Raw genomic sequence first — 141,272 nt, 5'->3', positions numbered from 1 at the left:
ATATCTGCAAAAGCCTACTTCCAAATAAGGTCACATTGTGAGGTTCCAGGTTGACATAAAATTTGTGGGCCAGGTGGGGGGGACACTTATTCAACCTACCTCATAAGATTATTGTGGAGATTAAATAAGATGGTGCCTGTAAGTCATCTGGCACGACGCCTGGTATATACTAAAAACTCATCGAATGTTAGTCATTTTTAGAACTGTATATTAATCAGGATTATTTTATTTCCAAGTGTCAGAAACCCAACTCAGTCCTGGTGTGGCTGGATCTGGGTGTTTAAATGAGGCTGTTAGGAATTACCCTCTTCCTCTCTCTGCTCTCTGTCATCTTTATCCCTAGGCACTCTCTCCCAGTGAAGTGGCAGGTACGGGGCTCCATTTGACTAGCTAACCATCCTCGGTGGAAAAGAAGCACCTCTTTCTCAATGGTTCCAGGAAAAGTCCCAGGGCTGACTCTAATGGAGCCAGTCGGGACCATGAGCCCATCCCAGAAACAAGTTCTGTGGGCAGAAGGATGGAATACCCTGAACTGGGGGATGGAGTGGGGGTTAGCTATAGGTGAACCACTTGAACTGTGAGTGAATGGGGTTGGTTGCCAGAAGGGAAATCAGAATGCTGGACCACTGGATGCTAAGCAGGCAAAAAGACAGCTAGTTCACTCTAGATCATGGCAATGCTGTGTGCCAGCATGTAGCCTAGTGCCTGCGACAGTGCAGGAGTTCAGGAGATGTTTACTGAACGTTCACATGAATGATCCAAGGAAGAACATGTTCAGCGCCAAGTAAGTTGCTCTTGTCTTCTTCATTACTTCCCACAATACCACTGCAAAGAAGGCATTATTATTTCCATTTTGTAGATGTAGACATAGAGGCTTAGCGAGTTTAAGTGATCTGTCCAAGACGACAGAATGAAAGAGTGGTAGAGCTAGGATTCAAAGCCGGGTGGGTTTCATTGCAGACCCTGTGTTACTTCTATTACACCACACTGCCTTTGGCCACCAAAATCATAGCAGGAGAAGAAAGAGTTTGGACACATACCACTTTTAAGTGCAACCATAAAATTAATACATTTTTGGGTCACCTTCCCACAGTTTTTTACCACCCAGAATCTCAAATCCCCCTTTTCCTTTGTCTAGTTACATCCCCCAATTTATTACCCTTTGTTAAAATAGTACATACGCCGCTGGATTGGACCACCTCTTTGGGTTTTCGTTTCTTTTCCGTGAAGCCCCATGCACTTATAACTATTAACACCAGTGTAATTTGTATGCCTTTTCTTCTGTTAATCTGTATTTTGTTAGCTTCATTTGCAGAGCCCAGGTACAGAACTAAAGGGTAGAGGAAAAGTTTTCCCTCTCCTACAACGATATTTAAGTTGTTTCCAGTTTTTGGCTATTAGGGATAACTTTGAACATTCTTATCCATGTCCTTTGGTGGACATAAGGCAAAAGCACTTGTTTCTGTTGGGTACATACCCAGGAGTGAAATTGGAGTGTCATTTGCTGCTCCCTCTCTCCTGCCTCTTGAAGTCCCTCAGATGGTGCAGAACCCCTGCCTGCTTAGATCTCTCTAAGCCTAGAGACAGAAGGTTGAGCAAGACGACCTCCTGAGGCCTCTCTCAGCATTTACCAGAAGGACTTAGCCATAGGTTTCTTCTGTCCCCAGCTCCCGCCAGCACCACTGTTTGCTCATGAAAACGTTTCATGTGATTAGCCAAGTAATGACATCTTAAAACTGTAGAGCTAATATATTACGTAATAAAACACAGGAGCAAATCTCTTTGACACATACTGGTGATTTACTCCACCAGCCATAAAGATAATTACATTTCAGGTTGATATATAAAAGGCGGCAGGCAGAGCTTATGAAGAATTAGCATAGCTTTGTGTCGGACCTCTCCATCCATGAGGACCTGTTCATAATTCCTCTCGCTACCAGCCAGCAAACATTGACTCAGCTGGGCCTGCTCAGTGACTGGTCCCTGCTGCCACTGGGAGAAAATGTTGGAGGCATTGGAGGAGCAGCTGGAGAGGCTCAGGCTTGGGATACGAGGCATTCATTCCTACAGGCAGCTCTGTAACATCGGAGGGGAGAGCTCCAGTCTGGAGACAGGCTGTCTGGTCTCTGAGCCTGCTATGCCACCTCTAGCCTTAAGCAAGTCACCACCCCTCTTGGAATCAAAATATGCCCTGGGGCAAGATGCTCCCCAACTCCTTGCCCTATCACCCAGGAGAATATTGTGAATGCTCTGAACTTCTGGGACCAGTTTTCCAAAGCATAAGTCAGGTCTCGCTGTCTGAAAAGTATCAGTGAACTTGTAAGGACAAGGTGGCAGGGCACCTTGTACCCGGGAGTTCCCTGGTGTCACAGATTTCCAGGACTCTGTTCCCCCATGATCACTGCTGTCCCAGACCAGGAGGCAAGGGTCCAGAGGGAGATCAGGAGAAAGGAATCTGGAAGGACCCTCAGGCATCAGTATCCAAACTTCCAGTTTAGAAACAGGAAACTGAGGAAGGGAGAGAATGTGTGGCCATCCAGATTCACAGAGAAGATCAGTGTCAGAGCTGAGACTAGAAGCCAGGATGAAAAATACAGAACTAAAAGATGTGAAGATTTTGCTACCATTCCGGGTGAGGGAGCCCAGAATCCAAAGCTGTACCTGCTCCTTCTTTTACTTTGGCACAAAGCAGGATTTCAAAGGAAACCCAGCCCCACGCTGCTTCCCTCTTCTCTCTCGCTTCTCCATCCCTTCTCTGTTGCTCCAGCTGGTGGTGGCTTGTCTGCAGGAGGGTAGGTCTGGGTGCAGGGGAAGGACAAGATGAGCTCTAGAGAGCCTGGGTGGCTAATCCGTAGACTTGGGGAAAAGTGGGACCTGGGAGGTGAGTTGTGGGTGATTATGGTTGGAGTAGCCATCAACCAATCTCAGTGAACCCTTGGGAGCAGAAAGCCAGGACTGCTGGGGTGTCCATTCCTACCCCTCTCCCCCGATCTTCTGAGGTCACCTTTGGTTTTCCTCTAGGAAATGTCTTCATCTGTTCCGGCCTGGGCAGAGCGCTCCCTGCTGGTCTGGTGGGGACATTCTCCAGTGAGCCTCAGGACCTGAGTTTGGGAAGAAGCAACATTGCAAATACGTGATTCAACAAACAGCCGTTTCCAAGGGTTTGGGGATGTGCCCCTGAGCCCCTCCTCCTTGGCCTGAATGCAGGCCTGGCAGGTGTGGGGCACAGTTAGCTGGATGGTTGGAGGAAGCGTCTCAGCAGGCCTAGGAAAAACAGAGTCCCTTCCGGGTTCTGGAATGTGCAAACTCAAAAAAGACCTAGGCACAGCCCTCAGCGGCGGGCCCCAGCCCCCTGCTGAGTCATTGCGGTAGACAGTGGGAGTTGGGAGGGATCTTTCTTCTTTTTTCTATAAGCTTCATTTATTGATTGATTTAGTTATTTTCCTTGTTATTTATTTATTGATTTTTACATCTTTTTTTTTAAAAACATCTTTATTGGAGTATAGCTGCTTTACAATGGTGTGTTAGTTTCTGCTGTATAACAAAGTGAATCAGCTATACGTATACATATATCCCCATATCCCCTTCCTCTTGCGTCTCCCTCCCACCCTCCCTATCCCACTCCTCCAGGTGGTCACAAAGCCCGGAGCTGATCTTCCTGTGCTATGCGGCTGCTTGGGAGGGGTCTTCCTGAGCCCGGCTGCAACCGCGGGGGGTCTCTAGAAACCCCCAAGCCCTTCCCCCTGGCCACTGTCTCCTCCCCCTGCTGACCGCCGCAACGCAGCCCCATGCTTCTCCAGCCCGCAGACTGGGAGGTACTTTCCCGCGCTGCGGAGCACTGGAGCGCAGGCTCTTTGAATAACAATGGGGCGGGGGCACCGCGGGGCGTCCATTTGTTCTCCTTGGCGGTGGAGGCGGATAAACAGCGCGGTTAACGACCGCGGGCTTCTGGGAGCCGTCCCAGCGGGGAGCCCGGGAGAAGGTGACTAACTTTGAATGACACCGGACACGGCAGATTGGATGCTTAATTTGGGTATCTCTTTAGAACACACCCCCCTCACCTCCTCGGCTCCCACTTAGCATCCTGCGGGAGAGAGAAAGCCTTGCTCCTCACAAATTGCCTTGTCAGGCGCAGAGAAAAATCCCACCGTGACTCATGTCCCTCCAGGTGCGGGGAAGGGAACCAGCACGACCGCATAATGTTCCTTCTTATGAAGACAAGGCGTTGTGCCAGAGCCAGAGATTTGAGTTAGACATCAGAAAGGACTGGCAGGGGGCGGGAGGGCTACTGGCTGGGGGTGCGGGTTCGTTTAGGGGTCTGTCGGAGGTAGAGGGAGGGCCAGGGGACCTTGGCAGGGGTCTGGCGGCTGTGGAGAGCCTGCACGGCCTGGAGGAGGAGACCTGCACTGGGTCCTGGAGGGCGGGCGCGGGGCGCGGAGGCCAAGCACAGCCCCCGCGGCCAGCCAGCCCGCCCTTCCGAGACTCTGCTCTGCAGCAGAGGCTGATCACAACCTGTCAGTACTGCTTTCTCTCCAGCCTCACCTGCCTCCACATCTTTCCAAACAAGGAAAGGAGCTGCAAACATGGCAATCACCTCTGGCAGCTGGCAGACAGCAGCCAGGGCGCAGCAGGGGACAGAGCCTGGCCCAGCCCAGGAGGGGGAGCCCAGGGGGAGGAGGGACCCACTGTAGCAGCCCTCCGGACTATCTTGAATGCACACGGAGGGCCCCTCAGTGCAGGGATTGTGGGGGGGTGTCCATGGGCACCCCGGAGCCGGGCCAGGGTTCAACTTCAGGGCCCCGCACCCGAGAGGCCACCTGCTCAGGCAGCAGTTCTGGAAGGAGCCCGAGGGGTGGGTGTGAGGGGTCGGTCTAGAGCCAGACATTGGGGTTTCTGCTAACCACTTGTGTGCCCTGGGTAAGGCCCTTGCCCTTGACCTCTTCATCTGTGACACACAGGAGCTGGGGCTTTCTCCCATCCAGCCTGGTCTTTCTGTGGTTCTGGATATGCCACAGGAGCAACCGGGGTGGCTTTTGGTCCCTGAGGTTTGGAAGGGCCCAGGAAACCACACTTTCTAGGCTATGGAGTGGCCCTGTCTTCTCTTCACGCTCCTCAGGGGAGTGTTGAGGTTGGCTAATCCAGGCTCTTTGCGACAAAGAGGCATGTGGATCAGACTCCCCATGCCTGAAGGATCCAGGACTTTTCAGACCCCCAGAGGGCTGGAACTAAGTGGCTGATTGATGGAGGTGCATCTGGAAATATGTCACCTTCCTTCCCATCAGCCCTGGGGTCTTCCGGCACATGCCCAGGATAGCCCACTGGGAACACAATTCCCCAGCCCTGCCTGCCTTTCTTTTTCCATGAGCTGTGTTTCTGAGGTTGCATGGCTCCCTCTGAGTTCTTGAAAGCCTAGGACAAACAGAATGGAGGACGTTCTCAACACGAGTGTGGGTAGTTCGCTTCCAATAAAGCCACAGTGTGGATTTACCTTACAAATCAAGAGACGGATGTCTTTTCCGTCTGGTCTCACTCTGATTTCTTCTCAAATCAGAAAACACCTACTCTGTAGCCCCCAGCCCAGCTGATGCTGACTGCTCCTACACAAGCCCCCTTCCCAGCTTCCTCCAGAGCAATGGTGAGGGATCTCCCCTGACGCTGCCATCCAAGTACCCCAGGATGAGAAAGCTGAGAGGTGGAGGAGCCTGGAGGAATCTGGAGAGAGAAGAGCCACTTAAACATATCTCTTTGGCTTACAACTTGATGTAGGTGGGGAAGATACCATGATCACAGGGAAGTCAGGGTGGCAAACCTCATCCTGACACATCACAAGAAAGAGGTTGGGCCCTGATGCTGAGGCAACCTTCAACAGAGTATGTCAGGAGGACTTTTCTTCAATACTCCCAGCTCCCCTTCCTGTGCCACACCCTTTCCCCACCCTCTCCAGGGGCTTGATGTCCCCATGTTCTCTGCTCCCTCACTGTATCTCTACAAGTCATTTACACCTGCATTAGAAGATAAGTTACCGGGTAACATCATGTGTAAATTCTTGGGTCATCTTTTCTGAAGATTTTCTATTTAAGTAATCTAAGACTTTAAAAACAAACAAACAAAAAACTAACCCTGGGCTTTATTCCCTGGTCAAATAAGACCAACTTTGATGGCCCTTGGGGGGTTCAGAGCCTCGGCACGTAGCGGTAAGGAAGCACTTCCTTTGCCATCAGATGAAGTGACCCTGCCGAGGCTCTGGCAGTGGGGCAAGCCCAAATCAGGGCAAGGGTCCCAGGTGGCGTTTCTCTCTCCCACCCCCTGCCGCAGGTTGCTGAGCTGGACCCAAGGGCTAAACTCAGGCTAAGCCCAGAGATTCCTAAGGGCTGCTTTCTCAGTCCCTCCTTGGTCCTCTTCTGAATCAGCCTGAAAGTGACGTCTCTTGGGAAAGCAGATTTGGGAGGGCAGATTACGGAAGCAGAGAGTAGGAAGGGCTGGAGGGAAGGAGGGAGGCGTGGGTTGCCGTAGCCCGATGCCGGCAGCTCCCTCCTGCCAGTCCCCAGTGCCATCCCTCGGTGCCGGGGGGAGGTAGTTAACAGGGCACATGCGTTTGAGCCTCTCAACTGGACTGACAGAGGCACATAAATGGGCCTGTGGGTTGGAGTGGGTGAGGGAGGAGCTGCAGCTCAGGGGACAGAAGGAAGATCAGAGGGACTGAAGGATGCTGCACCCTCCTCATGGCCCACCCACTGCAGCCCCCTCTGTCCTCAGGTGGGTCACAGCATGAGGGGACAGAAGCTCAAGATATGTGCAGCCGGAAGACCTGAATCCTCTTCACTTGGTAACTGTCACCAAAACTTCATTTAGCCTCTGTCTTCTCATCTGTAAATTAGGCATGATGTGAGACAAACTCTTGATTTGAGGATTAAGTGAGCTTCGATATGGGAAAGGACTGGGTAGTCTGCAGAGTGATATGCAGATGTGAGTTTTTATTGCTTTTCCCGTGTGCAGGAAGGGAGAGCCTGGCCAGGTCCCTTACCTCATAGCATACATGGCTCATCAAGCCACTACCCACCCAGGCAGGTGCATGGTCCACGGTAAAAGGCAAAACAACAACCAACACCAATCGAAACTGGGGGTGGGGGCGGGTGATGCTTATCCACATGGGTCCCTCCCCATCCAACAGGAGACTTGGACTTGGAGAAGGGCTTCTAGGACCTAAGCCAGGTGAGGACCCTCTGAACACTCATGCAAGCTTTCATGGGAGCCTGCAAAAGGTAGGGAGGTTGGAAGAGGGGAAGTTTTCCTTAACGCAGACCAAGCCAGCCCATGTCAACTGGCACCATTGAGCATCCCCTGGGTACCCGTTCTGAGCTGGGCACTTTATAGGACCTAAGAAAACTCTGAAGCGTTTTACAGTCCAATTGAGGTAATCAGGTGGCCCTTCAAATATGGGAAATAAGAGGCAACATAGAGCGCCATACCCACAAAGGTAGAAGGAAGGAAGCTGTTTAGCCCCCCACCATGCCCTCCCGTCAAACAGTGGTCCTCCTCGGGGAAATGGAGTCCTCCTCAGCTGGGCAGGGAGCACGTGAGGCTGGGAGGGAGGGACATGGGGGTGCCAGGCATCATGGCAAGTTCATCTTCCATCCTCCAGTTCTCTGACACCAGCTGGGTGGCCTATAATTCAGTTCAATTCTGACACCAACTACCCAGAGTTAACACAGACCCCACAGGTTAAGGGGCTTTGGTCCCGCAAGACTGCGTCCACTTGAGGTACCAGCTGCGACACCCCTGCCCACGCCTCACGTTCAACAATTTTCTAGAAAGATTCACAGAACTCACAGAAAGCACTATACTTATGATTATTGTTCTGTTATAAGCAGCACAAATGATTAGCCGGATAAACAGGACTGTTGGGTCCCAAGCATAAGTGCTTCTGTCCCGTGGAGTCAGGGCGCATCTCCTTCGCAGTATATCTACATTGATTGTTCACCAACCAGGAAGCACGCATTGTTCAGAGTTTTTAATGGAGGTTTCATTACGTAGGCATGATTGAGTAAATCATCGGCCACTTGCTTGAACTCAGCCTCCAGCTACTCTCTCCTCCCTGGAGACCAAGGGTGGGGGATGAAATTTCCAACCCTCTAGTCACCTAGCTGGTTTTCCTAACAGCCAGCCCAGCCCTTATTCTTAAACTACCTAGGAACCTACCCTGAGTCACCTCACTAGCATAAACTCAGGTGTGGCTGAAAGAAGCACTTTATGACAGAGGCACTTCATAGCAAAAGGTACTCCTAGCATTCAGGAAATTCCTAGGACAAATACCAAATATATATATTTTTATTCGAACACACCTTCCTATTCATGAGAGGGTCCAGGCCATGGCTGTGATGGGGAGAGAATCGGGGAGGGTGCCAGGGGCTGGTGATTTTGGTGAACTGGAGATCTGTCCTGTAGAAGAGGGAGGCTCTGCCAGAAGGAATCTGGACCACTGAGCCAGAGTAACAGGGAGCCAGGTTTCAGCTGGAGCTTCCTGGCAACAGGTGGGCTGCCTTGAGAGGTAGTGAGCTCACAGCATTGGAGATATTTTAACAGAACTGAATGCAAGTTCATAAGAGCAGACCCAGTCAGGTGTGATCCCTGCTGGATACCTGGGGCCTGACTATTACCTGGCAAAGAGTAAATAGTTGGTAAATATTTATTTGTTGAATGCCCATTTGTCAAGGCTAGAGAAATTAGATTAGACAGCACAAAGGCACAGGTCCAGCCATAAATATTTAGAAGCGCCTATCATATCCAGGCATTGTGCTTTTGCTGTTTGCTTTTTTGAGGCAAAACAATAAAAAAAGCAACAACAAAAAAAAAAAGCAAAAAGCAAAAAGAAGGAATCTCTTAAGAAGCTCGCAGTGGGGAGACCAACATTTACATCTAGAAAGAAGTTCAATAAAGAATAAACCAGTTCCAGTTAAAGATGGCAAGTCGAAACCATCCATTAGTTTATACTCTCCTCAAACCCCATGAAAATGACAGTAAGGGGATTTTAATAAAAGGCATAAGTCCTTCAGTTCAAAGGTGAAATGCAGATGGAGACTTCCAGGTAAAGATGGTGAACTGAACACACAGTTAATTTCGCTCTTCTTGAAAAAGCTACTGAAGTGGCTACAAAGGAATTTTTGAAAAGTCAGAAACCCAAAAGATAGACAGAATGGGAGAGGAGGCAATAGAAGCTGAAGTTTGGAGACTGGAAAGCAATGAATGAGTGGACTTAGGCCACCCAGAAAAACTAAAGCCAAAACACAAAGAGGCGAAAGCTGAAAATCCACTTTTCACCTCAAATCCCTCCAGAGTCTCAGGCATTGGTGACAATAGGTACTGAAACTTGAGAATTTGGATCCCTGGGACCCTCCCCAAATCTGTGCAGTTTCCCCACACCAGCAGAAAACTGAGGTTTGCTCCCGGACATGGTAAACAGAGGATCTCTAGATTGGGGATGCCACGATGGATGCCATGCTGAAAAAGGAGGGGAGATGAAATGAATTCATGTATACAAGATGCTAAGACCTTTACACCCCCCTCCCCAGAATGCTGGGAGCCAGGCCTCTACTCTCAGGGCAGGAGACTGGAAGGGTTTCCTCTGGGGAATCTGACCAGCTCAAGAGGAGAGACTAGAGGATACAGACGTCAGAGTTTCCCCAACTAAACAGCTAATCAGCATACAGGAATCCCACAGTCAACAAGTCCCATCACCTACAAAAAGCTTCCAATGAGCATTTGGTCCCCTACTCTTATATAGCAGCTGACCACCAAGGATTATCACTTATATGAGAAAAGTTACTAACATGTAAGACAGGAGACAGGGACTAAAACAAACAGAAAGAAGCAATTTAGCAGAAATAAGTACTATGCAGGAAGAAGAAAACTTCAGAAAAATTATCATTAATGTCCTTAGAGAGATAAGTGAAGATAATTGCTTGAAATAAGAAATGGATGCTATAAAAAAGAATGAAAAAAGAGTTCTTGGAAATTAAAAATATGATAGCAGAAATGAAAAATTCAGTAGAAGTAGTAGAGGATAAAGTCTAGGAAATCTTCCAGAAAGTAGAACAAAGACAGAGATAGAAAATAGGAAGTATAAGAAAATGTGGGGAGCCATCCAGGGGGTCCTCTGTGTGAATCAGAGTGTTTCCAGAAAGAGAAAACAGGAGGGAGGAAGTTGTAAACTAACTCAAGAGATGTACCAGGTGTGACTGATACAAGTTTCCAGACTGAAAAGCCCCCCCGAAGTGCCCAATAATGGCAAAATAGACCACACCAAGGCACAACATGGCAAAATTTCAGAACACAGGAAATAGAGAAGATTCTACAAGCTTCCTACAAAGGATTAGACATCAGAATGGCATCTTTATAGTCATAATCTTGTAACTACTGATCTAACAAAACTTAAAATACAAGTAAATTGTCAGGATGGTGGGTGGGTAAGAAATATAATACAAGTAAATTGTCAGGATTGTGTGTGTGTGTGTGCGTGTGCATGCGCATGTATGTGAGAGTGATGTGACAGGAGTGCAAAAAGGGCCAAATCCTCATTCTACGTGGTGGAAAGTCAACAGGTCATGCGCCAAATGGAAAAACAAAGAAATAGCAATATAAGCACATTTAAAAAAAGATGTGGAGTAAATATCAAAAGAATCAGCTAAAAGCATCGAAAATAGTTGCCTCTAGAGATTGGTTGCCTCCTCCTGGGCGGGGGCAGGGCTGGGGGTGGTGGGTAGGATAGAAAGCGGGAGATTGTTGTGTTTTGTTTTGTTTTTAATACCAAACATGGTAGAATTCTATCACTCTTCAAACTACGTGCATGTATAACATTGATAAAATAAAGAACATAAAACTAAAAAAAAAAAATTGGGTGTATGAATTTTGTTACAGTAGTATACATTTGTGTATGTCTGTAATCTCTCACAATAAAAATGTTTTACAGGAAAAACCCCAGGCCAGGGATTTCTGAGGGCTAGAGCTGCCATAGAAGGTTCTGAGAGGGGGGTTCCTTTAGCTGGGTATTGTGTGTAGAGAGGAGTTATATGGGTAGGGGGAAGCAGGAAGGGAGGAAGGGGTGGCCAGAGCAAAGGCTCAGGGGGGCTATGATGGAGGTGTGTTTAGTAGGTTCTTTGCTCTAATTGGGTGAAATGCCCACCGGTACTTGACTCACAGGTGGAAAATGAGGTGGATTGTGAGGGAGACTGAAAGCCAAGCAGAGGAACGTTACCTGGGTGGGGGTGGGGGGGGGTGGAGCGACTGGGTATTGCTTCCAGTGCCTGAAGAGGGTGAACGTCCCGGCCATGAGCAGGATGGGGCCGTAGGAGAAGCCGGAGGCAGGAAACCAGCCAATGACTTTGCAGAAAACCAGTGATGGGCTCGAGCGGTGGCGGTGGAGATGGAAGCAGGGGAAGGAAGAAAGAAAGTTTGAAAGTTGAAAGAGAAGAACTTGTGGTGACTGGAGGAAAGCGGGTGGAGGGAGGAGCCCAGGTGATGAGGGCTGGGTGTGAGAGGGTGGAGTCATGGGGAGAGATACGGGCACAGGAGGGAGCGGTGGAGGGATCTAGAATGGGTTCTGGAAGTGTGCTGTGGCAGAGGGACTGGCCTGCAAGTAAGAAGGACTTACTGGGGGTTGGGAGAGGAGGAACTGAAGTTCTAGAGGAGCGTTCCCAGGTGATGGGACAAAGCCCACTGTGACACCTGACGTGTTTCTAGGGCTTCCCAACCTCAGAGCACTTTCTCAGACTCAGCCTTGTTCAGCCCTGGAAGATGGGGCAGGCAGGCATCACGATCCCCGTTTTAGCAGTGGGGAAGCAGAGGCTCCCAAGAGGTTAAATGACTTACCCCATGGGCACACGATCAAAACTCCCGTCTTTTGCCTTCAGATTCCATCGTTTTTCCACCGTGGTAGGTATTGGGAGTGGATGTTGCCTCTGAAGGAGGTGTGTAAAGGGACAGGAGAAGAAGATCCAGGGGGCCGAACATCCCCGGGGAAGGGGCAGGAGAGGCAGAGAAAGAGAAGTCAGGCAAGGTGAGAGAGAAGGAAGTGGCAAGTAATGTGGGAGAGAGCTCGGGCCTCAGGATGATGTTAGTAACAAAAACAACAGCAAATGAGATGTACTGGGCTCACGCTCTGTGCCAGGTGCTGTGCTCAGCTCCTCCTCTCATTTGGTCCTGGCGCAGCTCCGTGAAGTAGGGGAGGTACCATTGAAGACGCTGAAATTAAGCACTTTCCAAGGTCATTTCATCAGTGAGTGGTGTGGAGCCGGGATCTGAATCCAAGCATCTGACTCAGACACTTGGAAACAAGCTCAGCTCTGCCGTGTTGAAGGTCCTGTGCCTTCAGGCCTAGGAGGTAGGGGACAGGAGCAGTACTTTTTCAAAATTAAAATATCTTATTAGTATTAAAAAGGCAGATTTTTTTTTCCGTTTACCAAAAGTAGTGATGATCATCATGTTTTTAAAAAGTAAACTTAGGGCTTCCCTGGTGGCGCAGTGGTTGAGAGTCCGCCTGCCGATGCAGGGGACATGGGTTTGAGCCCTGGTCTGGGAGGATCCCACATGCTGCGGAGCGGCTGGGCCCATGAGCCACAACTACTGAGCCTGCGCGTCCGGAGCCTGTGCTTCGCAACGGGAGAGGCCACGATAGTGAGAGGCCCGCGCACCGCAATGAAGAGTGGCCCCTGCTTGCCACGACTAGAGAAAGCCCTCGCACAGAAATGAAGACCCAACACAGCCAAAAATAAAAAAAAAAAAAGCCAAGCATTTGAAGCCCTTTAAAAAAATATATATATATACTGTCCCTGAAAGATGACGAATGGGACTTCCCCTTCCCCTCCTCTACCCACAGCCATTTCTGTATTCACCCTGAGGAGGGTAAGAACAGGATGGCCTGGGACCCTCACGTCAGGGGACTTAAGCTGGGGACTCTGGGTGGGTTTCAGAAGGGATACAGGTCCTTGCATTGGTGTGCAGAAGTTTTGCATCTGTCTGTTTTTCTCTGTAGGGAGCAGCCAACCTGGGGACCCCTCAAAAGTTGAAAAGCTACTGATGCTGCCTTATAGCCTGGCTTTCAAGTTGGGGCAGGGGGTGCCCTGCCTGTGCACTGAGAAGGGCGTGTGTGTGAGGGAGTGTGTGTGTCCATGTGTGTGCATGCATGTTTATGAGTTTCATTGTGTGACTGTGTGCAGGCCTTGTTTGTGATTATGAATCGTGTGTCTGTGAGCAGATAGCTGTGTCCATGATGCCCGTAAATCAAGGTATGTGTCCAGACGTGTGTGTGTTCACGTCTGCGTGCATGCTGGGGGTGGAGATGTGAGGATGTCTATTGTCATGAGTCATGTGCCTGGGAGCAGCTACATTTCTGAATGGGGGTGCCTGTGTGTGTGTGTGTGCATGTATGTGAGCTTGTATGTGGATGGAAGTGTTTGTGATAATCATGGGTCATGTGTAAAAGGGCAGATGTATATAAGTGTGAGTAAATTATGTGAATTTGTGGATATGGCTGGAGGTGTGAGGGTGTGTGTGTGTGGTTATCAGTCCTGTGTCTGGGGCAGGTAGACGTGTGTGAGCGTGTGTGTGTGCGCGTATGGCTCCCTGGGTATGAATGAGTGCAAGCGTCCAGGTCTGTATATATCCACGCAGCACCTGTACGTGCTCTGTGTGTTGGGCTCTGGGAAGGAGGGCCTTCAGAAGTCCTTGCCGTTTCCCATCCCAGCCCCCAACCCTCAGGTCTTGCTCTCATTTGCGTCTTGAACATCAGTTGGAGAGAGATGCGGACATCCTTTCAGCTGCCTGTCACCTGCCTGGGTAGCAGTGACAAGAAGATGTGCTTGTTTATATCCAAATACCTTAATAACCGTCAATTTCACGCGTGTGTCGGTGAAGGGGGGCGGGCGGGGACAGGTGGCACTCAACTTGAAGGGCATGCAGATATTAAACTCAATGTGAAAATTAATTTGTGAGCCGGGCCAGCTGGAGAGTGAGCCCGTGCTGGAGACGGACTCCCCCTGCCCCTGAGAGATCGGGAGCATCATTTCCTTTTCACTCCTTTCTCCCGTGCACACCTTTCAGCAGAGCCTTGGAAGAACATTAATTTATCTAATGCGTGCATGCCATAAGTTACTTTTTTAATTATTATGATCAAAATATTGCTTAAAATTGACGCCAGCTGCATGTGTTTCTGTCGGAGATCATAATTGCAATTGTAAATTGGGGAGCAGCTCAGAGCCGGGAGCTTTCCTGAGTAACCGCCCGATACCATTATGGAGAGGTAGATAAAAATAAACCCGCAGATCGCGCCGCAAAAACACGCCAGCGCGAGTTAAAAGGATAATTAGCAGAGCAGAAAGGAAGCCGGGATGCTCACCGGCTTGGCGGCTTGCGGGGGCGGGGACCGGGAACCCGGGGGGTGACGGTCTGGCAGATAGGTCAGGTTCCCTCTCTGGATCCCATTTTCTCCTTCTGTAGCCTGGAGATAATAAAAACATCTATGGATAATAAAGCCAGGTGATGCATGTGAAAGTTTTCTGGAAACCCACAGATCTCATACCTAAGTAAAGGAATTATTATTAACGGGGCTATACGGGGACGGGGTGGATTTTTGGTTTGTTTTGGTTTTTTTTTTCTGTTTGCTTTTTACCTTCTGCATCAGGAATTGTTTAGACTGACTTTAAAAGGAGGCTGCAGGTCTAGGATCAGAAGGCTGCCTTAGAGCACAAGCATTGGGAGCACAAGCTTTGGAATTCATTCATTCATTCATTCATTCATTGATTCGACAATATTTATTGAGTACTCTCTGTGTTTTGGACCCAGTTCTAAGCATTAGGTGTACCTATAGCAGTGAACAAAATAGAGATCTCTGCCCTTGTGGAGCTCACATACTAGTTGTGGAGCCAATAAGCACTGAACGTAATAAGTAAGTAGCGGGGTTATACAGAAGTAAATTATACAGCACATTAGAAGTAGATACATTTTGGTTGTATGGCTTTGGGCAAGTTACTTAACCCAGCACTGCCCAACCCTTTGGACAAAATGACATTACCATTATCATCATATTAGGAATGCTAATAGCAATAGCTAGTATTTATATAGCACCCATGGTGTACCAGACACCGTTCTAAGCGTGGTGTATATTCAGCTATTTAATCCTCAGAACTCAATCTCTAAGGCAAGGAGAAAACGATGATATTTTAGGGCTCATGGGGTGTACCCATTAGTCTGCCGTCCTGTGGCTGAATGGTTCTGTCCTCATTCCTGTACCCTATTTTCTACACACATCTCTGAACGTGTATTTCCATATCTGAGAAGTGGGGGCAGTAATAGTGCCCAGCTCACAAGGGTCAAGAAAATGCCTGTGAAGTACTCAGCACAGTGGTCAACACATAATCAACGTCTAAGATACGCTTGCTTTTGTTACTAACCAGAAAGCCTTTGACCAGACAATCCTGAAGTAGTTGGGAGCAGAGAAAGGGGAGTTCCCACCCATTAACTGTTAACTGGGTGACCTGCAGAGCTGGTAAGGCACAAAAGTCACGTGGAGGTCACTGAGGTGCTGGCCTGTGAGAGGCGATGTCAAGCGGGAAGGGTCTTTGTTCCTGGGCTGGTGTCAAATAAAGAACAAATTGGGTTTAGGTGAGGACGAGATTTTATTCAAAAAGACAATTGCTATAGGATGTCAGCATCTCAAAGATAAGACAAAAAGGGCTTTTTTTTAACAGAGAAAAGTAAACAAGGCTAGAAGAAATCAGGTGTCTGGGGTCGGGGGTGGGATGAGCAGGTGGCCTGAAGGGACAGTTGATCAGGGAACACTTTTCCCTGCAGTCAGCCCGGAGTCCTGGGAGGGGTCGCTAAGGAGGGGTTGTTTTGAGCCCTATGTGGGCTCAGGCGGGGGGTGGGTCAAAGTTCAGGGGAGAGCAGCCTGACTGAAGTTTCGTCAAGTTAGTGGGCATTTCATCCAGACTGGCCAGTGGGGACAGATGGTTGGGCTATCATCTCTCACAGACAGTGGGCATTTGCAGGGTCTCTGGCACTGTCATAGGTGAACAAGGGAGTCATCTTCGAGTCTGATCTAAGTCATCTGGGAAAGTGAGGTTCTCTGCAGTGAGCCTTTTCCTGGCACATGAAAGGGCAGGGCATTACTGAACCGTGGATGCTTTCCAGGAACGTAGGACTGAGTCCAGGGTAGCGCTGTCACTGCAGGCTGGGTGGGAGATGGAGGGAGAGGAGGTTGGCTGGCTCCAGGTGCCCCTGGTCCCTACGTTGGAAAGGGGAGGGTGGGAGGTGGGGGCGTTTGGAGCCTGGGTCCTGCCTGGTGAGACGGAGTCCTTGGTGCTGGGTGGCTCACAGCCTGATGGGTCTCCCGCCTCCCTATCTTTGGTCTAGGTAGACAGGGGAGCCAGGAACTCAGGGGTCTGGGCCATCCCGGATCACCCTCTGTGTTTGCCTGGAGCTTCCCCGAACGATGGGAAGAGGGGCCCCGTCCCTCCGGATCTGAGCAGAGGGTGGAGGTGGGAGCCCAGGTCCGACCAAGTCAAGTTCATGGACTCTCTGGGTCTCGGGAGCAGGTTTACTTTGGCCTTTCCCTCCCAGCTGTTTCCCTGGCCCTGGCCTATGGGAAGAGCGCCATGACTCGGCCCTGCTGCTCATCGTGGGTGCAGGGTGCTGTGAAGCTGAGCTGGTACCCTGAGGCTGGTCGAGGGCCACCGCCTTCGTCTGGAGCCCTGTGCACTGGGCTGGCCCTCTCTCACAGTTAATGTTAACGGGCCTAACTGGTCCTCGGAGGAGGGAATTCCAGAACTGGGGCTCTTGCTGCCTTCCCCGGTGATGCTCACCCGGCCTTTTTACCCATCTGCATCCCCGTCAGAAGGAGGGTCCTCAAGGCAGGAGCTGTGTCTTTATTTATTCGTTCTTATGCCTGGTGCCTGGGACACAGGAAGCACTTAATAGATATTTGTGGAACGAACAAAGGCCTAAGTGGCCTGCTGTGTGGAAGACAGGATCAGGAGCTTCTGAGGGTGTTTTTTGCGGGGGGGGGGGGGGTTTCTCTCTTAGCCCAGAATAATTCTCACTCTTAGAATCACCCCTTTGAGCTAAGATGGTGACTAACCTCTCAGACTAGCTCAAGTGACAAGGGAGATACTGAGAGGGCAGGGAAGGGGCTCTCATGGGTCTCCCAGGGCAGGAAGGGAACGGCAGCAAAACCGCTCGGGGTGGGGGGACAGGGACACCAGGGCAATCGGAAGCCCAGCCTCTCTCCATCTCCTGAGGCCTCCCCAGTAGCTGAGATTCCTCCCTGGGACCTCACATCCCCTTGGGACCAGCCCCCTCTCCACCTCCCCCAAGAGAGAGGGGACAGCTTTTCTTTTTTTAATTTCAACTCAGGCTGAAATTAAATCCTTTCTTTGGTTCTCTGAACGTGGCGAAAAACAGGCTGGTATTTTCAAATTTCACTGTATTCGAAAGATAGAAAATAGGAATAGAAAACACAAATAGCAGAATCAGTGTCCAAAGGGCAGGTTTCGAATGCTAGGAATCCTGGTGGAAGTATAGGCTCACTTTTCTAAATTCCCAATCACACGATAAGCTCACGCTAACCTCCCAAGAGATGGGACAATTCTACCCCCATGAGATCCCCAGGAAGTGCCTCAGGTGGAAGTCACAGAAGCAGAGCTGCCCCAGTCCTTGGGAGGCCCCTTTGAACAGAGCCTGGCACAGCGTAGGTGCCTCAGTAAATATTATATATGCTCTCCCACCTCCCACAAAGTGGAATAGTTTAGCAGGATGTCCTATTCCCTCCTGGGAGGAACAAAAAAGTCCCCCCAAAGACAAACCTTTCTGTAAATTAAGCCCCTTGGGTCTAAGCCTTCTCTCACCCCTTCTCTAACCAAGCCTCATCCCTAAATCTTGCCAGTTTCCTAAGGGGCTGAATAATGGTTTTGAAATATTAGACCAATGTTTCCTATTGCCGGTGGTGGGGAGGAAGATTTTTTTCCTCTACCCATCTAGGTTTCTGGCTGTTCTAAGAATTAAATTGATGTGAGACAGATTAACAGGAGAAAATAAAGCAAAATTTTAATAACATGTATACATGGGAGAGACCCAGAAACACTGAGTGGCTCACCAAAATGGCTGAAACCCTCACCTTAAATACCGTCTTCAGCTAAAGACAAAAGAGGGTGTTGGGGGTAGTGGTTTGGGACCTCAAAGGAGAGGAAGGAAATGGAAAAGCAAATGTTTGGTAAACAAATGTTGGCTGGGCCCTGCAGAGACAATAGGACACAGAGTGGTCTCTGATCTCTGTCTTCCCGCAACCCCAGCCCAAATTTCTCTGGTGATATCTCTATTCCTGTAACAGGCCCTCCATCTAAATCCTTCAGGCAGTTAGGGAGAAGGTCAAGGTTTCTGAGTCTTTTGGACCTTGATTGTTTCAGCTTGAAATAATCCACAGGCCAAAGAGACACTTTGGGATGGCAGGTTTTGCTCCCCTACACTGGGTAGCCTGCACCCACTGAGTCAGTGGCATCGATGCCTCTGGGGAGGGTGCCTACAGCCTAGAACAAAGACATCAACTGAGTTGCCGAATGGATTTTTCAGACGCAGATAACAATAGTCTATGAGCAAAGTGATTTTGACTGGCAAGATCTAGAGCTTAAGAGAGAAACCATTTAGCTTTAAACTCCAGAAAGGCTTAGCTTAAACTCAGGATTGGTCATTTAATTTTTTAAAGTTAACCACAGAGTATCTAGGGATGTTGTAGATGCTTAACTGTTGATTGAATTAACCTTCTCCATGTTCGAAAATCTATCCATGCAACTAAACTTGTATTCTCATGCAATGCTTCTCATGTTAGACTGAAGATTGAATGGCTAATAGTAGTTAACGTTGTGCTTACACAGTCGCTTATATTAGACTGAAGATTGAATGGCTAATAATAGTTAACGTTGTGCTTACACAGTCGCTTACTGTGGGCTAGGCATTGTGCCGAGTTTGATGTATCTCATTTAATGCTCTTAACAACCTCATAAAAGGGTATTACGATTGTCCCTAGGTGACAGATGAACTCATGTCAATTGCCTAATACTATGCCCTATAACAGGCCTCTCTCTCTCTCTCTTTAAATCAACCCTGTTACTTCTATTTCCACTACTGCTACTCCTCCAGGTTCTTTGTCAGCTTGGGGAGCTCCAACCTCCCTTGTCCTGAGGCTTCTGGGGAGAGGTAATCATTTTCTCTTCCCTGCTACAACCAAACCTGAGCATACTTATAAAGTAACTTTTGCACTTTACATACATGCATGACTTTTAAAAAAAATTATTTACTTATTATTTTTAAAATTTTTGGCTGTGTTGGGTCTTCATTGCTGTGTGCAGGCTTTCTCTAGTTGTGGTGAGCAGGGGTTATTCTTCGTTGCAGTGCACGGGCTTCTCATTGTCGTGGCTTCTCTTGTTGCGGAGCACGGGCTCTAGGATGCAGGCTTCAGTAGTTGTGGCACGTGGGCTCAGTAGCTGTGGCTTGCGGGCTCTAGAGCTCACGCTCAGTAGTTGTGGCGCACGGGCTTAGTTGCTCTGCGGCATGTGGGATATTCCCAGACCAGGGCTCGAACCCGTGTCCCTTGCATTGGCAGGAGGATTCTTAACCACTGCGCCACCAGGGAAGTCCCTACATGCATGACTTTAGTAATTGTAAATGTTGGTCCCTCTTATTGTTCGACCCACGAGTACTGAAATTTTTCTCTGTATTTCTAGAAGTTAGCAAATGCTTGGCACATAGTTGAGATCGAGGACTGACTGTGAAATAAATGGCCAAATGAATGTATGAATGAAAAAACAGTAACCACAGATTAGGGGCTTGAGGGTAGTTGCTGTACCACATGTGGAGGTGCTCCTCCTTGGGAAGCTGGGGAGCCCAAAGAGGGAGAGAGCTGGAGTTTTTTTTTTTTGTTTTTTTTTTTTTGTGGTAAACGGGCCTCTCTCTGTTGTGGCCTCTCCTGTTGCGGAGCACAGGCTCCGGACGCGCAGGCTCAGCAGCCATGGCTCACGGGCCCAGCCTCTCCGTGGCATGTGGGATCTTCCCAGACTGGGGCGTGAACCCGTGTCCCCTGCATCGGCAGGCGGACTCTCAACCACTGCGCCACCAGGGAAGCCCGAGAGCTGGAGTTTTGATGGGCGTTTTCTCTGTCCTCCCCACCCTCAGTTTTCTCTTAGAGACCAGAACTCCGGGGGTGATGGAGACCACCCAGGGGGTCTGCCAAGCCCAAGGCAATTTGTGCCCTGCTTCCCTCTGGAACTCCCAGAATGTCCTGCACCAGCAGCGGGTGGACGCTGCAGAGCGTAAGGGAGAGGCCTGAGATACTGCCTCTGGCAGCAGCCTTCCCCTGCTACCCTTTTGGTTCCTGGCCTGTGGCTGGAAACGAGGAAATCCAGAGTGGCCCCCAATCTGAGAGATGAGGGCTGGTGGGACAAGTCAGGGCTAGCAGGAGGGGAGCAACCCAATAATCAAGATAAATATTATTTTACTGTAGCACTTAAAAAAAAATAAAAATCAAATTGGCAATCATGGCTGCCTGGTTTTATAAATAAAGTTTTATTGGAACAAGGGTTGGGATTACAGTGAAGTGAGTGAGACAAGGTTGTGCAAGAGCTGGGTTGGATCTTTCCTCTATTAAAACTTTAATATCTTGTTTCAATTTGGAGAGGGTGAATTCCAGAAACTGAAACAAAATTCCTCCTCCTGGGATTTCAGTTCCCATTCACCCCCTTGGCAGACCTCCTGGATGAAGCTCTGTACAACTACATAGAGTGGCCTCATCCAGGGGACAGATCACGCAGGTCACCTGGCCCATAGCCACTTCAGTGGCAGATGCAGCAAAGGCAGAAATCAATGCCCAAGGACCAGAGAGGACAAGCTAGCCCTCAGGGGAGGACAGGGGAGCCCTTGCTCAGGGCCATGATGTTACATTAAACCCCTGCCATGTACGAGGCATCCTGGGGAGGAGGCAAGGGTAGAGAAAACCAGAAGCCCTGATAGCGAGTTTGAATCTGGAATCTGCTGCGTGTTGACCCCAAAGAGACTTAGGTTTTCAAAGGGAAGTGACTCAATTACCTTTACTTGGCAAGGTTAAAACTTCTTTGCTCTCAGTAGACATTGGGCTTCAGAACCATATTGGTTATTTACTGCTGCATAACAAATGATCTCAAAACTTAAGGGCTTAGAACAGCAATCACTTTTATTCTCTCTCACAAGTTTCAGTGGGTCAGGGACTCAGTGGAGACACAGCAATGACAGCACGTCTCTGCTCCATGTGGCCACAGCTAGAAAACCCGAAGGCTCAGGGCTGCAGTTATCTGAGGGCTTCACTGGGTCTGAGGATCTGCTTCTAAGATGATGCACTTGCACAGCTGGCAAGGTGGTGCTGACCGGTGATGGGAGAGTTCATTCCTGTCCATGTGGGCGTCTTCACAGGGATGCTTCAGTGTCCTCATGGCATGGTGCTGCCTTTCCCCAGAGCGAGCAGTGAGAGCGAGCAGTGAGAGAGAGAGAGAGAGAGAGATGGAGAGAGGGAGAGAGAGAGATGGAGAGAGAGAGAGAGATGGAGAGAGAGGGAGAGAGAGGGAGAGAGAGGGAGAGAGAGGGAGAGAGATGGAGAGAGGGAGAGAGAGAGGGAGAGGGAGAGAGAGGGAGAGAGAGGGAGAGAGAGAGAGAGAGAGGGAGAGAGGGAGAGAGGGAGAGAGGGAGAGAGGGAGAGAGAGAGATGGAGAGAGGGAGAGAGAGAGATGGAGAGAGGGAGAGAGGGAGAGAGGGAGAGAGAGAGATGGAGAGAAATCTTTTATATTAACTTGCTTTGGAAGTTATTTAGCCTCACTTCTGCCACATTCTATTAGTTAGAAGCGAGTCACTAAATTTGGTCCATGTTCAAGGAGAGGGGAATTAGACTCCACCTTCTGACGAAATGACTGTCAAAATATTTTGAGGACATTTTTAAAACCACTGCAAGAACGAAATTGAATTCAGTTATAGAGAGGTAAAGAAATTCACACTTCTGCATATCTCAGTTATGACTATGTGTTTAAAGCTGCTACATCCATCCTAAATGCTTCTTGGATCTGACCGTTCCTCACCATCTGCACTGCTACTTCCTTTGTTTGCGTCACCATCATCTCTCACCAAGACTCTGTAACAGCCTCAGAACTGTCAGGACTTCTCTGCTTCTACTTTGTTTTTCTACCCCATGGCCAGAGCACCTTCTTTCTAAAATGCAGACAAAAAATATCACTTCCCAGCTTAAAACCATGGCTTAATGTTTTTTTTTTTTTTGCGGTACGCGGGCCTCTCACTGTTGTGGCCTCTCCCGTTGCGGAGCACAGGCTCCGGACGCGCAGGCTCAGCGGCCATGGCTCGCGGGCTCAGCCGCTCCGCGGCATGTGGGATCTTCCCGGACCGGGGCACGAACCCGTGTCCCCTGCATCGGCAGGCGGACTCCCAACCACTGCGCCACCAGGGAAGCCCCCTGAATGGTTTTTAAGGGCTTATTTTTTAAAAACTGACACATAATTTACATACCATAAAATTCAATATTTTCAAGTATACAATTCAGTGATTTTTAGTAATTTCGCAGAATTGCTGAGCCATCACCACAATCAATTTTAGAACATTTTTATCATCCCAAAAAGAAGGAAACCTGGTACCCATTGGCAGTCACTCTCTATATCCCCTCAACACCTCTATTCCTAGGCAGTCACTAATCAACTTTCCATTTCTGTAGATTTGCCTATTCTGCCTATTTTATTTAAATGGAATCATATAACCTGTGGCCTTTTGCATGGCTTCTTTCACTTAGCATCGTGTTTTCAAGGTTCATCTGTGTTGTACCATGTGTCAGTACTTCATTCCTTGTTATGGCTGAATAATATTCCATTGTATGAATAAACCAGATTTGGTTTTTTGGCACAGAGCAGGCATTCAACATTGTTAGTTCCCTTCTCCTTGTATCAGAAAGTTCTGTCTTAGACTGACCCTTAATTTGTTTCTCTGTGAATTTCAAATATCCGGTCTTGCAGCCACAGTAAAGACATTTCTTATCCACGATGTCTGTCTCATATTCGGAGTCTCTGCCCTTAAAAGGCTCTCCTCTGCAAACTCCACATCTTCACTTCCTTCAGCTGCTCTGCTCCAGTCACCCACGCTGATGGGAGCATCACCTAGACTTCCTTGTAAGGCAGATCCACCCATGGGTACTGGCTGAATTATCTGTGGTTTTAGGGCATTTCTGTCAGCATGGGAGCCCTGTCTGATTCACTATACCTTGTAGAGTCTTTGCACATGGTAAGTACTCAATAAAGATGTATTGACTAAGCCTGCCTCCCTTGGTCAGAATGAGTCCTCTAGCCCTGAGTCCCTCTTCCCTCCCTTGGCTGCTCCTTGAGACCAGGGAGTGAGGCAGATGGTAGTACTGTAGGATCATTCATTCATTCATTCGTTCATTTTTTCAACATTTACTGACCACATACTGGTGAACCAAACACCATGCTAGGGACCTTAATAAGAAATCTGTTACTTCCCTAGGGCCGCAGGAACAAAGTATCACCAACTAGGCGGCTTAAAACAATAGAAATGCACTCTTTCACAGTTCTGGAGGCTAGGAGCCCATCACTGAGGTGACAGCAGGGTCATGTTCCCTCTGAGGTTCAAGAGGAAACTCTGTTCCATGCCTCTCTCCTAACTTCTGGTGGCTTCTGGCAATGCATGGTACTCCTTGGTTTGTAGAGTCATCACTCCAGCCTGTCTCTGTCTTCACATGGCATTCTCTTGGGTGTCTGTTTCCAAATTTCCCTCTTCTTAAAAGGACACCAGTCACATTGCATTTAGAATCCATCCTACTCCAGTATGACCTCATCTTAACTAATTGCATCTGCCAAGACCCTATTTCCAAATAACGTCAGGTTCACAGGCTCCGGGTGGGCTTGAATTTTGCGGGGAGACTATTTAACGTAGTACAAGAAATGATTCCAGCTGTCAAGGAGTTCATTGTCTAGTGGAAGGGGGAGCAGACACACTAACAGGAGTGACGGAGTGAAGGGCATGTTGGCGCAGAGAGCTCATGACAGGGGGAGGGAGAGTAGGAGGAGGGGAAAGGAGGACATTTGAACCAAGCCTCCTAGGGGGATAGGGGTTGGTAAGGGAAAGGATGTAAGATGGGTATTCCAGGCAGAGGAAACATCATGAGGAAAGGCCTGGAGAAATGCCCTGGGATGAATAGAGAACTACTAGGAGTTCGTGATGCTGGAGCATAAGGTGGGGATCAGGAAGTGATGATGAGAGAGGAGGGTGGGGAACTGAGCAGGGCTGTGGAGTGCCTTGAACATCACTGGCCTTATCCTATAGGCGATTGGAAGCCATCAAAAAGTTTTAGGCAGGAAAATGATACGGGCAAATGTATCTAGAAAGTAACTCTGGTGTCTGTATGAGATGAGCTGGAGGGGTGAGACTGGAAGTCACTGCAATGGACCGAATGTTTGTGTCCCCCTTGAATCCATATTTGAAATTCTAACACCCAATGTGATGGTGTTAGAAGGCTAGGCCTTTGGGAGGTAATTAGGTCATGAGGATGGAGCCCTCATGAATGGGATTAGTGCCTATATAAAGGAGACCCCAAGGGAGCGCTTTCACTCTCTTTTCCACCATTTGAAGATACAATAAGAAGTCTGCAACCTGGAAGAGGGTCTCATCAGAACCCAACCCTGCTAGTACCCTGATCTCTGACTTCTAGCTTCCTGAATAGTAAGAAATAAATTTCTGTTGTTTGTAAGCCACCCAGTCTATGGTACACCATTATAACAGCCTGAGCTGCCTAAGCTAACAGCCCGAGCTAACCGGCAAACTGGTTATAGGCTGTTGCTAGTCCAGGCTAGAGATGTGAGGCTGTCAACTGCTGTTGTGGACCTTGTCCAGTTTGCATGGACTATTCTAGTGATAAACACCATGGACTTGCACCACAAATTCCATTTTGCAGACAGAACTTGACCTTTGTAAAAGGAAGGCAGAGAAAGGAATCAGAAATTGTTTTCCCAGAGCAAAGATTGGATTTCCAGAGGATCTGAAGTCAAGGCTGAATTTCTCAATGAGCTAGCTGGGCTCCACTTGGCATTTAGACATCCCAGGGTTTGCTTTCCATTGATTTTCCAGCAGAAGCCTTCTCCACATCCCCGGTCTTTCCTTACATTCTCAGTCCTCTGTCAGATGCAGTTTCTGGCAAAGACCTGAAACTTTTCAAAGTGCCCAGCTGGTAAAGGAGCCCTTGGGGCTGAGTGACCTGGGGATGCCCCTTTCCTGTATGACTGTGTAATGCATCTCTTTCCTGGGCTATGGAGATCTTCCATGGGCCAATGCAAATGTGAGTGGCTAGGAAATCCGAGCATTGCAGGACCCTCATCTGCCCAGCCCACCTGTGCCCTTGATGTTGGCTGTTTGATGTGAGAGGCCCTCTGCCTTTTAGTACATTGTGATGCAACCTACTTTCTCCAGTCTAGACAAAGGAGATATTCCACAGGCAGCTGTAGCTGTGAGTCTGGGATGTTAGTGTCACTGTGAGTGGGAGTTGATTGGCAGTTGAAAGGCCCAGGGGACAGGCTGTGGGGCCACCCCTTGTCTGGTGGAAATAGGGTGATAAAAGACATGTGCAAAAATGCAATCCAAGAGAGACAGAATAAGGGGATGGCTGGGGGAGTGGACAATTCCTGTGGCAGCCCAGACAACTGCTTTTATTGATTCATTCTACAGGGAAACACTGTGAAAGGCTGAAATGGACCAAAAAGATAATTAGGTGTCCTGACTAGCATATTCTTGTTTTTGTTCAACCTTTCATTGTCTTTGAGCTATTTTACAGCTCTGCAAGTCGTAGAAAACCGATAATAATGCAAAGGTTTGCTGTCTTTAAAAATGTCATTGAATTGTGTTCAGTGGAATGCAATTGGTTATTGCCTGTGGATAGACCCATTTTACATCTATCTGTAAATTCATGCCAGCATTCCTTATTTGCTTGTTGTTATGGACTGAATGTTTGTGGGCCACCCCCACCCCCGCCCCACCCCCAATTCATATGTTGAAGCCCAACCTCCAGTGTGGCTGTATTTGGAGATGCAGACTCTAAGGAAGTAATTAAGGCTAAGTGAGGTCATAGGGTGGGGCTCTGATCCATAGGATTAGTGTCCTTTTAAGAAGAGATACCAGAGACCTCACTCTCTCTCCCCCTTCCCTGCACAGGCACATACCAAGGAAAGGCCACTTGAGGGCATAGTGAGAAGGCAGTGGCCTACAAGACAGAAAGAGAGCGCTCACCAGGAAGGACCCTACTGGCATCCTGATTTTGGGCTTCCAGCCTCCAAACTATGGGAAATAAATTTCTGTTGTTTAAGCCACCCAGCCTGTGGTATTTTGTTATGACAGCCCGAGGAGACAAAGACATACATATTTGAGGTTCTTTGAGTTTTCCTTTGAACGAGTTGTAACATCAGTGGTTCCCTCATTAATTAATGAGTGAAATAAGATTTTTGATACAGATTGATTTTATATTTGTATGCGAGAGTCATGATTTTATCTTTAAGACAGAAATTATTCTTTGACCATTAACCATTCAGCTTCCGTGAACCAGGCAAACTGTGTTGATGGTTGGGAATACGAAGATGAATTTAACACAGTCCATGTCCTTACAGGGCTGGTTGTCTGGTACAGGGCAAGCAGGGAGGCAAATCAGTGATTGTCATAGAGTGACATCGCTGAGGCTGCATTGGAGGAGGTGGCTTCAGCAGGGATTTCAGGCAGGACTGGGTTTTTCTCAGTGGGAAAAGCATGAGTTTGGGAATCAGACAGGTCTGGGCCCAAGTCCTAAATCTACCACTTCAAAGCTTTGCAATTTCAGATAAATTAATTTTCTTACCTGTAAAGTAAAAATAGTAGTATTTTAGTCTTAAGGGGTTGTGAGAATAAACAAAGGTGCTGTGGACAAAGTGCTTAGCCCAGAGCCTGGCGCGTAATAAATACTTGATACGTGTTTGTCTTTCATCCCTCCTTGGCTGGGATCTCAGAAGTGTGAGGAAGGCCCCCACTTCCTTTTGCTCCCTGTTAGATGACACCTGAAATTCCTTCAGAAGAGGAAAACCCTTTCATTACACAGCTAGCGAAGGGCTTGCAGTGTAAACAGCCCGGGACAGGAAATACAGTGACTGCAATGTACGTTAACAAGTAATTTGCTGATCCCAGGGCTTCCGCTTAGAGACGGTTTTGATAAGAATAACCCCTTGCCTGTGAGTGCCTTGGAAAGCACTTTCACATCTCTGACCCCGTTTAATCCTCCCAGCGCCTTCTGGAGAGGGTAGGGCCGGGATAATCACGCTCTTCTCAGGGAGGAGGGGATGTGGGCCCCGAGCAGTGAAACTAACAACTTGCTAGCTCCAGGTTCGCCAGCTAGACCTGGGACTCTGGACTCAAACAACTCACGCTTTCCTCCAAAGAGCAAAAGAAGGGAGAGGAGGAAGGAGAGAGGAAATGGAAGGAGGGGAAGGAGTCGCTCTAAAGAAGGGAACTGGGAGACCCCAGACGCAGAGAAGCTTGGGATCAGCTGTGCTTGGAGGAGACAGAGCCTCTGAGGGTGGTAGATCAAGGTTCTTCAACTACAAGCTGCCTGAGTTTTCACCACATTGGGCCTCAGTTTCTCCTTTTTTGGTAAAATGGAGGTAGTAATGTCATTTCACAGGGTTGCTATAAGAATAAATAGGATAAAGGAAGCCAAGTGTCAGGCACAGCACTAGGGGAGAGGGCTGCAAACTGCACAAGGGCAGGGACGAACCTGCCTCGTTCACCTTTGAATCCCCAGCAATCTGTAACGCGCGGGGTACACGGGGGTGCTCCGTAAGTATTCATTAAACGGACGGATAAATGAGTAGCATGTGCTCAATAAAGGGCCACCATTGTAATTGTGCTGGAGAAATGGGGCTGCCTGTGAACTAACCAAGTCTGGGGACCTGGAGGGGAGGCTGGAGGTGCTGGGTCTGCAGACATCTCCCAGGTGGCTGTGAGGAGGACAGGCTCAAGGAAGGACTTGAGTTCCTGGGCACCAAGGCTCTCTGGGACACCTCTGCTCTGATTCAAGGGGCCAGGAGCCAGCTTACTCTGCACCCAGGCACACAGTAAGCCCCAGAGTGCAGAGGGATACTGAAGCCCAAGTCCGTGCAGACCGGCAGGGGCAGCTCAAGTGGGTGGTCCAAGGGCCATGCACACAGCCCCTGGGGGGTGGGCAGAGAGAGCTTTGCTGGGGCCCCTGTGCTCAGGGTTGGGGGGTTGGTCACCGATGGCCAGAAGGACCCAAACTGCAACTGGATATCCCGAACACTGCCTCTCTGCCAGCCTGGCCTCACCAGGGGTTAGAATGTTCCTTCAGGAGCATCTCCGTTCCTCCTATGACCCTCCTGGGACCATGGATTCGTGCAGAGATCTCTAATGGATTCTGTGGAGTCAGATATTTTTGACAGAGCCTGTCTTTAGGAGAGGTCAGTGGGACGCTCCGTCCCCGAGCCTCAGAAGTCTCTGGTCGGTCTCCATCTGCATCTTCACTTCTGCCGTCTACAGCCTCCTCCACCCACTGTCTGGCTCCTTCCCACCATCATTTACCCTTGTTCAACTCTCCTTATGCAAAAGAAAACCAAAACCTATCTCCCTCACCCCTACCTGTCTCGTCTCATAACATCTTATCCTTTCTCCTCCATATCTTGCTGTCTTATGTTCTCATCTCTCCTTTACTTCTCAGGTGATATTCCTCTGAAGGGAATCGCCAGTGGTCTCTGAAGTACCCCCCCCCCCCACCGCCCCACTCCAACACCCCACACCCTGTTTCTAAATCCATCCAATGGTCATTCTCAGGATGTTTCTGGAGCAGCATTGGACAACGTGGACCTCTGCCTCCTGCCCCACCCCCCGACCCTCCTGTGTCCCCGGATTCCCTGACATGAGTCCTCCCCACTCCGTCTGACCACCTGGCCTCTCCTCTCTTGGTTTCTTTGCTGGTTTTTCTCCCTGGGCCCCTCCCTTTTCTGGGGATGCTCCTGGAGTTCTGTCCAAGGTCCTCGCCTCCTCTCTCACACCTTGTCCCAGCCTGAGCTCCTCCTCCCATGGCTTTAATTACCATCTGTAGGCCCATGACTGCCTCTCCAGTGTGGGCTTGTCTCAGGAGCAGCAAACCCATACACAGAGCAGCTTGTGAACATGTCTGCGTGGATGCCTCACGGGCACCTCCATCAGCACACGCGCACACTTGATTGAATGCATTGTAAAGGCCCCTCCCTGCCTTCCCACCATGGTCACCCCCTCAGTGAGCATCCGTCAGAAATCTGGGCGTGATTCTTGGAGCCATTCTCTCTTTCACCCTCCAAGTTCAGTCCTGTTTGATTTGATCCAGTTTTCCATGAGGTTTTCCCCTCCTAAGTAGCTTCCCAATCCACTCCCTTATCTCCTTTCCAGTGGTCCCCAGCCTGGCATGGGGGCCTCCTTCTGTTCTAGCCTCCGCCCGGGCTCCCTGCCTCCGGGCTCACCTCTGCTCACTCCCCTCAGCTCAGCCGGTCTCAGGCTCTGCCTCATGCCTTTTGCTTTCTGTCGGGTACATCCCCTTCCTTCAAGGTTCCCTCAAGCCTCACCTCTTTGAAGATTACTGCCAGAGTTAGAAGGAGTGGTTCTGGAGCCGACGGACCTGGTTCAAACCAGAGATCACCATGATTTGTGACTTTGGACAAATTTCATAATCACTCTAAGCTCGGTTTCTCCCTGCGTAACTGTAGTCACTGTATCGCAGATTGTTGCCAATGGAGTGTGTGTCTCTCGCTGGTTTGCGTTCTAGAGAAAGGTGCCAGTTGCTGGCAGAGAGACAGGAATCTTTGTTTGGAAAGTGACACACTTTGGAGTGTGACAGGTAAGGCCCTCCAGCCTGCTCTCTCACCCACCCCCGCAGAGTGAAATCCAGGAAGAGGGGGACAAAATGGTACAGGTGTGGGGAGGGTCTAGCAGTGGGACTGGAGGGCAGAGGCTGAAGAGAGGGCTCAGAGGATGTGCCTGGGGATGTGGGGGGGTGGAACTTGCAACAACAGGTCTGGGTTTTAAATTTCCAGCTGTTTGCTGGGCTTAGAGAAGCGCCCATCTTTTCCCCAGCTACTCTCAACTTTCGGTAAAGTTCTAAGTCCCTCCTTACGTTAGTAATGTTTGGGGGAAAATTAAGGGAAAAGCAGAGCCACTCCACCTGTCATTTCTTTTAGGAAGCCTTCCTTCCTGGCTTCTCCCTGCACCCACCCCACCGCGGGTTGAGTACCCCACTTCTGTAGATCAACAAGAAGACAAAACCCATGAACTCCAGAACTGAGGCAGAACAGGATTGAGAGAGAAGAGGACATCGTCAGAACGAGAGGGAATCATGAAAACGCCAGGTCCTGGCAATTCTCAGGAATCTTGGAGAGCATGGCGAGGGGAACCATATTTATCTGAAGACTAAAGGAAAGGGTGAATCTCAAAGCCTTAAAGGGGCTTCAAGAGAGCATTTGGCTCATTGAGAATTAAATTAGATAATGTACTTAAAGCTCCAAGCACTGAGCCCAACACCTAGGATACTCTTCAAAATTTGGGAGTTGCTAATTTTCAAACACATGATAATGTTCTGTTTTATATTTGGCAAGGGTACAAAAATCTCATCAGAAGCAAGGTGGGCACACATCTGCAGGAGCAGCTGCGGACCTCTCCTGTATCTTCCCTGGCACCCAGTCTCCCTGGTGGGGATGCACAGCTGCTGGTCACAGTCTCCAGGCAAGGGACGGTCTCACCATATTTGGAAATGTCCATTGTTGTTATTGTCGGCTACTATTATTTTTAATAACACTGTTCTTCATCCTCTGTGTCCGCAGAGCATTTACTGTCTGTCTCCATCCTCTGTCGCTGAGTACTAATCTTAGATCATTATTTTTCTCTTTAGATATAAGAAACCTGGCTGGTTTTCACGTGTGGTTTATGGAAATAGAACGACTATTTTTTGGTTCCGTGGTGTATCCTGTCTCCTGCCTCCAATTATACTGCAAGCTCTTTGAGTCAGAAATCGAGCGGACAGTTTTCCTTTGGTTCCTTTTGTCTTACACACAAGAGTGTCTCCACAGGTGTGTTGCTACCGTGGGTGTTAATTCCCTCCCTGGCTGGGCCCCGAGAGCCCGCACCTGGGCAGAAGGCTGGGATCAGCCCCTGTTCTGTTCTGGTCTGTTTCTTTACTCCAGTCTCTTGAGATATTCTGAGGTGCCCAGATGTGGTCATGGAGAGAAAGAGACAAAGAAGGGGGTCTTTGAGAGAGAAGGGTGAGCAGTGTGAAGTGAGGGACACCCCTAGGGCATGGAGATTGCCTTCAGTCACAAAGTCTACTTCATGAGATCTCAACCAGAGACATGGTCCTTGGTTGAGGAAGTGTGTACACTTGTGAGCCATGTATAATTATTGAATTATAGAAGACTGACATCTTCTAGGCTGGAAAGGACCTCAAGTTCATCACATCCAACTCCGACCCACTACCAGAATCTCCTCTTATATCTCTGGCAGGTTTTATTCAGTCTTGAACATCTCTAATGATAGAAAGTTCGTTGCCATCAGAGCAGGAACTTTTGGTTACCTAATCGTATCTCTTCTCTCTGTCACCCCATTTCCCTTCCCAGTGAATGATTTTGACAAGGGCATGGGTACGTGACATAATTCTAGCTAATGAGGTGGAGGAGAAGCCTGCTAAGGGCTTCTAGGAAAGGTTTCCTCCCTTTTAAAAAAGACACAAGAAGAGCTGGTCTCTTCTTCTAGTAGAAATTTGAGCTTAGATGTGATGCCTGGAACTGTGGCCACATCCTGTGACCATGAGGGAAGCTCTGTTGAAGGCAGGGTGGAAAGACTGAGGCTCACAGAGCAAAAACATTTAAAAATAAAACAAATAAACAAGGAAGCAAGTGAACAAACAAACAATGGGGGAATTGGTCTAGTCATTGAACAGCTAAGTTAAACAGCATTGGGTTGTATCTACCAATTCAAGCAAACCTCAAAAGCTGCTAACTCATTTGAAACACGTAGTCAATGAAGTTTACATGAACTGCAAATAAACCAGGACTCTCTCAACCTAAATGGATGTGACTGAATTCTGAACCTAAATAAAGGACTTTACATTTGTCTCTTAAATTTTTTTTTCATTTCTGTTAAATTTTATTTTTTGGTTTCGATCTAGTTGATCTAAGCTCTTATCTTTTACAGACCTTTTCAATGACCAATTTAATGGTACAGAATATTCCTAATTCCTTTCAACTCTACCTCTTTTACCCATAAGGTTTCAATAAGCACACTTTCTTCATCCAAAGAAATGATGAGAGCTGAAGAAAAGCAAAAGAGAGAGTCTGTAAAACTACACTGGAAACCCCAGGGCACCAATGCACAGACATTCTGAACCTACCTTGCTGTACCAGGCAGCCCATATTTCTCTATCTTGCCCACCTTTGGAAAAATGCCTTGCTGAAATCAGGATGTAGTGACTATGATATACTGATTCACCCCCCTTTATAAAAATGGAACTCAGGGCTTCCCTGGTGGCGCAGTGGTTGAGAGTCCGCCTGCCGATGCAGGGGACACGGGTTCGTGCCCCGGTCCGGGAAGATCCCACATGCCGCGGAGCGGCTGGGCCCGTGAGCCACGGCCGCTGAGCCTGCGCGTCCGGAGCCTGTGCTCCGCAACGGGAGAGGCCACAACAGTGAGAGGCCCGCGTACCGCAAAAAAAAAAAAAAAAAAAAAGTAGAACTCAAATTAGCAGACCTACGCTGGGTCAGTGTGCTCCCGGGGTTATGACCTTCTCTGTACAAGTTTGTATGTGGTGGGCGGATGGTCAGTCTTCTCTGCAAACGTAGCTGGGTCCACAGTCCTGGTTTGGGGATGAGGACTGAGGTCAGGGTTGGTGGGGGAAGGCGGGCAGAGCTGGAGGCTGGGCTGCTGGCTGGAAATGTAGAACGATAGCACAAGTTTTTTCTTCTCAAAGGCCAGAAAGGTTATCTCAGGCCCCTCAGACGAGCTACACACACTTCGGCTGCCTTCTGCTGGACCTTTCTCCTCCTGAGCTTCCTGGACCTCTGCCAGGGTAGGGCTCAATCTGATTGATCCCAGAAATAGATCCCTAGGGGGCTCTTGAGAAGGACAGACTTGGTGGGGGAGATGGAGACCCCCTGAAGCCTCTTCAGCCCATCTAGGGGGCCTAGATGAAACTGGGAATTCTGGGAGAAAAGATTTATCCTATCCAGGAGATAGGGACATTCCTGAGCTGCCCTGGCAGTGACCCGCTCTGGCTCTCCACCCAAGATTGTGTACAAGAGCCAGCCTGGTCCCCTCCTTGCATTCTTTGGCCCAGGAACAAGAAGAAGGTTGACTCTGAGATGACCACGTCCCGGTCCAGTGATCTGGGGACTGGGACAGCCAGGCCCCGCTGCCCGCTCCCAGCTCTCCAGGGCCTGCTAGCTTGTGGGCAGATGTGAGTACGGGGGACAGACGGCACCTTCATAAGGCCCAGCCCAGATGCCCCCAGGGCCCTCTCGATCAACGGCACTTGACACTCTGGAGATGAGCTCTGCTCCAGGCCCGAGGGTTGGAGGTTGCTGGAAGATGGGAGCCTCTCCGTGGCCTCCTGGGTTGGCTCTTTCCCAGTCAGAGCAGAGCCCGGTTGGAACAGAAGCTGTGTAGCTCCTGCAGCAGGAGGATCTCATAATGTGGGAGCCCCCAGGTTTCCTGGATCTCTTGCCCTGGTGGGGAGCAAGGGCGCCTGGCCCGATAGGTATCCCAAGCTCTGAGCGGCCAGCAGAGCGCGTGGCTTGACCTGTTTTGGTGACCTGCCTGCAATGCCTCTGCTGGTGGGAATGGGAAGAAGGAACTTGCTATTTGAGTTTGGGGGTGATTTGTGGGGGGCTGGAGACCTGGGGGAGCCACCTCATGGGGTCAGCTCTATTGTCCTCTTCCTGTGACCCTAACGGTCAGCTCCCCAGCAGGAGAGGAGAGGCAGCAGTCTCGGCCCTGGCTTCAGGGAGGTGGGGGGCAGACAGTAGTCAGGGCTGGGGCTCTGTCTGGAAGCATCAGAGAGAGGGTGGGGAGTGTGTGGTGCAGGGGAGAGGTACGCACTCGGGCACGCCCGCTCACTCTCCGCCAGATTCCATGCATTCAACCAACTGGTTTTTCGTTTTTTTTTTTACATCTTTATTGGAGTATAATTGCTTTACAATGGCGTGTTGGTTTCTGCTTTATAACAAAGTGAATCAGTTATACATATACATATGTTCCCATATCTCTTCCCTCTTGCGTCTCCCTCCCTCCCACCCTCCCTATCCCACCCCTCTAGGTGGTCACAAAGCACCGAGCTGATCTCCCTGTGCTATGCGGCTGCTTCCCACTAGCTATTATTTTATGTTTGGTAGTGTATATATGTCCATGCCACTCTCTTACTTCGTCCCAGCTTACCCTTCCCCCTCCCCGTGTCCTCAAGTCCATTCTCTACGTCTGTGTCTTTATTCCTGTCCTGCCCCAGGTTCTTCAGAACAATTTTTTTTAGATCCCATATATATGTGTTAGCATACGGTATTTGTTTTTCTCTTTCTGACTTACTTCACTCTGTATGACAGACTCTAGGTCTATCCACCTCATTACAAATAGCTCAGTTTCGTTTCTTTTTATGGCTGAGTAATATTCTACTGTTGACTCACAAAAAAGCCCCATGTGTGCCGGAGGGAAGTGGAGCCTGAGGGCTCTGTAGGTCTGGGTGGAGGGGACTGGCATACAGGATGAGGCTTCTGTCCTGGGCTGGCCCAGAGCAGCAGCTGGGGGCTGTGATGAGTATGGGAGAGGGGACAGTGTCCTCTACATGGATGGCCGTTAGAGACGGGTACAGAGCCCAGGGAGGTCAGTGAAAAGAGGCTTGGGGAAGTGGTCAGGTAGGCGGCCAGCTCCAGATAGCGGTCTTCCCAGAGGAAAGGGTAGCTCTGGAGGGCCAGGGGCCTGGCAGGTCTCATCCTGGAGCTCCAGGGAAAGACATGAGGGGAAGAGGGAGGGCAGGGAAAAGAACGGGTGATAACGGGGTGTGCCACCCACAGGGCACCTCCCAGTCCATCCCCTCCTCCCTGCAATGTGGGAGGGGGTCGTTATTCTCCCTACTCCAGCGTTGGGTGGGGGAGAGTTAACCTGTTCACCCATGGCCACACGCAAGTAAGTGGCAGAGCAGGGCCTGAACTCAGGTCTGTCCAGGGCTGACCTCCCCGTGCTGCAGAGGAGGGTTTAGACGAATGGAGCGGGGGAAGGAGGAGAAGGGCGTTCTCCCTGGGGAGAGAAGTGAGTAGCAATGGGGTGACTGGGATCCTGAACTGATCTTCACTTGGCTCCTCGCGACCCTGAGCCCTGGCCAGTATGTCTCGGGGTCCCCAGTCACTCCATCCTGTTCCCACTCCCACCTGAAGTCCTCCAGTTGCTTCCGTGGGGGAGCTCACCTTGGGGCTGAGGACTCCCTGGCCGCAGTGGCCTGGGGGCAGGGGCACGCTTCCAGGGATGCCCAGCAGGGGGAGCTCTGCCCCACCAGCCCACTTTCCTAGGGTCTGACAGGGCTGGAGGGGCCGATGCAGCAGCTTCCATTCCGCCCTCTGAAGACAGCTGAGGCCAATGAGTGGAGGAGCCTGGCCGGCTCTGGGGGAGGCTCCCTGGCCCTCTTCTCCCTGGCCTGCCCGGCCTGCACAACTCCTGGTCTCCCAAGAGATTGGACATAAGACTTGGGCCGTGCTTCCCTGCTGGCACAGTGGTTAAGAATCCACCTGCCAATGCAGGGGACACGGGTTCGAGCCCTGGTCCAGGAAGATCCCACATGCCATGGAGCAACTAAGCCCGTGCGCCACAACTACTGAGCCTGCGCTCTAGAGCCCGCGATCCACAACTTCTGAGCCCACGTGCCACAACTACTGAAGCCCGCGTGCCTAGAGCCCGTGCTCCACAACAAGAGAAGCCACGGCAGTGAGAAGCCCACGCACCGCAACGAAGAGTGGCCCCCGCTCGCCGCCACTTGAGAAAGCCCGCGCGCAGCCGCAAAGACCCAACGCAGCCAAAAATAAATAAATAAATTTATAAAAAAAAAAAAAGACTTTGGCCATTCGGCTCCCAAGCCCCTTCCAGGGGTGAGCCTGGGCCTCCCACCTCCTCCAGGTCTAGAGGGGAGGAAGAACATGTGAGATTGTGAGGGGTCCCGGGAGAAAAGGCCGTCCTCAGGAAGGGGAGGAAAGAGCAACCAGGGCCTGGGAGGTTGCTCAGTCTGCACACCCCCTGCAGGGATCTGCGGTGTGTGTCTGGGGGTAGCGGGTAAGGTGGCCATGGCTCCCCGGGCATCGCTCCACCTTCCACCTCCCACCGTGCCCCGTGCCTGGCCGCATCTGGGCCATCGGGGCTCAACCGAGGAGACTGGCCTGGCGTGGGGAGCCCGGGGGCAGGAACTTCCCTTGTCCACCTCACCACCCTAAACGTTCCACAGACACACTTCAAAAGTCTCCACTGCCGGATGCGCGTGTGGAGGAGACAGGCAGAGGCCAGGCCTTTCAGTGGCGCTTCTGTGCCGTCCAGTGTGGCAGCCCCTAGCCGTGTGTGTCTGTTTAAATTAAAAAGAAAAATAAGATTACACTGACATCCAAGTCCGAGGCTGGTGGCTGTGTACTGGAGAGCTTAGATACAGAGCACCTCCATCAGCGCAGACAGTCCTATGGGGGCCCTGGGGTGTGTGGGGGGCACTGAGCCAGGAAGCAGGTAGGAGCAGGTTGCTTTCCTCACAGTGTGTTCGGGGGGCAGGTGATCTGGAGGATAGGGTGCTGCCATCTGAAGCCCTGGGGCTAGGGAGTCAGGGATGGGCTTTGTTGGAAGGGGGGCAGACATCCAAGGGAGGGTCCAGCGGGTCCCAGCGGGTGCGGCAGGCCAGCAACGTCGAGCCCGGCCTGTGTACCTAGGCTCTGAGCCCCCATGTGCGCATTTACAACCTGGGAAGAATAATTCCCATCAGATGGTGTAGGGATGGGGGCCTGAGAGAGGCCAGGGCTGGCCGTGTGGCCTGGGGGCAGGTCCCGTCACCTCCGGAGCCTCAGTCACTCCCTGGAAAAGCAGGACCAGTGGAGGCTCCAGTGAGCTGAGCTGGGCTGTTGGCTGTGGGAAGCAGTGCAGACTGAAGATCTGTGCCGTGTCTCCCCATCCGGAGGGGGCCTCAGAGGGCCTTGAGTTCTACTTCCTAGGTTCTTTAAAATTATAATGCATGCAGAGCCTGCTGCCAAAGGAGGATTTGAGGCCGCTAACCCCTTATTTTACAAATGAGAAAACAAGCTTCGGGAGGTTTAGGGACTTACTCAAGTCACGTCTTCCTGAAGTTCCCCGATGTTTGGAGCCAAGAAAAGTTTCATAAATGCAGCCTCGGCCTTCCAGCCCCACCTCCCACCCCATCTAGACGCCATCATCCCCTGGAGGGATGTGGGGCTGGGCCGAAGCTGAGGGTGAGGACTTGGGCCAGAGGCTTGGCGAGAAGCGGCCGCCGGGGCAGGAGAGCCCAGTCTGGAGATAGAGCTGAGTGTCTGGTGGGGGTGATGGGAGGGGGCTTATCCAGTGGCCACTGCGTCCTGGTGAGGATGAGACCCAGAGGTCTGGGTTCAGGTGGAGCCCGTGTGCCCTGTGACCCCCTTGGGGGTGTTAGGACTCCTGTCCTACAGGGCAGCAGTAGGCCTTACTCCCTGGGCACATCTGCCCTGGTCTCTACACACTTCCAGCCCTGGGAGTACTATTGTAGTAGCAGTAGTATTAAGAGCATCAACTTACTGACCACCAGCTGCAAGACAGGCATCGTACTAGATATTTCACCTGCATTCTCTCCTTTAATCCACTCAACAGTCCCATAAAGTAGATTATAGTCCCGTTTAACACATAATGTAGCTATGTGTCAGAGAGGTTCAGTGACTCGCCCAAGGTCACACAGCCAGTAAGGGGGTGGCTGTTATAGTTTTCCAGCTTGTTGTTTGAATCCCAAGTGCTGGGAGCTTTCCATCAAACACAATGGCCTTTCCAGCACCAGGCTCTGGCTGAGAATGTGCTTCCCGGGGTGCTGGGATGCAGGACTTTGGCCTGTCAGGAAGAGTTACAGTCTTTGTTGGGGGGGGGGGTGCGCTCCTGGAGAGTCTGGTCTTTGATGGGGGAGCCCAGCTTTGATCTCCTTTTGAAGTTACGGCCCCTGGAACCGGCAACTTCAGTGGGGAGGGCCCAGGGAAGGGGGAGATGAAAGGGCAGAGGCAGCCGGGGTGGGAGAGACAAGGGAGGGCGTGGGGGGCCGTGAAGAGACATGAGAGAGAAACAGATGTGAACCGAGAAAGGGGGTGAGGCGGCTGGTGAAAGGGAGAGTGAGAGGCCGGTGGGGAAGAGGGACTGGGGGACAGGAAATGCTGTGGGCAGACAGAGGGACTGGCCAGTCCCGGGTCGGAGAAAGGAGACAGGGCTGAGTGGGCTGCGTGGGGCAGGAAGGAGGCGGCGTGGGAGAGGGTGACCTGGGGGCAGAGGCGGATCCCGGGGTCCCAGCTTCCAGCCTCTTCTGCCGGGGAATCTGGGCTACAGGGTGAGCCTGTGTCATGGGGCCCACTGGTCCCTCACCTCCCATCCTCCCTCTCCTTCCAGGGGAGGCACCTCTCTCTCAGACTAGTTCGCCAGTTGTCGGTGTCTAATGGTCTGGAGGTTCCAACAAATTTCTGGCCAAGGCCTCATTGATGGCATCAGATGGCCCAAGGGATGGAGTGAGGGGGAGGGGATCTCCCTGGGGTTTATGGCTCAGGCCTGTGCCCAGGCAAGGGGGTGGGGAGAGACTGGGGGTGGTGTTCTGCTTGCGGCCCGTGCACCTGTTCCTGTCTGACATCTTCCTTCCTCCTGCCGGGAGGGGAAGTAAGAACACGTGGTGGGAAGGGGCGAGGGGCGGGGGGCCAGCTAATTCCCGGCTGGCAGCCTCCTTCCGCTCCACCAAGCCACCAGCTCGGAGGCCCCTGCCCACCCGACCCTGGCCCTAGCTCTGCGCTCCCTCCCCTCCACACTGCCCAGCCTCCCTGGAAGCTGTCAATTCGTCACAGCTTCTCCCCTGTCCTGGGCACCCTGGTCCAGCACCTTTCAGACCCTGGACCCAAAAAGAGGGCCTCCCCGGGGCGCAGGATGGAACCCTTAGCTCTGCTGACGGTGGGAATGTGGGTGAGGTGGGGTGGGCAGTGGGGGAGGGGAAAGGCAGCAGAACTCCTCCCTTTCCTGGGTTTCTGCCAGCTGTGCCCAGGATTACACCCACCCCAACTCCCTGTACTTCAGAGGGGCCGGGAGGGCTTCCAAATTAGGATTTATGGGATTAATGGCTTTTTTCTGCCTCCCCCTGCCTGTCTCCCTCACTGCAAGCCTCATGCCCTCCCCCCGGGCGGTGGCGGGGGGGCCCTCCCCGGGGCCCAGACCTCACAAGAAGGCTCTGCAATAGCTGAGCTGCTTCCCTTGGTTAGTGGGGGAGGGGGGAGGCCAGAAACCCCGCCTGGCGCCCAGCCCCTTCCTCACGCCAGCCCGCAGCACCCTTTCCTTGGCGAGGGGGAGGCCCTGTCAGAGTAGGGAGACAGCCGATCCCAGCGGCAAGCTCTCCAAGGGTGGCTGTGCAGGGCCCTGGGGGAGGCCCCTGCATCCCTCTGGGTCTTCACTCCTCCATACCCACTGCGGGGGTTTGAGGCTCAAGGAAATCGATCTGCAGAGGCGGCTGGGGGATGATGTGTCGCAGGAACACAGAGCTTGAGAGGCAGCGGGGTGGAGATGGGTGGCATGGGTGGGAGCAGAGTCCTGGCCCTTCTTGGGTCCCAGGACCCAACTGGCTCCTAGTCGGTGGGGAACGGTCTGCAGGGGCCGCCAGTGAGTCCCTCCTGGGTCCTGCCCCCATGCCAGCCCTCACAGGTCTTGTGGGACTTTTCTCACACTCAGCACTGCCGTGTCTCTCCTGGCTGATCCTTCGTTTCTCCCTCCTGCCGCTTTCTTTATCCTCTTCCACCCTGCTCGTACCCCAGCCATCTCAAGTACAGGGCCCCAAGGTCAGCTTTCCTCATCTGTAGCTGGGCGGGGGCGGGTGTGTGTGTGTGTGTGTGTGTGTGTGTGTGTGTGTGTGTGTGTGGACCCTTTGACCCAAGTCTCCAGCCCCATGATCTACTTTCTCAGTTTGAGGGGCCTTCAGCTTACTTTAATCCCTCAAGAAGGCTCACGTGTTTGCTGAAACCCCTCTGACCTCACCATCTCCCCAAGCCAATATCTGAGTTCTCAACCCTGTGGCCTCTAAGTGAGTCAGGATCTATGCTGCAGAGAGAGGCCTGCTCACCGCGCCCTGCAGAGCCCAGCTGGTCCCTTTTCAGCTCAGGGGCCCTGGGTTGTCACTTTGCTGGGAGCCCCTCAGGGGAGAGGAACTTTGCCTCAAACTGTTCAGCTGAGCCAAGAGAGGTCAAGGTCAGGAGGAAATGTGGGGGTGCAGCCTTGAGCCATGGTAAGAAAATAAAATGTGGCACCCAGGTGCCCATGATGGCTAAGGGGCGTCAGTGTTGCAGGGAGTGAGGCCACTTCTGGGAGAGGCATGTGCCCACTGGACCCGCAGAAGGATAAATGGGGGCCGCTGGAACAGGAAGGAGCCCTAGAGATTATTTCCAACCTCTCTGTTTCACAGGTGGAGAAACTGAGGTTCCAAAAGGGGAAATGAAGGTAACACAGTACATTGGTGGCAGAAGGGGACTACATTCCAGACCTCTGGGCTCCTGGTCCAAGATTCCTTCTCCTGCACCTGTCTGGCTCCCCCCCACCCCCCTTTATCCATCGCTGAAGCCCCCAGCTTCACTCCAGGCCTCTGTGCAGCTGGGCATTTGCACTGCTGCGAAGTGTAGTGGGCAGAGTGTACCTGTGGTCCAGAGGCAGGGTGGGCCGCTAGGGGTCATGTGCTAGGGTGGGCTCAGCTGGATGGTGGCATATTCCACAACCTCTTCAGACCCTAGCATGGTGCTCCGTGGCCCTGGCATGAATTCCAGGGCTGATGTGTCCAGCTCTGCATAGTGGATGTCAGTGTTCTTTGGACCAGAGCCCTAGGAATGAGGCAGAAGGGAGAGACGACAGGAGGGGGTGGGGGAGGGGAGTAAGGACCAGATGAAGCGCCCCAGGGCCAGGAGTCGGGATGAGATGGGGAGGTGTGGGAGTGAGGTGGGTGCGTGAGGAGAAAAGGGAACCAGGGAGGATTGTACAGTATGGAGAGAAGGAGAGAGAACCAGAAAAACAATCAGTCACCACAGGCATTTGTATATGCTCCGCTACGCTGTGTCCCCTTGGACTGATATGGGGATGGGCAGAGGCGGGTGGGTCCCGCTCCTGGGCCCACTGCACTTGCCTCCCGGAGACTATCTGGGCCACCCCTCTCATTTTGCAGAGGGAAGAGAGTGAGGCCAAGAGAGGGGAAGTGATGCGACCTTCCAAGGTCACATGGAAGTAGCTGGCAGAGCAGCGGTGGCATAAGGTCAAACTTGGAGTCAGAAGACCTGGCTTTGAATTGCAGCTGGACCACTTGCTGTGGCTGGTCAGATGATTCAACCCACCTGAGCCTCAATAAATAAAACAATAAAACAATTCATTACGGGAATCACTGTTGTTAGAACCCCGAGCTCCGACTTCCCCCTGAGCTCTCTGGCGGCTCTGTATTACTTGATCTTAAGTTGATTTGGAAATTACTAGATAAGAGGGCTCGGGGGGCAGGGGCTGCCATGAAGCTGAAAGGGCAGAGACCCTCCCGGCCTTGCGTGGGCATTAGCCCTACCGACGGCCCCTGCCATGGCTGTGCCTGGCCCCTCTCCCTCACAGGGCCTCGGTTTCCCTTTTGGCAAAATGATCCGTGACCTCTGAGGAGCTTCCAGCTCTCAGCCCTGGACCATTCCTCACAAGCTTCTCCCCAGCTCACTGCCGACGTTTAGGCAGGCAGACGGATGGACCTGTCCGCAGAGCGGGGGCCGAGGGAGGGAGGGCTCTCCCCAGGTCGGAGGGCAGGGAGGAGGGCTCCACGTCATGCGAGGCAGGCTCCTGTGACCCAGGCTGGTGCCCACTCTCTGCCTCTTGGCGGGGCTGCCTGCACGGCAGGAAGGGCAAGTGTCCTGATTTCAGCAGCGCCTGTCTGGTGCCCATCCGTGACTGCAGTCAGGAACACGTGGCTGGGCTAAGATTAGAGCAGTTAGCTCCTGATTTCTCAGAAGTGAAAGTCACGCCCTGATCCCTTTCCTTCCTCAGCCCCCTGTGCTTCCAGAGCCTGCCTGGAGGTGAGGGTGGAGGAAACACCTCTTTTCCAGGAGGAAGGGGTCCGGGGGAGGAGGTTGGAGGTACAAGAGGCCAGAGGTAGGAGGAAGGGGAAGGGGGCTGAACAGATGGGAGGTCTGTCTCCCAAGCCATGAATTGGAGGGCCGATGAGGGTGGCCCAGGGCTGGGCACGTGGGCTCAAGGCAAGCAGGGCGGCATGTGAGTAGGAGCTGCTGAGGGCGAAAGCCCTGACTCGCTTTGTCCCCGCGGGGCCCTGGAGGCAGGCGGAGCGTGGACGCCACAAGTCGGGACTCCCATAAGGTGGGAGGGTGGCTGGCACTCTGGGATGGTGTGAAGACCATCCTGCGGAGGCTGGGGACGGATGCCACACCTTGGGTGTCCTCATTCCACACACCCAGGGGTGGCAGGATGAACGGACCCCACCTCTTGACCTTCCCATCAACAGGAGGATGCCTGTGGACAGGTGCTTCAGGGCGATGTGAGGCCGGGGGTGTCCTGGGGCTGCCAGACACAGGCAGGGACCCCTCAGGGGGATTCCCACCGAGGCTGTCTGCTGAGAGACCACCAGCAGCGGGCCCAGTAACTTCTCCACATGGGTCCTTCCCAACTGAGGGCCATCTGTATGGAGCAGACTCGGCTCTGATCCCCACAGAGGCCTGGGAGATTATGGGGTGATGGCAAAGGTGCTTTGGGACCATCTCATGCAGGTGGGTGGAGGGGAGTTCTCCAGGGCAGGTGGGGCTGCCCTGGAAGCCCTGGCACTTTGCCTTCTGTTTTAAAAGAATCCACCTCAAAGAGGCAAGGGAGCAGTGCCCTGAGACTCCTGCTTGGACTGGGGGAACTTCGGCGACAGGTCGGGGAGTCAGCACCCTGTAGGCCAGGCGTGTCTCTGGCCCCAGGCACCAGCTTTTCTCAGGCTCTGCTCCCCATCTCATCCCAGAAGGTACACACCTCTTGGTATAAGTTTGGGGAACTGATAGAAGTCTCACCCTGAGTTGGCCCCTGGCAAACTCAACCATCAATTCCATCCCAAGGTCATTCCTGCCCTGGAGTTCCCATACTCCCCGCTTTGTCATTGGAGCAGCCATGGACACGCAGCGCTCAGATCTGCCGTGGGGAGCATGGCTGAACAACAGCCCAGCTGCCGCCTGGCTGGATCCACCATGGCATTTGCAGAGGCCTCACGTCCCCTGGCTCCTCCCTCCAGTGACCGAGCATGGCTGTCCTAGTGGAGACCCATTCCTGAAGGGCAGGACTCCTCTGAGGCTGGCCTGAGGACTCCCCTTTGGCCCGGGGCAAGCTTCCCAGAGCTGAGCTGAAGTCTGAGGCCCCTCCTTCCTTCCCCTCGCCTTTCTCAGGGCCAGACCTGTGTGGAGGTCAGAAGCCTGCCCCGCCTTCTCCTGTCCCCTCCCCTTCATCTGTCACAGGTGTTTCCCCCGATGAAGCTCTTGTACATCAAATCTTGTCTTGCTGTCTCTTCTTGGAGGCCTCGGGTGATCAAAAGTGGTGCCAGGAGTGGTCTGAGAAAATAGACGCAAGAGGGAAAGTGGAGGTTTGGGCCTTACTCCCTCACTGCCTCGCAGCAAGGAGGCCCCACCTGGAGTGGAGAGTCCCTGGCACAGTGTGGCAGCCCAGCGGTGAAGCTTCCACCAGCGGGGGCCTGGGAGGACATCATGGTGGAGGGGACGCTCCCTCAGGCACAGTGAATCAGGCGTTGAGATGCCCGCGAAGTGACGCCGGAGGGGCGGCAGAGCTGGCTGGTTATTATTTAGTGATGTTGGCACTTACAGAGGATTCATGAGAAACTGAGGGCCACGGACCGTTAAAGACTCAATGTGAGAGCTAGAGACCCTCTCAGGTAGCTTCCACAGAGGCCCCGTCTCCTCCTGCTGTGGAGCAGTGGACGCAGCGGCGGAGCAGATGTAGGATTTGAGAGCGGGAATCACAGGGCTCCAGAGAGCTCAGGCACGCCGGCTTTGTTATGCTAAGTGCGGGCTCCCGCTGGAAAAATCTGCAGCTCTGAAACTGTGTTGAGGATAAATGGATAGAAGCCCCCCACCCTGCCGGAGGATGTGTCCCTCAGAGCACATGGAGGTGCCCAGCCTTCCCCTATAAGGGCTAACACCATTCCAGGCTTGCCCTGCAGGGCTAGAGGTGCCCCCCTTGAGAGCTGCCCCTACCTGTGTTCCTGGCTGCCAGGCTAATAACTAAGCTGGGGACAGCGGGACCCGAAGAGGGAGGAGAGATTACACCCAAGGAGCAAGGAGTGGCACACACTTCTAGCACGTTCCAGCAGAAGCCAGGCGAGCATTCCTGGGTGGGATTTGGGGGGATAAGCGAGACTGCATTGACCTGCAGGACACTTTCTCAGGATATGGGATTCAACAGCCTGGCAAGGACCGCAGAGAACAGGGCAAATTCACTGCTGGGGATACCGCATTCCCCAGTGCAGAAGTGGAATTGACAGGCTGACACCACACTAAGCCCATGGTCTGCGGGACAAGGGCCAAGTGGAGACCTCTGCGACTGCCCCCACCCGCCAAGAGAGTAAATCAAAAGTGATATAGTACCCGAGGTCGGGGAGAGATCGGTGTCGTCGTAGAGCCTTAAAGGACGCAGGGATGGGGGTCCCTGTCTTATCTCCATTTAATTCCTCAGTCTGGCCACACAGGATGCTAGAGGATCACTGTCGACCACCCTAGGCTCCATGACGCGGCAGCCCCGCTGTAGCTCCCAATGCCTGAGGAAATGCCAGCTGGGTGGCAATACTCTGGAAGGCCTCTACATGGCGCTGTGGCCCGAACAGGAAGAATACAAGGGATGAAGACGGGTGTGACCCCACTCACCATCACTCCCAATGACCCAGTGTGGGGATGGTGTGCTTCCCATCCCTGCCCCTCTGGGCTCTGCTGGGCACACTTGGACTCCTCGTGTTCCAGGCCAGCAGGCAAGGAGTCACATCTTGGCAGGTGTAACTGGCCCTGACGGGCAGGAGGAGGTCAGCCTGCTGTCACACATGAGGCGGGGAGGGCTATGTGACAGGCATGGGTGATGACTTGGGCCTCTTCTGCTTTAGCTGTGAACGGACACCTGCAACAGCCCTGGCCTGCGAAGGGTGTCGTCATCGAGGGCTCAGACGCCTCAGGAATGAAGGCAGGTGACAGCTGAGCGAGGGGAATTTAGAACGGTTTCGGGAAGGAGAGGATGTGCACAGTTGTGGCCCTGAGATCTACTGGAGCAATAGGGGCTACACCCTCAGGAAGAGAGGCCCCGGAATCATGGAGGTGGAGATCCCCGGGGTGCCAGGGTGACCCGTGGCAGCTGTGGACACACACGACTTAGATTTCTGCTGTGAGCAGCGAGCTGCCACCCCTCTGGATCCACCTCAGCGTTTCTGCTGCACCCACACTTCCCCAGCCTGCTCCCACCAATGACCGAATGTGATGGGGACCTTGTGCAGCTCATCCCTGCGGGATGCGGGGCTCCTCTAATGGCAGCTGTGGCTCGAGGGCTCTCTGTGGCCTGCCCAGAGCTTCTGTAGAGTGTGTGGCCGTTCGAGACTCTTCCTACTCAACCTTCCTTCCTTCCCCCCTCCCCGTCTACTTCTCCCCCCTCCTTGATCCTTCGCCGGTGTCCCCCCCAATGACTCTGTGTGTCTGATTCCATCTTGGCGTCTCCCTCTTGGGGGACCTGAACCAACACAAAAGCTTCAGAACTCCATCCCTCCACATGTTGTTGCACCCGGTCTTCTGCTTCTAGCCTGGGCTATCCATCCTCACAAGACTGAGGAGATGAAAGCCCCTCTCCTTAAAGGTAAGGCAGTGCTTCTTCCTCCCACCACTGCGAGACATCTACTTTGGAGACTCTGGAAGTCCTCCCTGAGATCTAGTCCTGAGCCAGCCAGCTCTTCAAATTGTACCTGCCACCTGAGCGGACTCTTAGCCCAGAAACCTCGACAGAAATTGAGGGGAGGTTCACACCTTGCTTAGTGCCCTGGCGTGTGTGGGAAGCATGGGGCCTGGGCCACCCAGGCTGGGGCCACTGGGCTGGGACGAGCCTCTGGTTGCTGGCCCCCCAGACCCCTGCAGCCTCCCCTCCAGAGCCCTGCCTCGGTGAATGGCGCATGCTATCTGCCTGGCTCCCTCTCACTACTTGCTGGGAAGGAGAATTGATGACATCATCAATAATGTGACTTGTCTACAAGCTGCACTGCCAACAAACCCGAGCGCCGGGGATAAATCCTCTCCTGGCCCGGTAATTGCTCTGTAAGCCAAAAGGAATTACACTTCTCTTGGCAACAACACCAGCGCCCCCCCAGGATGCCGGAGTTGACCTGCGTACACCACCCCACAGGCCATTCTCACAAGCGTCCATCCACCTTGATGCCCTAATCCGTGGCCTCTGGGTGCAGGACACAGAGTGTGCCCATCACCTAGCCCCTCCTGCCCGTGGCGAGGTGGGTGGACACTAGCCCACTCTGCTCTTCGTCCCAAGTGGTCATCTTGTGTCTCGAATGCTTCAACTCATTTGGGGTTTCTGTCAATCCAATATGGCAGAACCTGGGGAGGCAAGGCTATCAGGGAGGGGACAGGGTCAGAGCCATGTGCTGGGGTCTGGGGCTTGTATGAAAGAGAAGAGCGGGAGGAGGGGTCATGGTGGTGGGCGGGGGCTGTCCTGGAGCTGGAGCTGCCAGGCTTGGCCTGGTTCCCGCCGTGCCCCCAGGGAGGGCTGTGCATGCCAGGCGGAGGGGGCAGCAGTCAGAGAGCAGGGCCGAGAAGTCGTTAGCGGGGATTAGGGCCAGCTGCAGCTGTCCCATTACATCACGGCGATTTTTATGCCGAGCCTGGGCCCACTCCTCAGGAGATCCCGCTGGAGTCTTCCATGACTTTCCAAATCACTCCCTTCCATCATCTTCCCTCTCCCCCAGGCCTCAGGCCCCCTGCCCGCCCTTTCCTGTTTTTTTTCTCCTCTCCCCCGCTTTCTCCTTTCACCCAGGGCTCTGACAAGGTTACTGACTCCTAACTTGGGGCTGCGCTGAGGAAGGGGAAGGCTGATTTGGAGAATCCTGAGGGGGAATAACTTTCTCTTTTCTGGAAACATTGGGGTCTCCGCACTCCCTCCTACCTTACCCACTTTCAGGCCTGGGGATAAAGTGTTTTCTCACTGTCCTGAGGCAGGGGTGGGTAAGATGAGGCTCTCCAGGTGGCAGATTCCACCCTGCCAGGTGCTGGTTGTGTGGCCCAAAGTGACACCCGATCTCCCACTCAGGACTCTAAACCCAAGCTCTCAGGGCTACCTTGCGGCTCTCAAGGCCCCTAGAGCTGAGGGGCAGCCAGGCAGCAGAGCTGGGCGTTCTGCTGTGCGCAGGAAGCCTGGGGCCTTGGGGGGCTCTGCCCGGGCTGGCGCCCACTCTGAGGCTCTTCAGGCCTCTCCAGGTAAGCTCCCCACAGGTGTGGCCATCACCGTGGCTGCTGTGTGGTAGGGCCTGGACTTGGGAGCCAGAGGACCAGGGGTTTGAATGATGCTTTCCACAATTACTTGCTGGATGACCTTGGGCAAACCTCTTCACTTCACTGAGCCTCAGTTTCCTCATCTATAAAATGGGGGCAATAATAGGATTTATCACACTGATTGCTGTGAGGGCTAAACAGACTCGTGTTTGAAAAGTCTCAGCAAAGTGTCTGGCACGCAGTCCGTGCTCAGAACTGTCACTAGACTCCCTTTGCTGGAACCGGCAGGGCCAGGCAGTCCAGCCGGGGACACGGGGGTGTGGGCACCCTCACACAGGAAGGGCTTGTCCAGCCGCTGTCTGAGGAATGGACTTTGTGTCCACTGTGAGTTCTAACTCACTTCCCAGCCTCGAGGTTGATTGAGGAATTACAAACGGCTGGTAGTCTTCTTACCACCTGCATAGAATCATAAGGGGGGGCTGGGTGGGTCCTCTGGGCTTGGCACCCTGGGATAGGAATGCTACCTCCCTGGGGGCAGGATTCGGCATCTCAGGACGGGCTCACTTTGGCACCTCCAACGGAGAGGGAGGATGGCAAAGCTGTGGAGACCATGACCTGGCTCTCCCCCTAGTGCCAGGAGAGAACGTGTTATCTTTGGGCCCAGGCGGTCTGGCCTGGGTCTCTGGGCTGGCACTGTATGGGTACTGCCCTGGCCCCAAGTCCGCTGAAAGGAGTGGGCTCTGGGCAGAGGTGGCAGCCATTCAAGTGGACGCCGGCCCTCCGAGCAGCTGGGAGTGGGACCATGAGGAAGGGCTGGGGCTGGCTTTCTGGTGGTCGTTGGCAGGTCCAGGGACTGGGGTGCAGGGTAGCGAACCAGGGGGTGGGGCTGGGGGAGGGAGAGCTGCACATCAGGTTGGGGCTCTGCCCTCGCTGGAAACCCCACCCTCCTGCCCTGGTCGTCACGGTGCCTGTGGTGGTGCAACAAGGAGGGGCCTCCCCCCCCGCGGGGGGCTGTCCTGTGCCCTCCCTGTCCAGTCTCCTCAGCCTCCTCTGACCCCCTGCTCTCTCAGGCAGCTGGGCTTGTGGCCAGGCCGGGTGGAGCTGGGTTGGGGACAGCATCCTCAAGGTTCAGAGGTCCTTACCAAGGGGCAGTAGGGAGGGGAGGCCCCCAGATCATAGTAGGGGGGCTGGGCGGGCAGCTTCTGCAGTTCTTCCTCTTCCTGCTGTGAATGCTGCTTCCCAGGCTCCAGGCGAAGGATCTGGAAGAGAAGGGGCTGAGCGGCTGCACGGACTCTTGCACGGGCCTGCTCCAGGCGGCCCTCCTGGAGGGACGTGGATTTCCCTCCTAGGTTCCCACGCGCCCCCATCCTGCATTCACCACTTTGGCGACATCTGGGAGGCACAGGGCAGCCTGAGCCGTTGGCTTTGCAGGCTCTCTCTGACCAGCCCAGGGCCACGCATCAATGGTTATTTTTAAATGAATGATCTGAGAGGGGGAGAAAGAGGTTCCCCTCGGGGGGTGGTGGGGGGCCTGGGTAGGAAGGGTCCTAGTGTGTCATTTCTCAGGGTAGAGGAGGGGAAAGCCCCGACCACGCTCTCTAGCCTGGAGCTGGCCTTGTTGGAACTGGCCAGGGCTAGTGGTGCACTTGGGACTGTCCAGGAGTTCATGGAGTTGGGAGGGCTCTGCCTTCAGGTTGGGCCCCCGCCCTGAGCCCATCTCCCATTTTTTCAACCCCCTCCCTCACTCGAGCCACCCAGGCCCACCTGGATGTCCTCAGGTGCGAGATGGCTCTGCCTGTCGGGAGAAGGCTCCAGCTTCTGGGCGAAGGGCAGGGTAGTCCTGGGGGAACAGAATGAGGCTCACATGGGGGTCTCTGCCCCAGTCAGGCCACCTGACAGGTACTGGTCCCGGAGGCCCCCTTGCAAGGATGGCCCCGGGCTCAGGAGGCCCAGGTGGCCTCCTGAGTGGCCAGGGATTGGGAGATGGTTACTCAGCGTAGTGGGATGGAGGCTGAGAAAGGCTCTCCCATCTTCCCAGCCTGTCCCTCCCTCCAGCCTGGGCCCAGAGCCAAGTAAGTCAGGTGTCCTAGCTTGAAGGACAGTGGGAAATCCACGTGGGCCCTCAGCGGGGGCCGGGACCAAGGCGGGGGACTGAGGCCTCAGATGCAAAGCCTATGGGGGTGCTGTAAGTCTCAGTCATCGCGATAAACAATGTTTTAACGCAATATTTAAAAAACCAAATTGAATGCAAAAATCCATGACGAACAAAATATCAACATTTTAAGTAAAGACAAGGTAAGTAATAGGGCCACGCCAAGCCATATCAGAGCCTGAGGCAAAAAGAAAAATCAGTATTACTGATCCTGTCTTTATTTAAAGTGTTGATATTTTGTTCATTGTGTATTTTGGGCATTCATTTGGATTTTTTTTTTTTTTTGTGGTACGCGGGCCTCTCACTGTCGTGGCCTCTCCCGTTGCGGAGCACAGGCTCCGGACGCGCAGGCTCAGCGGCCATGGCTCACGGGCCCAGCCGCTCCGCGGCATGTGGGATCTTCCCGGACCGGGGCACGAACCCGCGTCCCCTGCATCGGCAGGCGGACTCCCAACCACTGCGCCACCAGGGAAGCCCTCATTTGGATTTTTTAAAACTATTGCATTAGAGTATTATTTCTCACAATGATGGAGGTTTTTGGTGTCTCATTGAACTTGGTGTCAGAGGCGAGTTCCTGCTGGCCACTCAGCTCACCCTGGTCCAGCTGGGAGAAGGTGAGCTTGTGTGAGGCATTTCACCTCTATGCCTCAGTTTCCTCACCATAAACCGTGGATTATAATCGCACACGTACTTCTCAGAGCTGCTGAGAGGATAAAATGCATCTTCGTAAGCCAGCGTAGACGTTGGGAGGTGCCTGTGCGCAGCGAGCTCTCTGAAGGCTTCAGCTCTACGGCAGGAGGGTTAGGGTCTCCCTCCCACCTCTCAGGCGGCAGGAGGAGGAGACAGGGCCTTGGGGGGCGGGGTAGCCCTGAGCCCCTTACAAGTCCGGGTGCTTCAGCAGGAGCCCATGGGGGTGGGCAGTGGGTGGGGTGGGGGAGGTTTGGGGGGACAGAGGATGGGCTGGTTTGCACTCACCCGCCCCCGTCCACCTCCAGCCTGCTCTTCTGCTGCCGGTGATACAGAAAGAAGACAGTAAGAGCCACACTGAGGATGAGGACCACGGCCATGGTGCACCCCAGGAACCTGGCCATACTTCCTGGGCCCCCCTGGGGGAGGGGTTTTTCTGGAACCAAGAGACCAAGGCAGAGAATGAGAGAGTAGGACAGGGAGACATAGAGAGAAGAGAGGGAGAGAAAGAAAACTTTTGGAGCCAGAGAGGTGGGCAAAACGTAAGAATCAGAGGCTGAGGCGGTATCCTGCCCTAACCCCTTCACCTGCAGCTCCCCTCCCCCATCTTGCTCCAGTTCTGGGGGGGCTGTCCCAGTTAGGGCAGGACAGACCTCATATGCTGGCTCCCCAGGGCCCTGTAATCCCAGCCTCTGCTCTGATCTTGGGATCTGGGGCACGGAGGTGGGAATGGGGGCTGGGGAACACAGGCCAGGCTCAGAGGTGCTCAGGCGTGGGGGTCCCCACACCCTCATTCCATCTCTGGCCCTGCAGGGAAGATCTCTGTTGAGGAGTTTAATTTCCTTCCCCTTCCTACCCAATTAAACAGGCAAATGAACTAATTGGTGCTTTGCCTTCCCAGCTCTGGAAAAGTGTGGGGATCTGGGGAGGGGAAGATGGGAGCTTGAGGATGAATGGGGATCCTTGCGGGAAACCTAGTCTGTCCAGTGCCTGAGAAGCTGAAAAACACATAGGGCTGGAGTCTAAGGGGAGGGGACTAAGCCTCCCGCCCCGCTGTCTGGACCCGCCCGGGCGTTGCCCCGGGAGCCCTGGCTCCACGGGCGGGAAGTGGGGCTGGGGTAGGTGGCAATCCCTCTCATCTTGCTCTCTGATGACCTGGGCAAATCACCCAGGCTCTCTGGGCCTTGGAAAGAAAAGGGCCTGGGAAGTTGTGACGTTTTGTCGAATGATTTCTCAGCCTGAGGGGCGGCCACTGGGGGAGGTCCCTGAAGACAAGGACACCAGAGCTGTTGGAACGGAACGTGTGGCCAGGGGCACGTGCTGCTTTCTGGCCAGCCCTGCCAGCCCAGGCTTGGAATGGGAAGCGTGGATGACGCCAGGCCTTTCCCTCCCCTCCCTCTGCTGGGCTCTGTTTCTCACCTCTGACCTTCCCAACACCCGGGGAGGAAGGGACTGAGGAGAAAATCATATGCACTCCCTTCCCTCCTTCCTCCCCACACCGTATTATACGTAATTAAACAGGAGAGCTCCTGAACAGAGATGCTAAATTGCAGTTTGCAATAAACATCACAGAGCCAATTTCCTAGAGCGGGGTTGACGAGCACCTGCCTCTCTCTGTCTCTGTCTCTCTGCTCCATTCCAATGCCCTGAAGGAGGGGGTGTCTGGGAGAGTCCTCCGTAACAGATTGGCTCCCAGTGAATCTGCAGCCCCTCTGGCCGGACTCCTGACAGTGACTGGAAGGAGGACTCTTTGCAAAGGCTCTGGGCCCAGCACCTATCCATCCACAGCTGGTGGGCTATGGTCCCGCTGGGAGGGCAGTGTCTGCGTGTGTGTATCACAGGGACTTAGGAACCTCAGACTCCTCCATGGACCCTTACCCTCCCCCATCTCTCCTCTCCTTTCACAGACCTCTTGGGCTGGGATACTGCAATCAATTAAACAAACTTTGTCCTCTTTTCTCTAAACCTTAGCTTCTTAGCACCCACCATCATCTCCTTCCTGGTCCCTCTTCTTTATCCACGCCTGCAGCCTCTGACTCTGCCTCTCCTTTGGTTTAACAAGCATTTATTGAGGATCTACTGTATTCCAAGGCACTATTCTGACCCTGAGCAGCAGAGATGCATAAATGCACATGCCTTGCCTGGCTCCTGAAGTTCACGTTTTTCTCCTGCCATAGCCAGCTCAGCTGGGTGGGCCAGCCCTGTGTGGGATCCAGGCGGGAGGGAGAGACAGCTTCACGTCAGCCCTTTCCCTCAGCTCCCTGCTCCCGGGTGCCCTCTCCCACGCTCTCTCACCCATCACCCCCTCAGTGACTCTGGGGCCACTTCAGCTAGACAGGGAGGCAGCCGTCCTTCTAAGGGGCCTTATAGCATGCTTACAGTGCAAACAATAATATACGCAAATGAGTTTGTAAAGGCACTAACGTGGTCATTAGAGAAAGCAAGGGCCAAAAAGGGTGGGATACTGCGGGCAGGGCCTCAAAGGTGCCAGGGCCAGAGTGGATAACTCTGATTTTGTTCCCTCAAATTGCCCTCTCTCCATGTCCCTCTCAAAATATAAGTGCAAATTCCCTTGGAGGCCCTGGGCCCTGCCTGCTCCACATGGAGGGCCCCACCCTGGTGGAAGAAATACTAGTGGAGGGAAAATGAGAGATGGGGAAGAGAAAAGGGGAAGGCAAAGAGGAGAATCATTCTGAAGTCTCCAACATGTCAGGCACTGCCCAGCGCCTTGACTGATTTGGGGTTAGATCCTCATATCAAGCCTGCAAAATTAGATAATGCTATTCCCAGTGAGCAAAATGAGGTTCAGAGAGGTTAAGCGCTTCACCCAGGGTCACCCAGCTTGTCAGTGGCTGAGCGGCCCTGGAACCTGCATCTGCGTAACATTCCCCAATCAGGCCATGGCGTCTTCTTAGCAGCCCTGGTCCCTCACATGCATGGAACTGACACCCCTTCTCCCTTACCAGACACAGCCCTACCTATCCCCTCACTCCCAGTTGCTTTGTCTCCGGGCCTCCTCCCCCTGACAGCTGTGAGGTGGGGGCCTGGCACTGACCCCAGCTGGAGCCCTGGAACTGAGCCCCCAGACACTCTCTGGTTACACCGGGACAAATCCGTTCCCCTAGCCCCAGCTCCACAGGCTTTAGGGCAGGACCAGTCACCTGCAGGCAGCGGGGCTGGCCAGGGCTGGAACATAGGGCCTGGGAGAGCTGGGAATCTCTGTGAGGGAGAGGGGGGCAAGGGGCCTCCCGGGAGCATCTGCTGTGAGCCAGGCTGGGTGCTGGGCTGAGGTTGGTCACATTGGCTTTGTTCTACTAAAAAGGCTCAGAGAGGTTAAGTTAGTTGTCTGGAGTCCCACAGCCAGGAACTTCACAGCTGGAATTGGATCCAGGTCGACTTCTGAAGTCCCTTTTTTCCCTACTCTGTCAGCAGGGGCTGGTCGCTTTGCGTCCCAGATGCAGTCTGCATCTGCCCTGGCTCAGGCTTCAAGGATGGCCCCCAACCAACTCCTTCTTACCTGTCTCTGGGGTCACACCAGTGATATCCCCTATGCCTCAGTGCTCTCACCTGTCACTTGGGGACAGCGTGCCTGGTTTTTGGGTCCCTCAGACTGAGAAACTGAAATCCCCAGTTGGGAAGTAAACACAGACCTGGGTTTGGTCAAGGGGGCTGCAGGCCAGTGACAGTCAGGGGCTTCTTGGCTCTTCCTGGAACCAGACCAGCCCGCTGCCCTGAGGCCCCATGGTGGGGGTGGGAGGAGCTTTAGGTCCCACACAAGGGTCCAACAGTCTCAGTCTGCTTCTCCCTACCACCCCCCTTCTCAGCCATACCTCGTTGGTCCTGAGTCCCAGCCTTTGCTCAGTGATGGGCAGTGGACCCAGACATCCTGCTTCACAGCCTGCTCACTTCCCTACCTGTTGTCCCCCGCTCAGTTCCATAAACACATCCCAACACCTTCCATTTGCCATGCACTGTGCCAGCTGCTGGGGGTTCTACCCCTGGCTAATGGGGAAATCTGACGTGTATACAAATACTCTATTTTATGATTCATGCCCCAAGAGAAGTCTGTCCAAGGTCCAGGACAAGTGTAGGGAAGAGAGTGATTAGTTTTGGGAGTTCTTGGTTTCACAGATGAGGGCCCTTCTGAACAGGGTTTTGAAAGGATAATAGGAGTTCTCCAGGAGAATAAATGGAGAACATTGTAGGCAGGATAAGGAGTGTTGCAGGGACACGTGTGTGAGATGTGGGGTGTATAAGGGAAATTCCAAGCATTGGCTATGTCTTGGAAATTGGATTCAAAAGAGGATAGACAGGGCATGAATCTGGGGAGAGGTATGTAGGGAGTGGACCTGGCTCAGAGGTTAGGTTTTATCCATAGGTAATGTAACCCCTCTCTCCTGCTGCCCCTGCCTGGGGACAGAGATGCTGCTTTCTCAGGAGCTGGACTGACCCGGGCTCTCCTGTGGGCTGACCTTCCAGGGCTCCTTGGGGAGCACTTGGCCCTCCTGCCCACGAAGCTGTACTGGGTCGGTCCGCCGTCTGCTCGCCTTCTGTGGCACAGGCCAAAGAGGTGTTTCTGGGGGACCAGGAGCTCAGAGGAAGCTGGGTGTCTGGACTCGGCGCGGATGCTGGTCGGTACGATTGGCTGGGGGTGGGACTGATTTCACTGCCAAGGGCCCGCCCACCCACCGGGTCCGAGTCCCTCTGGCCGTTTCTCCAGCCCAGGGGTGCGGGAGTGGCTCCTTCCTGCTGGCCAGAGGTGGGCAGCCAGGACTCGAGTCCTTGTGTTCAGTTCGCTCCAGCTCCCTGTCTCCCTGTCTCTCTCTCATTTCAATGCTTTCTTCCCATGACTCCAAGTGGGGTGGCTGCTGCACCATCACAATGTGGGATTGTGGGAATATCCTCTCTCCTTGCCCAGGAGGGGATACATCCCTCTCCTCCCCTGCTCAGTCCATACAGAAGAGCACCCTTTCATGTGCTTTCTTGTGACCAAGGTGGTGAGGGAGCCCACTCAGAGGCCTGGAACTGAGTGAGTCACAGAGCCCTTTCTTCAGCCCGATGCAACCAGCACGACTACCTGGCCAGCACGACTCAGACTCAGCCAGGTCTCTGCCTTCTCCTTGCCTTGGGCTACAGGCCAAAGAGGCTGACCTTAGGAGCTGCTGGGAGACCCTGCCTCCCTCTTCCCTGAGGTGGGCTCCTGGTCATTCCCCCTGCCCTGGGCTGGGTTGCCCTTCGGCTTTGCATCTGCCCTGGTGGGTTAGTATTAGTGCAGAAAGCCTTTGACCACAGAATTTTCTCTGGTTCTGCACTCAGGTGGAGGTCAGTTTGCAATCACCTTCTTTGGCCCCTCTGGATGGAGACTGGGGGCTCTGGGCTCTGCAGCCCTGCCCTCATTTCTCCCTCACCTCTGACTTCCATGTCATCTGTCTGCAGCACGCATGAATTATGGAAAGTGTTTAGCACTGTGCCTGGCACATAGTCAATATGTAGTAAATGGCTGCTATTTTTGTTGTTAGCTACTCCATAAATGCATATTGACAGTGGTGATGATGTTGGTGATGATGATGTTGATGGTGGTGATGATGTTGGTGATGATGATGTTGGTGGTGATGATGTTGGTGATGATGATGGTGGTGATGATGGTGGTGATGATGATGTTGGTGGTGATGATGTTGGTGGTGATGATGTTGATGGTGGTGATGATGTTGGTGATGATGACGTTGATGGTGGTGATGATGTTGGTGATGATGATGTTGGTGGTGATGATGTTGGTGATGATGATGTTGATGGTGGTGATGATGTTGATGGTGGTGATGATGTTGGTGATGATGACGTTGATGGTGGTGATGATGTTGGTGATGATGATGTTGGTGGTGATGATGTTGGTGATGATGATGGTGGTGATGATGTTGGTGATGATGATGTTGATGGTGGTGATGATGTTGGTGATGATGTTGGTGGTGATGATGTTGATGGTGGTGATGATGTTGGTGATGATGATGTTGATGGTGGTGATGATGGTGGTGATGATGTTGATGGTGGTGATGATGTTGGTGATGATGATGTTGATGGTGGTGATGATGGTGGTGATGATGTTGATGGTGGTGATGATGTTGGTGATGATGATGGTGGTGATGATGTTGATGGTGGTGATGATGTTGGTGGTGATGATGTTGATGATGATGTTGATGGTTGTGATGATGTTGATGGTGGTGATGATGTTGGTGATGATGATGTTGATGGTGATGATGATGTTGGTGGTGATGATGTTGATGGCGGTGATGATGTTGATGGTGGTGATGATGTTGGTGGTGATGATGTTGGTGATGATGATGTTGATGGTGGTGATGATGTTGATGGTGGTGATGATGTTGGTGATGATGATGTTGATGGTGATGATGATGTTGGTGGTGATGATGTTGATGGTGGTGATGATGTTGATGGTGGTGATGATGTTGGTGGTGATGATGTTGGTGATGATGATGTTGATGGTGGTGATGATGTTGATGGTGGTGATGATGTTGGTGATGATGATGTTGATGGTGATGATGATGTTGGTGGTGATGATGTTGATGGTGGTGATGATGTTGGTGGTGATGATGTTGATGGTGGTGATGATGGTGGTGATGATGATGGTGGTGATGATGTTGGTGGTGATGATGTTGATGGTGATGATGAGGTTGGTGGTGATGATGTTGCTGCTTCTCCCCTCCCTGGAGTGCTGGCTTCTTCCCTGAGCTAGCATGCTGGGCCAAATTACACCTGTGGCCACCATAGCTTACTATCATATATATGATACCATACCTGTATTCCATGTGCTTTTACTTAAATTACCTCATTTGATGCCCCTACCCCATTGCCTCTGCTGACAGATGGCTAACTGAAGGCTCAGAGAAATTTAATAAAATGCTCAAGGTCACACATCTCACTGATGATGGAAGTGAGGTAGGAACCCAGGTGTCCGGGTCCTCAGTGCAGAGCTCCGAGCGGCCTTGATGAGGATTTCTCCCTGTTCCTCTGCGGGGGAAGACAGGCCAGCTCCTTCCTTAGTGTGCCACTTACTTAGCTGTAGAATCTTGGGCAAGTCACTCAAATTCTCTGAGCCTCACCTGTAAAATGGGAATCACAACAGGGTTGTTGTCAGATGTAAATGAGCTAATGCATGTCAGAGCCCTCAGCACAGTGCCTGCGCCACTCAGTGCTTAATAAGCATTGGTTCAAGGAGGGCAGGGGACGTGTCTGCTCCTTGGGCAACTCCCAGGCAGCTCGGGCTGGGACCCCTCCTCTAATCTTGCCTGTGGCCTGCTCTCATCCCCGCCCTCAGCTTTCCCTAGTCCCTTGCTGGTCACGATCTGCAAAGCCAACCTGTCTAGGCCTGTGCGGGCCTTAGGACATCCAAGTGTGTGTGAGTGTATGTGTGTGTGAGTCTATGTGTGTATGGGTGTCTGTATGTATATGTGTATGGGTGTATACGTGTGTATGTGGGTGTATGTGTATGTTTACATTTGCGTGTGTGTGACACAGAGAGAGAGACTGTGACTCTCCTTGGGGAGGGCTGAGGGCGGTCACTTCCCACTCTGCACACAGAATTCCCGTCTTCTGGAATGCTCTCCCCAGTGTCACCAGGGTCCCAGCCCCTCCCATCCAGCCCATCACACCTTGAGTTGTCATTAGGGGGAAAAAGGAACATAAGGGAGGCTAACTTTCCCAGAAGCCCGCTCCTCGCCACAGGGTTTGCTCCCAGAGCCCTCTGCAAAGTTGGGCTCAGCTGGAGAGAGTTACTGGGATTTCACGCACATTCCTGGGGGGAGAGGGACTATCTCCCTGTTGGGGACCCTGCCAGGCAGGACCCTGAGCCCCAGCCCTCTCAGAGGGAGGAAGATGAGCAAGGCTATTGCCCAGCGAGCTGGGGAGGGCCGGGGGGCACAGGGAAGCCATTTGTCTGTCATGCACCCTGTGGGCTGGGCTGGGCACTCCTTCCCGCCCCCCTGGGTGCCCTCTCCCCTTATCTGTCAGCTCCTAACTCCTTCCTCCCTCTCTCACAAAGGGCTGCTTTGAAGGGGAAAGAAGGACAAATCTGAGAAGGCACACAAAGCAGTGGGGAAAATAATGGCCTGGATGCTCCAGTATTTCTAGTGCTGTGACCTTAGCTGCTCTGAGCCTCAGTTTTCTCCTCTGTAAAGTGGAGAAATGGCAGAAATAAGTGAGATAACACACACGGAGCTCCTGGGGTAGAGCGGCCTCTATGAATTGTAGCAGCAGCAATAGTAGTGTTCTAACATCAGTGGTGTTCTCGGCGATTCCGACATTGAAGCACAATGTTGGTTCCCTCCTGGATTGTGGGGGAGGGACTGACCACCTCTGGTGAGCTCCAGATTCTTCCAGCCCCAGCAGGTGTTCCTTCATTACCCCTCACTGCTGCCCTCGGGAGCCACGGTCCAGCACCCAGCACTAGGAAGCCTGGGCAGAGCAAGGGGCCCCGGGCTCTGTCCTCACAGAAACCAAACCTCACTGAGCTGGGGTCGGTGTCACCTGACGTCTCAGGCAGGCTCCCCAGCCCCCTTCCCACTCTCAGCTTCTGGGCACTGCACAGAGACTTCCTGCCCTGTTGGAGCCTCCACTGTCCCTTGCGGAGGGGGAGAGACCAGGGGGTCAGGGTGGCCCTGCGGGAACCTCCTCTCTCTTCTAGTCTGGCTGGAGCTATTACAGCCATGGCCTGCCTCCCTGGGGTTGGGATGAGACATCATGAGTGACAGGGTCACGTCTGACCCTGCCCCACTGTGACGTGATGGTATCAGCTCTGTGCGCGGAGCAGAAAGATGTGAGGTCCAGGGCAGCTGAGACGATTCCTAGGCATGGTCTGGGGGCTGGGCTGAAGGCTACGATAGCTGGTGGATTCCAGAGCAGGCTCAGCCCCAGGGCATGGTCTGGAGCTGGTTCAGGGCGCCAGTGGTGGGTGGGAGGAGGGGACAGCAGACTGACGACCCCTTCCCCGCCCCGACATGCACGCTGCCCGGGGTCTCGGAGACAGCCTATCGTCCAAGCCCCTGCTCCCTGTTTTGGGGACCCATCACTCGTCCCAGTCTTGGTGGGTGCCCAGGGGGACCGTCACCACCCACAAAGCCCAGGACTTCCCCTGCACGGTTTGAGGGATGGCCGGGGAAGGGGCTGCATCTCCAGCTCTTTCAGGCTCTTCCCCTGCTGCTCCCGCTCTGAACAGGCTCTGGTTTTTGGGGAGGGGTCCCATGGGTCTCATTATGGACCCATAATGGTCCCCACACACCCCCTCACCTACTGCCTAAACTTCCTGCTACAACAGTCACTGCCTATGAGGATAAACTTCTTCCATTTTATTTTATCTGGGGCAAGATGAGCCATTTCCAAAAGGAGTGTTACTAGGAAAATAAGAAGAATAGGAAATAAAAACGTACAGGGGTGGCCAAGTTCATGGAGGACCCACTTCTTCTCCTAAGGTAATTTACCATCTAGCCACAGACTCACTAGAAATCTCCGAAGGTCAGTGCTGCTGGCAGAAAGCTTGGGCAGAAAGTCCTGGGAGGAAGTGAGGTCTGTCACTGGAGGTATTCTAGCAGGGCCCTGATGCTTCCTTGGTGGGGAACGACCTTGACAGCTCACTACATAATGATGGTCCTTCACTTCCGCATAGAACTTCATGGTTTACAAAAGGGCTTTCGCTGGCGTTCTGGAGTCTTTGGTGTAATCCTAGGAATTAGGCACAGCAAGGATGAACATCACTGTTTCGCAAACGAGAAAACTGAGGGACAAGAGAGAAGTGGCTTTTCCCAAAGTCACAGGGAGGTGGTGGCCACACTTGCTGGGACCCACATGTGGAGCCACCAGGGCAGAGCTGCTCCACCCTCAGGGCGCCCGTGCTTCTTTCCTGGCTCAGTCTCTCGTGGACGCCCATCCCCCCACCTGCCCCTTCCTCCAGGGTTGGACCACATTTGCAGGGTACTGAGGAGGTGGCTGGAGGTGATTCTGGAGTTAATGGGGCCTCAGCAGGGAGAGTGGAAACACCTCTACAGGGACACATTAGCCAGATAAACTGGGGGCTCTTGAGGCTTCTGGGAGGCGCTGGGTGGGGAAGGAGACCTGAAAAGGCTAGAATTCTGGAAGCAAACAGCCAGAAGCTGAGGGGCTGTGTCTGTCTCCCTGCGAGTCACGGGTGTTGATGTTTTAGCTGTCTGTCCATCCTGGGCAGGGGTCCTCTGCAGGACCCCTCTCCTTGTGGCAAATCTCTCAAATCAAGCGTATACTGAGAGTAGTACTCAAAACGAGGGGATTTAGATATGGAAATTCTACGTTAAAATGCTGTGAAATTCAGTGGTGCTTCTCTGGGCCTTGCCATCATCTGGGCCTTGCCAAGGTGGGGAATGCACCGCACACAGGAGGAGCTCTGGTTCTTAGAGGGGGTGTGCTGGGCTTGGCGGGGGGGAAGAGCTCCAATGCCCTGGGGTCGCTGGGGGCCAGGGGTTCGGAAGACGCAGCAGATCTGGAGGCCTTCAGGATCTGGACCCTTCTGGGGAGGTGAGGAGGAGGGGAACAGCTAGTTCTGGCAAGTTCTCTGAGTGGCACCATGGCAAGCCCGAGAGATTTGATTAAATTTGTTCACCCCTCTCCAGTTGAGGGGAAAACAATCTCAAGAAAAGAAACAGGGGACACCTGGACTCTGGGTCCTTCTTGGGAAGAACACTGGAAGAGGTCAGACTTGGACTGGGGGTGGGCGTCTGGGTGGGGGAGGTGTGGGATGGTATTGCCTGTGCGCAGGCCACGTGCCTCGTAACACTTGCCCCTCACTGCAGCCCGCGAAGTAGGCCTTATTGTCCCTATTTTACCCCACTGGCTCCAAATCATCAAGCTGATAAGAGACAGATTTGGTGACTGAAACTAGGTCTGTATGACTCCCAAACTGGGCCCGCCCACCCATGCTCGCGCACGCCTAGGCCGTGCTTCGGGGTCCCGGGGCACTACCTCAAAGGGGCCTGTGTGTGCCACACATTTCATAAGTTATAAGCGGGTGTAAAGCTGTGGTCATTGTGGCATTTTGTTTCTTTTCAATGGGAGGTTCAGTAGGGAGCGAAGAGCACCTGGCTTGGAGTCAGAAGGCCTGGGTCCAAGTTATGAGTCAACCACCCGCCACCTGTGTGACTTTGGGCCAGACATTTAACATCCCTGAGCCCCGGGTTAATCATCAGCTAAATGGGGTTCCTTGCTGACTTCCTCAGCTGGCTGTGAGGGTCCTGGGGTGCCGAGTGCCCTCCGGCTACCCAAAGCGCCTGGTCTAGTCTAGTTGATTCCTGATGCAAACATTTACCTGGAGGTCCTCCCCACGCTGGGTATTCTACGTCTTCTCCAGATCACTTTCGTTTTCCAAAGTCATCTCTGATACCATCTCTTCCAGGAAGATTTTCCTGTGAGCCCCGCCTGCCCCTGATGACTCCATCTGATACCAAACGTGGTTCCCACAAGCTCAGTCAATCCCTGCCTGGGATACTTGCTTCTTTGTGTACTGAAACTTGTGTCAGGCCCAGGATCCCCCCAGGAGTTAGGCTGGTGTGGCCCCCTCTCCTGGCTCTTCTCCCACTCTGTTGTCAGGACATGACTCTGCCCTTTAGGAGGGCTGCAGGCCGTGGGAAGGGTGGTACAATGGTTAGAGCATGGCCTCTGAGGCCAGACCGCCTGGGTTCGAAGCCCAGCAAACTCTGTGACTTTGGACAACTCTCTTCATTTCTCTGGTAATGATGGTAATAGTAATTCTAAGTCTGAGGTAAGGATTTAATATCATAGAGTAATTTGAACAGTGCTTGACACTTGTGAGTGATATTATAAGTCTTAGCTATTAGTAAAAGCCCTTGATTCACTGTGTAATTTCCAAATGTTATATAAATGTAAGGAATTCTTACTGTTGTTAGCCTTCTGGGACTCGATTTCCCCATTTGTGGGTTGGGGCAAATGATCTTTGAGGTTGCTCTGGCTCTAATGGTCTATAATTCTAAAATAGGTAGATAGATGTCATGCTTGGGATCTGCACGTGTTGTGCTGTAGGGGCAAAAGGATAGGGCAAAGGGCGGGGCACCCCAGGACCCAGGCTTAGGAAAGGAGAGGATGATTGCTGGGAGGTGATGGCAGAAAACACCTAAAAGGAGGCAGCAGGTGTTGGAGGGTGAGTCTTCCCAATCAGGGGGTTCCTGTGTGCCGTTCTCACCCAGAGCCTGCGGGAAGGCCAGTACCAACCAGCTTTGGGCCCCAGTTCCCTTGTGAGCCTGTGATGTCTCCTGAAAGAGCTGCATGTAAGGGACCTACACTTTTCATTGAACGAAACCCCAAGTCTTTCTAGGGTGAACTCCGGAGGAAAACCCTGGAGACACATAGCAGCTGACGCCCCCTAAGTACGCTGTCAGAGGAGACATGGGGAGCCCACTCCCACTGTGGCTTTCCCAGTGGGGACCGCTTCTCTGCTCAGCCCTTGTAAAGGCTTGGATCTCTGCTCTGCTGGCAGAGCAGATCCGTCCCTTCTCTGCAGAGGAGGGTGGCGTGGGGTGTTCTCACCAGTGAGGGGGCTGCTGCCCACCCTCCCCCATATTCCCCCTCCTGCAGCAAGCCAGCCTCCTCTGGAAGCTACCCCTGCTCACTATCGCCCCAGACACCTGGCCTCAGGATCAATTACAGTAGATAGAGGCAACGGAATGGGGTGTGGTGATTCATCACTGTCAGGGCCGCGGGGGACCTCTCACCCCAGCCCCGCTTTGTCTCCAGGGGTAGCCCAGGAGAGGCCACCAAGCTCCCATCTCCCCGGTTCTTTGTTCCACACGTAGAAAGTCATGAAATCAGAGCGGCGAAGGGTTTTGCTCAGAGTCACTGGGTGAGACGTGGCAGAGAGGAAGCAGAGCTCAGCCTCCTGATTCCCAGTCCAGGCATCTTTCCAGCACATGACGTGCCTCCTGCCTTCGGTCCAGCCCTGACCACCTGCACTTCCCTGCCAACCCATTGTCATCATCAGCGAAAAGCCCATCTGGGTGTGGCTCACCGTCTCCTGCCCTTTTTTTGGTGAAACTCCAGGAAAACTGCATTGCTTAGGATTCGATCGTGGGGAGCAGATGAAGGTTTCCCAGCTAATTCCACCCACTGTCATCATCGTGACACTTCGACAGCTCATTTCAGCCACAGGGCATTGCTTTGTGTCTTGTGTCAGAATTCCCGATTGCCAATGGTTGGCCCTTCCGTCCTGCTACTCTGGGACTCTTCCAGAGCACACACCATCCTCCCTCCTCCTCTGGCTCTACCTGTCCTGTCCCCGCCTCCCCAGGGCCTCCTAGGTACCTAGAACAGGGACCTGTCCCCAGATGACCACAGAGTGGCTGGATGGACACTAACCCATCCTCCAGGGAATGCATGACAATGGATTTTCCAAAAAACCTTTTTTTTTTAAGTCTAGGACCCTTTCAGAACTCCAAATCTCTGATAGTCATATGAAAGTGTTGACATCCTTAGTCATCAGGGAAATGCAAATTAAATCACGAGATACCTCTATGCACTTGCCAGATGGCTAAACCTAGAAGGATAGATGATACCAAGTGCGGGCAAGGAAGTGGAGGCATCAGAACCCTCTTACACTGGGGCATAAACTGGAAAACCGTTTGGCTGTATCTATCAATCCTAATTCCGTTCTAAACAGAAATGAGTGTTAAGTGCTCCAAAGTTACATACAAGACTGTTTGCAGCAACTTTATTCATAATTGCCCCAAACTGGAAACCACATACGTATTCACTAATGACAGAATAGAGGACTACATTGTGGCAAATTCACACGATAGAACGTTACACAGCGAGGAGAGGCACACTGCACGGGTACATCTCATAGACATCGTACTGAGTGAAAGAAGCCAGGCACACACGTAAGTGCGCACTTTGCACGATTCCATTTATGTGAAGTTCCAGAATGGGGGTGTGTGCCTGAGAGCGAGCTTGAGCGAGCCTCCGTGACTCGATCTGGGACTGATGACGTGGGGGTATACATATAACATGGTTATAAAAATATGGAGCTGTTCCCTTAAGGTTTGACACTTTACTGTTTGTATCCCTCAATACAATTTTCCTTTAAGTTAAAAATAACAAAGGGTTAAAACCAGACACAGAATCCTGGAAAGTAAAACAGTGGAAAGTTGAGACCCATCCTCTTGCCTCCCACCTCAGGCGGCTCTGGGGTATTCCTGAAGACGAAACTCTGGAGGGCGTGCTGGAAGCCTTTGCTCTGGAGTAACTGTGGCCTCATGTTCGCACGGCTGGCCCCAGTCCCCCACCCACCGGCGGTGACCTAGCATCGGAATCCCCACCAAAGCCGTGCCCTTGAGGGGCACATCGCAGCCCCTTGATGCCTGTGTCCCTCCCACTAGCTGGTGGGTCTTTGCGTGGGATGATGCAAATCAGGGAGAAAGGAACTAAGGGGATGGTCACCCCGCAGCCAGGAAGGCGCAGAGCTGGGATTCTACTTGGACTTGTCAAGAGTCCGAGTGCCTGATGTCGTCTCTATGACAGGTTCTGTCTCCATGCTGCAATTTGCTGCTGCTAAGGGCAGTTGCACAGTGGGGAAAATAATAGTAAGAGCTAATATTATCCTAGCTTAACCGAGCACTTACTCTGTTCCAGGCATTGTGTTAAGTGCTTTATAAAGGGATGATTCTCCTTTAATCCCCACGGCAGCCCTCTGTGGTAGGTGCCAGTGTTATCTGCTTTACAACTAACTTTCTCTCTCTCTAACTATCTTTGCTCATCCCAGCAGTCTGTTCACACGGATTGAGAAATAAAGCTGGGGGAGAGCAGGCAACTCGCCTAAGGTTCGCACAGCGGACAAGCGGCAGGACTAGGGATTGCATCGAGACCAGTGGACCCTAGGGCCCTGCCTCTTTCCTTTTACCAGGTTTTCAATAGATGTCGAGTGTGAACTCAACTGATGATAGAACCAGCATCTGAAAGGATCCCAACAGGCTGAAATGCTGACTTTGCCATTAAGATAAAACAGAGCAGAGATACATGAAAAGCGCCACATTCAGGAGAAAAATAGGCAGCCCAAGTGCAGGTGAGAGAGGTCTGCTCAGAGGCAGCACACGTGAAAAAGACTCAAAGGTTTATTCATCCACCCATCCATCCACCCATGCATCCGGAAATTTAACCACCGCAACGGAGCCCCTCTGTGTTCCATACCATCACCATGAGGTCAGCTGGGTTGGCCGTGCCGCAGAGTAAGAGAGAGCACACCAGGTCCAGGGAGGACATGCGGAGAGTCTCCCACCCCTCCACCGCATCGCCTGCTGGTCAGATCAGTTCCTGGAAACAGCATGTATTCCCTGGCCCTCAGAACGGGAGGGAGCTGGTAATGGGTTTTCTTCAGGAACAGCTGGAGTAATGGGTTTTTTTTTAAAGGCTCTTTTTTTTCTTAGAGCAGTTTTAGGTTCACAGCAAAATTGAAAGACACAGAGATTTCCCATATACCCCCCGCCCCCAAATATTCACAGCCACCACTACCAAAATCTCTCACCAAAGTTGTACGTTTGTTACAATCAGTGAACCTCCAGAGATACATTATGACCACCCAAAGTCCAAAGATAACTGGGATTTTTGATGTGAGTCAACTCACAACAAGTCAACTCCGCCAAGGCTTGAACCCAGGCTTGCCTGACTCCTAAGTCCGGGTTCCTAACAGATGTGTTGCTAAGTGGCCTGATGACTAGAGCAGAGGGAGAATCATATGGAAAAGAGGTTGGGCCAGGAGTAATCATCTCCAAATACCTGAAGGACTGTCCTAGGAAGGCCAGATCATGTAGCTTCTCAGGGAAATACCTAGACCAATGGGTGAAACTTAGGGGAGGGAAATTTTGTCTGAATGGAGAAGTTACCCTTTGATGCTAGGGCTTAGCTCTAGAGGCAGTGCGGTGCTCCTCTCCAGAGGCACCTGGGATGCTTGGAGGACAGCCCTGCCTCGGGGAGGTTGGGCCATGCCACCTGCAAGATCTCTTGACTCTCACTTGGATGAGTTCGGTTTGGTTCAACCTTTACTGACCACCCACTCTGTCCACCCTGGGCTCGGTGCCGAGGATGAATAAGATGGGGTCCCAGCCCTCCAGGGGCTTACAGCCTGGTAGGAAGGCAGCTTGTGTGGTCCTATCACTTGCTGACTCTTTTCTCATCCATGGAGGCTCTCTCGAGGCTGAGGCCACTAACTGAGGGGACAGTGGGTGGGAGGAGTTCAGGCTGAGGGCACCCCAGCCTGCCGGTCTGTGAGTCAGTTATTCCCCCAAAGGTCTTTTCTCCCTGTGGAATGGAATACCTTCCTCAGAGAAGGCTCTGGAGGGGCCCTCGGCTAGTCCTTGGGCAAGGAGGAAAGGGCATACGGGGCCCGGTGTGCCACCTTCCCTCTCTGTCTCTCTCCGAGGGTCCCCCCTCATCTGCCTAACTGGACTCTAAGGGTACTATCACTGTCCTTCATAAACCCCATTGGCTTCTTCTAAGGTGGGATCACTGTGGAGTGACATCCCCATTCCTGCGAGACTGCCTGCCTGAGCTTTTAACTCAGGATCCCACTTTCCCTCTCACAGGTGCCCAGAGGCCAAGCGCTGGGGAATGTTCTAAACCCAGAAAACCTGCTTCGTTAGTGTTACAATCACGGGTCCACCCTGGCTCCCTACTTGCCTCCAGGGACTGGCCTCCACTGCAGTCACTGTCATCCAGGATCCCATCTCAGAGGGGATGAGGATGGCCATGATGAAGATGATTGATGATGGTGACAATATAGAGCATATTTGGTACCCAAACTCTTATGTGTATTAACTCACCGAATCACCTAACTACCACCCCTCAGTCCCAGTTTCCCACCTCATGACGTGCCTCTTCCTCACGATTGACACCTTGGACGGCCTCTGCCTCCACACCGGCGGCTCTGACTCTGGCTGTACACTGGAACCTCCTGGGTAGCTTGTTGAAAATACAGCTGTCTGGGTCCCAACCCTAGAGCTCTGACCCTATTGGCCTGGGGGTGGGGCCTGGATATTTGATTTTGTAAATCCCCCGGTGATTTGGGTTGTGTGTCCAGGGTTTAGTTCCCTGGCTCAATGGAGCCTGCGGTGTGGGTTGATGATGCCGTGGGGCTGGTTCCTGAGCCAAGCAAGGCCATTCCTATACCTTTCCTAGCTTGGGATGAGTCTGGCCAGAAGGGCCAGCTTAGATGTGGCCCAAGGCAATGCAGCGAGGGTGCCCTCCAGCTAGGGAAGGCGTGGCTGGCAGAGAGGAGGGAGGGAAGGGGGCAGTGCTTGCAGCTTCTCATCTGGGAGTTGATGCTGGGGTTGGGGACTGGGATTTGGCCTGGCTCTGCCATCCGGCCTGTAAGCCGAGGCAGAAAATAGGGTTTGGGGGCCCTATACGCCAGTACCAAGCTGGAGCCCAAGCGTTGCTCCCCAGAAGCGTCTGGCTGTGGGGAGAGGACAGAGGGGGTCTAGGAGCAGGGCCTGGCTGTTCTCCTCCAGCTTTCACAGAGCCCTTTCCTCTTCCATTTTCCCACCAACCTATGTGCCTCTCATTCCTCAAAACCATTGCAGATACCACCTGTGATATTCTGACTTCTAACAGGAAGTGTATATATGGCCTTCGTCTTGTTCCTGGCGCAAATCCTAAAGCCCTTGGAATTTCCTAAGGAATAAGAGTGAGAGAGGTGTCTTGTCATTCTCAGGACATCCCTTCCCACCACGCCTGAGTTTATGTTAATGAGCTGGCTTTTGGAAAGCACCTAAGGATGGGGGTTGGGTGCCAGGCAAACGAACCAAGTTTGGAGCTTCCGACCCCACCCCTGACCTCTGCGGAGGGGAGAGGGGCTGGAAATTGAGTTCAGTCACCAATGGCCAATAATTTAATGGGTCATGCCTATGTGAGGAAGCCTTCATAAAACCCCGGAAGGACAGGTTTGGAGAGCTTCCAGGTTGGTGCTGGGAGGGCATGGAAGCCCCACGTCCCTTCCCGTATACCTTGCCCCCTGCATCTCTTCCATTTAACTGTTCCTGAGTGGGATCCTTTTACTCTAAACCAGTAATCTAGCGAGTAAACCGGTTTCCTGAGTTCTGTGAGCTGCGCTAGTAAATTAATCGAACGCAGGGAGGGGGTCGCGGGGACCTCTGATTTATAGCCAGCCAGTCAGAAGCACAGGTAACAGCCTGGACTCGTGATTGGCAGCTGAAGTGGGAGGAGTCTTGTGCGACGGAGCCCTGAGCTGGGAGATCGGATGCTACCTCCGGTAAGTACTGTTAGAATTGAGCTGATTGCTCGGTGGTGGGGAAAACTACATCAGCACCGGGACCCGAATCACACCGCCTTTTCCAGGAAGTCTTCCCCATGGGCCCTGTCTGACCGATGGTTCCACTCAACACCAAGTGTGGCTCCCAAAAGCCCAGTTTACACCCCATGGGCGTTTGTCCTATTCTGGGGCCGTGGGGGAGGGGTACTGAGCCTTGCGTCGCATCTAGTATACCCCCAAGGGAGGCAGGCCGGTGCCACCCCTTCCCCGGGCTTCCTCCTCCTCCTGCTGCTCCCAGGACATGGCCTTGTCCTTGAGGGTATTCAGCACATGCGTTCTGATGGTCTGGTTACCAAACCTTAGTTTTCTTTCTAGGCTCCAGTTCTCCACATGCTGAACGAGTGTGTTGGACTAGAACGATCTCTTTTATTAGAAGAATTAATATAAGATGCTAAATTCCAAGTCGTCCTGGAATACTCTTAACACACCTTTGGTCTGGGGAACTTCTACACATCCTTCAAGGCCCAGGGGAAAATTCACCTCTTCTATCAAGCCTTTCAGACCTTCCCAGACAAAATTAGTCATTCCCGTTCTGTGCTACCACGGCACTTTACACACAGCTCTGCTTCAGTCCATGGCCAGCATGGCACTGTTTTGGGGTTTAGGATCCTGGAGGCTCTGAATTCTTTGAGACCAGGGACTCTGGGTGGGACTGTCACAGGGTCGCACAGTGCCTGGCCCAGGGTGGCCAAATGAAGGAATGCATGAGTGGATAAATGAATCCCTCAATTCATCAAGTTCATTCCCTTAACCATCTGCAGAGGGTAAGGTAAGGAGGATGGGAGAGAGGACTCCTTGGTATCCAGAGAGGAGCTTTGGCTGCCCAGCTATCTCAGTTCTGGGCCCACAGTCGAGGTAAGGCAATGGTGGGCACACCCCAGGGGGACCTTGGCCTCTCAGGTGGATCCTGTCTCCAAGCCATCCAGCGTTTTGTCCTCTGCTCTGCTGAGGGTGTGGGTGGAGCACAGGGGCAAGGGTTGAAGTTTGGGCAGAAGTAGCCTAACTAGTAGAAGGTTCTTCCAAAGCCTAGCTTAACTAGAAAGCTACGTGTGTCCTGGCCTCCTGGTATCTTGGGGGATGCGGCTGTGCCTGGGACTAATTGGCTTGCCCTCCTTTGGCTGCCGGAGAAAGTCTTGGCTAATTTGCCGGAACGTTCTAGTTAAATGCCAATTAGGACATTCTGTCCATTGCTCTCTTCCAATATATTAATAATGTAATTAAGCATTTATTGCCTGTGCAAATTAAAAATTAACTTAAATGGACAGCCTAGAGAACTGAGGAAGTGACCGCTTAAACAACCAATTTGCATCTCACTCGAGTGTCGACATCCAAACACAGTCTAAGGTGCTGGGTTTGACCTTCCAGTGAGGGACCCAGCCAGCTGCCAACAGCTGCTGGCTTCTCGTGCTCCCGCCAGTTCCGCCCACCCCAGTCCTATGTATGGAGGGCGTGGTCTTGCCCCAGATGGGCGGGAGTGCTTGCTGCTGGGCAGCCACCTAGGCTTCCAGCGTCCCCACCCCCTTTTCTCAGGGGTGTATGGTGTGGATTTCAGTGAAAGGAGATGCTGCTGGGGGTGGCTGGGAGGGGGCAGTCACTGAAGCCCCTGCCACTGCCACCCCTGGATCGATTTGTCCTGCATTCCAGCCCAGAAGATGGGAAGCAGATGGTGCTGGAGCGGGGAGGGGCGAGGTAACCGAGGAACTAGGAGACCTTCCTTCCAACCAGCCCCCTGGGAGGTGGGGCGGGGTCTCTGAGAGCCTGCAGGGGATGCAGTCGGCAGTATCCTCCCAAAAGATGAGAGGATAAAGCTCCCGTCTCTGCCCTGTCCCCAGGGATCTAACACGACAGGTGTGACATTGCTGGTTTTCTTCTCCAAACCGCCACAGGAGGGGACTTGGCAGGAAGGAGCAGGACGGTGGGGGGGCGGGGGGGTGACGAGGGGAATTGGAGGGGCCTGAGTAGGAGCTCTGGGGCAGGAGGGCAGGGGACTCTAGCCAGCACAGGGCCCTCCCTCTGCACCATCGGTCCCCAGCCTCTCAGGCCGCATGTTGAAGGGCTCCCTGCTTGTGTCTGAGCGGCCAACCCCTCCCGATGCAGCTGTCCACGGTGGTGCCACTTGTGTGGAAGGCGGTTCAGTGGCAGCCCGGGAGCTGTGCTGAGGACTCAGGCAGGACCCTCACGTTTGCCCTTGGGGCTCCCGCGAGAGGGCGGGTTGGGGCTCCTTTGGCCTGGGCAGGGGGCTCCTCTGGGGTCCGAGTCAGTGTTCCAGAGCCATGGGAACGGGGTCCGGGGTGGAAGCTGCCTTCCTTGCATTAGGGGGCCGGCTCATCCCCGCGTACCCTGTCCTGCCCCCAGGTCCGTGGGGAAGGGCCCAGCTCCCGAGGGACACGAAGCAACCGGGGTTGTTTTAAAGACTTTATTTATAAAAAAGTACATTTTTCAACCCATCATTTTTTTTTTTTTTATACAAGTAAAAGGGGGTGATGCAAACACCCCCTGGATTAGAACCAGGAGAATCTGCTGGGCCGTCCCTGGGACCAAAGACGAAAACAGTGACTAAGAAATTGAAGCAAAGGTAGTGCATCACACTCCGGGGGGAGGGGAGGGGGCAGCTTCTCCTGGATTTTGTTTCCATTTATACAAAAAAAGAAAACCATTGTTTTTTTTGTTTGTTTGTTTCCGGCCAAGAATCCCATTCCTCACAGCAGGAGTCAGAAAAGCAGCAGCACGGGTGGGGCAGAGGCTCCTCTGGCCGTACAATCGGGCGGCAGCAGCGAGGTCCCAGAAGCCCTCACCGCCTGGGCCACAGCACAGGGGCCTGGGCACGTCTCCCTGTGGGCCTGGGGCCTGGTGGGGCCCACCTGAGGGTTCCTGGTGGCAGTCAGGCCTAGAAGGTCTCCGTCTGGCCCCTGGGAGGCCTGGCAGCCCTCCCCTCCTCTCACGTGAGCTGCCCACACCACCTGACACAATCCCCAATTCCTCTGCTTGGAGGACGGCAGAAAAATTATTGCACCAGTGACTCGGGCACGCGGGAGGGGGTTGGCATGGGGGCACGTGCCTGGGAAACAGGGCCCCCGTGAGTCTCTCTTATGGCCCGAGCGCTGGGAAATCAGTTTTTCCTGAAGGGCTTTCAGCAGGACCAGCCCAGCCCCCTGGCAGGTCTGTGGGGCTGGGGCACCTGTGCTTGGGTCTGTCGGGGGTGTGCGCCCTCGTGCACGCACGGGCCAGGCCTGACGCAGCTGCACGTGCGCGCCTGTGTTCCCTGATTCCACGCTGCTGCTCTTCAGATGCTTCTGATCAAAGGGGACTCAGAGGGTTGTTACACATCAGAACAATATCAAAATCTCAAGGAAAGAGGGGTATTGGTGGAGTGGGGGGCGGGCAAGGACGGGGAGGGCGACAAGAGGCAGGATGACAAGTGGGGAGGCCTTGGCACATTGCAGACCAAGTTTATTTCATTTCCAGCAAAGGCAGAAGCTCAGCTCACGTTGGGGGCACGGAGAAGCAAGACGTCCTCGTCTCTCTGCTGGGCCAGGCCTTCCCTGTGCCAGCGGCTGTGGCTATGGGCCCAGCAGTAGTACCCACCGCCCCACAAACTTGGGGCACAGAAAACCCTGTCACCCCAGGCCCAAGTGCCGACCCCGGCCTCGTGCCGACTCTTGGCCCCGGGTAGCAGCTGCCCTGCTGGGCGTGCTGCTGATGGGTCCCTGCCGAGGCAGGAGCCTTCTACGTGGCCCACACATCTGGCGTGGACCCCACAATTTGTGCTTTGCTGGAGAGGAGGGCTTGGAGGTGTCTTAAGGGGGACTCAGTGCTTTGGCTAGGCCCGGGGGCCTCCTAAGTCCATCATATAAGGAGGAAGAGGGGGTGGCAGTGCAGATAAAGGAGACACAGAGGAAGAGTCCTTTCAGTCTTGTGATTTCAAGGGGACAGAGAATGCCTCTATCAGGCAGGCCCCTGGGATTTCCTCCTGCCTGGGGGGCAAGGGGACCAAGCAGAGGGGCCAGGGTGGTGTGAGGTGGGATGGGGTAGTGATGTAACATGGAAAAGGTCCTCTGCCCTGGGGTGGGTGGGGGGGACACTACTACTGCTGGGAGATGCAGCCCAGCTCCTCCACCCCCTCTGCCCTGTGGCTAGAAAGACCCCAGAAGTTTCTCCCAACTCCACCCCATCCAGTACTCCCAATGCCAAGAGAGGGGAGTACCGCCCCAGGGCTGGCATGGCTTCAGACTTCTGCTACGTGGCTACTGGGTGGTCTGGGCTGGGGCTAGGGCAGTGGGGGCTGGGGGGAGGAGCGTGACCCAGCTGGTGGGTCCAGGGTTGCCAGGGCAGAGATGGAGCTGGCTGGGGGTCCCATAGCAGCACCAGGGAGGGGAGGAGTAGGGCGGGAGGCTGGCGGCTCCCTTGGGAAGCCTATGGCAGGGTAGGTTGGTGCCCGTGGGGCACAGAGTGGTCTGCCTAACTCCCCCCAACACTTGCCATCCCACAGAGCCCCTGCACCCTGGGCTGAGTTCACTGGAATCCTCATGGGCAGGCATGAACCTGCCTCTCCCATCCCAGGGTCTTTCCCATCTAGAGTGCCGGGGGGATGGGGTAGGCAAATGGAGGAACTGAGGCACTTGGAGCTGGGGGAGCAAATAAGGGGCTGGGCGGGGCCTTCCTCCATGGTATCCTGGGGAAGACCATCAGTCTCCGGTGATTGACAGGGACCCAGAGCCCCATTCAGGAAGGGAATCTACAACTCAAAGGGAAAGCTTCTCCAGGGTTCCCCACCTCATCCAGATGGAGACCAGCGATGGCTGAAGCGGGACGGGGAGGGTGGCGAGCAGGAGCTTCAACTCAGGATCCCTGGCTCCCCGCTCCGCTCGCACCTTCTGGCAGGCCCGGAGCAGCTGCATCGGCCTTCGTGGGCCAGGAGCCAGGAGCTACCTGCGCTCCGCAGAGTCTTATCAGCCTGTGTTTGCAGAGCTCCTACTGTGCGGGCTTCCTTCTCTGGTGCCCTCTGCATCGATCCTCCTTCACCTGTAGCTCCTGGAGGTAATTCCCTTCTGGGATCCCAGCTCTGACTCCCCAAGAGAATCAAGAATTGCTAGCACTTGATTGATAGGGAGAAATTCAAGAAACTTCCACGCTATAAGGAGCAGTTCAGAGCCAGCGTGAGATGCTAGGGGGGAGGCACCGAAGGGCCTAGTGCCAGCTCTCACTGGAAGCTTCTGAAGGCTGCCCCCATCCTCAGCTGGAAGGAAGGGGGAGAGGTGGAGCAGAGAGGTGGGCCTTGGGCAGTGTCCAGCCTGGGTAAGGCATGTGACCCCAGGGGGAGCACAGGGGTAGACACGAGCGGCGTGTGTGTGTGTGTGTGTGTGTGTGCGCGCGCGTACATGTTGGTAGAAGTGTATGGGAGGTGTGGGCCAGAGTCTACCTGGAGTCCCGCTATGTGGGCAGCAGATTGGGGTAAAGAGGAGGGACACACCAGAGCTGGGCCACCTTAACTCCCTGGAGGCCAATGAGGACCAACCTTGCCAGGTAAACACACTGCCCAAGGCCTCAGGTGGGGACCTCAGCTTGATTCCCTTAACAAACAAAGACAACCCTGGATGCTTCAGAAAAGCCGCCCCCCTCCCCTCCCCCTTGGGCGCAACTCCAGCTCACGGTGGGATGGGGGAGGGGTGCCGGGTTCCCTCTCCCAGGGAAAAAGGAGCAGCAGCAGGGGTCGGCGGCAGGGGGCTTCTCCTCTTGGAGCCCCTTCAGCCCTCCACGCGCAGAGAGAGGACACAGACACATTCCAGTGTTGGGGGCAGGGGAGGGCTGTCTCCCCAAACCCCGGAGGGGACATCTAGGTACACAAGACGGGACTAGGGCTCCCTGCGGAGGGAGGCGGGTGGGGTCAGGGGAGGAAAGGTACCAGCAACACCGAAGCCACAGTGAACACACACCAGGGGGGAGGGTGGGGGGGCAGGGAGGAAATCAAAACAAAGCCAGGTCGTGTGCCCTGGGCTCCCAGGTACCCCGAGCAGCTGGGTGAGTCTCTGCCGAGCTCCTGGGGCAGTGGACGGTGGGGGGCGGGCAGGGGGCGTGCGGGTGTGGGCTTGGGGCAGGGGCTCTGCAGACGGGGCTACACGTACCACTCCTTCTTGGAAATGAAAGACCCGTCGTTCTGAGAAACCATGTTTTCCGCCAAGTCCAGCTGCTCCGGGTCGTACTGGTAGCCCAGAGTCCGGTCCCCGTAGCAGCCGTCCTGACGGGCCTCCGCCTCGTCCACCGTGAAGTAGGGCCGCTTGGCGTCCTCGTCGTATTTGGGGTGAGGGCCGCCCGCCTTGCGCTCGCCCCCTCCGCCTTCCCCCTCCTCCTCTTCCTCCTCGTAGCTGCTGCCGCCCAGGGGCCCGGCTTTCTTCTCGTCGTCCGAGTCCTCAGGGTACTGCAGGTTCTGGGCCATGGGCGGGTGGTGCTGGGGGATGCCGGCCTTGCTGTAGCCATTGCCGTACACGTGCTTCTTGGTGCTGTAGTCGCCCTTGAAGGTGTGGCGGCGCCGGCGCAGGGCCACCACGATCCCGCCGACCACAATCAGCACCAGCATGATGCTCCCCACCACGCCCCCAATGATGGCCGTGGGCACCGGCCCGGCGCGACGCCCGTGTTCGGGAGGAGACGGGGTGTAGGGGAACTCTGGGTGAGGAAGAGAGACGGAGGGGGACATTGTCAGTGTCTGCTCCTGGGGAGTCAGCAGGGGTGGCAGGGGAGGGAAAGCCAGGAAGTGGGCCCAAGGCCAGCTCCCGTTCCAAAGGCCCCCCCCAGCACCCCCCCCCCCATCCAGGAGCCCAACACGCTGCAGCGTGGGTAGCTGGGGCCAGGGAGAGGCAGAGACAGCCTCGTAGCCCCAGAGCCCCCATGCTGACTTTCTCCTTGGATGTGGAGCCAGCCCACCCACGACCCAGGGTCCAGTAGACGCCAGTCACCGCCATGACACCCCGTGAAGTAAGTATGCTATTAATTTCCCTCCGGCACACGAAGAGACGGGGCTTAGAGAAGTCAAATAACTTGTCCGAGGCCATCAGCCAATGACGCGTCGCTGATTCTCTTGCACCGAAAGCCTGTGCAAACGTCACTGCGCCCCAGCACCACACCTTGGCTTCTGAGACTCGGAGCCTGGAGCAGACCGGGTGCCCCACGCCTGATTCCATCTGCTCCGAGGTGCTGGCCCCGTAGATGCCCTGTGAGTGCCAGACGCCCGGGCCGTGGCTCTTGGCTGCAGTCTGGCCCTGCAGGGCAGGGTGGGGGCCAGGGTGTAGCCAAGCTGGGCTGTGAGCACAAGACGCTCAGCGTGGCTGTGCAGAAAGGGCGCATGGGAGTACGTCAGCAGCAAAGATGACAAGCATACACGAGCGAGCACGCGTGCCGGCATACACCCTTGTTGTCACGACCGGCCCACACACGTGCTGATGTGATGAACGTGTGTGTACAAATATGTACACACTGAGGACAGAGCAGAAACAAAAAGGCAGAAAAGGTGAAAAGAGAAAGGAAGTGAGTGGGCAGGGAGAGAAGGCTGGGCCGGTGTCTGTCTGCCAGTGGGGTCGGGCCAGAGGCCGAAGGGGTCCCCAGGTGAGGCTGAGGGAGGCGGTTCCCAGCACCACCACAGGGTGGCACCGGAGACCACGGCTGGCCTTGGACAGGAGGAGCCGGTGGGCAGGTCCAGGGCAGGCCTGGAGGGCTGACCTCGGCTGCTCTTAGCCCTCCTCTCTTCAGGCCAAGGGAGGCGGTCAATCTGGGCATATGTTCTGGCCTTTGGGAATCTGTTTCTGCCAGCTCACCCCCCGATTCAGCATCACTCACTCCGTGGGAATCCTGTTCCTCCTATGAGACCAGTCCCTCCTCCCAGAGGTGGAGCCGGTCTGGTGTGTGAGCCTGTGGGGTGCTGTCTGCAGCGGGAGCAGGGCAAGGATTCTAGAAGAGAAGAGGAAGGGCATTCCACGAGTTCGGACTGGAAGGGCTAATGAAAACACGGGGGCCGAAGAAGGGAGGCGACTTGCCTGCGTCACACGGCTGAGCTGGGACCACCCAGAGGCTCCTGCTCGGGCCTCTCCACGGGCGGGACTTGGCAGAGAGAAGCACGACCACCGAGGACTCAGCTTCCCACTTGCCACCACCGTGTCCTCAGTGCAGGTCACCGAGTGGCCGCCCAATAAATATTTAGTGAATATTCGTCCTCACCGCCCACTTCCAGAACAGTCTCCCTGAACTTCAAGCGTCTTCTCCTGGTTCACCAGGTCCCATCTGTTTACCGCCCTGAAAAGGGCTGCACACTTGGCTTCCCGCGAGGTGGGAGATGTTGCCACAAGAAATGCCCAAGAGGCAGCTGGCAGGAACGTAGCCACCTCTGTACGTTCAACCTGCCGGCTCCCTCTTCAGTTCTTACCCTGTACCTGTGTGCTCTCTCCTCTCGCCACCTGCCTCATCATCGCTCCATCCACCCACCCACCCATCCACTCAGCAAACATGTACCGAGCATCTATTTCGCTAGTCACAGGATACAAGGAACTCACAGCCCAGCTGAGGAACCAGATGACACTCTTAGGCAAAGCAGCATGTGGACATCAAGGGCGCTGGCCGATAAGGGCTTCAGGAGTGCAGTGCAGGAAAGTCCTGCGGCCTGGAGTTTGAAAAGGCTTCTTGGAGGAGAGAAGACTTAGGCCAAGCCTTGAAGGATGACTAGGACTTGGAGAGGCCAGCAGAATAAGAAAGGCATCAGGTGGAGGAACCTGCCCTTCCTCTCTGACATGTTTCCTTTGCCTTCCAATACATACAAGGAGTCCTTGACCTTCAGCTTTCTTTTTGGAGCCCTCTGTCTGCAGACTGCACTGCTGGGCCTTCTCTCTGCTCCAGCAGCCTGGCTGGGGGCTCCGTCCTTGGACCTTACCCTCTGCTTTCTGTCCTAGGGACAGACCTGGCCTCAGTGTCATGAGTTCCCTTGATCCTGCTGGCTCTCCAAACCATCTCGGGTAGCTAGCTCTCCCCCAACTCTGGGGCTTTATCTCCAAAGGCCTCTGGGACAGCAGTTCCCAAGCTGTGGCCATGGAACCTCAAGCCATTGGCTCAGAGGGCTGGCAAAAATACTGGGGTCAAACGCTTCGGGAAATGTCTGTGGAGACAGAGCATCGGAGCCCTTTCATCTTCTCATGCACACTGTGGACTGTAAGAGGAACTCAAAGAGTTTCCCAGCCTACTGGAACACAAACCCCACCCTCCTGACTCAAGGACCATTCACAGGAGAAGTATTTGGGGACACACTTTGAACACTCTTCTATCTAGCACAACCTCACTTGGAATTCTCTCCACCCACTCAAGGCCCATCCTTCCCAACATGGTTCACCGTCTTCCCTCCAAACCCACTCCACTCAGCACCACAGCTCCACCATCATTTGTCTGCTCTTCCAGTTTAGAATCTTATTGACCTTTGACTCTTCCTTCTCCATCTCTTGGGTCAAAATCTGCCCCCGAATCTTGTTGGCTCTTCCTGTTCAATAGCTTCTCAGTTGACACCAGGTTTTACTTTTACAGTAAATCCGTGAATCTCCCACCTTCATTTGGTCTCTGCCCCGCCTTTTGTCACTCCATCCACAGTCACCAGGTTAATTTTCACTGTGTAGACACTACCATTCCCTTTCTCAAAAGACTAGCAATGACTTCCCCATTGCCTGTTGGACCACGTCAGTCTGGTCTTCAAAGCTTCCATCACGCAACTTGATCTTGGGTCTGGCCAACTCACCGTTCTTGCTGTCCAAGTAGATTCTTTTCCTTTAAATTTATTTATTTATTTGGGGCTGTGTTGGGTCTCCGTTTCTGTGCGAGGGCTTTCTCTAGTTGCGGCGAGCGGGGGCCACTCTTCATCGCGGTGCGCGGGCCTCTCACTATCGCGGCCTCTCTTGTTGCGGAGCACAGGCTCCAGATGCGCAGGCTCAGTAGTTGTGGCTCACGGGCCTAGTTGCTCCGCGGCATGTGGGATCTTCCCAGACCAGGGCTCGAACCCGTGTCCCCTGCATCGGCAGGCGGATTCTCAACCACTGCGCCACCAGGGAAGCCCCCAAGTAGATTCTTTACTGCAGACCTTTGCTCACGCTGTTTCCCCTGCCAGGAAAGCCCTTCCTCATCTCCTTCTGCCTATTTCAGTGCTTCGGTGCCTTCTTTGTGCAGCCTTCTCTTCTCCAGCTCACACTTCTCTTTCTCTTTAGAATGTTTACATACCAGTGGTCTGCAGCTTTCATTCTGGTATAAACAATAGCTTACTCCATTTCGTTAATCATATACTGACATATTACAGTAAGGCCTGATGGAACAACCCACAGTAAATGCAAATTAGGATCTACCATGATTGGCTCTGGTCCTTCTGCCAGTTTTCAAGCGGCTAAAGTTCTTTTCTTCTGCAGGAACAGGGAGAGGGGTTGAGGAAGTGGCAGTGTCATGATAATTTGGGACCGACTCAATTCAGTGTGTTCCCATTGTGTACAACATTAGTTCAACTATATTTACTTTAATGCCTTCAGTAGCAACAGAGACCCAAGGAGAAGTAAATCCCTCCTACATTTCACTTGACTAGACTGAATTTTTTGGGCCCCACTAATCACAGTATGGTAGAGTTTACTGTATTGCCTGTTTCACGCGAGTGGCTGCTGTCCCAACTAGTCTGTAAATTCGAATTCAAAGTAAATCTCGAACCTGACCTCTTCTCACCATCTCCATCACTACTACTCTGATCCCAGCCACTATCATCTCTCACCTGGATGGTTGCAGTAGCTGCCTAACTGGCTTCCCCAATTCCACTCCTTCCCCGTACAGGCTCTTCTCAGCACGGCAGCCACAAAGATCCTGTTAAACCTGAGCTGAAAATGCTCTGCATGATCTGTGCCTCTACCTTCATCTCGTGCTTTCCTCCCAGCTCGCTCCACTCCCAGCTTCCTCAGGGCCTTTGCACTGGCGGCTCTGCACCCTGGAAAGCTCCTCCCCCCGGTGTCCCATGCTCACTGCCTCAACGCCTTCGAGGCTTGGCTCCAACTTCTCACGGGGCTCACCTTCTTGCCAAGGCCTCCCCTGACTACCTTATCGAAAATCACAGCTCACGAACTCCCGCCCCCAGCACTGTGAACCCCTCACCCTGCTTTTCTTTTTTCCTGATCACCTTCAAAATGACCACATAACTTTTCAAACGTATTTTATCTGCTCTTTGTTGTCTGTCCTCCTGTGCTAAAGCGTAACCTCCACGGGGACAGGGACTTTGGCTCATTGATGTAGCCCCCGCCCCCTGGGCGGCCTGGCACGTGGCCGGAGTTCAAGAACATTTGGTGAATGAATTCTACAAAGGCAAGGCCATGTCTCAGAGGTGAGCCTCTGGGTCTCTTTCCTCTCTAGGGCCTTCTGTTTACCTTTTCCCCACCTGAGTCCTAAGTATGTTTACTCTTCCCTGGAGATTTTTGGGACCAAAGGGAACCCTGGTTATTTTGCCTACTTTAGGGCCAGCCTGCCTAGAGGCAGAAGACCGGTTAAGGTGACCTTCCAGCAACGCAGACTTGTGTGGAGATGCCAAGTGAGGGTGCAGAAGGAGTGCACGTGGGGACCTAACTCATTTGTAAGCAGAGGTGGCTGCCTGGTGTGGAACGGAGCGCCCTCCCCTTCCACCCCTCCAGCTGTCACATTCAGCCAGTAGCTCCCGTCTTTGTGCCAGTAGCAGAGCCTCAAAGCCGCAGCTGGTGGGAGAGAAGAGCTGGGCCGTGGGGTCATCTGCGCTTCCTGGTGGGGGACCAGCCGGCTCCCCTCACTTCCTCTTACGAAGGGGGCAGCCCAGCCCCATTGCTGAAGGCTTGCAGCCTCCCCTCGGGGATGGCAGGCTGGCTGGGACCCTGGGGCAGTGGAGGCTCCGCATTCCTCTGGGGCCGGGGGTCTCCTGACTGAGGTGGGTGGGCTAGTACGGGGGCTTTGGATGGATCGGAGGTGGAGCGAGGGTTAGGGTTTAGGCTGGTTCCAGGATCCAGAGGAGGTTTGGGGTCAAAGAGAATGTTCGGGTTTCTCAAACCAACGCCTGCTGCTTCCGCAGGCAGGCAGGCAGGCAGTGCTCTGGCACCAGAAGCCTAGGCCGGGAAGCTGTGAGAACTACACCTCCCAGTGTGCAGTGCTGCGGGCCCAGGGAGGGGGGAAGGCCTGAGGTCAAGCTCTGGGAAGCCCTTCTCCTGCTCCTGCAGCTGCAGCAGCCGTGCACTGCGCAGACCAGTGGGCAGGGCCTCATCGCGGTGGAGGGGAACCGAATCCTCCCAGGGGTGTGGACGCAGCTGCCTCCCCACAGGCTCCTCAGTGCTGCCACGGGCGGCCCGGAGGCGGCCACATTTGCCCACAGCACAGCTGCGGGCCCCTTCTGCACACTCAGCACGCAGACATCGCTCGCCTGCTCGCCTGTGCACGTTGACACGCTCAGAGGCACACGCCCACACGCACGCCCGGGCACGCACGCTCGCAGGCTCACACAGCCCTCCCTTCTAGATGGACCTCCAAGCCCCACCAGCCCTTGGTCTGAAGGACTCCCGGCCTAAAGCGCAGACCCTGTTGCCTTCACCCCCGGTGGCTGAGCCGGCTCAGCGCTGGAAATGGAAACTGGGGACACCCTGCATCCCGGTGGCCTTCCTGCCTGGCTCCTGGGAGTGCCCTGGACACTCTTCTCTGGACAAACCCAGTCCCAGGGGCAGATGCTGCCTTCTTTGGCCTCTTTCGTCTGGTCAAGGCCATATCCTCGCAGCCCTCCCCTTCCTCAGCATTGCCCCCAGAGGGAGGACGGAGGGGAGCTCACAGGTTTGTTTTGTGACTAGGGGCCAACCCCATGAAACCGCCCCTGGGAAATGGACTTCTCTGTGGGCCCGGGCCCCGTGAAGTGTATCCGCAAATTCCGGTGGGTTTGTCTCTTCTGCTGTCAGTCGCACGGCCACAGCCTGGACCTGTCGTTTCCCTCTAGAAAAACACTCCTTGTACATACAGCCCCTTACTGGTCCCCCAGGTGCTATCCACACAGCCTCCCAGGCGCTCAGTCTCGACCACCCTCCTTGCCACGCTGCTGCTTTTGGAGGGCGCCCGTGGCCAACAGAGAGGAAGCTCTGCTCCCTCTGTTCCCGCCCCCTCGGCCCCAGCCACTCTCCTCCCACACACTTCCTCCATCGCCGCGGCTCACCCACCACTCATCCTTCGAGGAACAACTCAAAGGCCACCTCCTCTGGGATCTGCGATCCCAAGGAGCCTGTGCCCAAGTGTGTCTGTGCAGGTGTGCCCTGCACACACGTGTGTCTGGCACGCACCCTGCTGCACGCCTTCCTCTGCTCTGCTCTTCATTTCCCTCACCAGATGCGCCCAGGGCAAAGCTATTACCTGTACGACGGCCAGAATGAAAAATTAAATTTCCACTTATCCATCTCGTTCATGCATTCCCTCCAGACCAGCGGGGCTTGGAGCACAGGGCACGGCTGTGCCCCCCGGAGACCAGCCGATGCAGGAGGAAGGCTGGTGGGGTCGGCGGCTGCCCGTGAGTACGAGCGTGAACAGAGCGAATAGCTCTGAAAAGGTTCAGGCCGCCCGGCTGAGTCTTCCTGAGGGGGCTGAGAGACCTTCCCTCGGGACGGCCAGTGAAACAGCTCCTGGGCCCATCGATGATTCAGGGAGCATCACACTTCCCTGGCTCCTGCCTAACTGGGCTGTCAACGACAGAGTCCCCTTACGCAAGGCCCTTCTCCCCGCCCATGTGTGTGGCTTTGGTGAGCACCCCCATCCCGCTCTGTATTTGGGGAGCACGCGAGGACACGCTGCATGCCTCTTCCAGCTGGAGCCCTGCGCGGCCCTGGCCCACCTTCCCCGCAAGGCCACCTAGGCCTGACCACCGATCCCACTGAGGGCGCCACTGGGGCAAACACGCCCAAGGAGGTGGCTCGCCTCCACGCTGCTCTCCCTACCTCCCTTTCCTCTCTTTCCCAGCCTGGGCCTGGCAGTTGCTCCCTTTCCTTCCTCCCTGCCCCTGGACCTGCTGTGGCTGCCTGCTGGGCAGTCCTGCGCTCACGGTGGTGCTGCATTCTCCTGGGCTTTGGGAGAAGGGAGGCCCTGACTCTCCTGTCCCGGCCCTGCCTCTGGGGTAGGGCAGCACCACTGAGCCCCGTAAGCTTAGGGGGCCTCTGGCCGGTCCGCTCATGCTGGGCAGTGGGATCAATGGGAGGTCATTGCTCCAGGGTTTCTTGGCCTCCGCCCCTGATTTCCCAATCAGCAGTTTCCCCAGAGAGCCTGAGTGGTGGAGGGGGATGCAGTGGTGGCGTTGGTGCTCCACTGCTGGGTGAAGGTATTCCCATGCAGGAAGTCCATGCTGTGTGCTAGGCCGTGGTATACGGATTTGGCGTGATCAAAAGAAGCCTGAGATAAGTATGACGATCTCTGTATTACAGACTAGGAAGCTGAGGCTCAGAGGGGTGAAGGCCACACAGCCAGGAAGAGCCAGTATGTGAACACATTCAGGCCAAGTCTGTGCTGTCCCTCACATGACCCCCATCCCCCCAGGTGGTCACGCTCCCTTGTGACATTGTTCACCCTCATGTGCCACATGGCCAGAGCCCAGGAGGCGCTTACGGAGCTTTGCTCAGACTTTCTCCAGGGGGCGAGAAGTGTGTGACACTGGCCTTACCATCCTTGCCAACTTATGGGAACGCCCAGACCCTAGAGTGGGGGAGGGTCTGTCTCAGCTTTCCGCAGGCTCCACCTCTGACATTTCTTTTTTTTGGGGGGGGGGTGTTAAGTAGAAAAGAATAGCTCTATCGCTTTGCCAGGCAAAGGGGGACACAGCGGGCTCACGCCTTGAGAACTGTGTGTTCCCTCTGACATTTCTACCACCTTAGCCAGTCCGAGAGCCCAGAGCAGGGAGTTGAAGAAAAGAGCAAGTGACAAGTGACTCCAGCTCCTTCCAACCCTGGTGACAGAGGTGACAGAACAGCCCCGAGGACAGGTGGGTGCAGCCCTCGGACAGCTTCGGGCTGTTTTATCAGCAGCTGTGCCTTGAATGTACCCACAGGTGAGGCCTCCCACTTCTGAGAAACAGGCTCAGAGCTAGTGAATCCTCAGGACTTGCCCAAGCTCTGTGCCTGGAGCCAGGAACCGCCGCCCAACATCCAGTATCCCTGAACCTAGCTCACCATCTCTCTGAGGTCACTTCCTGTCCAGCTCAGTAGCAGCATGATGTCACTTCCTGTCCTAGGAGGGTCTTTCTGTCACTTTCTCACCCTGGAACTAGCTCAGATACAGGGTTAAAGACACCCTGGTTGCGAAGTCGTGATGGTACTTTACCTCTCTGTTGGCTTGTTTTGATCTTTCCATTAATAATGATAATGACAGAGACAAGATAATAACACGAGCCATTTATTGACACACTGGTCTGTGCTAGGTGCTTGGCCTACGTTATATAAATTCTGACGACAAGCCTTCAAGGCATGTCATACTGTGCCCGTTTTACAGATGACGGCTTGTCCAGCTGTCTGACACGGAAGCCCATGCTCCTTTCACGTTCCATGTGATGTCTCCCCCAGAACATCCCAGCCCCTGTGTTCCCTTTGCTCTAAGAGGTCAGGAGGCTGAGTCTCCCTCCCGTCTGCCCTGAGAGAGAAAAATGCAGGGAAAATAGCAATTCAGTTGCAGGGCACACACACCACCATGGCTTTGGGCTCTAGCCTGGCTTTCCCTCTGTATCTTTGCTTGAGGTAAGCCTCGCCCTCCAGCCCACGCAGGTTTCCTGAACTGCAGGAGCAAAGCTCGGAGGAGATGAGCTCCTCCCACAAGCCCACCCCACCAAGGCAGCATCACAGGTGTGCAGACCCATGGGCAGGCTCTAACCACGCCCACCCCCAAAACAGCATTGCTGTAAACAGCACTTCCTCCCTACCTCCTGGAGCCTCCCTCCCGCCCCTCTCTGACTGGCAGGGGCGGGGGGGTCACCCTGTCTCACACACAACCTTCAGAGAAGAAAGAGAAAAGCAAAGCAAGACCAGTGGCTAGAGCTCAAGGGAGAACCAGAGAAGCAGGGAGAGGAGATGCAAATTTCCTACAGTGACACAGCCCGTAGATGGTAGATGTTGGCAGTGGAGGAGGCGGTGGGCGCAGAGAGGCGGGGAGTGGCAGGGAAGGGGGCAGCTTCCTACCTGTGATATTGACCTCCACCTGGCCCGAGCGGGTGCCGATGGGGTTGGTGGCCTCACAGACGTAGGTTCCTGCCAGGCTGTAGTTGATAGGTCCCCTGAAGAAGAGAGTTCTGTTCTGGGCCTCCACACCCTTGGGGAGGGAGCCATTCAGCCTGCAGGGATTGGGAGACAAGGCAGAGGGTTATGACTCTCCAGCCCCGAGAAGCTGCCCCTGTGTCACCCACCTGACTTCAACACCATCAGCCCTTTGGCTGAGTTAATAGGCAGTATCTGTCTCGGAAGGGGCAAAAACAATCAAAAACAACAATCATTCAGTGTTTCACATTTGCTCATCACAGCACTGACATGCAGACAGGACAGGCAGATACTGGTTCAAGGCCAAGGAAACATAGCTAGAAAGTGACAATTGGAGCTCTAGCCAGAGCTCTGGACTCTTGGCACAGTGCTCTTTCCACTACACTGGTTCCTTGGTTTCCTGGGTAGCTGGTTAATAGTCTGGGGTCCTAACCCCAAATCTACTAAAGCTGCACCACTGGGGTCACGGCCTAGAATTTTAACAAGTTACTCAGGTAACGAGACGTGACCCACGTTTAGGAATTATGTTCCATTTCACCAGCTCATTTTCTTGCTGGGCATGTCACAGGTCTTTTTCACAGGGGGAGAGTTCTAGAAGGTTCCTGAACACAGGAGACCTTTTCCTTCCTCCTGATCCTTCATGCCACAAAACTATTATTCTGTTGGACCCGGAGCTGAACTTGGCAAGCAGGGCCCTGCCCACTCGCACCTCCGGAACTACTTCTGGTTCCAGGAAGTGGATGGTAACAAACAGTTAAGGTATGTCAGTGCCTTCTACTCCCTAGAAAAAGAACGTAGACACGATCTGGGCAGCCGTATTCTGGCCACCCATGTCAACCTGCTTCCTAGCTTCCCCACGCCCGTCTTTCTGCTTTCTGTGTGTCCCATCCAGCTCTTCTCTGGGAGGAACCTTGGCTCAGGCCATCAGAGCTGGCTCGGGGGGAGTGAGACTAGCCCCTTTGAGGTCCAGGCCCAAAGACCAGGAAGCCAAGAATGGGAGGATGGGCCTTGGGACAAGCACTCTATGAACACAGGCATTCTGGGCTGACTGCTGCCTCTTCCCTGAGAATCTGGGGGTGTTGGAGAGAAGGAAAAGGAACAAAGAAAGATCTGGGATCCTCCAGAAAGCCAGCTTCCCTGGGGACATCTCGATAAAAATAAATAGTGGGGGCTGGGGTGGGAGTGACTCAAACTGAATCACCACAGCATTCTTTATTAGGGAGCAGAAGGAAGGCAGATCACAAGGGAAGCCCCCCTGGCAGAATGGTTTGTCCCACGGACCCTGATGCTGTCAAACAAGGGGCTGTACGTGTGCATGTGTATGCGTGTCTCTCATGGCCCCTCTCCCCTTCTCACCGAGCACCTGAGCCTAGACCTTCCATTCCTCTCTGCCCAAGGTTTCTGGAGGTGGGGTGGGTGGGCCTCCCTGTGACCAGCAAGGTTCCTGGCAAAGCGACCAGCCAGCCCCGCAGCACTTACGTGGTCCAGTGGTACTCGGTGGCTGGGGGGTTGGCATCAGCTTTGCACTTGAGCTTCACATCCATCCGCTGCAGGTACCAGTTCCCATCAAACCCCTCGATGGTCACCTCGGGCTCGTCTGTGGGACAAGAGGTGATGTTTGAAAAGGGTGAGGTCAGGAAAGCAGAACTTGGGTGAGGGAGGCTCTGATGGGGAGGGGATGGAAGGGGAAGTGACATGGAAACAGCAGGAAGAGAGGGTAGAATGACAGGGAGGGTGGAGGTCACGGACCCTCGGAGCAGAAATAGCAGGGGAATGAGGAAGGGGGAAAGAGAGGGTGGGCAAAGGGGGAAGAGGAGGGGAGGACGAAGAACCCCCAGAAAGAGAGAGGGAGGAGGAAGGAAAAGAGGAAGGATAAGGGGGTGAGGGAAGGAGGGGTGGGGAGAGTGATGAGAGGTGAGAAGCAAAGGAGGGAGGGCTGGCGAGGGTGGGGGTGGTGTGAGGGGACCACGGCGCCTGCCCCACCCTGGTAGACCCAGCCCTCCGACACTCTGCCCCGCTCACACTGCACGCTGAGGGTGAGGCTTTCCCGGAAGCGGTCCATGTGGTAGTTGACGATGCAGGCCAGGGACTGCTGGTGGGCTTCCCGGCTGGGCACCAGGCGGTAGCGGCTGATGACGGTCACCGTGCCATTGGGGTTCCGGATCTCCTGGTACTCCGCCTCACCCTTCAGCCGCGTTTCCCAGGACACCACACTGGGAGGCTTCCCATTGGCCGAGGTGCAGGTGGCCACCAGGACCTTGTCATCCTGCCCCTTCCTGGCTCGAAGCACTGCCTGGGCGCCCTCTATCCAGTTGGTGGGTTTGGCTGCGGGGAACCAGAGACAGCCATGAGTCTGGCTCTGTTGCCTCATCAAGGACACACAGGCCAGGAGGGCAGGTACCTGCCAGGCCTTGCTTCAGGTCACCCTGGCCGTCCATGCCTCTCAGCTACGCTTCACCAAAGCCCCTCCCAGCACTTCTCACAGGGACCTCTTCGGGTCTAACCCGCAGCCTTCCTGCTCTAGTCTTTGTATCCCCTTTTGTCACGTGCAAGTCTTCTTGGAGTCCTGCTGTGCTGAGGAGGCTCTCTCCCTTACCATGGCATCTGCCTGCTTCCTGGCCACCTGGAAAGTGCCCCACGGTGGGGCTCCAACCTGAATACTGATCCTCAGCTCTGTCCACAGCGAAGGCCCAGCCCCCATCCCTAGTGAACTGAGACAGCCTGGTGAGAAGAGGCCAGAAGTGCCAAGCCCAGAGCACATGCCGACCCAAGGAGCTCATCTGGGGCCACTGAAGATGGCCAAGCCCCCAGGCCACAGGCCCCACCCAAGCAGAGAGGAGTGGTCCGGTCAGCTTACCCATCACAGTGAGGTTGAGCTGGCTCTCTCGATTGCCAGCAGGGAAGGTGGCAAACTCGCAGATGTAGACGCCCTCGTCCTCCAGCTCCAGGCGGGAAAGGCGAATGGTACCATCTGTGAAGGAGGGCCGTAGGAACTCCACGCGCTCGCGGTAGGGGGCCAGCACCGAGACGCCCATGGCCGGGTTGTAGATGGCCACGTTCTGCTTGGAGCCATTGGTGGCCTTCTGCCACGTGACCTGGGTGATCTTCACGCCGGGCAGCGGGTTGGCGAAGCTGCAGTGCAGCACCACGTCCGTGCCGATGAAACCGTACATGGAGTCGTTCACCTGGACCACCTGGGTGTGGGCGCCTGGTCGAGGGAGATGGCAGAGGGGGGTCAGGGACAGCCACAGCCCCCGCCCCAACTCCCTGTGCACTGGTCTTCTATTTTCCAGGAGTCGTTATTTAAAAAATTCGGACTCTAAAATAGTAATCGCTTGTTATAGAAACACTGTTGTGGGCAATACTAAAATATACTGAGAAGAAAATGACAACAACCCGTGATCCCACCACTCAGACATATCACTGATCATCTGATAGGAAGTGTTCTCTTTTACATTCTTCTCTATATATCCAGGTAACCATCTGGTTTTTTTACACAAAATCAGAAGCGTACCGTAATCTGTTCCATAAACTGTCTTTTCACTTAGTGATATATCATCAGTGTCGCTCCATGGCAGTAAATACCGTCCACACCCTTATTTTTGATGAGGGTTGAATGTGCTGTTTTTTGAGCAGAGGCTCAGCAGAGGAGCCACCAGCTGCTTCACCTTCCTGGGCCTCGGTTCCCTCGTCTGATAAATGGGGCGGATAATGCAGTCCTCTCTAGCTCACAGGTTGCTAGGAGAACCAAATGGTACGACGGATGAGAAAGTGTCAGGAGGCAGGAAGCGCTGGGGGAGCACCGGGGCCCACAGTGGCCATCATTATGGCCACCTCCATTCAGGAAGGGCTGAGGGCCCGGGCCCTGGGGTGCACTGGCTTGGCCCCTCTTACCCAGCAAGGCGGCTGCACGAGGCTCAGCCTCTCTGGCTCTAACTCGCCTTCACAATCAAGCCTGGATGTCTTAACTTGGCATCTGACGTCCTCATCACCTGGGTCCTGCTTTTCTGTCCACGTCTCTCCATACATGAGGCCTTACAACCAGGTCAGACTGGACCCCTGCTCAGAACGTGCCATATTTCTGTGTTTCCATCTCCCTCTTCCCATTTAGGTATCAATTTCTGAGTCTATTATCAGCACTGGAGTCACGTCAATGAGCGATTCAGTCCCAGCCTCCAAGGAGCACAGAGCCATAGATGCTACGTGTCTAGGCCTGTTCCTCTCGTTCCCTGGAAGGCCCTGCCCCTTTCCCACCTATGGATATCCCACTCAGGCCGCCTCCTTTGGGAAGCTTCCCTGATCCTCCCAACCCTATTACAGCTCTTTTCTGCCTGGGAATGTGGTTGTTCACACCTCCGGCTTCTCCTCTGCCAGACGGTGAGCTCCTCCAGAGCAGCGTCTGCGTCTTTTCCATCCCTGGAGCCCCAGCGCCTAGCCCATTATCTAGCACACAGTAGGTGCTCAGTAAATATTTGTGGCCAGACAAATGGCACCGGAAGCCGTGAGAGGAGAGGTTTGCAAGAGGGAGGGAGGGAGTGGCATCGAATGAATGAATAAATTCCCTCTAGTCTCCCTACCGATTTTGCTTTATTCCATCTCAAGTGGCTTCTGTTTGAGCTTTTCCTTAACTCTGAACTTGGCTCAGTCATTCACTCCAGTGGGCTCGCTCCTGAGCTCTGTCATCAGCCATCCTTCCATTCTTATTTCACTCAGTTACTTTATTGAGTGCCGTCAGTAACATCAGTGTCAGGCCCTGGACTGACCCAGAGCCCGAGGGATGGCCTAAACGCGCCCCCCACTAAGGGAGTCTGCTGCTGCAGACTAGGAACTCGGGGCTTATTCCTGCCTCTGCGTGATGGAGGTGTGAGCAGGCCACACTCTTCTGAAGGGTCCCGAGACCATGGTCAGTGAAGTATGCTGGCCCCCACGCCTCCCCTCAAGAAGGTACAGGCCAGGTCTCTCCAGGCACTGCGGTATCCCCTGTGTTTGGCACACAGTAGGCACTCAAGACATGCCTGCTGAATAAGTATATCTTTGGCCCTCCAAGCTAGGCCCTCGCCATGCTCTGAAAGCTTCCCTGATGGTTCCCTCCTCTATGCCCGCTTACGTCCACACAGCCCTTCAAGGTCCACCTGGGGTACCACTACCCCACCCCTCCAGCCGTCCCCTTGGCCGGTCTGGGGGGTTCTGACATGTCCCCGGTGGAGAACACTGTGGGCTGGTGGGAGAACCATGCCGGAGACACCCAGCAGGGGGTCAGGAAGGCTGGCTTCTAGCCCGGCTCCGTCTTGAGCTCACCCTGGCACCTTGGCGGGTCACTTCCCCTTCCCGAGCCCTCTTTTCCTCCCCTGTAAGGGAGCAGGCTGGACTCCATGATGCCAATGGTCCCTTCTGGCCAGTCTGATTCCCTGAACTGCAGCCCAGCCCAGCTGTGGCCTCACCCCAGACACAGACCCACAGTGAAGTCAGTGGGCCAGTAAGCCCAGTACTCCTGCTGACTGGCCAGTTGGCAAGCGGCTAAGCCCTAGGCCTTCCAGCAGGGTAAGTGGGTGCTCCCTCCAACACGCCCAGCCTCTACTCACCAAGCCTGCTGGAGGCTGCCCAGCAGCTGAGATAATGTGGGTATAATTGGGGAACTTTCACCACACAAAGCCGGGAACAGGAAAAGCCGGTTGGGAAGGCTCGGGCCACGGTGGGGGGGTGGGTAGGGGTGTGGGCACCAGGATCTACCTTGGGATTGGTACCAGGGCACAGTGGGGCCTACAATGGGACACAGCCACCAAGTCCGCTGCCACCCCATCTCCTTTCACCCACTGGGGATGTAGGGACAGGCAGCGTTCAGGGCCTGGAGCACAGGCTGACATTCGTTCGCCACGTCCTCAGCAGTGACCTCACTCTGCAGAGCTGTGAGCCAGGAGGGGAGACGGCTGACTGCGGCCTGGGCGTGGGGAGGAGAGGCTTCTGCAAGGGGCTCAGGTGCCCCAGAAGCCCCCTCTCATCAGCGCCTCACCAGGCTGAGGTGGCCCTCCCCATCCCACGTCTGTTTTGGGGTTGAGGCTGCTGTCTCCTCTCCTGTGTGACTCTCCCAGAAGCAACCCCATGGCAGGCGGGGCAGCGAGGAAGGTGCCTGGGTGCCCGCTCACTGCGCACTAAGTGGGTTCCCTGGGCTCCTGCCCCTCTGCCCCCGTGATGAGCGGGCAGGCGGGCGGGAGGACCTCTAAGGAGCCGGCAGGTGCATCCTGACATGGGCCTCTCTGCCTACAGCTTACTCTTAGCCTTGTCTGCTATTTCCACTGTAAGCATCTTTGCCACAGATGCCTTTGCCACATTTCTTGCCGCATAACTAATTGTCCATAAGTCAATTTTGCCGAAAAAGATAAAATAATAAAGTTTAAATGAGGGACATTAAAAAGGCCATAATGAAACAGGAGAAATGAGTAACAAAATTTAAAAGACCTTATTGCAAAATACAAAAGCTTTGAATTTAAAATGTGTGTAGGGACTTCCCTGGTGGTGCAGTGGTTAAGAATCTGCCTGCCGATGCTGGAGACACAGGCTCGATCCCTGGTCCAGGAAGATCCCACATGCCGAGGGGCAACTAAGCCCGTGTGCCACAACTACTGAGCCCACGCACCACAACTACTAAAGCCCGTGTGCCCTAGGGCCCGCGTGCCGCAACTACTGAGCCTGTGTGCTGCAACTACTGAAGCCCGTGCGCCTAGAGCTCGTGCTCTGCAACAAGAGAAGCCACCGCAGTGAGAAGCCCACATGCTGCAACGAAGAGTAGCCCCCGCTCACCGCAACCAGAGAAAGCCCGCGCACAGCAATGAAGATCCAATGCAGCCAAAAATTAAAAATAAATAAATAAAATGTGTGTAGATGCATGGCAATACCATGCAAAGAACTGATTTTCTTTTGTGGGTTGTACTTGTCTAAGCAGTAAGCACTTGTCTTCCAAGTCTTCCGTTCATATTATTTTATACATTGTTGATTCGTCTCCTCATTTGGTATCGAACTTTTTCTTTTCTGCTAAAATGTCTTCCTTCATTCAGAGAGGTATCAGTTTCCGAACACTAGGGTGCATGTTTGTAACTGAACTTTGTGTTGCGTTGGGAGAGCCTCTGCACTGCTGTGTGCTCTCAGCACATTGTCTTACGTCCATTGATAGACTTTCCAAAAAGTTCTATGGGAAATGTAGGCTCAACTCTGTGCCTTTGAGGCCCTTGGCCTCTTTCTCCTCCAACGTAGTGTGTTTCAAAATACAAAACCAACTCTTGGGGAAAACCATCATCTTCTGTTAGCTTGATAAAGCCATCAGTAACGTCACTAACTGGAAGAAACGCTAGCGCATCTCAACTAGTTGAAACCAAACTGTCAAACCAAACTGTCAACCAGTTATTTTCTCTTTCATGGCAAAATTGCCTCATGGCCAATTAGTTATGTGGCAAAATGTTTGCAGTAAAAATGTTTTTGGTGAAAGCACCTAGAACCGCTGCTGTTAGCAGGGCCGGTGAGGGGACCCTGGCGGGTGGGCATAAGGGAACGCTTGGAGTATGGGGTTTGGGGTCACTGAGGGCGGGGATCCTAGAGTTGTGGAACTGGGAGGGGCTGAGAAGACTGGTAAGGGCTGAAGACCCTCCCTTACCTTTCCCCCCACTTTAGGCTTAGGGACCCGGAACCCAATCCACGTGTCTTGGTTGGGGGATGCGGGGGTGAGGGGAGTATGTCCCTCATTGTTTAGATTGGGCAGATTGGGAGGCTTTCAGAGAGCAGGGCACACTCTACCCCAGTGGCTCTGACAGCCAGGGTCAGACTGCTGCAGGCGCCACTGAAAGGTGAGAAAGGGCTAGTTGAGGGCGGGGACCCAGGAGAAGGGCCCTCCTCTGTACAGGACGAGGTGGATTGTAAGCCTTCTCTGGAAGGCCTGAGAGAAGGGGTGCACTGCAGGGGAGTCCCCTGGGAGACCACACAGCCCCTCTCCTCAGCTGGTCTGTGCCTCTCCACCAAGCACTCCAGCCCTGACAGCCCGAAAACTGACGCTTATGTCTCCCCTACCTTGCCCAAGCTCCTCCCACCCTCTGAAGAGAAGGTCCCTATCCCCATCAGGCAGTATGGTGGGTTGTGAAGAGCCAGACAGTGTGGGTTTGCCTGCCCCCTCTGTCACCTATGAGCTGTGAAAATTTGGGCAAATGACTTCACCTCTCTGTGCCTCAGTTTGCACTGAGGATGCACATCTGTAAAATGGGGATTATAACAATACCTATTGTCAAAGTTGTTGTAATGATTAAACGAGTAAATGTGAAACTCGAGGACAGCACTTAGCACAAAATTAAATGCTCAGTAAATGTTAGTTGCTATCATCATCATCACCACCATCAACATCACCATCATCACCATCATCATCGTCACAATCACCATCATCATCATCATCATTTCTCATTTATGAAGCAGGAGGCCTCCCTTCCCGGCACTTCATTCAACAAATATTTATCGAGGGCTTCGCTGGTGCCACAGTGGTTGAGAGTCCGCCTGCCGATGCAGGCGACGCGGGTTCGTGCCCCGGTCCAGGAGGATCCCACGTGCTGCAGAGTGGCTGGGCCCATGAGCCATGGCCGCTGAGCCTGCGCATCCGGAGCCTGTGCTCCGCAACGGGACAGGCTACAGCAGTGAGAGGCCCGCGTACCGCAAAAAAGAAAAACAAACAAAAAACCCCACAAATATTTATCGAGCACCTACCCAGTACTAGGCACTGTATGTGTGCTTCTAGTCCCCCTCTTCCAGGAAGTCCTTCTGGACTCCTCCTACTTAGCTGACACGTCTATTCATTGCCCAACCGCATATAACATGAATCTGTACCCTTTTTTTTTCCTGGCATGTTTGTTTAGCATGTTTTCTACTGTATCCTCCCGTCTCCAAATAGACTGCAAGTCCCTGTGGGAGAGGGAAGGAGCAGGTTTGACCTTGGGTTGAGCTGATCATGTCACGGCTGATGCTGGCAGGGTCCAGGGCTTGGAGAGTACTCTACAGACTCTCTCTGGTTCCCCAAGCAGCTAGGGCTGGTCCACAGAAGGTACCATCTCTTTTTCCCTACAGGCTCCCTCTTACATGAGAAGCAGAGGCTGTCCCAGATGTGGGAACCAGGACCACCAAAATGGTAGCACAGTGGAGCTCAATGGACCATGCAACCCATCATTTTACAAAGGAGGAGACAAGGGTCCAGAGCAGTTGGGTCACTTGCTCAGGAACACAGAACAGCAGGACCCAGCCCAGTGCTCTTCCTAACCTGCCATAAAAATAGACTCAGGGGGGCTTCCCTGGTGGTACAGTGGTTAAGAGTCCGCCTACCAATGCAGGGGACACAGGTTCGAGCCCTGGTCCGGGAAGATCCCACATGCCGTGGAGCACCTAAGCCTGTGCACCACAACTACTGAGCCTGAGCTCTAGAGCCCGAGAGCCCCAACTACTGAGCCCATGTGCCACAACTACTGAAGCCTGTGGGCCTGGAGCCCGTGCTACACAACAAGAGAAGCCACGACAATGAGAAGCCCGCGCACCGCAATGAAGAGTGGCCCCCACTCGCCGCAACTAGAGAAAGCCCGCACACAGCAACAAAGACCCAACACAGCCAAAAATAAATTAATTAATTAAAAAAATAGACTCAGGTTCTCAATCTAGCGCTCCAGGGCCTCATTCTGGGTGTGTCCCTCCTGTGTAATCTCAGTACCTCCATTGCTCCTTTGGAGAAATGGCACAAAAATACCAGTTACAATACTGCAGCCACAGTGCCTGCTGGCTACCTGTGCTGGGCTTGGCGGGCAGGTGGGTCAAGGGGCTGGGGGCCAGGGCTGGAGCCCACATTGGAGTCCAGTGACTACGTGTTAGGTGCAAGGCCAGAAACAGGGACTTTTGGGAGCCAAGGCTGGGGGCACCTGCAGGAGGCTGCTATGCACAGAGCAGGAAAAAGCCAGGGCGGTGGGGAGCGAGGGTGAAGAGATCCACTGGGGCCTGTGTCCTTGGCAGAGGGGTTCTTTTTTTTCTCTCTCCAGTTTTCTTATTCTTTTTTTAAAAATGCTATTCTATTTAATTAATTAATTATTTTTCTCTGTGTCTGGTCTTAGTTGTGGCACGTGGGATCTTTGCTTGGGCTCTTCATTGCGGCATGCAGGCTTCTCTCTAGTTGTGGCGTGTGGGCTCCATAGTGTGTGGGCTCTGTAGTTTGCGGCACGTGGGCTCTCTAGTTGAGGCACGTGAGCTCAGTAGTTGTGGCATGGGGGCTTAGTTGTCCCATGGCATGTGGGATCTTAGCATCCCCTGCATTAGAAGGCAGATTCTTTACCACTGGACCACCAGGGAAGTCCCAGCAGAGGAGTTCTTGCATCCTAAGGATACCAAAGAATGAGTCTGTTTCTTTTCCTGACCTCATGCCCTGCCTATTTTCTCCCTGGCCACCCTATGAGCTCCAGGGTCTGGGACCCAGGTCCCGGGGACCTGTGCATACGTGCCTCAGTTTCCCCACTGGTGCTGGGGTCGGGCAGTTTGGGCTGCCTTCGTGGCTTCTCAGAAGTGCTGAGCCAACAAGGCAGGCATCAGGCCTGCCCCCGAGACGTCACGGACCTGCAAAAGCCCCAGCTCAGCAACAAAACACAAAGGCTCCTCAGCTGTGGCCGACAAACCTGCTCCCCAGGGCCCTGCCCGCCCGCCCTGCCTGCCATCGAGCTAATCCGAGGCTGGGGCCATGGGTTCCCACGCAGCGGGGTGTGGCCCAGAGCAGGGGCTGCTCTCCTCCCCGTACCCACCTCGACCAGTTTGTCCCCACCTTTGAAACCTCAGACCCCTCTCTCCCTAGCCGAGCAAGCTGGGACTGGGCCCACGTGGTGGGTGAAGGGGCGGGCCGGGGCCGGGGGATTCAGAGGTTTCTGGCACAGGCTACCTCTTCTTCGGTGCCCCGTTCCTTTCCTGAAGCTCTGCCCGGGTGCGCTCAGTTGGGTGGGCAGAAGTGGCAGGCCTGGCCCGGGTGGGAGGCACTGGGCCCTGCAGCAGGGGCCTCTCTGAAATCGGCATCCTTTGGGATCCATCTCGAGGGCTTTCCAGGGATGCTCCCCTGTTCCCTGCCCTGGAACTGGTAGAAGGGAACAGGAAATCCGGTGAGAAACCAGCTAAGTGGTAAGTGGGAATGACTCACCCATTGGAGGGGGGAGAGCCTCCAGACGAAACCCTGCTGAGTCAGCACAGTGACCTCAAGGTTATAGGTCCCCTCCTCCCAGTGCAGCGACTTCTCCAAATGTCAACTCCCAGGGCTGCCTAGCTCCTCACTTTCTGGTGTCACGGCCTAACCTCATGGGGGAGAGGCTAGTGAGGTAGAGGGTGAGATTCGGAAGGAATCCCCTTCCTACGGTCCCCTCCTCTGGGAAGATTTTCCCAATCAGTGTCGCCTGGACCCAATCGTTCTGCCAGCAAGAACCCACATGAGCAGGGCTCTCACTGAGGTCCTTTGAGCTTGTCCTGTCTTGTATCTACGCCCTGGGCATGTTTCCCTATTAGTTCTGGAGCTCCCCAAGTGCCCAGGCTGCATCTCCAGCCCCCAGCCTCTCCTCTACATCCAGGATGGGGTCCGGGGTGAGCCAGGGCAGAGGGCTCAGTGAGGAAACAGAGAAGTGGCAGCTGGCCCAGCTCTCGTCCCTGCACCCCTAGCCCCCCCTCACTGGGGCTGGACATGGCAAGAAGGCATGAGGGCCGAGTCCAGGCTGAGCAGCCCGGCCCGGTGCCACTGTTAGCTCAGCACTAATGCCCCCCCCGGCCTCCTGCAGTGCAGGGGCTTTGCCTGGGGGAATTCTCTCTGGGAGCAGTGCCTATTGGGACGGCCCCAGGTGTCCTGGAGCCTTGCGCCCCCTCCACATCCACCTTACCAGCAGAGGTGCTAACATCCCATGATCCCACAGCCAGGGGCTAATTGCTACTGTCCGAACCCAGGCGTCTCCACCCCTCATCTGGGGTCACAGCAACTGCCAATGTTTTCCTCTTGGCTAACGCACACCCTCCTCAACTCCCCACATGGAGCTGGTTAATGATGGGCTGTGGGGCTGGCGCCCGGCGCCTGGGGCGGGTGAGCACAGTGCCTGGGAGAGGAGGGGGCGCGGCAGCCTGGGAAGAGCCCCAGAAGGAGCCAGAGTGGAAGCCCGGGATCTTCCAGACGGGCTGGGCGGGCCCTGCTCTCTGGCAGTGCGGAAGCCCTCGGGGAGCGGTGGCGGTGGGGCCTGCTCTGGTCCCATCTCTCCCTGAGCCCTAGGAGGATAGGTTGGGGGTTGGGGATGAATCAGGGAGCTGGGTGTTGCCTTCTCCCACTGAGGAGCAAGTGGCCAGGGACACCTGGACGGCTCTCCTCCAAGCCTGTTTTCACACTGGCTGCCCATCCCCAAAGCCCAGGGTAGGCTGGTCTTGAGCAGCTCCTGACTCCACTCCTGGCATCCCAGAAACAGGGAGCCTCTCTCGGCTCTGCCCCCTCCGTCTCTAGCCTTCAGTCTCCACCTCTCGGTCCTCTCTGTACTGCTCATCCCGTACCTGTCACCTTTCCTCTGGCCGGATGGTGGGAAGGGAGGGTACTTACTGGAAATTGGGAGAGGTGGGCTCTGGCCCCCACTACTTGGTCATTTTTTTCTGTACGGCCTTAGGTAGGGCAGTTTGCTTCTCGGACCTTAGTTTCCTTTTCTGTAAGACGAGAGTGCTTGGACCGCATGTCCCTGGAGGACTCCACTTCGGATGTCACCTGTCCAGCTCTCTCTCTGCCCCTGCTCTGCACCTTCCCTGGATCAGCCTCTGGAACTTCTCTACCAAGCGGGTGCTCTACCTCTGTATACTGCCCATCTCCTCCAAGAAGACCTCCCAGATTAAGTGGAATGCCAGGAAAATCCAGGCTGCACGACGGCAGAGCCGGGGCACACGGGGCTCTTCCACGGCCACTAATCACCAAGCGCAGCTGGTGCTAGCTCCTAAATGCTTCTGAATCCACCTTTGTTCTCCATCCCCACCGGCCCCGATCCAGACTCCTCCTGAGTCCCCTCCCTCCGGCTCAGCCCCTTTCCTACCCACCCGCACCTCCAGCAGAGGCTCACTTCCTTATTTTCTCAACATTCCTGGGCTGGGAACCCCCAGTGAAGTAAATCCCAACCCCTTTCCTTTGAACCCAGCACTTACCATCTCATCCCTGCCGCCCTTCTTCTCCCCAGGCCTTGCCCCTGGTGCAGGCCGCCATCATCTCTCGCCCAGTCTACTGTACTATAATGCCAAGGACACATACCTGCCTCCAGGCTTCCCCCTCTAATCCATTTTCTGCTCTCTAAAATACAAAGCATTCTCGATTTAAAACCCTTTCATGGCTTCCTACAGCCCTCAGGATCAAGTCCAAAGTCCTTTTGGGCTCTGGACCTCATCTCGGGCATCCGAGACTCCAGCTGCCTCTCCCCTGCCTGCTCTCTCTCTCCTGCCATGTGGGACAAGACCACCAGTTCCCTGCCACATTCTTCCTTCCATTAAAAACACATACCCCGGGGCTTCCCTGGTGGCGCAGTGGTTGAGAGTCTGCCTGCCAATGTAGGGGACACGGGTTCGAGCCCTGGTCTGGGAAGATCCCACATGCCGCGGAGCAACTAGGCCCGTGAGCCACAACTACTGAGCCTGCGCGTCTGGAGCCTGTGCTCCGCAACAAGAGAGGCCACGACAGTGACAGGCCCACGCACCGCGATGAAGAGTGGCCCCCACTCGCCGCAACTAGAGAAAGCCCTCACACAGAAACGAAGACCCAACACAGCCAAAAAAAAAAAAAAAAAAAATTAATTAAAAACAAAACAAACAAACAAACAAAAAACAATAAAACCCACATACCCTGCTACCTGCCCACACCTCTTCATCCTTCCTGAATGACCTTAGCCTTGACTTTTGGGGAGGTTTTCCCCCTTCCCCCATGAGTGAGGTGTTCCTACATCCCGAGGGTCCCAGGACCTCAGCATACACCTGTCATAGCATTTCTCCTACTGAGCGGAAAGATCAGGACTTCAGCCCAGTGCCTGGCACCTAGTAAGCATAAGGGGGCCTCAAGTGGTTGGAGAAGGCTGTGAGCCAGCTGGGGTCCCAGGCCAGGGTTAGCCATTTCTCAGGTCCGACTGCACCTTCCTGGAAATTGCACATTAGCCAAGGAGGGGGGCCTGTACAGGAGGACACAGCATGGTGTGGCCAGGTAGGGCCGGAGGACAGAGACAGAAGGTGAGGCCTCACATCTGCACGGAAGGGAAGCAGGTCAGGGCCTGAATCTCCTCCTTCCTGATGGAAACCAGGAAGCTACACCCCCAAAGGGTGACCGCCTGTCTGCCCCCCAACCCCATATCCTCCGCTTGCTTCCCACTTGCCACCTCCCGATTCTTTCCTCTGTCCTCTGCCTCAGTTCCTAGCACCCGGCCCCACCTCCTTCCTCACTTCAGACATAAGGTGAAAAATACTCTTCTCACCCAAGCGAGCTGCGGCCCTGAGGCCCTGAGGCCCTGCTCCTGAGGTCTCAGCCCTGCAAAGCCTGCACGCTCTCCAGCTCCACGCCCCTCACTACATAGCCTGGATTTCTCCCGGCCTGGTCAGGCTTTTGAGGCTTCAAAGACCTGGAACCACCTGGCTCTCAGGCCAGGATTCAGACAGGTCCCCTCTCTGTGGCCGACGCCGGCCGTCTCCACCCCGGCTGCAGCAGACGACGTATCTCGCAGCAGACACACGGCAGCCCGGATTCCCCTCAGCAAATGTGTGTTTTTAATGACACATTTTGGGGAGTGTAGGCTGCAGCCTCCTCGGAAGGCTAGTGTGGGGTGGGAGAGGCTGGGGGCTGCCGAGAAAACAGGGAGAATTCCCCAAGCCTCCCAAGGCTCAGGGGTGACAGATGCATTGTCCCAGCCCTGTGGGTTCCATGCCAATGGTCACCACCTGTTTAGAAGTGGAGGTCTCTTGATCTACCTCTTACCAGGAGGGGCCTGTCGGATACCCCAGTGCCCAGCTCCAGACGCCCAGGCAGCTGCCTTCCCCAGTGGCAGGGGGCTGGGCCTGTACGGGGAAGGGAAGGCAGTCAGGTGGGTATATGGTACCAGCTTCAGGGAAGGCTCAATCTAAAAGGGCAGGGTTGGGGTGGGAGACTGATGGGGAAGCGGTTAAGAGGAATATGGCGGCGGGCGGGAGGATGTAAGTAATTCATTCATCCATGAGCACTGACTTTGGATGCAGAGAGACCCACGCTTATATCAGCTCCTTATTCGCTGGGTGACTGGGCAAGTTGCATCAACCTCTCTGTGCTTCCGTTTTCTCATGGATAAAAGGGGAACACTTATAGGACTGTCTCCTGGGGTGGATGTGAAAATTAAACAATTCACGTCAGTTCTTAGCACAGTGCTTGGCACAGTTATGCTACACAAGTGGTTGTATTATTGTCACTATTATAGTCTTGGGGAAAGGAGCTACCTAGGAGTCAGGTAAGCTGGTTTCCATCCCAGCTCTACCAACCCACCATGTGATCTCGGGCAAGTCCCTGTTGTGATTAGGCCACTCTCCCAGAGCAGGGGCCCTCAACCTCAGCACTGCTGACACGTGGGGCCTGATAACCCCTCGCTGTGCACCATGGGGCATTTAGCAGCATTGCTGGCCTCTACCCGCTCCACGCAGTAGCAGCCTCCCTCAGGTGTGACAGCCAAAAACATCTCTAGACATTGCCAAGTGTTCCCCGGGAGGCAAAACTGCCTCCAGTTAAGACCACTGGCCTAGAGGAAAGGGCAGGGAGCTCAGGCAGGGGTGCTGGAGTGTGGGATGCATGCGCAGGGCAGACCTGAGTCCGCTGGGTGAGGAGGGGAGTGGGCAAGAGGGTTGGGGGCACCCCGGAGGGGAAGTGTCCTGATCTCTCTCGGGGCAGAGGAGCTGCAGGCTCCTGTCTGGAGAGCCTGCTCCCGACCCGGTGGGAGGAGGTGCGTGTTTGGGGGGAACAGGTGGAGAGAACAGGAGGCCTAAGGAGTTTGCACCTGACTGCTGTTTGCTGTCAGAACATGGGTGACAGGGTGGCATGCAGTCCTCAGAGGACAGAAGAGCATGGGGAAGGGGGAGTCGGGGACAGAGGCGCAGACAGGGAGACGCTCAGTGCCAAGAGGCCGCAAAGACAAAAGGGCTGTGTTTCTAAGAGCAGAAATGAGGTCGGCAGCATCTTCCTTCGGCTGGTAAACTGCTATCATTTCGGAAGGATTGTCACCTCATTTGGTTCCTGCTTAAGTGAAATCCACAACATGTGTTCTCTGCATTAGTGGAGTGCTTGTGCTTAATTAGTGGCAAATTCTTTCATATTAAAGTCATTAAGTTTTGCCGTTTGCTCCTCTCACCCCCGGCCTGGCTCGCCTCTGTCTTTCCTTTTAAGGCAGGTGGCCTGATTGCTTCTGTGCAGGTTGTTCAGCCTTGAGGCCTCAGGAGATGAGTGGGCATGCGCGCGTGCGCGCGCGCGTGCGCGCACACACACACACACACAAACACCACCTCTCCCTGTGGCATCTACAGCACCAGCCCTTGTGCCCATCCCACCCTGGACTGGCATTTTCGGCTCCCAGCACCTCCGTCCACACCCCAGCCTCCTCCACGTGGGCTGGCAGCTCTGTGTCCTGTCGCCCCCGCCCACCCCGCCTCTGGGGGCTCCTCCTGGGCAAGGCTTTAGGGTCAGAATTCTTCCTGCCGGGAGGGACTCTAGGGCTGGAGTGGGAGGGATCGTCCAGGCTGCAGGGTGGGTGGGGCCACTGCTGCTCAGAGGACAATGACAGGGCGGCAGGACTACACTGGACTTGCCCTGCTGGTGCAGCATCGAGGGTCTCAGGAGGGATGCTGGGGTTCGGGGGGGAGACACAGGAAGGCCTCGGTCTCACTGGTCCCTAGTGCTGAAACGCAGCGGCCTCTGCGAAGATGCTTTGTAGCCACAGCACAGTGGCAACCCTGGACTCCTGGCAGGGCGTGGGGGTCAGTGATTAGGGCCCAGGACAACCTCTTCCCCTCTACCTGCTTCTGAAGAGGCTTAAGAAGGAGAAGGGGCCTGAGAGGGAGAAGGTGGCTGCTGCAGGCACCAGACTTGCTATTTCATCCCTGGGCAGGACACATGGGTCCGTCTGGACCAAATGAGCAATACTGTAGCCACATTGCAGCCCAAGGCTTAGCTCAGACGTAATACTGCCAGGCAGGGCAGGAGGGGCCGGGTCTCTGCTGGGCCCCCTCCCTGTACAGATGGTACAAGGACAGAGCCAGGCCTTGGGCGTTGGCTCCTGGGACCCTTTCTGTTGACTGTGGGGATGGGGGATGGGAAGAGGGTGCTCCCGGGCCTGCAGACGGGGCCTCCTCTGCATCTGGACTCGGGTGCAGGGGAAGTGTCTCGGGTGCAGCAGAAGGGCCCTTCCCTGCACAGCCCCTCCTTGGTGAAGCCCCTCCTGAATGTCTGGGTTGCCACAACCTGGCCCCAGACGTCAGCAGGTCACCTCCCTCTCCACACCTCCCAGTTCAGGACTGTCTCTATCCCCCGAAAGCCTTCCGTGCCACCGTATGAGCTCCGCTCCTGGGCTTCAGGCGGGCGGGGAGCAGTCTTGACCTCACACACACTGGGCAGCATTAAACCTCCATACTGGGCAGGGTCTAGGGTGCAGACAAGAGGCGAGGGCAGGAAGCAGGGAACTGGCAAATGCTCAGGTCACAGTTTCTCTCTGATTGACCTTCTTCAGCTAGTGTTGCCCCAGGGGCCTCCCCTAAAGGGTCTCCAGTGGGGGGCTGGAGCTGGGCCAGGAAGGCAGGCCGCTAGGGTCCCTCAGGTCAGGGCCGAGGGCCTGCTGGGGTAGAGAGGAGGAGGTAAACCTCAGTCCTTATGCTCCCTTGGCCAATGGGAGAACCTAAACCCCACAGAGGAGACACTTCCCGATGCCTCAGAAATTCAGACTTCCTTCTGGGTAGCATTTGAATGAGGCCTGGGGTGGCCTGGGTCACGGGATGCAACAGGTGAGCAGAACTTTGGGAAAAGGGAAGAGAGAGTCTTTCAATGGTCCTTCCGTCACATCCAGAACACCCTCCCCTTGCACACCCCCATGCTCAACCCACTCTGGCTCAGCTGCAACCCCCAGCCCCGCTTCTCTCCCCAGTGCACGGCTCAAGTGAAAATGACCATTTCTCCTCCAAACATAAGCAGGAGGTGCTGGATCCCCAACCTCTCTAACACCCCTTAGCTGTGACACCCCCAACTCACTGTTACCCCAGCGGTAACCCAGAATAGCATCCTCCTCAAGCCGCAGTATGAACCCCCAAACCAGCCCCAGCCAATTTGCCGTGTCAGTGCCAACCTAGACCGCAGACCTGGGTCACGACCCTAACACTTGCGCTAACCTCTTCCTGGTTTCAACCACAGAGTGAAGCACAATCCTACATGTGGTTCTAACCTCAACTCACTCCAGATCTGAGCTCAGCCTCAGCTCTGTGGTACCCCGGAAGGAAGGCAGTCACAGCTCACAATTTTTTTCCTACCCAGTAATCCCCGACTGGGGTGGCCAGTGAAAGCAGGGTCTTCAAAGGGTCCTGACATCAAGTTGCAGGGATAGGCTGGCTGAGCTAGAAGGCCTCCCTCTGTGGGTGGATCTGCCTGACGGGGGGCTCATCCTGCTCTCTCCCCACGCCACCCCATGGCCCAGGACCTTGTAGACATGTCTAGTTCCTGGGCTGTCCCTTCCCCAGCGCCCAGGAGGCTGAAAGGGGTGGTGATGGGGTACATGCTACCCAGCTTGTCCTGCTGTGATTTCAGCAGCAGCCGTCACTAGCAGTGGGACACACGATCACGTCCCACACCTTCCCCGAAGCCCAGCCTGTTTCACCTGTAAAACAGGCCTGAGCACATCCACCTCTTTGGCCGGGGAAAGGATGGAGTGAGGGCATCTGTGCCAAATGACCCCTCCTGCCTGGCCCCACGGGGCTGCCATCTTCCCTCCCCCTCGTTTCTCCACCACTTCCTTTGTCAGCGGCGCTGAAATCATCACCCTCTTCTTGGCAAAATGCTGAGAGGAGAAGGTCCCTGCCGTTGTCACAGCCTGTCCTCTTCCCACCCTGTCGGGCCAGGGCAGGTGGGGTGAGAGGGAACCCAAGAGGCAGGAGGCAAAAACCCCAAGCCCTGGTCACTTCCCTCCAGCCCTGCCCACTCTCCCCCGACACGGGCAGTGCCGTCGTTTCGACTGGGGGGGTGGTCTTTCCCATTCTCCCCACCCTCTCGCCCCCGCCATCCCTCTGCCCAACATGAATCTATCAGGAACCTCGCCCAGTCCCACTTCCAGCTCAGACTTGTTAAGGTTCCAGGAGTCACTGGGTAGGGGCCCGGCATGCCAGGACCTGCTTCTCGTCCTGCCTTGCAGAGAGAGCTAGCACGTAGTCAGCAGGGCACAATACCCAGCGGCGGGGATGCAGCCCAGCCTCTGTGGCCACCTGCTTGCCTTCCCTTCCCCGCCCTCCCTCTCCTTCCCATTCCCATGCCCTCCTCGCCCTGCCCACCGCATTGCCGAGAGCATCCCCCGAAAGCCAGGAGTGGCCCCTGGCGGAATGCGTATGCCTGTGGTGGGGAGCAGACCCCCACGTTCTACTAAGTCTGGGAAGGGTGTTGCCTGCTACCCACAACTGCCCCAAGGCTGAGCCCAGCCCCTTAGCAGCAGAAGCCAGGGGTCTCACATGCTCCCCTCCCTCCCTAGCACAGAAAGTACCAAAGGATGACATTCCCTGCCGGGCCCCTGCCAGCCCCCTGCCAGTGGACGGTAAGAACAGTTAACACATGTATATTACCTGTCTGTGCCAGGCCGAGGTCTGAATGTCTACAGATATTAACTCACTTAATCCTCACAACAACTCCGGGAGCTACGTACCATTTATTGTCTCTATCTTAGAGATGAGGAAACAGAGAGGTCAAGTAACCTGCCCAAAGTCACATAGTCGGTGAAGCCTATTTGACACGGCAGGCTGCCTCCAGAGGCTATGCTCCTCAAAACAACACCCGCTGCCCGCGGCCTCCCCCCTCCCCCCTCCATGAGGAGACGAGTGGCCAGCACACACCTACCGAGCCCCAGAACCGTGGGTGAGGGTGCACGTGACACCGGGGACCCTTGTCTGTTGGCAGCCATGCTGATGGGGCTGGGAAGGGCTCTTCTTTGGGAAGGCAGACACCATCCCCCCTCTCATCCAGGCTCTGGGTGAGGCTGAGCCCCCCAACACCACTCCTAGCGGGACTACTGGGCCCAGGGCAGCCCTGGCCAAAGGGATAATTCTGGGCACTCCAAAATCATTCTTCCTCTGCTCTCTTTTCCTCCCAGTCCAGGAGCTAAGAAACTTGACTTCCAGTCTGATCTCTGGCTCTGGATCTTCCTCTTTCTGTCCCTGGGATTCCGCACCTGTGAAGGTTGGTGTTCACATCTTCCCCCAGGGCCTCCGGGGATGTGGAGCTAGGAGGACCAGGCGTGCAAAGGGCTAACGCTGGCCACCATCAGTTAAGCACCTATGATGTGTCAGGCATTGACATATATAAGCTCACTTACTCTTCATCGCCATCCCCGGGGGTGGTGGGGGAGTCCCCTCAGCCTCGGGCCCAGACAGGAGAGTGACTGCAACCTCTGCCTTTCCCAAGGCCCCAGAAATGTCGGGTTTTTCTTTCCCTTCTCATTTCTCATCCCTGCTCCTCCCAGCTGGCCTGTACCACACTTCCACCACCACGTCGTCCCCTCCACAAGCCCCGCCCCATCCACTCTGGGTTATTAGCTACCTGAAGCCCCCGGAAGTGGGCAGCGGGTGCCAATGAAAAATGGGCAGACTCTTCATGTCCCTCCCTGAGCAGGGGGCTGGAGGGGGTACTTGGGGGCCCAGCTTAGCCCACAAGGTGAGCAGGAAGCTTGGACACATCTCCCAGCCAGCTCTACCAGCGGGCTTCCCATCAGAGGCTGCTGGGTGGGATGGCATGTCAAATTAGCTTAACGAGTGAGGCCCCAGCTTTAATTGGGGCCCTCTGCTTTGCAGTGCTGTCTCGGGCTTTCATTTTTAATGCTGGGAAAGGGTGGGTTTTCTTTCTCTCTCATTCCCATGCATTTTCACCCCGGCTAATGGCTCCTCACTCAGAAAGGCCCCTACAACTGCTAATTGGGTTTAATTACTGGGGTAATTAATGATGCTATTGGAAAACTGAAATGTTGTGGGTGAATTCTGTGTATAAATAGATAGGAAAGTCAAAGGGACAGAGCACTCAGACAGACCCAGGGAGGAAGGACCAGGCTGAGAATCCTTCAGCTGTGGTGCATCCCCTTAGATGGGGACCATCTGGCCTAAGCTCCCACTTATAGGGGAGGAAACAGAGGTGCGGAGGAGAGCAACTCATCCAAAGTCGCCAGGAAGTTGGTGGGAGCGGGGAAAGGAGGAGCTGGCAGGGCTGGGCCCTGGAAGAAGAGAAGTGGGAAGGTGTGACTGTAGCCACCTGGACTCAATACTGTGATAGCGGGTGTGAGAGTACCTGGGGACAGTTATCAGCCAGACACCGGCCCATAGCAATATACTGTGGTTGTTTCTCTTGTTGTGGTTACAAAGGCCCTGCCTCTGGGTCATTAGATAAGCGAATAGCTCATCAAGCCTGGAGACAAGTCAGGTGTAGAAAGAAAGAGCGGTGGGCCGGTAGTGGAAGGCTATGGACCTCTACACCTCCTCTAGCTGCGATTCTCTCTCCTGTCTGGTCTGTGTGGAAAGGGCTAGATGGGCGTCTCTTTTTTTTTTGCGGTACGCGGGCCTCTCAATGTTGTGGCCTCTCCCGTTGTGGAGCACAGGCTCCGGACGCGCAGGCTCAGCGGCCATGGCTCACGGGCCCAGCCGCTCCGCGTCATGTGGGATCTTCCCGGACCGGGACACGAACCCGTGGCCCCTGCGTCGGCAGGCGGACTCTCAACCACTGCGCCACCAAGGAAGCCCCTAGATGGGCGTCTCTTAAGGCATCTCCTGTATCTTTCTTGCTTGGCTCACGCTAACCAGCCTCATCCTGAAGTGATGAAGACATTCACCCCTGGAACCTCATGGTGACCTAGAGATTTTGTACTATTCTGGGGAGGGAGGAGACTGGAGGAAGGAGCATGAGATGAAGGAGGGGAGAGGACCGGCTGCCTGGCTGTGGATGTTTGGTCAGCTCTAGGTGGGTCCACGTGCCCCTAAGGCCCTGATGATGCCTCCGTGCTGAGGGCCCCCAGCGTGCACCTGTCAACTGGGCAGCTCCGCACTGAACTCTTCTCTCCAGCTGCTCCCTCACCACCCCCGTCACTCCCAGGGCCCCATCGCATCAGTCACCTCATTATATCCATTTGACTCTCCTTCCTCTGGATTTCTAGAATACAGCCCTTGACACTGCAGTTCAACTGGGAATTGAGGCCTCCACCATTTCTAATCTGGAGTCCTGGCACAGATTACACTAAAAACAGCGGACCTTTAGTAAGTGCTCACTATCTAAGAGGTATTGTGAGGCGCGGAATCTCATTTCCCCCTCACAAAATTCCTCCCAGTGAAGCCTTCCTGTTCATGTTGGGAAGCTGAGGCTCAGGCTGGTGAAGTGGCCTGTCTAAGCCACAAGTGGATTTGAACACAAAGCAGACCTTGTCACACCAGTGCCCTCCCCACCCCCACTTTCCACTGCCTCGGGCGAAATCTAAGGCAAATCTGAGCTGCTTAGCAGCCTTCACAATCTGTCCCCCTGCCTGTATTCCCAGCTCCTTCTCTGGGCCCTCCCATGCCCCCACCCGCCACACCAGCTCCCACCCAATTCAACACTCAGGTCCCCTGGCCACTAGCTCTGTGCTCAAGCGCCCACAGCACAAGCCTTCCCCGGGTGCCCAGCGTGGGCTGTCTCTTACTCTGAAGCTGCAGTGCCCACACAAGGCAGGACCCCGATCTGTGTTTGCTCAGTGAACTGCGAGCCCAGCTAGAGTCACATCTCAGAGGACAGACTCGGACGGGGTGCTCTGTTGACGGCTCCAGTCATTAAGATCTTTTAATCAAGACGTCTTAGAAAGCTCACGATCAAAGACTCCCTGGAGAATGCCATGATTATGTATAAAAAGGAAGGATTCTCTATAAGAGAAAGACTGAGAGGCCCCATATGTGAGAGATGCATCCAATTCCAGGCCCCAACGGGAGGTGGGAAGACCACCCCCCCCCCCCAACCCTTCCTTTGCAGTCCAGTCCAGGGTGCCAGGGCTAATCCCATCAGTCTTCTCTTCCAGCCCCATTTACCCTGATGATCCTGGATCCTGGAAAAAGCCAGAGGAAGGTGCCGCCCATGTGGTAGATGTTGAAATTGAGACCCAGAAGGGTGAGGTGATTACTAGAGGCTCTATAATAAATTAACTGAGATCAGAGAGTGAATCCAAGTCTCCTGATGCTTCTTTTTCTCTTCTGGTCCCAAAGGGATGAAGAAGAGGAATGGTGTAGACACGGCGCCTGGCTGAGTGAAGGCCTTTGGGTAGGAGTCATTGGTGGGCAGGCTGGCGTCCCATGTCCTGTTTTCAGAGACCCAAGCTGGCCCAGATCAAGGCAAAGATGGCCAGCGCCCCTCTCCCCTACTCCCCTCAGTGGCCCCAGGCTGGGGCCCTTAAGGGTGAATCAGGAGGCGCTCTGGAGCTCACCACCAGCCTGCCCCCTCGGGGTTGGGGGTGGAGGAGGGAGGAAGCCTGAAGAAGCAGGTCAAAGCAGATCCTCCCCACGTGCCCCACCCCCACTGAGAGTGGGCAGAGCCAGAGCCTGGAGGACCAGAACCCAGGCGCCCTGTCCCGACACGTCCCAGAGAACAGCTTGAGTGGGAAGTGAGGGAGTGAGTCAGGGCTCGGGGGCCAGGGGTGGGCGGGGAGAATGAAGGGGAGAACAGAGAGCGACAGGCAGGTGGCTGGGAGGTCTGTCCCACCTCAGAGGACGTGGGGACCAGGGCTGGCAGGAACCACGGAAAGGGTGGGTTCCCAGGGTGGGAAGGAAGCAGAGTCGGCTCAGCGGGCTTTGGCCCAAGGCCCCGGCTTCCCAGGTTACAGGCTCAGACACGCCCTGGGAGCAGGACTGCTGGCTGTAGATAGGGCAAGGGAGGAAACAGCACCTAGCCTCCACTGTCTGGGGAAAAGTCCTGCGAGGCCTAACAATAGTGACCTAGCTGTGCCATTTCACCCTGACAACAAGCTACAGTCAACAGGAGGCCGGCAGGCAGAGGTTGGGGGAGCTGCCTTTAACTCCTATCTCCCCCACACACCCCCATCTCCCCATCTCCCAGCAGGCCTGACAACTCTAGGTGCTGCCCACCACAGCGGGCAGGGGCTGGCCCGGGGAGGGGCAGTGCCCCCATTGCTCAGGGGAAGGCCCCTCTCACCCGCAGTGGATGCAGGGGGTGGGCAGGTTGGCGTGAGGACTAGGGCAGGGAGACGCTCTGAACCCAAGACAGGCCGGCGGGAACTGGTTCTTGGCTCATGGCAGAGAAAGGGGGGGGGGGGGATGGCCAAGGCTTGTGCTTTAGTTTTTTTCCTTTTATGAGATGTGAACTCAAGCAATTAAAAATATGCACTTTATTTTATACAATCTGCCCTGTTGTGTCTCTTCATCTTTGCTCCAGCCCTGTTCCCATCAGACAGGTTGGCATTTCTCAGCAAGTTTTCATTTTCAAAGTGATTAGACAGATTGTGTGTGTCCCTGTTTTATATGAGGCTCAGTCCTCCCTCCTTTGTGGGCTCCCTCACCCCTAAAAGTAAGTGCTGGTATTTGTGCTTCCTGCCTCCCAGAATTCCAGCAGCAAGCTGTTTTATTTCCTCCAATACTGATTGAACCACTCCTATGTTCCAGGCACTGGGAAGTGCTTCTCGTTTAGGATCTCACATCATTCTTACTTCCATCTTTTGGAGCAAGTACTGACATTCCCATTTTACAGAGGAGGAAACCGAGGCCCACTGGTTGAGAAATTTGCCAACTTGCAATGCTAAAAAGTGGTGAGTCTGGCTTCTGTGCACTTTCAGAATGAGACTGCCCTCTGTTTTTCCGTCTGTTCAGTTGGAACCTCTCCTAAGACCAGATTTCAGCTTTTTAGGCAGGCAGTGCCCAACTCATTGGCTGACATTCGTAGGTTCTCTGCGGATTTGCTGAAGTGAATAAGATGGACTTCCCCAAAGGACAGGGGGGGCATCAGAGGCTGAAGTCCTCGGTGACCTGCCCAGTCTGGGTCTCCTCCCAGCCCAGTTCTGGGAGCAAGGGAGGGAAAAGGAGAAGAGTCTGGGGCTTTGGAGTGGCTGAGCTCTCCCCATAGAGCCAACTGGTGCCCGGACAGGTAGCCGGGCACCACACCTACCCAGGCCCTGCCTTGCCCCACATGCCGCCCCAGGCATCAGTTGGCAAGGGCTCCAAGTGGACCTGGGCAAGAAACCAGGTCCTTAGAAAGGCAACATCCATACCTGACCCTCTGGGCCATGTGGTAGCAACAGAGGGCAGTCACACCCAGCCAGAGGTTGAGCCTCTGAACTGCCCAACCAGAGGTTAGAGAGAGGGGCTGTCATATACTACCCTCTGCCTCTGACAAGGCTTTACCCCCAAAAACTCTACCTAGGTGACTAAATAAGTCTCTTCCCCTTCTTTCAAGGTCTTCATAGTAGGAGATCCTATCATTTTCCCTGGGAAACTGCTAAAATGTTCTAGATACTTCATTGACAGAGAAGTCCTTCCTAAAGTCTGTCCTCAATTCCTCTTACTGTGGTGGAAGCACACTCTATCCTGTGGTGTGCTGGGGCCTGTTGGATCAGGTGCCAGAGCTGGAGATCAGGCAGGTCCTCCTCTTAAGGAGAGAACGGGAGAGGTAGGGAGGGGACGCGGGTGGTAGCGGACAGACCTGGGCTGAGCTCTTCCACTCACTGGCAGTGAGCGCTCATGAGATAAGTTTCCTTATCTGTAAAATGGACTTAATGTTTGATCACTATATGGCTATAAGGATTCAATAAAATAATGTATGTTCATGGATAGTGTGACATAGAGTAATTGCTCAGGACGTGGCAGCTGGTATGTAGGTACTTAGGGGTCATGGACAGAGCCAAGAAGCTGAGACCATCCCTCAGGGCTGGAGTAGGCCCTTTCTAGCATCCCAAAGTAGGCTCCAGACCCTCCCCAAAGACTAAGGCTACTCCCATTTGTCTGGGTTCTAGAAGGTGCCCTGTGCCCTCCTGCAGAAGAATGGACAGCCTCAAAGCTCCATGATAGATCTCAGCTCAATTGTTTTTCTTCCACATCAGCATCCTTAATGTGGTGCGTGGCCTGGTCCTGGAGTCCTACGGCAAGTGGTTGGGGACCCAGGAGAGCTCGGAGTGTGCTCCCCGCAGAGGGTAAGGGGCCTCCGGGGTGGGTGCCAGCACAGACCTGTATTCATACTGTGGGCCCTGAAGATGCAGGAGAAAGAAGGACCAGAGGGGCCGGAGGTGTGACGAGGGCTGAGGGGCTTCTCCCGACCTCCTTTCCCAGTGCCTCTAAGAAAGTTCTGAGTGTACTCGCGGGAACTCTCGGACTCTGTCCCACATCCAGCCAGCCAACGCCAAGTCTGCCAGCTCCACTCTCTCCCTGGGTCCTTCTCCCACCACCCCAGCTGGCCACATCCAGCGCTGTCAGGGCCTGGCCCCGAGTCCTGGAGGGCAGAGGCCCCCATCCCAGCTGCCTGCCACACCCCCGCGCTCTGGCACCTCGGGCTTCTGGGCCTGGCTGGAGTCACAGGACGGCTGGGAGGGCTCCTTTCTGACATCTCTCCCGGCTCCCTCATCGCTCACAGACGTGTGAGGGACGGCGGCAGGAGCCTGGGATGTGGCCTTTTGAAAGACACTGGTGGATTCACTGGGCGTGGGCACTGCCTTCCAGAGCAGGCGTTAGGAGACAGCTGAGGAAACCGAGGCTCAGAGGTGCTTGGACCACCACAGTCCGTGAGCAGAGGAGCATGGACGAAAACCCCCTGCTCTCTAAGGCCTCCAGAACAAGGACGCTGCTTTTCAGGCCCACGAAGACGGGGAAACTCAGAGCCTCTGGGTCTCCGTTCCCCATCGGTATAATGGGAATTCTAACCCCCACCCCGCCGGCACTAGTGGGTCTGCTCAGGGCATTTGCAAAATGAGACAAGCTCTGAAGAGAACGGTGCTGCCGCCCATGAGGTGCCTGGCCACTACCGGTCCATGATTTGAGGGCATGGAGTAGGGCCGTGTGCCCTGTAGGGGTGAGGCCCCTCCTGAGAGCTCTGCCAGGAGGCCCAGAGGGCACGGGGGTAGTGATCTTGCCCCTGGACCTGGGCCTTGTGGTCTGACCCCGCTAGGCAGATGTCCCACCTCCCCTCCCCCAGCAGGGACGCTGCCCTGTCCGGCTGCCACCAGCCCTCAGCCTGTTCTTGGCTCTGAGGGTCCCTGATGTAACGCGTTCCTCTTGTTGTGATTCCATTCACCAAGCGCTAACACCTAGTTCATGAAGGGGCCGGGGCTGGGGATCAGGAGACCCAGGTGCTGGCCCTGGTGGCACCATGAGCCAAACATGGGACTTTCTGCTTTGAGGCCTCAGTTTCCTCATTTCACATACAGGAGCTGGACAGTCCACGCTTCCTCCGGTTCCCCCTCGGCCTGGCCAGTCCGGGAGCCTCTGCTCTCTAGGCAGCCCCCAACCGGCTCCACACGCAGAAGGCAATGAGCTCTCGGGCTGATGCTACCGGCTGGGCAGTGTTCACCTCCACGTGTTCCCAGGGCCCCCCGGGAGCAGCCGGTTGGCAGGAATGGAACCTCTAGGATGCTACCACGGCACGGCAGGCAAGAGAACAGACTGGATTTTGCAACCAAGGCGTGGCTGGTTCTCGAGGGCTTCTCCTCTGCCTGGCGTGGAGAGCTTTTCTCAGAGCTGGTTATTCTCCAAAGTGGCGGGGCTGGGCCCAGTTCTGGGATGGGGGCGGGTGGTGAGGGAAGGCACCCACTCTGCAAGACGAATCCCCACTCTCGCCCACGTCAAGGGCCAGCCTGAAGGAGTGCCCGGTAGCGAGGGCAGGCTTCTGGGCTGGAGACCTTGAGCTCAAACCCAGGAAGTGAGGCATCTGTTAGTAAGTGAGACTCTGGCCATGAGTCAGGTCTCTGCAGAGCCCAGGGGTGGGGGTGGGATGGGCCGTGCCGGGGAGCAGAGCACTTGCCCAGCTGAGTTCTGGTCTTGCCTCTACAGCGATGTGCTGTGTTTTCCATAAGGTCCTTAACCACTCTGTGCTCCCTTTGGGTCATCTGTGAAATGGGAACACCAATGACTGTTTCTTAATACCTCCTGAGGTTACTGTTAGGGTCAAACCAAAATGACCTTGTGAATACGAAGAAACTGTGAGATCTTTCCAGTGCTTTACTTATGTTCCATCACCCATAGTAACATCGAGAGCTGAGTTTGCACCCAGAAGGTATCAATACTTGCTGCTTCCCGTTCTCCCAACGCCCCTGGTGGAGAGGCAGGCCCTGACTCGGTTTCTCGGTAGAAGCTCAGAGAGGTGAAATCGCTGAGACCTGGTGCTGGGGTTTTCTGGGGCTTTACCCCTGAGCTGTGCCGCCCACAACGGGACTCAGCACCCCAGGTAAGTGGACAAGAGAACTTGGTGGGGTCCCTCTCAGCCTGCAGTCCCTAGAACGGGACCCCGAAGCCCAGATCCGGCCTCTTCCAGACTCCTCCCTTCCTTCTGCTCAGGGGGGCAGCTGGAGAGGAGATGAATTTGGTAGAGATGTTAATTAGTTCTGACAAATTAATAAAGAAAGCCTCATTTATTCTCCAGATCTAATTTCCTTCCCCGTGTTTATTTTCTTGCCCAACAAGCTGCTGATAAGGAAATGGAGGGAAAGGTGTTGGGGGTGGAGTCAATCTGGATGGACGCAGCCCCCATCACCCTGCCTCCTCCGTGCTGGCTGCCTGCGTCCACCCTGCCCCACCCCTCCACTGCTCTGGGAAGCCAACCCCAGACATTAAGCTGTCAAACCACTCCCAATTATCTCCCTCCATGCCCGCCGGCTCCAGGGGCGACAGTTGTAGCAAGCTGGCGTTGACTCATTCTGTCACTGGCCTGCCCTGCTCTGGGAAAATGCAATTTAATGAAGTCCGATGGCAGGGCTGGGGCAGACAGGGTCCCAGGAAAAGGGTGGCACCAGCTTGGGGACAGCGGATGTCTCTTTCTGTGGGACGGTGCCCTGCGATCTGTCTGACTGTATCTCACCTTCGGAGCTGAGCCGAGGGGTCATCCCATACCTCCCCAGCCTGCACTCCCCTCTTCTGCAGCTCTGCACAACCAAGACATTGACCTTCTCTGCGAGGGGCCTCCACCTCCCTCGGCTGCCTGTTTTAATAGCGTATGGTCATGACAGCTGGGAAATTCTTCCTGCTGTTTTATCTTGATCCCTTTCACTGAAAAGCAAGTGCATTTCCCCATGCCTTTTGATTCAGAGCCCGGGAGAGGGTCAGCCACCACCAGATGCCATCCAGGCCAGTCCCAGATTGGGGGAAGAGGCTGTCTGTATACTGCCAAGCCTGCTCTGTGCTGCAAGAAAGCGTGTCTTCCCTTTTGAGTTTGGCTGGGCCAGGCCTGGCCCTGCCACTTGCTCCTGTCCTGGTCCTACCTCATCAGGGGCATCTGCTGGAGATCCCAGTTCTCTCGAGTTGTACAGCAGAGAGGCTCTGGCATCAGGCTCCTGGGTTCAAATCCCAGCTCTGCCACTGGCTAGCTGTGTGACTACACACTTTCTGTATTGTACTTGTTTCCTCATCTATAAAGATGGAGAAAATCCCAGTAAACTCCGTACAGGTTGTTGGGAAGATTAAGTGAATTTCTACAAGCGAAGCACTGAGAGCGGAGCCTGGCGCGGGAAACGTTATCTCAAGGTGCTGCTGCCCGTCACGCCTACCAGCACTCAGGAGTACCACGCCTTCTGCAGATGCAGGGCCCCCACGTGTGCTCTTCCCTTTTCTTTCTCCTCTTTCTCCAGTGTCCCTTCATCCTTTAGGTCCCTCCAGACTGGGTTAAGCCTCCTTGCTGTGTGCTCTCACCAGGCCAGCTCTTTGGCTACTGCCACACCTGTAGTAACCTGTTCACTGTTCCCTGCTAGACCATAAGCTCCATGAGGACACAGACGGCGCCCACCTGCTCAAGGCTGGATCCCAGCACCCTGCCAGCGCCTGCACGCAGGCCTTGGTGATCAGTCACGAGAACGGATTGATGCCTGGCGCAACTGGAGGGGCCAAGGTGCTGAGCTTCCCCACCCCAGCGGAAAGGGTTTGAGAATCGCTCCTGGCAGAGACAGAGGGGGCCAGGTCCTGCCTGGCTCTGCTCTGAGGCCCAAAGGTAGTCAGGAAGGGCCTTCACGCTGGCTGCCAAAGGGACAGAGAGATGTCTGACAGCAAAGGCATTCGGACATCCCCAGGGCTCAGGGACCAGCTGGCCCCTGGGAAGTCCCAGCACCACATTCTCCTGTGCCCTTCTTGGTCTCTGAGTGCCTTGGACTCTCCCGAGTGGTGAAGTCTAGTCACTGGTCCCACGCACATCACTGTACACCGAGGATGGGTCAGCAGGGACTGCACAGGGACAGCTAGTCTAACACTTTTTTTTTTTTTTGCAGTACGCGGGCCTCTCACTGTTGTGGCCTCTCCCACTGCGGAGCACAGGTTCCGGACACGCAGGCTCAGCGGCCATGGCTCACGGGCCCAGCTGCTCCGTGGCATGTGGGATCCTTCCAGACCGGGGCACGAACCCGCGCCCCCCCACATTGGCAGGTGGACTCTCAACCACTGCGCCACCAGGGAAGCCCTAGTCTAACACTCTTGCTGTACAGATGGGAAAGCTGGGGCCAGCGAGTGCCCAGGGTGACTCAGCGACAAGTGGCTGAGCAGGACTCCTAACCCCGAGGCTGACGCTCTTTCCCCGAAAGCACACTTGGCCCATGTCAGCAATCCCGCTTCCTGTGTGACTTCCACATTTGATTCCTGTCACCCTGCATTACTGCTAAGGTAACTCCCCCCAACTGCAATGCTCCAAGTGAGATCCCCAAAGGGTCAATCACATACGACGTAAGGTAGCTCACTGCCAGGTTAATTTAACGCGCGCTCGGCCCTTCCAGATCATCTACTCCACCGCATCGCGCCTCTTCTCCAGGACCAGTCACCGCTCTTCCCAACCCACTGGGCTCAGCTCCTTCAGAAACCTGCTCCCGTGAGCCCCTCCAGCTCCAGGCTTGGGGACCCCACCTGAGCACCAGGGACGTGGACCTGGGGTGGAAGGAGTGCCTCACCCGAGGCCGCATAGCTGGTGTCCCTGGTGGCCATTGTGTTCCTGCTGGTGCACCGAGGGCAGGGCTGTCTTCCTTCTCCCTCTGGATCTTTCCAGGGCTACCCCAGAGTTTCTTGAGATGGAGAAAGCCCAGAGCTGCGAGAGAGGGGCTTCCGGAGGCAGAGAGCTGACCCAACCATCGGAGGGGTCCTCCCGGGCCCTCTCAGTGTCCACCTCTCCATCTATAACTCGGAGTACTAAGCGTTGCGAGGGCTCAGAGGGGGTCTGACTCTCCTCGCTGGGGTAAAGACAGGCCACCCTGCCCCCTCCCAGGAGGGTCTCTCCAGCCAGGGGGACAGATGCAGAAAAAGGGCTGAAAGATCAGCTGGGCCTGTGTGCACGCCAGGGAGTGAGGGGAGGAGGTGGGAGGGGACCCAGATGAGCTGGGACACGGGGCAGCAGGCGGTGAGCCGCTCCCACGACAGGACAGCCTGCATCCCAGGCCACGGTGACAGACCCAAGGCTGGCGGAGGGCTCGGACATTCTTCCACTCAGCCCGGCAGAAGCTTCTAGAAAATGTGTGCACGGCTCCAGCTAAGAGCCTGCCGCTCACATGTGGAAATCTCCAGCAAGTCCTGGACCTCTCAGAAGCTTCCTCAAGTGTAAATCAGGGATGCCCACCCTGACCTGCAGAGGATGCTAGGAGGATGAGGCGAGAGCACCCTGTAGATGCTATAAAACCCTGCAGGCAGTGGGCCACCGTCGGAGGGATTGGGATGCACAGGTCAGGGACAGCTCCTGGAGCAGGATGTGGCAAGCAGGACTTTCAGGGGGGCTGTGTGGGTGTGTCTGTGTGGATATGTGCGAGGGCTGCTTAACTTCAGACCAAGGGTCACCAGAGAAGGCCTCACTGAGAGAAGGACATTTGAGGGAAGGACCGAGGAGGCGAGCCTGCCGACCGTGTGGCCGCCTGGGACAAGGGCATGGCAGGCAGAAGGAGTAGAGGTGCAAAGGCCCTGAGGCGGGCGTGTGCCTGGTAAGTTTGGTGGGTGTGGCTGGAGGGGAGAGGTGCAGGGGCCATATGATGGAGGGCCCAGGCTTCTCCTCTGAGCGAGACGGGAGCCGTTGGGGAGTGGCAGCAAGCGGAGAACTAGGTTAGGTTTGGACAAGACCACCGACAGTAGGGAGTGGAGGCAGAGGCCCTGGCCAGGAGGCCCTTGTAATCACCTGGGACATCTCAGCAGCCTCTGCAAAGATGGGGAGGGAGACCCAAGGCCAGAGGCAGGGCAGGGCGCGGGAGGGTGCACTCAGGTCTTGGGAGCCCACCTCTCCCACCTCTCCAGGTAAGACAGCTGGCAGCCCACTCTCTCTCCCTGCAGACAATCTGTCTTCCCCATCCTGTGCCTGAAAGGGAGGTTGGGAGGGGCAGGGGTGAGGAGGAAGCCTGCACCTAACAATGGCCTTGAGCCAAGACAAGCACGATGCTTGTTCCCCTTTATTTATGATTGTTATGGGGAGAAATGGAGCCTCAGCTCAGCCAGGAGCCAGGCCCTCGCTCCTCTCCTTCCACCTTTCCTTCCGTCCCACCTCTTCCCCGGGCACAGGCCTTCCTCTGACACACAGAGATCAAATGGCATTTCACTCAAAGGGAAAGATGTTATCTCCCCTTACAATTCAGCACCAACACCATCGGACTGACATCCCCAGATTAAAAGGCAATTAGGCAGCTTTGTTTCTGCAGGGGCAGAAGGTCTGCCAGGCACCCTCCTTGGGAACCAGATCGCACCGTGGGGAGGGCCAGTGGCTCCAGTGACTCCCCGTGGAGAAGGCTGCCGGCCTCACTTGGTCCTGCCCCACCCTGGCCACCAGCCCCTCACTGCTCCGCCGGCAGCAGGAACGACCCGATTCCCTCTGCTCCAGAACTGCTGGTATCTGCGAAGAGGGAGGGACCTCCTGACGCCCCCAACCCAGCACCACTCTCTTTTTTCCACATCCCCAGCGCTCAGAGTAGGCGCGGAGGCTCAATTTGTCCCCCTCATCACCGTCCTCCCAAGAAAATACAATTCTGTCTGCTTTCCAGCCTGTTTCAAATAAACAGTATGGAATTGCCCCGTCAGGGTTTCTAATCTCTTGGAAATGACATAAAAGACAAGAAAAGAGAAGGGGTGATTCCTTCAAGCCAGAGACCCCAGGCCTCCGCTCCCTTCCCTCAGTTAATCTGTGCTGATAGCACATGTGAGAATAGGTGTCCTCCCGGCCCTTTCAGAGCATTTGTATGCCCCCTCTCATTTACTCCTCCAGGAAATCCTCAAAGTACGTGGTATTATCATCCCGCTTTTATGCTCAGTTGGCCAATGTCTATAGGAGGACAGAGGGTCCCAGAGGACCCTCAATTCTTCCCCATGGGGCTGGGTGAAGAGGGAGAGGGGTTTAGAATCCATCGTTTGCCTTCTAGCAGTTTCCATCTGGCAAGGACACTTAGGACCACTGATATCCCTGCAGGCTGGGGTGGTCAGGGAGAGTCCGTTCATCCTGAAGGGACCCTTGAAGGATGGGGAGGTTTTCATCAGACACAGGTGTAAAGGCCACCACCCTTACCTTGTCATAAAGCTCCCTGGGCACCTGGCCTCCCGCTCACCTCACCGGCCTAAGCCTCACGCTGCCCTCGCCGTCCCCTGCACTGGGCTCTCTCCCCCAGGATACTTTGGACACGGGCTCCTTCGAGTCTGTGAAGCATTACTGAACACATACTGTGTGCGAAGCACAGCGCTAGTTCATTTGGGTAGAGGCGATGGTGGAAGCGGCAAGAGGTAGGAAGGCAGAGGAACAAGAGAGAATAAGACATTTTCTTTCTCTGTGCAAGCTCAGTCTAGCAGAGGACCAGACATGAAAACAAATAATTACTGAGTGATAAGTGCTGTGTTTTGTTTGTTTGTTTTTTAAAGTATGAACCAAAATCCATGGGAGTTCAGATGAGGAGTGATTCTGAGGGTGATGGAGGAGCGCAGAAGAGGTGAGATTTTTAGCTGGGTCTTGCAGGATAAGCAGGAGTCCCTCAGAGGCAGAAGAGGGAACAGGAAGAGGGAAGACGGTCTTTAAAAGCCTGGCTGTGGCTAATGTGCTGGCTGTGTGGTGCGGAGGTGACACCCAAGGGAACTGGCCGCCAGTTTAAAGAGGGCTCTGTACCAGACAAGGGTCTGCACTTCACCCCCTTCACCCTGCTGGCAACTGGGAGCTCCTGGTGCTCTTGAATCAGGGTGGTGACGTGGAAAGAGGCACACGGGCTGCTCCGTGAAAGACACCAGACACAAAAGGCCACTCCGGGTATGATTCCACTTATATGAACTGTGCAGAACCGGCAAATCCAGAGACACAGAAGTAGATAGTGATTGCCAGGAGCTGGAGGGGGTGGGATAATGGCGAATGATGGCAAATGGGTACAGGGTTTCTTTTCAGGGTGACGAAAATGTTCTATATGAGGGAGTGGTGATGGCTCACAACTCTGTGAATATATTAAACCCCGCTGCATTGTGCAATTTAATTGTACAATTTTATGGTAGGTGAATTATGTCTCAATAATAAAAGAAGAGGCACATGAAGAAGGATGGGTGGCAGGGAGCTAGATCCCACCCCGACACAGGCAGGCCGGCCACTAGGAGACCTCTGCAAGGTTGCAGAGCCCCCACATTTGGGTGTCCCCTGCTCAGCACAGCTGCTCTGAGCATCGACGTTCTGAGGTCTTCCCTCCTCTGCCCCGGACTGATTCTGCTGGGGTGGTGGGCACTGGGGAGATCCTGGGACCCCCACCTCTGGGCAGGCTCCCTGCCCCACATCCAGGAGGTGGGGCGGCACCTTATGCCTGGGACCAGAGCGACAGACGGGTCACCTGACAAGCCACACCACTTATTTTTGAAGACAGGCGGGTCCCCTGGTAATAGAGCAGGCACGGAAGAGGCTTTGCCATAGATGGGGAAATTAGGGCAGAAAATAACACTATGAAAACAGAACTGTCTGTCCAGAAATAGGAGAGAAAAAGCCTCACCCTCATCCCAGTGTGTCCAAGTCTGTCTGAGCCCCTGGGAATCCAGGGACCATCCAGCTGCAGAGCTGCCCCCCCCTCCCCCCAGGCTCAGAGTTCTTCTATCTGCCACGCACTTGCCGGGGCCACCCTGCTCACTAGGGCCAGGGGGTGGGGTGGGTGGGAGAGCCCTGGGTACAGGGGGCCCTGAGTGTCTCTAAGGCGGCAGAGGGAGCACTCACTCCCTTGGGAGGGAAGCAAGGGACCCCACTCTCAAAGTCCTGTCATGTGGAAGGTCCGTGGGGACCGAGGTTCCCTGGACACTGGCTGGCGGGGGTGGGGGGGAATGCATCAACCATCAAAGTGGGTTGAAAGTTCTGATGCTTGTAAAGTGAGGGGTGTGCATGTGTGTCCTCCCTGGCTGAAGGAGATCTTAAGATGCCCGGATGGGGCGAGGAAGTGGTTTGGAGGCAGGGGTGGCTGAGGCTCAAAAGTGCAGGCAGAAACTGCAGGGCTTTGTGCCCCCAGATTTCCCTTCTAGTCCCAGGTGTGGGTAGAAGGACAGGGCTAGCTCCCCAGTCTGCTGGTGGCAAGAGCTTATGAATGGAAGCCGGAGGGAGCCGTGTATACGAAACCCAAAGGAGCCTGGGAGAGAGCAGGGCTGGGCTGAGCTGGGAGAGGGGATGCTGGGGGACTTCACGCCCTGGCAGGCAATAGCTTTATTTTTGCTCCGGGCTTGGGGATGAGGGCAGGGCAGAAAGGAAAGGGCGAGGCAGAGCCGGTCTGAGGGGGAGGACATCACTGATTTTTCCCAGCATCCCCCAGGCCACTTCTCTCACCACAAACCTCAGTCTCAAGCCACTTGGTTGTCATGGAAACAGGACGGAATGGAACAGATGGTCTCCACTAGACAAATTCCAATTAAACAGGGCAGAGATGGATCGGGAAGGGGGTATGATGTGACTAGGCCACAGAAGGCTCTGCCCTCCAACCTAACCTGCCTACCCTAGGCTGCCCCAGGATGGACAGGAAGCCCCTGGTCACTTCCAACAGACCATGGGCTGGGGTCAGAAGGAAGTTCTGGGAGGAAGATCTCAGGTGGCTGGAGAAAGCTGCCTGGGGGGAGTCACCACCCAGTCCCCCTCACCCTCACTCCTTTAATTCTCAAAGGTGAGGGGCTGCACTGGTGGGGAGCCACATTTAAATCTACAGAAACACTGAAACAGAGACCCACGCACGCACGCATGTCCAACCAAGCACACGTGTGCAGTTAAATAGTGCTGTATACATATAGACGTGTATGTATGTGCACGGTTGCAGGCACAGAAACACATGGGGGCACGTGCAGAATGATTAAGCAAAGTCATTAATCAGAGACATTCTTAGAACAGTACAAAGAAAATGCTTTAGGAAAATAAGCAATTTACTTCAACTTACTTAATAAACATGTATTAAGAATCTATCAAGTGCCTGAAAATAGGGATTATAAACACACACACACACTCACTCACACACTCACACACACACACACACACACGAATGATATCGTCCCGGGCTTAAGGACACGGAATCCATGAACTAATACCGTGATCACGTGCTATGGTAGGAATGTTCACAAGTGCCACGATGGTACCAGGGAGAAAATGATGAACTTGGGGAGAGGAGTTAGAGAAGAAAGGGCCTTGCAGGATGACTGGGACTTTACCAGGCAGTGAAATCGGGCTCACCAAACAGAGGGGACAGCGTGAGCAAAGGAATGAAAAGTGAGGGAGGGTGTGTAGAGGGGACAAGCGCAGGGTGCCTGGCCAGAGGAGTAGCTAGTGGAGGAGCAGACCCCCAACAAACCCTGGCATGGAGGGCACAACTTCTAAGTCAGACACAAACACCTGCACCTAGCAATGTACGAACACACACCCTGGGAAACCACACATCCACACACACCTTCACACATGCGCGACTACAGAGCCCCCTGCTCCCTCGGGGTCAAGGCGTGGGAGGTAAATACTTAGTAAATGCTGACTAAATGGCAAAAAGATGCTTCCGTTTGCCACAAACAACACGACGCGAGTATGGGAGGTGCCAGGAGAGAGGGAAGCAGAGCAGTTTTCGCATCTTGGCTATGGGGTTAAACAAAGTGCCAGGAAAACGGGGAGGTGCGCGGGGAAAGGAAACCTCAGAGCTTACTGGGCTTGAGGAGGAGGGCAAGCCAGCAGCTCCCATCGGTGTACTGTACATTTACGGGGCACCTACTGTGTACTGAGCTAGAGCCTGCAGAGATTGTAAGGCTGAGACCTCTCCTGCAAAGACCTCGGCGTCTAGGGTGAGGGGAGGAAAGCGAGACAGTGCCAGACAACATAGTACCAGGAGACTGGGGAAGGGGCCATTTGGGAACCAGGTATTTCACAGGTATGTTCACATGTTGGGGCTTTGGGCTCAGCCAGCAGCTGGAGCCAAGGCCCAGGGGCAGGAGTGGAGGAGCCAGGTGCAGTTAACTCTGGCTACAAACTTGAATGTGCCCAAGTCAGGCAGGGGGAGATACCTTTGGAAAAGTAGGTTCTGGCTACAGCAAGAGCCTAGACCAGTGGTTCCCAACTGGGGGTAACTTTGCCCCCAGGGATGGTCAGCAATGTGTAAAGACATTTTTTCTTGTCACATGGTGGGGGGTGGTGGGAGGAGGCTACTGGCATCCACCTGGTAGAGGCCAGAGATGGTGCTAAACACCCTACAACACACAGAATTACTTGGCCCAGGATGTCAGCAGTGCTAGCTGGGGGGTTTAGAGCCCTGGCCTCGATCACGGAGTCTGTGTTTAAGACAGCAGCACTGGGGAGCCCAGGAGGGCTCCAGGCAGAGCAGGAGCATGACATGCCCCAACTTCTCCTTGCTCTCAGTGTGTGCAGGCCACCCAGGAATGGGGAGAGGCCCCCGGACGTCTCAGAGGGTGATGGTGTCGGGACTGGCACGGGGTGGGGGTCTGACAGAAATGGGACCAATAAGAACTGGCGACAAATCAGATGCAGAGGATGGAGAAGAATTGGTCAGAGCTCCACTGAATGCAAAATTGGGGTTCCAAGCACAGAAATGGGCAGAGTCCAGCGAGGGCTGTGTCCCGGGAAGAGGAGGATTGTACGTGGGGCCTGAAGCGGGACTGTCCAGCTGGCGGTAAGACCAGCTGGTCTGGGGAGCAGGTCAGGCTGAAACTGGACAGAGCAGATAGAGGTGATTGTTCTCTGAAGGCCAAAATTCCCCACACGGCCTTCCCAGCCCCCTCCATGGCTACAAGCTCCCGGCTCCCCCATCCTGAAGACATTCCAGAAGATTCTAGTCTTCTTTCATGTGTGTCTGCATCTGGCCTCCCTCAGACTGCCCTGGTCATTCTCCTCTGCCGCTTCCCCCAGCCACTCCTACTCAGACTCCAGGTCTCAGCATCAAGGTCACTTCCCCGCAGGAAGCCTCCCCCAGGTTAGGGCCCAGGTGTCTCCTTCGCAGCCCAGTGCAGCCCTGTGCAGACTTTAATCACTTGAGTAATTCCCTAGACCCGCAGAGCCCAGAGCAGGAGGACACCTGTTTTCAGACGGTACATCACAACGGGGCTCAGCCCCAGCTCTTGCCAAGGACCGAAACAGGCAGGAGAGGCTCCCGGTGCCCTCGCTTCAGCCCTCGTCTCCTTTCCCTTTTCTGCCCTTCCTTTGCCACCTCCCCGTCCCCTGACCACACGGCTTACAAAAACAGTTCTAGAAAGAACTGTTCTGATAGCCACCAGGACGGGATTGCACCCAGGAGTCAGGAAAAGGTGTGGAAACCAGGACAACTCCCAATGGGAAGTGTTCCAGTAGTTACAGATGAAAATGCCACCCAAAGGCCAAACCTCAAGGACACGTGCCCTCCCCCGACGCCATGAACCTTTGAATAAAGCCCTTAATGTCAATTTGAATGGCTTAAAGTGCTTTTTCTTGACATACCTGGCACTTAATAGATGCTCAAAGAACATCTGTAGACTAACTGACCTCACCTAAAGGATTAGGGAAGAGTTACCCACAGGACCACCCCAGGACCCCATCTGGTCAGCAGAAAGGGCCCAACCAAATCAGTCAATGGGAGCCAAGGAGAGTGAGTACTGAGACGCTCTCTGGGCTGGTCAAAGGGTCTGCCCTCCCAGCAGGCAATATCTAGGTGCTCCAAAGAGCCTGTGGGAGCAGGCCTGCAGGTCACTAATTACTCTTGGAGATTAAACACCATGCTGGCTCTAGAGACCAGAAAGCAGCTGGGAGAGGGGGAGGGCAGAGCCTAGAAGGATCTCCAGGGCTGGAGGTGGGGGAGCTGAAATCGGGGAGAAAACACGAATGATTTACTAACCAGAGTTACTAATTATTAACCAGCTAGACTCCTGGACTTGAGGGCCTACTTCGCGCCTTCACCCCTACACCAGTGTTGAACCCCGAGCACCTCGGGAACTCCCCCGCCCCGCTCCGGAGGCCGCCCCACCTCCGCCCCACCCACCACAGACTGCCCCCAGCCCCGCCTCGCTCTTTATCTCACCCCGCCCTTCCCGGTGGCTGCTACCATTGAATATCGACTCCTTCTCCCCACACTGGTGGGGTGTCAGGAGACAGAGGGATGGCAGCGATAGAAAATATTATATGGGGGCGTGTCTGGGTGACCCAGAGGCGGCCAAGGGAGGAGCCATCCCCTCTTCACTGCTCCCCTCCCCGCCCCCTCCCTCCAAGCGTAGCTCAGCTCCTTATCTCTCCCTGCTCAGCCTCAGGGTTTAGCAGGTTTGGCAAGGGGACCACCGTCTGAGGCTGGGTGGGGAGGGGAGTTGGCAAGGAGCAGCGAGCCTGCGGGACAGGGCAGAAGGGGCTCCAAGCCACGCCTCCTGGGTTTGGGGGGCAGGGTGCTGGGGCTCAGGCGTGTGGAGACGCGTTGGGGGCGGAGCCTGACTAACCTCCTCTGGGGTTCAGGAAGGAGGCTTCTGGTTTACCCTCAGGATAAAGAGAAGGCCAGACTCTCCAGGGGCCAAAGACTCATTTCACCAATGGCCACGGGAATCCACGGCTAAGAAGCCCGCAAGGGTCTTCTGGGGCGGGGAGGGGACGCGCTTTTAGTGCCTGGACGGTACTGATGAACTGCCTGCGGCGTGGTGGTGGTGGGGGGGACAGACTTGCGGCTGCAGAATCTGTATCACAGTCTGTGTATCACAAGGTCAGATGGTGAGGTGCCTCACCCCGCCACATGCCGTGGCTCGCTCTCCCAGCGCCGTGACATGCCACAGAGCCACTGCACAATGGCACGAGACACCAAGGGGCGACAGGAGAGGCTGCCAGGAAACCCCACCCCCACCCCGAGGCATCCCTGTGGGCACCGCCTCCCACCGGTGACCACACCCATTCCAACCGGTCCCCACCTGTGCCAGTTAGGGCACAGGCTGCTGGGAGAATTAGGGGGCTGCCCCCACCCCGTCACAGTGAGGTGACTGCAGGCAGAGGGTCCCCCGTCCTCCCCACTGTCCTCTATGCCCTGATTCTCTGCAATATGCTCCCTCTCTCAGGCCCCTCACCAGCTTAATTCCTTAATTCCCACTGGAGATAAACGGATCTTTCACTGCAATTTATTGTTAATCCAAAGGAAAACAGGGGCTGGGAAGAGGTGAGGTGGAGGTGGGGACGGGTGAAGGCAGCTAACCCACTCCCTCCTCCTGGCCCCTGGGACAGCGATTGCAGCTGGGGACGCCTAGGCTGAAATCCTGGGGCCAGTCAGCCGGCGTTTGGAGCACCACACCTGTTACCGGGGATCTAGACAACTTGGTTCCCAGGAAAGCATCTGAGAAGGAGGGGGTATCAGACTTGGCTGGCTGAGTTCATGGGAGAGAAGACTCCGGGTGCCAGAGGCCATCTTTAAATGCCTGGAGGACCCCCATGTGCAGAATCAGATGTGTTCTACAGGATTCCAAGGGGGTAGAAACAGGACTAAGAGGTGGGAGCTTCAGGGATACAGACTTCAGCTCAGTACAAGGAAGAATCTGGGGCAGTTAGAGCTGTATGGGCTTCCATGTAGGGTGGTGAGTTCCCCATCACTGCAGGTATTCATGCTGAAGCTGGATGATCAACCAACAGGTAGGGATGTGGTTGGGGGGTTTTAAGAAGCGAATGGGTGTTACATTATTTGACTCCCCTTCCAATCCTGAGACTCTAAGGTTCTGCGACTTACTCTTCTGTTCCTCCCCACCTTCACCTGCAAGGCAGGAGGTATCCTCAGCTGAGGGCCCGGCTGGGAGGCTCTTCCCAGACCTGGGGCTGGGAGGGGACAGGTGGGCTCAGATGTATAACCCGCCTTTAATAGTCACCCCCGCCTCTTCATGTCCCAGCAGGGAGGGTTTAGGGAGAGTGATGGGCTTAGGCAATTACCTCATGAGGCCCCAGCTCCTCCTCTCCGTCTCCCAGCCAGGCCACTGTCTTACAGGTATGCAGAGGTGGCACTCTGAGGTGTCACCTGCTGTGTGTGAGGTCAGAGCGCTGGTGCTGTCCCATGCTGTTCTGGAGGCATCAGTGCACACGGGGTTGAGTGGGTTCAGGAATGGGCCTACCACCCCTCTCCCACCACACACCCAGGGCAGTGGGAGTCCCATAAGGGCTGGCATCGGGCCCTGGGGGCAGCCGGACTCCTGCACCTGGGGTACCTTGGTCGAGGGCATGTAACTCTTGCTTCTAACTACCCTTTAAGAAGGGAGCACAGGATGGCTCCAGGGGTCACCAGGCACCTTTCCAGGTGACCATCTGGGCAGGGGGGTGGTTTTCCAGGAGACCAGGGGCCTGAGCGCCTGACTCTTCCTGAGTTCATCACCATGGAGGTCACAGGAGCCCTGCTGAGGGATACCCCACCCAGCGGGTCATGAAGTGCTGGGAGGGCTCCTGGGCCTGGCTTCCCAGCCTCTGGGAAGTGACCTTCCTCTAGACCTGGGGTCCCCAGGCGGGCAGTAGCTCATAACAGCCAAGTGGTGTGAAGACTCGCTCTGTACCAGGCACCGTGCTAATCACACCACGTGGCCACACGCATTCTTTACCACTTCTAAACCTCCCAGTATCACATCCCCATTTTCCAGTGACGGGAACTCAAGTCTGGAGAACACAAGACATAGGTATATACACGGCCACATGTAAGTAATAAAAGGCAGAGACCGCTTGGCTCCAAAACAAACAGTTGGTTCAGTCAATTTGCTGGGAAAAATATAGTCAAACCAGTTGTTTGTGATCCTATAGACAAAACAGTTATCTAAGATTGACCTTCTGCATTCTCTGACTGGTGGCTGGGGGACAGTGCAGCCCCTGCCTCGACAGCCATCATCTTTGATTGCCTACCTCTCCCTACTCTTCCCCTCACCCCCCAGGATCCAGACTCTGCCCTCCCCGCAGGGAGCTGGGTGAGAGCCCCCCACCTCCACGGGGGGAGAAGATGGCAATCAGAGTGTGATCAGGAGCAGAGACACACACGCACAGAGCACGTGACCTCATGCATGGGCACACACATACACACACAAACCATAAACCTCTCTCATACACACACAGAGGACATAAAAACACTTGTAAAGAAACACATAAACCAGCACAAATTATCATTACAGTGCAAACTGTGTACACAAGTGCCGAGGGGGTAGGAGTAATGGAGTGATGGGAGATGGGAGAGGATAATGGAGCTGTTTTCTGGGAAGGGTGCTTCTGAGCAGAGCTGGGCTGTGTGTGTGTGTGTGGGGGGGGGCTGACTTGCAGAGAAGCTAGCTGGTGGCACTGTCTGCCCGCTGTCCCAGGCTCCCTGGAGGGAAGGGGGAGCCACAGAGACCCTTTCCAGTTACCCCACAGCAGTGCTGAGAGGTGGGGGGCCAAAGACCGTCACCTCTCCTCCTCCACGACTACCCGCTCCTTCGGTTCCAGCCCAGAGGCCTGTTATCTGACTCCTGGGAGGCGTCGAAGGTTGGGAAGGGTGCTGAGGCCCAGGCAGGGGAGGGCACAGGGGAGCAGGGGCAGGGGGTTGTCATCTAAGTTCCCCAAAGCCTCATCCATCAACCGAGCAGAGATAATCAGGGTGCGCAGCCGGCCCAGGACACTGATTACTCTCCGGGCACCGTAAACACAGGGAATAAATCTGGGAAGGGGCTGGGGAGGAGGTGTCTCGGTAGCAGGGCCGGCCACCCTGCCTGGGAAGGGAGAGGCAGCCCATCCATCATTCTGAGATATGCAGCAGTCTAGGCCAATGAGATCAGGATGGTTTGGGGATGGGGGAGGTGGGCGATCATAATAAAATAATCCAGTGCAGTGTGGCTGCTCCACTCCGATCTTATTCACACGCAAGGAGAAGCCCGTCCCTGCCTCTGCTCCAAGTTTTACCCAGAAGCCGCTGTAGAAGCTTCTGCCATTGACTTAAAACCCTCAAAGGAGGCCTGGCCTAGAAGGCACGAAAGTGGCTTGACTCAAAAGCACCCGTGGGCATCGCAGGCTCCAGGGCAGGCAGGCTCTGGGCAGAGCTGGCTCCTTTGTGCTGACAAGGCAATCCTTAGGTTTGCATGGAGGGCAGATGGGTCTTAAGCCCTCCTTCCTCCTATGCTTCCAAGTACTTCCCGGGTGCCGGGAGGATTCCAGCTCCAGGAACCGATCGCATAGCTCTGGCCTGTGTCTGGGCCACAGAAGTTGCACCGTAATTCAAACTAACGGAGCATGGATAATCTAGAACAGCAGAGGGTCTAGGAGGAATTTCTCTTTGGCGTCGAAACATATCAGATGACTGTTTTGCAGCTGAGTTACCTTCCTAATTAAGCAAGGGAGTTTGTGAGGCCTGAGCACCCGTGGTAATCCGCAGGGTCAGGGAGTGCTGGAGGAGCACTGGCCCCAGGTGACCCTCGAGAGGACGATCACACGTGAGCCATCTGGAGTCCACTCTTGGTCCGTGACCACAACACTGGGAAAGGGTTTTGATTTTTCCGCTTCCACGATCCTCCTTCTTGGGACAGTTCGATACCTCAGCTGCAAGGCGGCCAATGCCTCTGTCCCCCGCTCCCTGTCTTGAACCTGCCCGTGGTACAGGAAGCACCAGGCCCTTTCATTCCAGGAGATCAAAGCAGCTGGCACATGTGAACACCCTAAATCCTCTCCCTGCCCCTCTCCCCAGGTAGGGGCCACCTCCCTTGCCATCTTTTGGGATCTCTGGGTGAGGGCAAGAGGGACGGGAACCTTCCGGAAGCTTAGGACAGGCCCTGGCATAGGATCAGTTTGCTGAGCTGTGGACCCACCCAGGATCTGGGGCCAGCCTGGGAACACCTGCTGGTGGCAGTTCCAGGCAGATTCTCTGAGAGGAGCTATTACACCTGCCTCTAGTCTCACAGTGAAACATGGTGGGAGGCCCCGAAACGGCATCAGTGATGCTCAAAGGCCCAGGGGATGAAAGAGCAATAATGTCAAGACATTTCCCTCTAGCACAGGCACGTTAATACTCCCAAGACACAACGGTGACGGTGGCAGGATATACCAGGAATGTAACAACTGTACTTTTAGTACTTGTAAGGTATCCGAAGGATAAGTAGTAACCACAGCCGAAACTCCCTGATGATAAGCACTAATGACTCCCCAATGCTCCAGGGAGGCCCCAGGTCATTCCTGCACCAGCAAAGGGAGCAGGAGGGTAGGCTATAAGATGCTACGCAGCGGGGTTGGGCATTCTTTGTTTTTTTTTGTTTTTTTTTTTTTTGCGGTACGTGGGCCTCTCACTGTTGTGGCCTCTCCCGCTGCGGAGCACAGGCTCCGGACGCGCAGGCTCAGCGGCCATGGCTCACGGGCCCAGCCGCTCCGTGGCATGCGGGATCCTCCCAGACCGGGGCACGAACCCGTGTCCCCTGCATCGGCAGGCAGACTCTCAACCACTGCGCCACCAGGGAAGCCCGGGGGATGGGCATTCTTGAGGCAAGGTCCTGTGTTACTCCAGGCTTAGTAAGCTGTCTTCTTCCATCACCCAGAAGAGAGGCAGCTTAGCCAAGTGGTAGGATCATGGACACTGGACCTGAATCCTGCCTCTGCCACTTACTAGCTATGTGACCAGAGGTGAGTTACCTAACCTCTGCTCAGGTCTCCTTTGTTCATATGTTAAAGACACCGAATAAGTTATTACACGTAAGATGTTTACAACAGTGTCTGAGGGTCTAAAAACTCTTGATAACAGTTTGCTGTTATTGTTATCATCATCACTGTCCAAACAAGCAACGACATATCCACTTAGCATGTACTATGCAATGATGTATCCACCTACTACAGTGCTATCAGATAGCCCATGGTGTGGCCAACCCTGTGCAAGGCCCTAGGGATTCCAAGCTCTATCAACAATGGGCCCTGTCCTTTTGGAGCTCTCAGTCTTATGAAGATAAATCCCAGGCCCAAATAACTATAGCAAGATGCAGAGTGGTTATTGCCTTGGGTGGCATGGATGAGGTGCTGGGGACGGGAGGTGAGGGCTTTGAGTGAGAGAGGTTATCTCCAGCTGGGGGCTTCAAGATAAGAGTAGCTCTCGACCTCAGTTTTTGGATATGGGAAATAAGGGCGATTTGGGGGGAACAGCACGTGTAAAGGCACTGAGGTGGGAAAGCATGAGGTGTGTGGCTGGCTGGGCCTGCCATGCCCGGAGAGGTGGTGGGAGCTGAGCCAGAGAGGGGGCAGCCGTCAAATGCTTCTGGGCGTGTGAGTATCCTTCTCAGGCACGTTTTAGGTATATTCATCCAAGAAGCAGTGTAGGCAGTTTGGAGCCAGAGAGCCAGGAGTTGGGGATGGAGGTGAGCCAGGGGCTGCTGCAGGAGTCCCCGAATGAGGACACTGCCACCAGCCCCTCCTGCGGTGGGATCCACGTCAAGTGGGTCAAGTGGCGGCAAGGCTGGCTCGGCTCTGTGGCACCTCGTCTACTTCCTTTGTCCCAGCAGCTGACAGCATTTGCCCAGGAGAGACCAGGAGTGACGGAGGGGATACCTGGGGCGCTGCTCAGGGGTCAGGGAATGGAGCCCATGGAGTCAGCCCACCAATCCCACTTGGGGCTCGAATTCCAGACAAGCCTTACAGGGGAGCATCAGGGGCTGGCATAGATCTCCAGCCCCCGTTTCTCCAGAGCAGGGCTGACTTGCCGATGTCTTCCCAAACAGCTTGGCGCTCCCACCTCCGCTGACTGATTTGGCGGGCGCTCACGTGCTGAAGTGTGGGCTGGCCTGTGTGACCCCCGCGGGGAGCACACCAAGTGAGCCCGTGTGCGCTAAGAACCAATTACTCCGGCCTGGCACTCCCCTTCCTCTACAAGACCGAGGCCGCAAGAAGGGGAACGGTTTTCTTTGCCCTCGTCTTGTTTTTCATGGCTACGTTCACTGAGCCCTGGTGGTATGGCGGTGACTGGCTGGTCTGCGGGGGAAGAAAGATAAAGCAGAGGGGGAGGGCACAGACAGAGGGGCTGGCTGGCAACAGACACCAGAATCTGCTAAGAAAGAAAGAATCCCGTCTTTGGTGGGAAGAACCCCAAGATGGAACCAGGGCTCCATCACAGCGACTGTGGGCAAGTCACTCCACCTTGGGGAGAGGAGAGGGGCCAGGAAGCCCCTGTGGAGGCTGTCAGCTGGTGAAACTGCATCTATAGGGAATGAAAAATGCTTCTCACATGGGGTCTCCAGGTCTCTACCCCCACCTTTTGGACAGAAAGATGGGCTAAGATTCAGGCCAAGGCCGTGTGGAAGGCTCCAGACTCCACCTCTGCTGCTAGGACGTGTCTCTCAGATCTGTGTGTGGGGGTGGGCGTGCTGTCCCCTGTGCCCTCTTCTATAGAATGACAATGATCTGCTGAGTTTCTCAGAGAAGGCGGACTCCTATGCATAGCCCTGGAGGGAGCTGTGTCCTTGCCTCCTTAAGGTGGGGAGCAGAACTGAGGGTCCAAGTGGGCAGGAGGGACTCCATGTTCCCAGCTTTGGGGAACATGCATTCCAGGAATGTGCGGGTGTGGGTGGGGAAGGAGGACCCTGCTTAGGCCCACAGATCAAACTCGAACTCCCAATGGGACATGCTTGTGCCCATGGCCATTGGCCTGTTTTGCTGCCTGGGCCACGCCTGCAGCTGTGTCCCAACGGAGCCACCAAGCCAGCGGAACTAATGTCCTCTAATGAGATCCGGGCCAGAGTGGCCAGGCGGGTTTTATTTTCTGTGGCTTGGTAATGAGACTCCTCATAAACTGGCAATGAAATTGGGGTCTGCGTGGACCAGAGAGAGGTGGGGGATAGCCTAGGAGAGGGAATCGACTCTGCCTACCAAATCCCCGCCCCACCCCCTCCACTGTTCCAGTCAAGTCCACAATGCTGGCTGAGCACCGCTCTGCCCCGGGCCAGGCCCACACGCTGGCTGTGTGCCTGCCTGTGCCCGGAGGCTCTGTGCTTACACCTCAGGGGCCGTGCCCACGTCTCAGGTCAGATCCCCGGGAGTGGTGCTCTAGCATCTGAAAGGACATGCTCCCCTTGACATGCCCCCTCCCCCAAGCTGTTCTGTTGTTGGGCATCTTGTGCTCTGTGCCAACCTGGGCTCTGTGGTCAGCTCCAGCTGGGCCACCCTCCAACCTAGATCCTTAACTTATCCCTCATTTCTCCAGGGAGCCGCCATGCTCTGCTTGTTGTCGGGGAGAGTGTAAGCTGGTGGTTGCTGGCAAAGTGAATGACCACCTCACCGGACACATTCTCTCGTGGCCTGGTTCAGCCTCTTCCGCATCTGTCCAGCCCAGCCCATCTCATCTTCCTCATCTGCTGAATTTGGAGTCAGAAGACTTGAAATCTAATTTGGCTACACTGGCATGAAATGGTCAGCAAGGTACTAAACCTACACCTCACTTTTCTCATCTGTAAAATGGGAGAGCTACTGATACCCTTCACATGGGGTCACTGAGAGGATCAGCTGAAACTATGAACTGAAAAGACTGTCACAAACATCTTTATTATTATTGGTGAAAGGACTGAGCCTTCAGCTGGAGAAACCAAAAGGACTTTCTGCCAGTGAGAAGGGCATGACCCCAGGACAGATTTTCTACCTCTCGGACTGTACCATCTTGCCTGAAGAGCCGGTACCGTGGACTGCTGGGAAAGGGTCCTGTGGCCCACTCTTCTCCAAAGTGTGGAAGTTTGCAGGGGCTGAGTCCCAGGCCCTCCATGCCAGCCTCAGGCTGCTGCCCCAGCCAGCACTCCAGATGGGCCATGGTGCCCAGCTGGGCCCCAGCCAGGGAGTGAGGCAGGTGCAGGGGAGAGCGCTCGGTGACAGGCTGCAGAGCAAAGGTGCACAGCACCTGCTGCTCGTGCCATACATGACCACCAGGGCTGGGCTCAGGTAGGTGCCTGCAGCCAACCAGGCCACCTGAGTCCCCCAGGGCTGCTGCAGCCTTTGCCATCATTTCCAGGTGGGGAAGAGAGGTCAGCAGTGGGCAGGCAGCTGAGTGGTTCTTTCTCAAGGGACTGTGAAGTCGGCACTGCCCAGCTGGCAGACACAGTGGGGTCCAGGACCACTCAGAGGAAAGGTGTAGGGAATAAGAGCAGCTACCTCTACTGAACATTTATCACATGCCTGGCAATGCACTAAGCACTTTTCATACATTACTGTCGATCTAATCTTCACAAACCTCCTTTGAAAGCTGTATCAGCAGAAACCCATTTTACAGATGGGAAAACTGAGGCCTACAAAGCAACTTAACCAAGTCCACTCAACTGGCAATTGGTGGAGATGGGATTCAAATCCAGTCCAGCTGGCCTTGCTTTGCTGTCTCTGCTGGGTGGCCAAGGTGGGGTGATCTCCAGGTTGTGGGAAGAGGAACTGAGCTATCTGCTGCTCCCTCTTGACTGGGGCCCGGGACCACTGCTACTCTACCGCAGAAGACTGTGAAAGGCACAGATCCCATGAGTCCCTGAGAATACATAAGCATTGCCCCTCTGCTACCCCAGAATAAACCTTGGGATTATCCATTGCCCTGAAGAGCCTACAGTCTGCTGTCAGGAAGACCTTCTTTGTGTCCTTCTTGGGTCTCTCCTGTTGCACTGAGTTCATCTCTCCTTGTCAGTGTTCAGATATTAGGTTTGATGTGTTTTCTCCTATCTTTTCCCTCTCCCCATTTCCCAGCTCCAAACAGCACAAGAGAATCCAGAGCTTAAAGGGTTAACCGGACTAAGGGGTGTTATCTCCAGCTCAGGGCTTTCCCTGTGCAAGGTGATCCCTGCTCAGATCTTAAGTTACCTCCTGCCCCAGCCAGCACATCTGCTGCTGGCTCCGCAGACCTGGTCTCTATGGAGAGGGCCGGGCATCATGGGGCAGAAACATTTACCAGCTGGACTCGGGCACAGGGTCCTGGGATCCCAGGACTGGCCTCTTCCCCACTCCTTGCCCCTCATCCCCGCTTGCCTTTTCAACAAGGGGGCTCCTGCTTTCTGCTGAATGAACTGGGATGCTTCCAGGTACATGTATGTTGCCAACCTGGGCACACATATGGCTCAGCAGGGCTTTTCACAGCCCACGACTCAAGAGCTCCTTTTTAAATGCCCAGAGTACATCCCCTTTCTCCAGCTGATCCTTTTCCCCAAATATTCATGCAGGAAGCAAAGATGCCAAAATAGTAGCTGAAACTCTATTTCTTGTGGCCCCTCCCAGCCGTCCAGGAATCCTGAGAAGCAGCGGAAAGTCTCTCCAGGTGAGCATCTCCCTGTGAGGATGCAGTGGCCCAGTCTAAGGCCAAGGGCAGAGCAGAAAAATAAGGCAGTGTCCAGGCTTCCCAACCCCAAAGGATATGACAGCTCATCTTGGAAGGAGCTGGCTAAGGGCAAATCTTAGGTCTCCTCCAAAGTCACCCTCACTGACACTCTGACATAAACACAGGTGTTACCAAGCCTCACGGCCACTCACAAAATCCTAGTTGGAAAGCCATAAGAAATCAATTGCATGTGAATATATATTTGATGTGTATTTATGGCCCCTGCACCATGGTGACCCCTAGATCCCAGTGCACACACCTCCTCGTCCTAGTCCCCATGGGTCTGCACATGCACAGTAAATTGTAGATGACCAACACATGCACACACAGTCTTGCACATGTGTGTGTGCACCCACTCTATACTGAAGGTGAGGCCATAGGCAGATTGTCAAAAATGTTACAGCCTACGCCCCACAGCTGGCTGATGGCCCTTCTAGCCTGGCTCACTGGCTAACATTCAAAGGTAAAAAAAAAACATCAGCGTAACAGGTGAGTATACAGACACCCTCACTGTCTCCCCCAGCAGGTAGGAGCCATTCAGTTTACCAGGTTAACCAGGAAAGATACAATCAGGAAAATTGAAGGTATATTCACACCTCCCCTGGGTATTTTCTGTTTGTGCTGAACAATGAACATTAGTCAGCTGCTAAACAATGGCAGTATCATAGGCACAGCAACTGGGGCTGCCCCCCTGCCCCCCACCCTCCCCAGCCTGGCCCACTTGCTCAGCCGTCAGCATTAGGGTTCTGGCCGGAGACCATCCTGGCAGTGTACAACTGGGTCCCGGGTCAGGCCAACGAGGTGGATTCATTGTGCAAAGCTGAGCGGCCGAGAAGGGAATGGATATCAGAGTCCAGGCCAGTATCAGGCGACAAGGGGCGGCCTGTCCCGTAAACACAGAGTCAGGCTCAGAGACACTTTCTAGACCACTCAGCCCAGGGTGCTGGGCCCAGGCTCGGCCATATCTCCTCCTCCCTTCCAGCCTTGACGATTCGGCCTTGAATCTGAGTCTGAGACATTCCACAGCGCTGCCTCCGAAATGGGCACTGGCATTCCTGCTTACCGGCACTGCAAACCCCAGGCCAGCAGGATTGGTTTTGCCATAACGTCCTGCCCAGCAAGCCAGAGCACACTACTGTCTGTGAGCGATGGGGAGAGAGGAGAATAACCCAACAGTCCTGACACCCCAGGTTTCGAAGGAAACCACCATGACAGCGAGCTCTGCATAGCCTGCAGAGAAGGGGTGCTGCGGCCCCGACAGGTCTTCCGAGGGTGTGCGTGACACCTGGGGCGTGTGTTCTCTTTCCAGACAAAAGGTTTGGGGAAGCCAATTAGGGAGGGTGTGGTGTAGGTGGGACACCAGCTCAGCGCACCTGCTTCTAAGACAGGTTCTCTGCTTCCTCTCCCGGGCTCCTCCTGTCCCTCTGGGATGCAGCCCCTGTGCCCCACTGGCCCTGTCCTCTGAGTGAACAGATTCATCTCAGAGGCATGTGGGGCTTCACCACCCTGCCCGGTAAAGTCTGTGTTGTTGAAAATATACTTCTGTGCTTACACATCAAGAGCCGGATTTGGAGTGTTTTGAAGTCTGTGGGCCACCACACACAGCCCGGGGGGGCTCCCCCCCCACCAGGCTCCTCTCCTCCACCCTCCACGCCCCCTGCCATAGCCTAGGAGAACCCAGAAAGGAGCATCAGGCTGCCAAGTCCCCAGAGAGAAGCAGCAGCGGACAATCAGGAGGGTGCCTGAGGGTGATGGTAAACGGGGTGTGGGAGGGCAACTTCTGGGCCCACCAGCCTCTGTCCAAGTGTCGTGTGGGCACTACCACATCCACCTTCCTCCCCTCACAGAGGCACCAGGGCCACAGGCACCGGGTAGAGGAGGCTCTCGGGTCGGGGAACTCTGGCTGCCCCGCTGACTGACGCTACCCAGTCATGACAATTACGATCAATCAAGGAGGCGTATTAGCTGCCTGTCTGAGCTGTGTGGTTCCTTCTCTGCGTCCCACCCCCTCAATCTGGATTTTTGGTGGGAGGAGTGTCTACACTTGAGCCAGGTGACAGTGTCACCTCCCTGCCCCCACTTCCTGAGTGGGAGGAAGCAGGGCAGGCCTCCAGCCCCCCAAAGAAGGAATGAACTACCAAGCACAGCACCACAAAGCTGGGGAAGAGAGTAACAAAAGGAGGGGAGAGTGGGGGGGGCAGTGAACGTCCCCTCCCCAAGCCTTCCCGCTCTTTGTCTGACCCAGGATTAGGTTAACCCCTAGTTTGCTGGTCCACACAGGCCTCAGGAAAGCTGTCCTTTTGCTGAGTACTGGGTGTGGGTAATATGGGATTGAAGGGTTCCCGGAAGCCCAAACCCCGGTGTCGGACAAGTGTTAGAGCCTGAGCTTCTAGCATCTCCTGCTGGCTTCCCAGGAGGTCCAGGGAAAGGTAAAGACCTCTTATTCTCACCGCCACCCTGCTGCGTGGAGGGACTCAACCATGCCTCTTTGAAATGGGCAGTGACACCTGTGTGCCCAGGAACTTACCCTTACCCCGCACACCTAGCAGGGCAGCGCCCCCCAGGCTGCAGGGCCGGGGGCACCGTGGTGCGGACTTTCACAAACCATTTTCTCCGCCATCGGCCACTCCGAGGCATTTTCGGAGCCCTGGCAGCGAGCTGGTGGCGGACGGGGTACAAAAGTGAATGCGGCCAGGTTCCTCCCTCCCAGAAGTGCAGGCCAGCCCCGCAAAACACACAACGTGGCTGGCCCTCAGATAACAGACAGCCCTCCGAGTCTGCAACACCGCACGTACCTCCTCCGCGGAGCTGCGGGCACAGCCGAGACCCAACATTCTCGCCCCACGCGGAGCCAGTTTCTCTGTACTTCGACCCCTTATTTTGCCACCTAAGGCCGGGGCCACGTGCTCCAGCCAAGCCCCCACTCTGCCCAGCCTCCTTCCCAAGCCCCCCATCTAGCTAGCGCGGGAGGTAGTCTCAGGTTTCCTTCACGAAACCTGGAGGAACTCCCCCAAACCCCTCCCCCACTCCACCAGCCAGCCCCGACTGGCGCGCGGTGTCCCCAGCCACCGTGGGAGCCAGGCAGCTTCCCCAGGGACACAAAGGGTTAAATCCAGGCGAGGGGACTCGGTCGGATTTGCCTCCTAAACGCATTTTCCAGTTCATTCCCCAGCACAAAACGCCCGGGCCAGTCCCAGCCTCCGCCCCCACCCCATCCGTCAGAGGGGCCACCGCGGGCCACCCCCGGGGTCGGGCGTCGCGTTAACCCCTCGGCCGCCAGCATCTCAAGGAAGGACACGCGGGGCACCCTCGGGAAAGTGGGTCACGCAGCTACCTGGCTGGCACGAAGCCCGCGGTGCCTCCTGCGGGGAGAGCCCCCCCAAACTGCGATTGCAGTTCCGAGGCGAAGCCCAGCCCTGCGCAAGGCGGGGAGGTTGCGATCTCGCGCCGCCGGGGCCTCAGCCTCCGGGTTAAGGAGCCGCAGGTGAGCCCTGCCGCAGGAGCGGGCTCTCCGCGTCGGTGGTGGGGCGACGCGGTGCGGCAGCGCCCGAAACCATCTGGCAAAGGGGCTGGTAGAAGAAACGAAGCCCCCCTGCTATCCGCCAAGCCCTGCAGCCCACCAGATCCGAGACTGACGCCCTCCCCCTGGGGCTGTTGTCTCGTACCCCGAGACGGTGATTATTTTGCATTTATGTAACATGAAGTGTTTGCAAACTGCTTCCGGAGCTGAGAGCTGGTTATTGAATAAATAGAACGCTATTACATATTATTATTTTTGTGTGAAAAACTGCGCGGAGAAAGTGCTTTCTTGCTACACAGAGATGTGCATCCTACTGCTTCCCTGCAGGGCAGGCTGTTCGGCTGCTCAACCTCTCTTTCTCCGCCGTGCCACCCGTTACCCCCTTACCTAAGCCGTGACCCAACTTTTCTGGCTCCTTTCACTCCCTACAACCCAGACGTGCCTGCCATCCAGCTCCCAGCCCCGGGGGAGGCACTGGATTGGGGGGGGGGGGTGTGGAAGGGAAAGGCAGAGGCGGAATGTGCTTACCTGGGAGGAAGAAGGCGGTCAAGCCGAGAGCGAGTCCCCACCAGAGTCCAGCGGCGCCCGCAAGCCCCATCCGAGCCATCGGGGGCCGGGGGTCCGGCGAGAGGGGCCGCGAGGAGAGCGCTCCTCGCGCTCCAGAAAGCAGCCCGGAAGACGAAGGCGATCCCTGCAGGCAGGCGGGCGCTCTGAAGATCCAGGTCAACCTCAGCCGTCGGCCGGGGCGGGGTGGGCTGGGTGGGATCGGCGCGGACGCAATCCGGGGCCCGGGCGGCCGCCGGCTCAGAGGCTCGGCAGATGCCCGCCGCAAGTTGCACGAGTCATGCCCCCTTCTCCTCCTCCGCTCTCCTCCCCGCGCCGGTCCCCGCCCTCTTCTTCCACGCAGAGCCGGGCTGGGGAGAGGGACCCACCCCCGGCGCGCCCGGCTGCCCGGCGCGGGCTCCCGGCCCCCGGCGCGCTCACACCCTCCCGCTCGGCTCCAACTTGAAGGCGTCCATGGGCGGCCGTCCTCCGAGGGCGGCGGGACGAGCGAGGGCGGCGGGCGGGCGGCGCGGTGGGCTCGGGGCCCAGGCGGAGGGCGCGCGGCTCGGCGGCCCAGCCGATCGGGCGGTGCGGCTCCAGGCGAGGAGAGCGATCCGGGGCGCCGCGTCCCCGCAGCGCCGCAGCTGCTCGCTCTGCCGGGTCCCGGCGATCCGCAACAATGTGGAGCTGCCCGGGCACCGAGTCGAGCCGCGCTCGCTCCTCTCCCTCTCTTTCTCTCACTCGCCGAGCTCCAGCCTCTCAGCCGCTCTCCCCGTGATGTCAGCCCGAAGGGGAGGGGTTAGCGTTAACCCCCTCCTGGCTCCCACGCGCGGCCCGCGCTCGGCCCCGGCCTCCGCCCCGCCGCGCACACCTTCCGGCCCCTGGCAGAGGCGGATCCCTAGCAAGGGCCGTGGGGTCGCGCTCAGGCCCACTGCTCGGGAGATGCCCCTTCGGTCGCCTTTCCGCCGGGGAGGGGGCCGAAGGGCTAGCCGCCCTCCTCCGTCGCTGACAAAGGGAGGCAGTGACCCCTAGCGGCCGGCGTCAGGGGAGAAGCCGCTCGGTGGGGGTGGAGTTAGGACTGGGTGGAGGCGGGGCTGTGGAGGAGCGGGCGTGCAGCACGGAGAAACCAGGATCCAGCAGTGTCCGAGGCGAAAGGTCTTCTCCAGGCCCTCTCCTCCAACCCTGGCCCCACTTTACAGATGAGGAAACAAAGGCCCAAAGAAGGGCAAGGCGGCTCGCCCAGGGGCATGAGCAGAAAGTGGCAGGGTTCGGATTAGAGCCCAGAAGCTCCTGCTTCTCTGCATCACCTGAACACTAAATGGAGAGGCAGCTATGCGGGGGGATCCTCCGGAAGCTGCCAGGGAAGTCGGTGGTGGGCATTCGTGGGTGACATGGGGCCGCTGAGGTTTCTGGTCTTTTCTAATACACGCTCCCTTCAGGAGTTCCTTTTCCAAAAACTGAAGCCCCCTCCCCTCCCTAAGTAGAGCAAGAAATCTTGCTCTGCCCCCTTTGTGGAACCTCTGTTTTGAGCGATTTGCAGGATACCCGCGAAAGGGACCCAGCCAGTGTCCGCGGCAAGGCAGGGACTCTCCGCCCCATCCCATTCACCACCCACCACATCCGGGTGTGGTTGGCTTCCTGCCAAGGCTGCTGGGCCCTCTGGGCCCTTGGCAGCCCGGGCGCCTGCTCTCTGTTCCTTCCCTCCGGACCCCATCCTCTCCCTCAAGAGGAGACAGACAGAA

At 55.0% G+C, this 141,272-nt stretch overlaps 1 protein-coding gene across 1 annotated transcript; it reads right to left on the bottom strand.

The window, feature by feature from the left end:
• Positions 1–72,024: 72,024 nt before the first annotated feature.
• NECTIN1 (nectin cell adhesion molecule 1) lies at positions 72,025–140,252 on the bottom strand. Its single transcript, XM_082844053.1, has 7 exons — positions 139,516–140,252; positions 88,202–88,552; positions 87,367–87,669; positions 86,824–86,941; positions 85,270–85,421; positions 75,199–75,739; positions 72,025–72,369 (listed from the first exon to the last, which is right to left on the bottom strand). Coding segments are annotated over exons 1-7 (1,545 nt in total). The 5' UTR covers positions 139,595–140,252; the 3' UTR covers positions 72,025–72,368.
• Positions 140,253–141,272: the final 1,020 nt, after the last annotated feature.

This window comes from Leucopleurus acutus (genome assembly GCF_964270905.1).
Source record: "Leucopleurus acutus genome assembly, chromosome: 8".
Classification (NCBI taxonomy): domain Eukaryota; kingdom Metazoa; phylum Chordata; class Mammalia; order Artiodactyla; family Delphinidae; genus Leucopleurus; species Leucopleurus acutus.
Note: the sequence above shows the minus strand (reverse complement) of the source record. Positions and strands in the feature narration are given on the sequence as shown.

Bases quoted from the DNA above. Each gene is read 5' to 3' on its own strand.
- NECTIN1 (XM_082844053.1), bottom strand. From the start codon at position 139,594: ATGGCTCGGATGGGGCTTGCGGGCGCCGCTGGACTCTGGTGGGGACTC. The intron at 85,422-86,823 runs GTAAGTGCTGCG...CAATCCCTGCAG, and splicing joins ACCGAGTACCACTGGACCAC to GCTGAATGGCTCCCTCCCCA. The intron at 75,740-85,269 runs GTAGGAAGCTGC...TTCCTCACCCAG, and splicing joins GGTGGAGGTCAATATCACAG to AGTTCCCCTACACCCCGTCT.